This window comes from Botryllus schlosseri, chromosome 4 (genome assembly GCF_051294905.1).
Source record: "Botryllus schlosseri isolate E-star chromosome 4, Bs_hap1, whole genome shotgun sequence".
Classification (NCBI taxonomy): domain Eukaryota; kingdom Metazoa; phylum Chordata; class Ascidiacea; order Stolidobranchia; family Styelidae; genus Botryllus; species Botryllus schlosseri.
This window is the reverse complement of record NC_137239.1, coordinates 25,440,443-25,584,621: the sequence shown is the minus strand read 5'-3', so window position 1 is coordinate 25,584,621 and position 144,179 is coordinate 25,440,443. Positions and strand designations below refer to the sequence as shown.

At 39.8% G+C, this 144,179-nt stretch overlaps 5 protein-coding genes and 1 long non-coding RNA gene across 6 annotated transcripts; 5 read left to right on the top strand and 1 right to left on the bottom strand.

Moving 5' to 3' along the window:
* Positions 1 to 4,503: 4,503 nt before the first annotated feature.
* LOC145437572 (transmembrane protein 26-like) lies at positions 4,504 to 14,510 on the top strand. The gene is made up of 4 exons (XM_080314839.1): positions 4,504 to 5,271; positions 12,120 to 12,261; positions 12,681 to 12,863; positions 13,583 to 14,510. Exons 1-4 carry the CDS (start codon positions 4,934 to 4,936, stop codon positions 14,117 to 14,119), a joined length of 1,200 nt encoding a protein of 399 aa, XP_080170965.1. The 5' UTR covers positions 4,504 to 4,933; the 3' UTR covers positions 14,120 to 14,510.
* Positions 14,511 to 27,258: 12,748 nt separating this feature from the next.
* On the top strand, positions 27,259 to 36,911 carry LOC145437573 (transmembrane protein 26-like). Its single transcript, XM_080314840.1, has 4 exons — positions 27,259 to 27,530; positions 32,191 to 32,353; positions 35,493 to 35,660; positions 36,050 to 36,911. The coding sequence occupies exons 1-4, from the start codon at positions 27,304 to 27,306 to the stop codon at positions 36,605 to 36,607; spliced, it is 1,116 nt and encodes a 371-aa protein (XP_080170966.1). The 5' UTR covers positions 27,259 to 27,303; the 3' UTR covers positions 36,608 to 36,911.
* A 5,312-nt stretch (positions 36,912 to 42,223) lies between these two features.
* LOC145437577 (uncharacterized) lies at positions 42,224 to 43,769 on the bottom strand. The gene is made up of 2 exons (XR_013914687.1): positions 42,868 to 43,769; positions 42,224 to 42,760 (listed from the first exon to the last, which is right to left on the bottom strand). It is a non-coding gene; the product is annotated as an uncharacterized LOC145437577 (long non-coding RNA).
* On the top strand, positions 42,555 to 45,343 carry LOC145437576 (uncharacterized). The gene is made up of 3 exons (XM_080314842.1): positions 42,555 to 42,787; positions 43,764 to 43,863; positions 44,709 to 45,343. The coding sequence occupies exons 1-3, from the start codon at positions 42,555 to 42,557 to the stop codon at positions 45,057 to 45,059; spliced, it is 684 nt and encodes a 227-aa protein (XP_080170968.1). The 3' UTR covers positions 45,060 to 45,343.
* A 34,002-nt stretch (positions 45,344 to 79,345) lies between these two features.
* Positions 79,346 to 92,644, top strand: LOC145437574 (uncharacterized). The gene is made up of 4 exons (XM_080314841.1): positions 79,346 to 79,513; positions 82,290 to 82,425; positions 82,712 to 82,879; positions 91,717 to 92,644. Exons 1-4 carry the CDS (start codon positions 79,392 to 79,394, stop codon positions 92,278 to 92,280), a joined length of 990 nt encoding a protein of 329 aa, XP_080170967.1. The 5' UTR covers positions 79,346 to 79,391; the 3' UTR covers positions 92,281 to 92,644.
* Positions 92,645 to 114,881: 22,237 nt separating this feature from the next.
* On the top strand, positions 114,882 to 122,736 carry LOC145437569 (transmembrane protein 26-like). The gene is made up of 4 exons (XM_080314837.1): positions 114,882 to 119,631; positions 120,649 to 120,748; positions 121,006 to 121,173; positions 122,045 to 122,736. Exons 1-4 carry the CDS (start codon positions 119,399 to 119,401, stop codon positions 122,600 to 122,602), a joined length of 1,059 nt encoding a protein of 352 aa, XP_080170963.1. The 5' UTR covers positions 114,882 to 119,398; the 3' UTR covers positions 122,603 to 122,736.
* The last annotated feature ends 21,443 nt before the right edge of the window (positions 122,737 to 144,179 follow it).

Here is a 144,179-nt window from a genome sequence, read left to right as displayed (position 1 = left end):
CTTCGCCAATGCAGCGCTCCCGGTATGCAAATACATCGCGCTATAGTAAGCATTATTGCATCTGTCAAGTTTAATATTGTATAGTAGATAGTAACTACTCGGTTAAAGGTGATAATACATTGTAACAACGGGAGCAGAAGTCGTGGAATTCATGGAAATTGTAAACTAGGTCCCCAAGTAGAGTTATATGTGAATCTTTTGTAACAATGAAATCATATCGATACAAACACGTATTCATATTGCCAAATTTATTCCACTCGAAAGGTATATTTGATCGATGGGTCGCATACTTGTAGCAATTAATCCCAGCTTGAAATCTCACCTTGAAATTTATAGATTGTTTTAATCAAAACTCGGGTGTCAATGAGCCGCCGGGCCGCCAATTCACTTGCGCACTACACAATTTCCCTGATAAATCTCGCCATCGCGAAAGTCCAATTATTTGATGCTAAAAAGTATCCAAGGAAATCCTTCAACGAAATTGAAATTGAGCGATTAATCGTATTGAACGAACACGCGCCCGCTTAAACTGGTGAAGGCGAAAGTTGTGTGATATGGGTCTTTATGATGATTGCTTGTATCGGTCCATCATCATAATGATGTTCACTATGGGAGAAACGCATAGGAGAGTCTAGCTTACTATTTAGCTAAACATCATAAACCGTAATTTTGAAACGAACAGATACGCGATAAACCGAAGATAGCGTAATGATGAAGCGTTCGGCTGCTTAATCGGTAGACCGGCCGGGCCAGACCAAATTACCTGAATAGTAACGCTGGTATCCATGACTTCCCCGCTTGGCGCTCTTGCATTGTTGGGATAGCGTGGAGGGGTGCAAGGCTATATGTGTACCTTCCTTGTCCAGTGGCAAATGCACATCATGCACTCATCGTATGCATAATGCACAGATCGCTAGTATGTACAATGTACATCAGGAGTCGGTGTATATGCAGCAAAAACATACAGTACAAAAATACAAAAAAGTACAAAATCAAACTCCGTCTTTCCTTCCTTTCCGCGGGCAGCGTTCGGCACGCCCGACGATTTCATCCGGCCCGCGAAGCAATTCTGAGTAGATTGGAAAATACTTGGATTATCCAGCAGGGTAATAACAAATGTTTAGGTTTTTTAGGCATCAAATGTTGAATTATGTTCATATAGGCTGCATTATAACCATCCGACAGGGGTAATATGGTTTCACTCCAGTTACCATTAGGAGACACGTCGGTGACATTGACACTCAATTCTGAAAAGTAGTTCTTCTTACAAGCGAAAAAGGCAATGCGAAACCGTTATATGCAGGCTACATTGGGAACAAAATAGTCACATAATTATGATTCAAATATATGCTGTCGCACGTCTGTATCAGTTTTGACCCGAAAGGTCCCCAGCCTCTACATACACCCGAATCACGAAATAAATCCGATGAACCAAATCGTCCGATGAACCAACGTGCGCGTATATTAGAGTTTAATCTCTAGCGTATTACAGCGCATATTTACCCAACCTGGACTAAAGCCAGATTACAACTAAAACAAGGAGAGCATAGAAACATGACAGAGTATGTCTTCGCTAGAGCCATTGTTTTAACGGTTTGTACCTGTATTCAGACGGCCAATCATCGTTCTTTTGCTAAATCGATTGTTTGCAAATAAAAGTGTTACAAGAATCGAACCGCTATTATCCGTAATATAATGCAATCTACTATCACGTAGACAGGTTTGCTAAAAAAGTATTCATATGAAAACACAGGCACCGATTTGACGTAACAATTTGAAATAATTTGAATCCGGCCCGCGACGCAAGTTGAGTTTGACACCCCTGCATTAAACTATGCATACATACGATAAGGATATTCGATTAGCATATACAAATACTATACTGGTGAGTGATTTATGACGCCTGGTAATTATGCATACGAGCATCGGAGTTAAGTAGGTTCCTGGAAGTGGTCACTATACAGTGTCGAGTGCGCTTATTTCAAAGTGACCTGAAACCACTGGGGTGTGACATATCGACAAAGACATTGAACCATTGAGCTAAAATACACTACATAACATGTCCCCAACAAATATGTAGATAATTCAAGCATGAAATAGCATTAATTTCTATATATAATTACTATTCTCTATTTCAAAAAGTATTGGACGGACCGGTGAACTATTAAAAATTGAAATTAACCCAAAATGTAAAGTAATCCATCGCGTTCTCTTACAAGTATATGGTGCTAGTGAGTGACGTTTTGATCGTAATTAATTATGTGCAAGATGGCATCCATGTGATTTTACGGTAGTTAGTCTGCTTAGTAGAGGTAAAATTGCCTTATGCCCAGAGCAACGTGCTTTCGTCGAGAGTTGTCCACAGTCTTTCTTGCCGAAGGCCGCGGATTTAACCGACCACGATAACTCGAATAATATTCTTTTCTTCGACAATATCGAAATAAGAAACTATTCGGAGTCTAACCAATCGAGCTGGGCATGGACCAGAGCCAGATTGGATATCCGGCTAAATTTGCTCATTTTGGCCGGAGCCGTATCAGCACTTTTCACTAAGAAGAGGACAGCGTTACCCTCTTCCACGCTTGAATCAATAAGTAAAGTGAGACGTTCATGGAAGTAAACCACATGCTCAGTCCAGGTTAGCATAATTACTTCAGATTAGAGTTGGACTTCATCTTAAAGTTTTTGATTTCCTGTTTGCATTGTTCCAAACAATATACAATACTATTTTGGGAAGGTAAAAATTATTATCCGAGCTTGTCGAACCGGATCACGGTTATTTCTAGAATCCGACCTAGGAGTCGAGCCGGAGTCAGACCTAAGCTTTAAAAATGGGATCGGAGTAGAAACGGAGAATTTGTCGATCCGCCCAGCACTACTAAGCATGCACTTTGTCGTTCTACCATGGCCATTGCCTGCTACCACCACCAGACGTAGGCCACTCTGCATGGCTACTACGAATGCAATGCGCCGCACGGAAAAAACTGACAACAGCTATACCTGGCCATCCAGAAAATCAGGGCCGAAAAAGCACCTCGCAAGCCCTCCCCCAACACATGTTGGTCTTGGGACCCCACAGGATGATAAACCAAACTTGATAAAAGTTGAATAAAGATTCAAAAATGGCCAATGGGTTGTGAGTTCGAGTTCGACCGAGGCCGACTCCAGAATTCCTACCTAAGTGTTTATGTAAGCTCCTCCTAGCCACGTGATCCGCGCCAGCAATGTCTCATAAAAGCCTAAAAGTGGGCCAAGTGGGCCGAGCTACAATTCGGTAAATGCGGAATAAAAATAAAGAATACCGGCCTGGTGTAAAATGCCCAATGTACTCGAAACACCATGAATATCAAACAAACAAAGATTTAAAAAATTCTATATTTTATGTTCATTCACAAAATAATTTTTTGGCCCTTCAAGCTCGGTCCCAATCCAATTGGGGGTTAAGGGTGCGGTGGCTACGGTCCAACACAAGATGAATGAAACGCAAATGAATGGCCGCGCAAACTACGCGCGGTTTGGTGAGTCAGCTTTTACTTGTTGCTCGCATGTCGACAAATGACACGCCTTGAACTTCAACTCAAATTGAATATATTACCTCACGAATGTTATGAACCAGTTTAAAATTTGATGTTTTCTTTATTTTATCAATGAGCAGGCCTTCAAGATATTGCATCTTCAAATTAAGGTACAAAATTATAATATACCCAGCGGACCGGCACCGGTCCGCGAACCGGCGGTTGAGAACCACTGTATTCCATTGCACGCCGTACGTAGGTTTTGTGTTCACAGCAGAATACGAAGCAGGCATCGGAATTTCTGCTTAACATCAATCAGTTTACGCTTAGTAATTTATCGGAGGGGCCATTTCCGAAATTGCAGGGTGCATCTTCGCCATAAATGCAAAATGAACAAACCAACAAAACCAACAATTCAAAAAGTTTACCTTTGGAAATATCTATTCCTTAATCCTGATACGAGACATCTTACACCTAGTCGTCATGACAATGTTTAGCTCATGAAAGTAATCCATGCATGTCCAAATTGTCCATGTTCCATAACTACTTTTTGCTAACAAAATGCAATGTGTTAAACAGTAAGTAGATTTGTAATAGTATGTAGCGGCACAAGCAGTCAAAACCTGCTACCATGTTCGCGACGTCAGGACGCTGAGAAGGTAAACTGACATTAGCACTATTATAACACTGCGATTCAAATCCGATATCCTGTCTCAAGCATAAAAGCGAGCTGCGTTAAAGAATTCGAACATTGCGTGGTTGCATAAATTGAAAGTGAAAGCGAAACTGTAGCTGAAGCTTGCCGAATACCCTGCACATTTTGTGATTAACGACCCGGTGTACGAAGAAGCGAAATTCTAATAGACGCCTGGATCGTGAGCTCATGTATAAAAGCACTGCAGCCTGTTCGCATCGTCAAATTGAAGTCCGGAATTCTAGCATGGGTCTTGGGATTCCGTTCAAAGTGCATTCAATGAAAATAATTTAGCAAAACGAATCTAACTCTACAGTGGCTTCTCAAATGAGCTGGTTGTTGGGCAGGTACAGTGAATCACCCAGATTACATATATATATATATATATATGCTGATTTACCCTTCAAATTGTTGTATTTATAATGAAACGTTTTCTTGCATTACAAATAGCATTAACAGGCAGTATCGTTTGCACGGATTCAAATCGCATCTATGACAAAAACAGCATCGATTGACGAAATCTCGATTTGATTCCTATGGTGACAGGTCTTGAGAGTATCGAGTATGAGTAAGTCATCTGTGTGGGCACATGGTAACTATAGTTGTATGTGGGGAATCGTCTCGAAAAAAACTATTTCAAGTTGCAAAGCGAACATTAATTTCCTGAGCCTTTTACAGGTTGAATTAAATCTTAGATTTGCCTATACATAGCTCACGGAAGATAATGTGTTGCCCGCCACGAAACGAGGAATGTTGCTCTGGAGATTGCGACGCATGTTACCCGTCTGAATGTTGCAACCCGGTTTGCCCATCAGACACCAAGTATTGCTGCACTAAGATCAGGGCATTTGGCAAAGTAGTCCGGCATGTATCAGCAGCCATATTTGTCCGACTTTTATATATCATCTTTGCAAGCATTATCTTCATTTGGAAACTTGTCTTGAATAATGGTAATGGAGCTGAAAATAAACCATTTAAATGGGTGATGCTAGGCTTCACCCTTTTCATCTTACTGGAGATGCTCTACACCGCCATTCGGAGACTTGGAAAAGAATGGAAGTGGTATGTTCAGCGTGAAATGTATAGCCTCGAATATTCAGTAAAATAGAGTAAAGTGTACAAATTCTCACAGAAATTATTCTGCTCGAGGTAATTTCGATACTATTCAGGACATTCGCCCATCCCGACACAAAGCGCAGACTTATCAACATCAAATATTGCAAAGTGGTGTCATAATACCGTATCGTAGCTGCTGAAATTCGATGTCTTCTGTGCCTTCATCCCGTCTACGCATTTGCTACGTATGCTCAGATGATATGGGGGCTGTGATGTTTTCAGCTAAGAAATGGATTGTCCTTAATGCAGTGGTTGTCAAACGTTTAAGAGCGCGGCCCAAATCATGTTAGTATGCCACACGTTTCTACAGAAAAACTTGAAATGGAAAAGGTGAAAACAACCTGCGGCACTGAAAGCCGTCCTATATGAAATATGATTCATTACAAAAAAGTCCTTGATTGAGCGAGATTGATAGCCTATCACAGAAATTTCCCCTTCGTGACCATCGAATCCGATTGATACAGAGCTATGGGCACTATGTATTGTACTTGACCAGACCTAGCGCCTACATACGGACGCCAATCGGTTCTTTGGACAGGAACCGGCGGGATGTCCCGATGCACTAGCTATCTCTGATCATCTTCTATCTCATCATCGCTCAGTAAATCGGTTGTCTCGCTCGAGTTAAAGCAAATTTACAGTTCTGCGCCAAAACCTGGTTTCACTTGCAGGGGCCGTAACGCCGATCAATTCAACATATATAAAGCGGTCTGTCCGAAATGACTTCTGCGAATATGCAATTATGATGCCGGAACTGTCCCAAATATGTCCTAAACGGCAAATATCGAATTTGCTGGTTACCTACCAATGTATAGTAGGGTTGTTAAAAAAAAACTTTTTTTTCCTAATCTCACACGCTTAATGACTAAATCGTCAGGTTGTCCAAGAAAACGATGCACACCAAATTTGACTCGATTCCAACCAGTAAAGGCCGTGCAATCTTGAATTGAAATTTTTAATTTAATAATCAAAATTTTAAAAAATCTCAAATTTCTCTGTCAACCCCATGAAATTGTTGAGCCGTCTTTAAAGACGATGCAAAACAAATTTGAGTCAATTCCGACTAGTAGAAGCGGAGTTATTCGAGCTTTTCGTTGATAATTCTCGGATTCTCCTTGATCCGGGGATTATCAATGAAAACTCGAATGATTCCTCTTTGAAGACAGCTCAATAATTTCATGGGGTTGACAGAAAAATTTGAGAAATTTTATTTTTAATTTTTATTAATAAATTAAAAATTTCAATTCAAGATTTTACGGCCTTTACTGGTTGGAATTGAGTCAAATTTCGTGTGCATCGTTTTCTTGGACAACCTAACGATTTAGTCATCAAGCGAGTGCGATTTGAAAAAAAATCATTAAGCGAGTGAGATTTGAAAAAAAAATTTTTTTTTCTAACAACCCTACTGTATCGGCCTACGCAGTGCCTTTCTGATGCAAGAAATAAGCATCCCTAGTGGGTTATACTTATTGATGATTGGTGAAACTATTTTATTCCAAGCTGTACGCTTTGCATGCGAGCAATGACGATGAATAATCTCCACTTGACTGAATAAGGATCAGACATGGGGTGATTCCTTCGTGAATGTAATCGATTGTGATTACGATTAGTTCTGAATGACGCGATTACGATTACGATTACGATTACAGCAAAATCAGGAAGTAGTCGATTACGATTACGATTACATTGGAAAAGTAATCACGATTACTCACGATTACATTTATTTTGCCTCTTAGAAGTTATATTAGAAGACAATATATGGATTGCACTGAAAATGCCTAGTAAGAAAACAACTTTCTCTAAAAAAGATGCGACATTTGCTTGTTACCTCACAAAGTACCCATTGCCTATTTTATAGAGGACGATTTATCGCACCCAATGACTTGCATTCTTGCCAGGTCCACATCTGCCGCACCCCAAATTTCCTAATAGGGTGGGAGCGAGGTCGAAGGGGACTCAAAAGTATTTCGTAAACCAACACAAATTATAGACTATTTTCAAGAGATTTCATGAACTTGAAAATTGTCTACGAGCATCACGATTTATATGCCTCTAGATAGCTTGATTTCGAAAGACATATGTCTCCTCCTCAAGAAAAAAGCATGCATAATTTATAGTAACCGGCATTTAGGTGCCAGTCAATACCGCGCCACGACACACCAAAAGCCATATGCAGTTTCGGCCAACATGCGAATCCACGAAGTGTGCTGCTAATGAAAGACATTGGCCGAAACTTGGGGTATGTGTCCATTGTCAATAGCCGCGCTGGGTTGGCGTGACTAATAGTCCGGTCCTTCCAATCTGAGCCACAATGCAAATGATACCCGGGCACCCACAGAGCATTAAAGACATGGCAATTTGTGTCTGTGTGCGTCTCACGCAAGCATTTTTTAGTCTGCTACGTTTGGGCAATAACAATATCTTTTCATAATATAACAGACCGGAGGTCACGAATTAACATCATACCCTAAAGTAATTATTACAAGATACCAGTTGCTATAATTATGAAATACGTGCCCCCAGCTCTTCAGGTAAATCTGACCACCGGGGGGCTGAGAGAGGATTAAAAATGAAAAGTAATATAATACAATTACCAATATTATTGACGAAATGAAATCTTCTATATGAAAATTTCCTACCCTATGGGGGCCCAAAACCAACGTTTAGAGTGAGGGACAATTTGCTGTTTTTGTCATGATTCTAGCTACGAGCCACGTAAACATTGTATATGAGCCAATGGCGGCAGGTCCAGATGTTAGTAAAGAATTGTGAAATAACGAGTGGCGCCCGTTTTAAGTAGAATCATATGAACAGACTTGGACAACTAGATAACTTTCAGCTTTTTCAAATTAGATTAGAATTGGAATTAGAGCTACACAGTTTTTTTCAAATTAGATTAGAATTAGAATTAGAGCTACACAGTTTTTCCAAATTAGATTAGAATTAGAATTAGAGAAACAAAATTTTTCCAAATTAGATTAGAATTAGAATTAGAGCTACACAGTTTTTTCCAAATTAGATTAGAATTAGAATCAGAGCTACACAGCTTTTTTCAAATTAGATTAGAATTAGAATTACGGAATTCGTAAAAACTTGTAAACTGGATGAAATTGTGAACGACAAATAAATGCAACAAAAATTAAGTTCAATTCATATCATGAGAATGGTCTGTACACCAAGCTTGGCGCGTTTGGCCCTCTCCAGGGTTCACCAAGAAGTGGGCCACACGCGGCCGGTGATCTGATTTGCGATTTTGAAAGAACGAGAAGTAAAGCAATTTGAAATGCTGAAATTGATTTCAGTTTCAAATTATTGTTGTTTTTTCAAAATAAGCGATTCACCTGTGCCCAAAAACACTATTTCGCACTAGCAGAAACGGCTTCGACGTTGTACTAACGCATGGTTATTATTCGTCACAATTAGTACTATGATCATACGTACGGTGTACTGTTATGAGCAGGGCATGGTATGGTAGGGTATGGAACGAGAATTTTCCATACTCCATACTTGCCTTACTCTCTCCATACCATACTTGCAATTTTCCATACCATACGAACATTGTTCCATACCATACTTAATACATATTCCATACTTTCAAATACTTCAATATCATAAGTATAGTATTATTAAATAGTATATTCATATTAAAATGAGCCCGAATATTTTCGGCTGACACTCGTCAGGGGTAATCGTCAGCAACTAGTAGAGAATTGGAAAGAACATCGTATATCAACAATCGTATCACAAAATATGACGTCACCAGCATGAAATTTCGAACGAGAGAGCGTTCAATGTACTATTTTTAGGTGGTACACGAACTCCTTTTGTTGACAGAGTTTTGGTTGGTGTATTTTGATAAAAGTTGATTCCAAGGCACACAAATGGAATTGTGAACGGCCTCGCCCTACGCCCTCCATTCGAAATTTCATGCTGGTGACGTCATATTTTGTGATACGATTGTTGATATACGATGTTCTTTCCAATTCTCTACTAGTTGCTGACGATTACCCCTGACGAGTGTCAGCCGAAAATATTCGGGCTCATTTTAATATGAATATACTATTTAATTGTATATTGAAGTTCTGTACCTCCAAGAAGCTCTATAAGTATAGTACATTTTCTAGCACCTATATTATTGATATTTGGGATGTCGTTATTGCTGAAACTAGCTATGATGCGAATCTAACTCCTGAAAATAGTTTTACAGCCTGTTTTGGTGAGGTTTAGTTCACAGTTGTGAGGTGCCGTGTACCTCTACTCGACAGCTTCAGCGAGCAAAATGAGATAGTCAGCAGATTGTTATCTAGGAATGTCCACAAAAGGGACTGGTAACATACGACCCACAACGAGATTTTGTTCGGCCCGCGGACAGTTTCCCATCTTACATGATCATTTGGCCCGCGGCCCCAATCTGCCGAGATTCCCCACTACTTGCCTCAACATCAAATTTTAGTGACTGTATCTTATTATATAGGTCTGCGCACTGCGCGACATTGGAGCTTAGGGGTAAGTTCTTCGAAGCGAGAAGACTTTCATTATCGGCATTTACGATGTACTCAACCCTAATGAATTGATATCTTGGTACATTTTGGGTAAAGGGGCTTATCAAACGCTTTGAAATCTTAATTGAGGATTGCACTGTGAGTTAGTAATCAGAGAGAAGCAGACATGGCGGCGCCTGTATGACAATGCTGTTCTCAAATCCACATTGTATTTTCATTATTGGCGAGAAATGGCGTTGAAGTGATAAAAAGTCGATAAAATACAATCAATAAATACGATTTATTCCTTGTATGGGCGAATAATTTATCCATTCAGCAATCCGGCCCGCCAAGTATTTAATTTTCCTATATCCGGCTAGCCGACTAGAAAAGTTGCACGCCCCTGCTCCATAAGATATCAGTGCATTTCCGGTAAATTGGCATGAGGCACATGCAAGTTTGAAGTAAACGCTCGCAAAATAATTTATAATATAAGCGCACCCATAAAATATCCCAGCTGCAGGCGATCAATACTGCAGCGATCTCCGTGAATATTAGTACAGTATTTGGTTGGGGTTAGTTTGGGCGAGAATTTCAAACTAGATCTACCTCACTCCCTGATCTATAATCCTAATGCGAGCGCGTTTGAGATATGACCAATAAGATAGCTCGGTATGTAAATAGTATATATGTGCGGATAATGTTCAGAAGAAATGTAATTAAAATTATATATCAATCACATTGAGCATTAACTACGTTGCATCATGATTGCTTGTAACTGTAAGCTCTTGTCACTCAAGGAATGAGGTAGTTGGAGGTTGGAGTAGCCAACATTACCAATTATTGCGTCACATGATAGACTATGCTCGGAGACGTCGTGTCTAGACTCAATAGAATATCGGATCAACATTAGTGTTGTCATTATTACATCACAAAATCATATCATTCCAAGTGCTCGTAAAACCGTTGCACAAGCGTGTAATTTATCCTACACAGCGTTCAATATAGTTCACGTTCACACATAACAAAAGCGATCATATTCCGTGAACAGCGAACAACGTACGCTTCTTGAAGCTTGCACAGATCACGATACTACCAAAGTATGGAAGTATGGAAATATCGTTCCATACCATAGATCAAAATCTTCCATTCCATACCATACTTGCATTGTTCCATATTCCATACCAAAATATCGATCCATACCATACCATACCATACTTCCATACCATACCATACCATACCATGCTCTGGTTATAAGTAATGCGATTGCGGCTTGGCACTGGATTTCCCTCCGCAAGAGGGATATTCTTGTCAACTCGCTGCAAAATGCTGCGGACTACGGGGCATTTTCAGGAAAGCAACAAATTAGATTAGAATTAGAATTAGGGCATAGGACCATTTCACAAATTAGATTAGAATTAGAATTAGAGCATTGAAACATTTCACAAATTAGATTAGAATTAGATTACCTGCATTTCGCTCTAATTCAGTGAAATTAGACAACTAGAATTATCTAGTTGTCCAAGTCTGCATATGAGAATAAGAGAAAGTGAACATAAAATTCTGCCTTCAACTTAATACAGATAATGTAATGCAAGCGGCCATTACGAGAAACGGCTCGATTACGATATCTAATAGCAGCTGATGATTTTTAATGTTTCGTCGTGGAAACCGTAATGTTTAATTTGACGAGTAGGCTACAAAATTTCAAACCTTTGCCCGGTGTACGTTCGTACTACATATGCCTACTGCTGGCCAAGTAGCATAGATCAAACTGCGTTTAACTAAGCATAACCAAACATCAATGCAAAAGTTACTATTTTAGACTAGGCAGAATGGTGATTAATTATCCTGCTGCGAGGTAGTGGCTCTGGAATGTATTGATAACCTTGCACGGTGAGTGTTCTTACAATCACACTCATGTACATCGAATATCTATTCACTATATGTGGATAGCTGGATGCTTCTTATGCAATGACGAGCAAAGCTAATAGGCCACTTCTGACGCAATAACGAGCAGCGGCATTTGAAAATCAGACGTTTGTGCTATCACTAACAGGTATAATACCTCTTCCTTGTTCACGAATGTTCAGTTTATGTCATAGTCCTGTACAAATAAAAAGTAATCGTTCTTTCATAAAGAAATCGATTAAATATGGGAAGTAGTCGATTACGATTACGATTACTTCGGAATTTTCTCGAATGAAATCGATTGCGATTACGATTACTTGAAAATGCTGTAATCGTCGTAATCGATTACGATTACTAATCGCGATTACCCCATGTCTGATAAGGATTGTATAACATTTTCAGGTTCAGTCCAAGCACATTCGTTTTTCTCCTGGCAATATTACCCACTACATGGGAACTCCAATTGTCTGTAGCATGCGACATTCCAAGCAACACTTGTCCAGTAGACTTTTATAGACCACCAAATATAACTGGTTCGATCGCGGTAAGTAATTATCATTTCTATATTGAAACGTAGTTATAATATACACAGTCTTGATATTGGGAGCAGACAAGTAGCCTATATCGATAGATCTGCAAATTTTGTAAACTATACTAAGTATCTTGATATAATGAATATCTCTAAATACTAGGGCTGCGCACAACGATTCGAGAATTGGAATATGTTATAGTGCCACACTGCCACACCACACCAACAAACCATTGGGTTGATGAATATAATTTGGACTTTTAAATCAGTGGTCATTTCATTCAACATCTACTGAAGAAGGCAGATGGCATGATTTGTTTGATGTATACATTATGTTTACATATATTCCAAAGATTCGCGGCCGGCCTGAGAAACAGTGGCGGTGCACAGTTCGGGAACGCTGCTCTTACCATATATATAAACATACCATTCAGGAGATGTATAACCAGAACGCGATAAAATACATAGTACTGGCCACGGTGTTCTTGATAATGTTGGGGAAGTGGATGGCTCCCAAGGGACAATTGACAGCTGCGGAGCATTCCGCACTCTTGATCACAATACTCGCATCCGGTGCAGACAAAGTGGAGCTTCTGGAGTTAGTGAATGGTGAAGGGGTAAGCAAAGACTATGTGTGATACGGGAAATATTCTGTTTTGCTACTGATTTTTGATATAGACCTACCATCTCCTCAAAACCTTGCATTCTCTTGATCAGATGAAAGACGACTAAAATGATGAAGATACAACGGAATAGTATATTCATATTGAAAAGAACCCGAATAGTTTTGGTGATTACCACTGACGAGTGTCACCCGAAAATATGGGATTCATTTCAATATGAATTTGAATATATTATTCAATCGTGTATTGGTGTTCTGTACGTCCAAGAAGCTCTTAAAATAGTAAACCCGTTCATTGGGATTTCACGAATCTGCTCTATGCAACTTCGTCATAACTCTTGTGCGCAAGTACATAATAACATAACATTATCCATTTTCGCAATTCGCGCCCCACACTCGGGTACAACCACTATATATAGGAAATAATTATATCTTGTAACTCAAGAATCGCTATGGTATTGTAACTCAACTTATTGGTATGGAAGACGGCTAAATAGGAAAAAAAAAGATTAACGATATTTCATTCACAACCTTGATATAGTTTGAAACTCATTGTTTAAAAAATGGGATGCTCCATCACTTTCCTGTGGCTATTACAGGCATATTTAAGTGGCCGGTGTATATTGCTAATATGGCAATATCAATTCATCAATATCTTCATTAAATCTGACAAACTCGACGTTTGCTTACTTACCAGATGTATAATAATTTCAGGATTTCGAATTTGTAGTCGTGGTGTTATTTGCATTTACGTGGAGTTTGATGCAATTGTGTATCTCTACTACTACTGTAAAAACTTTGCCTGCGATCGACTTCAAGGACGACAAGCGGGATAGTGACGAACGTGCCAGCAAGCAATACAGCATACCTGAAAAGAACATGAACACAATGAATGGTGTTAAAGATATGTACCAAACCGCTAAGAGCAACAAATCATATTCCAGTATACGCTGCAATCTATTTTGCTTTTACAATGAAATATGGGCGATTTGTGTCTGTCTGATCTGTCAGGATATACCATTTCTCGTCATCCGGCTATTTGCCATGATCAATGAGAAGAATACAGATGGGTTCTCAATCACATTTTTCACAATTAAAAACATCCTCACGATAATATTGGGGTTGAATAGAATGCGAATCATCTTCAAAAAAGAATACCGACCGTGGAAGGAACAATGCAAGGAGCTGCGAAACCGCGAGCTCACGGCTCGAAGATATATGGCGTCTGAAAACAGTGGATTCGAAACTTGAAATACTTTTCCGACGTCACACTTATCTCACTCGCCGAATTGCGAATGATGTGGTAAATTGTGCGCTGATATCTCTTTTGCTTATATGCTTGAGAATTGACGTTTTGAATCAGGAGATAATGATATCGTTTTATCAGCGGCTCTATCGTTTTCTAATGTGAAGATTTCTGTCACGTTATATACTGAAAGCGTTACTAAAACCAACTAAATCATACGCTCAATCAATTAATAGGTAATAAGATTGTCTTGAGAATTCAATGTCGCAATGAAAATGAACTTTTGCAATACATTGCCGCACGCTCTCTTGCAAATTTCGTTCAAGAATATTTGCCTTCTTAATGAAATATATCCAAGTTTCTGTTAAAAATACATTGCAAAATTCCACATATTCCTTGTGTTGCCTAACATGATAAGCTAGTATGTATGCATCACGCAATCGTCGCAAAACAGTTGGAACACAGGAGCATTTGTTCAAAACAGGCGTCCGATATCAAGACCCGTGTACTTGAGATTACGTCAAGGCCATACCGCATGTAGCTTTACGAGCGTCGGCTTCGTGGGATCAGGGTATTGTTGCGTAACAGTGACCTTGGTACGTTCATATGCCAGAGAAGCATGCAAGGATTTGATTGATGTCACCGGGAGTCTCTAACAAAATAGCCTGACTATCACATAGATTTGACAGTACCGTATAGCGGTAGTAATCATAGAATACAGAAACTCGGAGACATAGTGCTAAAATTGATTTTTGTAGGGTCGTTCCTATTAATCTGTATCAAAATATATAGAATATTGCTGAACGGCACAAAAATATGTTATGCATAGGGTTGCAACCATTTTTTTTAAACCAGGGGTCGCCAACTCAAAACGGATCGCGGGCCACGTTTCAAGTTTCGTTGCGGCTGCGGGCCGCATGAATTCAAAATCGATATAAATAGGCAACCACGTTTTAGAACTCTACGTCAGTACAACGCTGAGCTACCTAACATAAGAGATTGGCATAGCGATCACAAAAGAAGTAGTGTTTTATTAGAGGCATAAAAATGCAATAAAAAAATCATTATCATCTATTTCATTTTATTTTGAACTTTGATCTGTGCACGATACCTGGAAACGTTTTTCAGCGACTAAGGAATCGATATTAGGGCTAGCGAGTTGCGTTTATCGCTGAAAGACCATCTTCACCTAAGGCTTTGATTTTGTGTTGAATCCCTAAGCCAGTGGTTCTCAAACCTTTTTAGACAATACCCCTTTATCATGCTGAAAAATTCCGCGAGCCCGTATAGACATATCGCGAACTGCAACTAGAATGCAAGTAATCCCAACGGATAGTTTGATTGCATGGAAGGTTATGACTAGGGCATGTTTTTGTTGCAGTTAAATTCCTGAAAAATTGCATTTATTTTTGACAAAAGTTGCACTAGAAGACCACATCTAGCTCGGCTGACTAAAAAAAGGTCAACTTCCCAGTTCCACTCCTTAAATACAGTTTTCTATTCCAATTCTCTGTTGATTGGCTAAAAAAGGGTCAACTTTCCTGCTCAGCTCCCGAAATACCCGTAAGACCTTTACTTTAGTGCTGATTTATGGTATTTCAGTCGAAGTTGGCCGTGTATTTCACCAAAATCGAAAATACTTCATGAAAAATGGAAAAAAGTGGCAAAATGTTGCGAACAGTTGCATGAAAAAAAATAAACGAAAGTTGCAAAAAGTTGCACTATAAGATTCCTTCAAACAGTTTAAAATAGCATTCTACATATCTTCCGGGTATTTGCGAAGCTCCCGCAAGCGGTATAAAAAAAGTTGCGGAAGTTTCAAAAACTTGGCCTAGTTGTTACTTTTGATGAGAGAATTCTAGAATATGATTTCCGAACAATAGACAGAGCGTTAACAATATTAATTCGTGGTAAATCGCGTGAAGTGCGATAAATATCTCAGTTGACCGTAGCTCAGCTCCGTGCCCCCAGATGACGGGCACCCCAAGTTTGAAAACCACTGTCCTAATCCGTTTTCTAAGCGTCTTGATCTTGGCAGTGTTTGGGCCATTGCCTGCCAAGGCAATATGCCTTGGCAGGCAATATGCCCATTGATATCGGCTGATTCTCCCTCGATTATCGCCAAAACCGTTTTAGCTAGTGGAGAATAGTGATGTTGGGCATAAGAGAATAGCTTATTTTGCAACATCAACAACCATATGTGGAAGCTGTATTCAATTTCAGCATTTAAAAATGGTTTTCTTAGCTTTCTTCCGAAATCTGAAATTAAGTCACAGGCGGCAAAATACGACCTCGCGGGCCGCGTGTTGCTGACCCCTGTTTTAAACAAATGCGTTTTAAAAAATGTGTTTTTTCAGGCTGTAAAATTATGCCATAATTGTGTAAATACTTTCCAAAAAACATGCTGTATGAGCCTACGGACAATTACCACCCAATATAGCTGACGTAGGCCTATAGGCCTACAATATCGGATGGTTGAAACCCTCAAAATATCCTATTCAACAGCTATAGTGCGTAGATATATTTTGTGGAGCTATGTTAGCCCTAAATTTTCAATTGTCAATATCAATTTACGATCACGTCACAATTCAATATTCAAATCAAATTTCAAACAAGAGCCTTGTTTTAAACATGCTAGTTTTAAAATGATTTTTGTTTTAAATGCAACCCTAAATATGCATAAAAAGATTGAAATTCTGCTTATGCTACTCGGCTATCTGCTAACAGATAGCATTATTGTTTGTTTCTTTGGCATTGTCCTGACATCTAACCACCCTAACGGAAACCAACCCATTATAAGAAGACCGAGGAGGGTATATGCATTATACACATTTGATACTCTTTGCATAATACAAGTGTATGATCCCACACGTTGCTGTTATCATCAAATACCGAGGTGAGCAATTGACATATTACAAGCGATATCATCTTGATTTTACTTTATATAGATAAGCCGTATATCGAGATAACGTCTTCGAGAAAGTAAAGCGACGATAAAATTGGCAGCAAAGTCGTTGTACAATGTACATATAACTTGTGCACACTGCACAGGCACTTACAAGACACCATGATTATCCAACCATAACGTTACAGATAGGAATTAAGGTCTACTGCAAATGTCTAGATCACAGTTTCCCGATAGGCCATAGACCCTTTACGGCCATAGACTTTCAAGTTAAGCGTCTGTCTCTTTTTATTTTTGTTGGAAACTTTGTTATAGCGCTCGCGGTATGTACCAAATATATGCGCTATAATAATCATTGGCGTCTCTGTCAAGTTTATTAATAGTAAAAACTCTATTGAAAGTAGTAGTGATTTCAGGGAATTCATTAGTAACAATGAAATCATAACGCAATATACCCAACAGCCATTCTGCATTATACCTACAATAAAGCGATGTTTGTTCTCAAACTGGACAGGTGATGAAAAATCATCCGACATTGCAGCAGTTTATCCAGAAGACGAAGAACAGCCCCTTGATTTTCGAAATGGCACATTTTTAATACGCTATTTCCTCAAATATATTGGATGAATTTGGGCTGTCTGCTTTAAATCCTACACGATGAATGCTGAAAAGCATTCGAAATTCCAATGTCATTTACATATTCGTGGATAGATGGACATGGACATGACAAGCTGTAAACTAGACGAGGGCACGCTTTTCAAAAATGCAACCTCGTTTCAGTCGTCTATATTCGACTGCTCAAAGCACATCCATCGCATTAGCAAGTGGAAATATTTTTTGTCAATCCAAGTTTTCTTCTATTGTAAGTATGCCGCTTTTATCCAGCATTTATGCAGTGACGCAAGGGGCAAGTGTTCCGGATATATCTCCGATTCGTAGAAATGAGTTAGAGACGAGCCCCCCACAGCAAACTCTTGTGCCATATAGGCGGAGAATTAACCAACGGAGCCAATTCATCATAGTCGTTTTTGCCTACCCTGTTGGCACATCGCGGATCCACTGTTCTACAACCAGCCATACTCAACTATGACAGAGCATGGTACGACATGAAGACTTTGTGGCGGAACATTACGCCAAAATTTGGTTCACATATAAAACGCATATATCTTTGCAGTCATGAGTGCGAATGGCATAGGACTTATTGTGGCGAGATGAAAGCTATACTTGGTGCATCACCGAAATGTCGACTAAAATGCTTGTTAGAAACATGGTCCGAAATTAGTAACACAGCCACCTGTATCAAAAATGCACGTTTGGGTCATTCAGGAGTCAAGTAGGAAAGATGACCTTTTTTGTCAAGATTTCCTGTACAAATTGTTGAATCAACAGTGTTCTTGCCCGGTAATCTGACTTTTATGATTTGTAGAAAGAACCCTCATTTCCAGATTCCAAAATATGGTGACCCTACATTAGTTAATTATTGTGATCATTCACACACTGTATAATTTAGGATCAAATCGACACAAACCAGGCCATTACAATGAGTTACCTCGGATTGTATTGCAGACACGCGAAAAGCTCAAGTCGGCCTATTGCGCGAGACCGAAAATGATATTTGAAATTGAATTCATGTCTGAATGCGCGCAATGCACATTCAGTGTATGGACTGCCCGGTTACTGCGTCACCCCATATCACCCGAATTATAAATGACCACTTCTATTGCAAGCTATACCACCGATACGTATGTTTTTCAGAAGGATGAGAAGGCAAAACGACATCAGCAATATTTTATCACTATACGATTCCATTCCAACCAGTGGTAAATTTTAAACTGCTCCAGCTCCAGCTCCGAAGCTCATTGATACAGCTGCTCCGACTCCAGCTCCGGAGCTCACTGATACAGCTGTTCCATCTCCGGCTCCGAAAACTATGGAATGGTTCAGTCAGTAGTCGCTAACAACGGTTGCAGCCGTCGCATGAAGCCGTCTTTGTGTGGTTATTGGAAGTTCCGTGACGTCATTATTGCTCCCTCGTTTGCCGATCGATGAATTATAACCGCACGAAAACACACTTAACTCCATGTCATTGCTATGCACAGCATTAACACACTGATGCGACGCTTTAATACCGACACTGCACTCGTTTATATCAAGCCATACGATCGAAATGAATCTTGAAACGGTGCGATTTTATACAAGCGTAACTGCAGCAAGAGCAATATGAGCGGATGCGAAGACCTTATCAGCAGGGCATGGGTATGGTATGGTATGGAATGGAATGGAATGGGAATCTTCCATACTCCATACCCACCCAATTGTTCCATACCATACTTGACAATTTTCCATACCATAGCAACAACATTCTTCCATACCATATTTGACACTTTTTCCATAATTTCGCAACTCGACCAACTTCTCAAGTGATATTATATTTTTGATGTGTGGAAATGTTCCGGCGTTTATATTCTAATTATTTTGGATGAGATTATCCATTTAAACAGCTACGATGCACCAATGAAATTTACAGGTCGTTTATATTGTATGTCGTCAGCGATGTAGGAACGTATAATATAGGCCTATACACACGGGACGTGATTATTTGAAAATCACAACAGAATCTCACATGTAAATCTAGTGTGATAACGCACTGCTAGCAGTAACCACATCTACAGAATTACATAAAAATGTATTATCAAATTATAAGATAGGTTCCCAACCTTTATACACTTCAAAATTGCTCCTCCAATAAAATTTGGTAAGACTTTCTTTTGTAAAGACTTGCTATTGGTGAATGTAAAGACCCCCAGAATAGAAAAGCACGCAATAAAATTAATGAACAGTGAACTGGAAAGGTAACCGCACACGCAATGTTGCGTCTCCTTAAAATGGATATGTGAGGTAAGCCGACAGAAAAATAGGAAGGGGTTGAAATTTTTCCAAATGTAGCAAGGCAGCATCAATTTACATGTGGAAATGCCGAATATATTGCATGGGTCAGATAAACTTCCTGGTGTTTACGAACTTATGCTTAAGGTAGATATAAGCCACCATAACCTACACTGTCGTACGCTACTATGACTTGAGCAGTAAGAAATATGTCATTTCATCAGTAATGAGTCCGGCTATGCTATCAATTAGCGATTCCACGGCCTCCCGTGAATACATATTCATATAGGCCTACATATGAACTTTTAGGTGATTTCAATCACACCATACGAATGAGTAACAACCTATATGAGAGAGATCGCGTGCCGCTGTCCAATCGATTCTCGCTTATTGGAAGCACTGTGATAATACGAATTGCTGAATTTCAAAGGAGCGAAGAAATATTAGAGATATATGCGGTCGGCATTTCATACAGACGTTTAATAAACGAAGTTAATAATGTAAAAAATATGTTTTCCAAGTGAGTCTATTCCCAACCAGAAGGGCCTAAATTCCCCACAATCGGGGTATTCCCCACCGGTTGGAAACACCTGCATTAGAATATATCTTTAAATATAATTTTACATCACTACAATCATTTTGCGACAGCTAATCAAATGTCTATTTTCTCCACCAATCTGTGGTCCACACTCGTTAGCTTTATTAGCCATATCAAGGTGTCCGCTGTCCATTATATTAGAAATAACAAGATTTCATGAAGATACAACGCGTGTTGTAGGCCGGCATATCGTAACGTCGCTCCACGACAAGCTACATATTTTTGAATTACAGTGATGGTTATATCAAATAGATTGCATGATGATCATCCTCCCCAAGCGCAGAAAATTATTTCCAAGTTCAAGATATTGATAAAACTATTCATATAACTTCTACATTCTCAGAGTCTACGATTTTAAAACTACATTGGTTATTTACGTAGTGGAAGTTACGATAAGCGAAATACAATTGCAACGCGATAGCGGTCGAATATCATTCATTTTTATGATATTTAAATTGGACTCATTATTATCAATAATATTATTTTCATTTATATGCGCGTCGCGAAACTTTGTTGTCTTCATATAGATGTCGACTGGGATAAATGAGTCATGAATCACAATTTGAGATATGAACGTAGACCAGTGGTTCCCAACCTTTTTCGGTGGCAGGGCCAAATTTAGAATTTCAGAGTACGGTCGGGGCCGCACGAATACCAGGACAATGAAAGGAACCCAAAATAGTCACCAAAATATGAAAATTGGCAGTATTCCGATCATTCGCTTGACGCCATTGGCCATTGTGTTGCCGCCCTCCCATTGTTCAGAACAATTAACCTTTGGTTGCTATTTCGGAGTAGTTTTATTGCCCTGGCGAGATTTCAATTCGTATTTTTGGAATCAGTGCGACACTTGCTTTCGATAAACACCGACAAATCAAATTATTCGAACGCTTGCGTCGCGAGCTAGGACTACCAATTATGCTGCTTTTGACCGGCTAAGCAGTACGCATCTCGGCGTATTCAATCGTGAGTCACTTGTTGCACATCTATCCGTAAATTAGTTATCAATACCCAGGGCAGTAACAGCACTTCGTCAGCCCCTCCCCCCAAATAAAAGTTGCTCTTGGCCCCCCATAGGGTGATAAACCGAACTTCGAAGCCCTCAGACCCCCCTCAGGCTAGGCGGCTGTTTACCGCTATTTATCATATAAATCGGGTGTCTGTTTTAGGCAGCTTTTCTCGACTAATCGCACGAAGGGCGAAAAATTTCTATAATTCATGATCGAATCGGTCAATATAATTGGGAATTGCATATATCTAGCTATCAATTTTTATCCTCTCTCTGCTCACGTAATCAGATTGACCGGTTGAGCCGAGTGAGTTGTGTTTGAAAAGGTAGGACCACTCAATAATAATTAAACATCTTCGGGCGTATGCCCGTCAGTGTTGGGATGACTCGAGTCATGACTTGACTCGAGTCAGACTCGAGTCACCTTTTTCGTATGACTTGACTTGACTCGAGTCACTTTGCTAAAATGACTTGACTTGACTTGACTTGACTCGGCGTATCAGAAATGTGGATTGACTCGTGACTCGGAGCAAAATTCACGAGTCAATTTCAAGTCATCAAGTAATCGGTGTGGATAAAAATAACTGAATGTTGCATATGTTCGGATTGTTCGCGAAACGTTGGTGTAACCCGTGAGAGCGACCAAGGATTGAATGATCGTGCGTTTTACTGAGCCTCCATTGTTCTCTCACAAATAAATCGTAAACTAGTATAGTAAAGCAATTTCATAGAAAAATGTCTATTTCTGTTCTCTGTTGTTACCTTAACCAAGCCTCTTGCTTTATTGAAATTGAATTCGAATATAGTTTTTATAGTCCTCAACCATTGGTACAGGCTCGAATTGCATCATATCAGTTTGTAAATGGGTAATGTATTGCAACTTTTCAATTCGTTTCCCTAGTCTCTATTTTGGCTGGTAACTATAAACTGATGAGGCTATGCAATTACTTACGTAGCTTCGCAGTTCTAGGTATATGTGAGCGATACAGCGCCTTCTTGCGTGTATATTCAACTCTATATTCGTTCATCGGTTCAAAATCAATGACCACTCAATCTGTATTTCGGACAGCTAGCAAAATGCAATGACGTAATCATGCCTCAGACTTCGAAAAGGCAACTTGACTTGAATTGTGACTTGACTCGTGACTTGACTTGACTTGACTCGACTTGACTCGAGTCACCTCCAAAAATCGAGTGACTTGACTTGACTCGAGTCACCTTCGAAAATCGATTGACTTGACTTGACTCGAGTCAAATTTTGCAATGACTCGAAATGACTCGTGACTGGAAGGTAGTGACTTGATCCCAACACTGATGCCCGTTGGCAGGAACGAAACAGCACTTCGTCAGGTCCCCCAAAACACTTATGTCTTGAGCTCCCATAGGGTGATAAACTGACCCCCCGTCCCGTTGTTCGCTTCTGCCACGAAATCAGGATCACCGTTTAATGAGCCAGGCGCGAAAATTTTCGATAATTCAAAATAAAATAGGTCAATAAGATCGGGAATTGCATATATATTGCTATCAATTTCTTGTCCTCTCTGCTCACGTAATCAGATTTACCGGCAGAGCTGAGTGAGGTGTCATGGAAACTGTAGGGCCAGTAAATAATAATTTAACATATTCGGACGGGCGGACCCGTTGGTACAACTTCGTTACATGATGTTATTTCGTGACCTCCAGTCTGCTATATCAAAAAATATAGAATCGCCCAAACATACTTAACTAAAAGATGCACACGATTTCAAATTGGTAGTTCTTCACTGGCATATAATTCTTCCCTGCGGGATGGTAGCCTATTTGTCTCGTGAGGTTCAGATTGCCGAGACAGGAACATTCGGCGCCAGTCATTTGGGCGCCTATAGGCCTATGGTCAATTATACCTATATGTATTTTGTATACATAACGGAGTTTTCGGTCAGCGTAAGGGCAGTCCTTTTCGGCCAAGGTTTTTTCGCTGCCGATCGTTCTGGCACACTTCTTGGAGTCGCATGTTGCATGGCCTAAAACTTTATATGTCTTCGTGCGTCGTGGCGCGGTAATGGTCAACGCCGATATGCCCACTTCTATAAATCTTGCGTATTTTATCTTGGTGGAAGAGTACCCAATAATTAAGATACTTGTCAACTTGAAATCGCGCCCAGCGCGAAAAATTTGCATAAAATTTCATAAAATACTCGATAATTTTTGCGAATTCACTTAATTATTTTGGGCCCCTTCGAGCTCGCTCCCCCCAATTGGGGGGGTTTGGGGTGCGGGCAGTTACGGTCCTGTCGACACCTATATCCAAACCTATATCTATAGGTACTGCTCGTTCAACTGGAAAGGTAGGGCACATTGCATTGAAACAGCAGTGACGTAATCTTAGCAGTGTACTCAGAACTTTCCTGCAATCCTTATTGACAACTCCAGACTCCAAGCCAAGCAAGAGTATTTTATAAATATATTTTCTTTTTCATGAAGCGATTTCTCAATATTTTTGTGGGGGCCGCAAGAAGGCTAGCTCGGGGCCGCATGCGGCCCTCGGGGCCGCGGTTGGGAATCGCTGATATAAAGGGTTACCATATTTTGGAATCGGGAAAGGAGGACAGTTTTCCAAAATTTTCAAACTCAGAACTCCGGAGAAAAATCTTGAAAAAATGGTCAATGGCTGATTCAGTGGTTCCACTCCTAGTGTTTTAAACTAGATTTAGTGTATTTCGACTTGACCTAGTGTTCTAGTGTATATGTTATCGAAATTCTGCAAATCTAGTGTTTTTTCATGAAAAACACATTTAAATGACGATGTCATTTTGATGTGATTTACATAATATATACTTCAAGGAATATTAATTATTATCCGTCCACACTTGCTCATTCAGTGCACCAACAAACCCCATACGTAAATTGCCTTGCTGTCGCTCATTTCTATCACTGGCAGAGTGAAAAGATCCTAGCCTGAGATCGGTTTTCAAGTCCCAAAAGGGAACGGATGACAGAAGCGAATGTCATAACTTGACCAAATTGCCTGGGTTGGCTGGGTCAATTCATGAATGATTCCATATTCTGTGTAGCCCTGTGTAAGAGAAACAAGCTGTGTCAAAAGATGCAATCCGTAACGGGCATCCAGATATTGAAAATATGCTAGTGCCTCACGGCAATCTGCTACCGAATAGTAATGTTGTTTACTCCTTTGGCTTTGTTCTGGACGTCGAGCTGCCATAACGGAACCCTCCGCCATTTCAAGAAGACCGTGGATGGCATTCATCATGTCGCCTGTATAGGCAGTGCGCCGTATCGTCTTCGATATCTTGTGATTCTATTTCATGTTGGTATATTATAGGGTTACCATACGTCCTCTTTTAAGAGGATTTGTCCTCTTTTTTGACTTTTTTGAAAGTGTCCTCGGAGGACGCCCTTTTGTCCTATTTTTTGAGATTTTGTCCTCTTTTTTGAAAATTTAGAGCGAATTGCGAGTGCTATGTCGTAAATTAGCACAGAAGTGACGCTCCGGCGGGTATTTCGAAGTGAAAAACGGTGATTTTAGCTCTGAGCGAAAAGATGACCTTTTTTTATTTTTAGTCATCCACCTAGCAATGTGGAGAGAAAAACGGTATTTTGAGCTCTGAACGGAAATATGACCTTTTTTTTCTCAAAGTGGGAAAAATTCACCGGTTTTTGAGAATTCTTCTCCGGTTTTGCAAGTCTCAAATTTCTGAAAAAGTGTCCTCTTTTTAGATTTCCAAAATATGGTAAGCCTAGTATATTACTAATTGTAATTGAGGATATTTAATATCATCATTTTAAGTTTTATATGTATGTGTTGTCATTTGTAAGTTACATGTTGAGGTGATTTAAATAAAAGAATAGCTACATCAATTAATTCATTTATTTAAAATATCACTGGTAGTAATCTGACGAATATTGGAAAATGCTGCTATTCGATCTATTTTTAGAACAGGCTCGCGGGCTTCTCATCTGGTCCTCGCGGGCTACCTGGGACCCGTGGGCACCGCGCTGGTGATCCCTGTTTTAGAAGTTACCAACGATTGATCTAATATCAGAGCATTTGAGCAATGTAGCCTAATCCGGATTTCTGGTATAGCCCTGATAAATAGGCTATTGTTCATGTTAATACCAAAGTCAAATTAAATCAGCGTTAGATTTGCCTTCGATTGGAACAGATATACAACAATTTATACATAACATTTATTGTGTCATAGTAATAGCAGTGTTTCTTAACCTTTTTAGCGATCGTACCCCTTGTGCTTTCAATAAGATTTCTCGTATCCCTGTCCATTATCAATACCATTTATGATGGTACCAATATTAAAACCAAAAGGCCTATACGCTTAAAACCGAGCGTAGCGCAAAAGAATATTTTTCAGATGAATAAATTACCCCTGAAAATATTCTACTTTTTGTTGGTTTGTAAAATGATTTTAAGCTCTAGATAGCTTATAGGCATAATTCCATAATGCATCTCGTACCCCTGATGTGGTGCTCCGTACCCCGAAGGCATTCATGGATCCTTGGTTAAGAACCCCTGGAACCAAAATGTCCAATCGCCGAAGAATCCATTGATGTTACAGCTGTGGAGCGTTCCTCTAACTTACTCGCCACCGGCGATAATAACATGGATAAAGAGACCAAAGATCACCGAGGATGTAACTAACTATACAACATGGGGGCAGCAGAATGCCAATGGTTCCCATACTGGCATGAGTAGATAGCTATATACGCTACGCAACGCAAGATACGACCTTCTGATATCTTACTATTCCTTATCAAGATTGATAGTTTGTTGCGTCCGTGGTCGCACAAGGTCATGGCGTTCCGAGTCACAAGACCTACTCTGATTTTAACGTTTGACTCGACTCAACTCGAGTCATTTTCATCTTAGCCCTAGGCAGTTGGTCAGAATTCGAGGTAATTTTACGAACGGTCGCGTCCAAGTACAAATCACAATTTTCAGTCACAAATAATCAACGGTCATGTTTTATCATTATGAACCAGAAATGTGACATGATAACTGATCTTCCGCCGCACGGTAGCTTTTGAAAGTGTTGTAATAGTGAAGTTTGATGATATTTCAGGTTTTGGAGTAGTTTTAGAGTGAAAGTTCTTAAATCTACAGAAGATAGCCTATATGTAGCAGTTCAATATAATGCCGAATAATTAAAAATCCCAAATGCCAACGCGGGTTGCGTGTTCGAGACCCCTAATTTACTGGCATATATAACATAGACAAGTTGCAGGTAACCAGTTACACGCTACACAAAGTTCAACGGTATTGCGAATTTCCCAGATTTTATCCTTTTTAAGCTTTCGCGGGTCGAGATGAGTCAAGCAAAGCATTGAACCGCTTTTCTAACAGTATCCATCGATTATGATTATTGAACTTAGCAAGAAACCAAACCGGAGTTGAAATATAAATAACCGAACTTTTATGCATTGTTGCCCCCATATCGACCCTTCGTTTTCGTTCCCAATCTCCGCCTTTCTATTACTCGCTCCTTGTCTCTCAAAAGCGCCCCAGGAGGCGATATTGCCTACTTTGGGCAATACTGGTATGGAAATATTCTTTTCGTGCATTGAGAAAATGGTATGGACGGGATCGATTGACCCAAATACCAATTTAATTCCTGTGGTGACAGGTCTTGCTAGTATCGAGCAGGAGTATAGTGTTGTAACAATTAAAAGAACCATCCTGAAAACCAACCTATCTTGAGTCACAGACGAAAATATTTCATGAAATTTCTACAGGTTGAATTACATCGTTGATTATCCTATATACAGCTGACGGAAAAGAATGCGTTGCCCATCAAATATCAGGGCATGTTGCACTGTATTCCGACATGTATCAACGGCCTTAGTTGTACGACTTTTATATATAGCCTTTGCCACCATCGTCTGCTTTTTCACTATTGGTTCGGGGGATGTAATATGGATTGATTTGATTACGATAGGTTTCTGCATTTCCATCATAGTGGAAATGTTTTACACCACTATACGGAGAAAGGGAAAAGAATGGAAGTGGTAAGTTTAGAGTTACATTTAAACTAGAGATGGTGTGAACGTGAGGTTCACTTTGTAATGTGATTACACTTTTGCATGGGTATCGTGTAGTTTGGGATCGCAATAATACGGATCCCTGACAGTAACCGAGCGTTAAACAAATAATAAACCTACCCAAACCCTAGTCCCAACGACAGTTGATCCTAACACAAGTGAACGGAAACTCTCTCAAGCTGATCATACCAGCCCTGACGCGATTGGACGCTAACTGTAACTAGTGCAAACCCATGCACGCTAACACTAAATCGAAGCCTGGCGTGCGCTAACTCTTACCCGCGTTAACAACAAAACAAGCTAAACCTTAACTAGGCTCATTCTACACCTTTGCCCTATCCATAACCCTAACCTGTTCCACGACCACCGTGGACCGTTTCCGTATGCGCTAGCTACCTCTGAGCTGTTGGAGCAGTCGATTTTGTTCGGTTCGGTGCCCTGCTCGAGCTCGAGAGATTTTCAGGGTCAATCGAACCTGGATTCGCAGAGCGTACGTATAGTACGTAACGACAATCACGTTGCCAAGGCTATGTTGGAAGCGTATGTCCGCAACGACCTGTCTGAAATGGTCAATGTCCTGATTGATTAGTTACCTATACCAATATATATATACTACAATTTCTGTCGACCGACAGTGGTCGGAAACCTGCTGCTCGCGAGCCATATATGGCTCTTTTGGGGATAAGATTTAGCTCTTTGACGAATTTTTCATTTTGTACCTAATTTATCAATATTGCAGCAACTTGTCAGTACATTTTCATATCACCCAGAATAAATATTTTCGTGACAGCATAAACATGTCTTTGAGTGGTCAAGATAGTGGCATAGCCTATCCAGGGTTAGGTGCTCGGACCCTCTTTTCGAAATTCTAAAATTTAAGTTGCTGCCGTGCCAGCAACCAATACCACTCACGAATTCGATGCACCCGACATCGCGCGCCTCGAAATCATGGATTGCACGATATGTTGATTGATCAGAGAACAGACATGGCGACGCCTGTTTGACAATGCAGATGTCAAATGAACATTGTTTTCTTCCTGATATACGGTTAGAAATAGATTTGTCTTGAAACTGACATTCACCATTATAAATCGAAATTACAAACAACGCCATAGCTATCCATGTTCTTGATTGGTATGTAGCGTTTTAATAACGCCATTAAAATGTCGAAGTCGAATACTTCGAATGTTAAAGGCGAATACTTTGAAAATTGAGATGTCGATCAATATTTAGATTTCCGGAATCAGTGCGACGATTACATGCAATAAATACATTATCAATTATAAGCTATGTACGATAAATTGCGTTGCCACAAGTCAAACCTGGCCAGTCTGTGCCTCACCTGTGCCTTACCCCTCCAATCGCGCCAATTGCGTGATTTTAGGAGCAAAATGTTGAAATTTGACTAATTCATGAACATCGATAGAAAATAGCAATCAACGAGACTACAAAGCCATCCGTAATATCACGCGGCACCGAAAAACGCATCAACTGTAAAAAGATTGGGGATAGTAGATTAACACTTCTACTGTTGTCTACATCTGTTGGTAATCTGAATATTAATTGCCTTAAGCTTCGAAAAAGAACATATGGCTCTCACTGAAATACAGGATACCAGTGGCGGCTCGTGACAATATCGGGTGGTGGGGCAAGGGCTGCGAGCGACTTTTATCAACATGACGTCACAATGGCGTTTTCCAACGTAAAAAAGTAACTTTATGATGCTCACATGAATTTCCCGACAACAGTGATTTTAACGTAGGTGCCGCGAGAGGTTTGCCGGTGAGCCGTGACTTGAAGTGTGGTAACAAATGTTTTATTCATTTATTTTTTAACAAAGGATTATTTTACAAAATGTACGTGAACTAAGAATCGTCCCTATGCCACGAATCAAGTATCAGGTCATCCTTAGTAGCATGCGTTATGATTTCATGGTATAGTTATAGATTACGCAAATCGATAGACCCTAATTTTTCTAAGCCCGTCCGAAAGTGTTTCGTACACGATCCTGGTGTGTTACGACCACTGAGCTGGTGGTTACGACCAGAGATGGGCGGATTCCAAAATTTCGGGATCCGAATCTATCCGGATCCGGCTGGCAATTGGAAATTCATAGTCCAAAGAAATCCGGCTGGTGAATGTCCAGTTCGGAATCCGAAAAAATCCTGCCAGAACAATGCTAATTAATCATATCACAGCAAAAAAATCCGGCTAAAATCCGACCGTCACCCCAAATTCAAAATCCGGATCTAGTCCGGCCAGGTAAAAAAAACATTGAAATCCTTCTCCGGCTCCTGAACCGGACTGTGGCCATCTCTGGTTACGACCAGGTGATAATAGGCAACCAAAGCGGAGGCACCCGGCGTACGATTGGATCAATAGACTGGACAACTTCTAGACCTCTCATTTTCGCTCTAAAGACAACTGCGTAAACTACGTACGGAGCAAAGATTCAATACGATTCATGTTCGCACTTGACTTGACCTGACTCATTCCAATGACTAGAACTCGAGAGATTGCGTAAGCCTAACTGGAAAGGTCAACGAGTTCGGACACATACGCAATTGTTATCTCATAGATTGGGCCTGTCGTATTGAATCCAGAACATCAATTTGAATGGTCTTTGAAGAACTAAGGACAGCAGCCTCGGAACTTCGGTCTCGGAACATCATAGGACATTTTGGCCTTGAAACTGGAGACTGTGACACAACACATACGGCTTACAGTCTATAAGTCTGCTGCGAAATCGCCGTTGGAAAATATACTAATCAATAAATACATGAATAAAAGCCGTAACTTAGTATACTGTTACAAGAAATCATCGAGAAGTAGCATACGCAATCTCATAACCCATTCCGGTATGGTACACTGTCAAAATCAATACAAACAGACGAACACCGAACTTTGAGTAAAATAGATCGAGGAATAGGCTGATCGAATGATCAGCTGTTAGCCGACATCGAAAATGAAATAGCTATCGCATTTGACAGGGGATTGTAAGCAAATGGTTTGAAGGCCACAATTTCACAGTGAAATGGACATTGGCGAACATAAAATTATGTGAATATTTGAATGCAAACCGAGAATCTTGGTCAGCTGTTTCATGCGATCATCGAGATATACCATTGGAAATATCATCACCGATCTCGTTATGGAACGCAGACTACAGATTAGCACAGACCGACACCGGCTATTGCGTGAGATCCGCAATGACGTAGGTAGGCTAAGTATCAGATCAGCGCGCATCTCTACCATACTCGACCTCGAAAACGAAATAACTGCCTCAATCATTGAGTGTCAACTTTAAGACTTGGCACCGTGTTCGATACTAAAATCCAGACATACCGTGCGAAAGCTCATGACAGATCTAGGTATGGAACATCGTTGAAATCAATAGAGACCAATAACGGCTTTTGCGTAAATTTGTTGGCGATAAATGAAGAGTCAGCTCTTACTCGACTTTGGAAACGAAATTACCACCCACATAGTTCAGTGACAAACTTAAAACTTGTTACAGCGGTCGATACTAACACTTATCGTGCCAAATGTCATGACCGATCTCGGTATAGAACATCGTCAAAATCAATGGAGACCAATACCGGCTTTTGAGTAAAATCTGTTTGCTTTACTATGTACATGATAGATCAGCACACACTGAACTTCGGAAACGGAATTACTACCATTATCTTTAAGTAGCAAGCCTGAAACTTGGAGCAGTGTTAAATACTACCTTCACGACATATCATACCAAGTTTCAAGAAATATCATGGTGCGAAACACCGTCAAAATCGACCTATTCCAGCTAAGGTCGACTCAACGCATATTACGGTAACCGAGTTCAGATATAGATACGATTGTTACATCACACCTTCGGGGCGAGCAAGCATATTTGCCCCGGTTGCTCGGCCATTTTACGAATAGGAGAGAGTAAATCACCGTTTCTTTATTGTGCGCGGCTTTGAGAGAATAGATAGTGAAAGCTTGTTATGAGCGCTACCGGGGCAAGCCCCGGCTAGGCATTCACAAAGCGAAAACACAGAAGAGAATTCGATTTTCGCAGAGACTTCGCTATGTATGGGCGTTTGCAAGCGAAAGCACAAGAACGCGGGTTTCGCTGTGATCTCGGTATATATTGATTGCTGTGCGTCTATAAATGGTTAAATTGTTATTGAACAGAATTTTAGGTGGGGCAATGCCCCAGTTGCCCTATAGGACGAGCCGCCACTGCAGGATACAAAGACGTAACTTGCAAAAAAACCGTGTAACTCAAGTCTCGCATGCTCAATTAAGGCAACCAGCATGATTAGTACAAGATTCTACATGTAAAAGAAGGTGCACACGACGAATCCTGTGTATTGAAAAATTGTAAAGTGACTTCGAATTGGTGCTACAATGACGTCACGGATTCTCAATTGTGACGTAATAGTTGATTAACGTGTATGGCTCTTTGAGAGTTACAATGGCAATATAGGGCCAATATGGCTCTTTGCACGAAAAAGGTTCCCGACTCCTGCTATAGGGTATACCCTATATTCATCCGTGAAACATGGCTGTGTTTAGCGTGAAAAGAAGTGAAGAGATATATCTAATATTACTTTACTGAATAGTGCTTGTATTCCTCTTTCAGGATCAGTATAAGCACATTGGCCTTGCTTCTGGCCACAGTACCCACTGTCTGGGAACTTCAGCTAGGTTATGGAGTAAACAGCACAACAGCAGCTGTAAGCACAGCAACAATTGCCAGCACACCGTCATCTACAAGACCACACCTCACTGATGAGGAGAGAAAGGTAAAGGTTTCTGAGTATAAATAAATAATCGGCATGTCAGTTTATTTATTTCAGAGCGACCACCGCATGGAATTAACCCAGGGTTGTCAAACTCAAATTACTTCGCGGTCCGGATTCAAATCTTCAGATAGCTCGCGGGTCGCAAAAGTCAAATGATTCCAAAATTTTACCTCAAAATCAATGTCCTTGTTTTGCATTTGGATACTTTATTATCCAACCTATATACACAAAGAGTATATTAGATTATATTACGGATCATATGCGTTTAATTCTAGCAATACCTTTATTCGCAAACAATGTAATTGGCAATGATGCGATGATTGGGCGGTTAAATACAATTATAAACTGATAGATCAGTGACTTTGACGATGATATAAGTTGGCATTTTTCTATACTGCCTTTGTTTCAGTCGTATAAAGGCGTCGACCCTGCGTATGGGTTGTGAGGAATAGCCTACGAAGGGTTTAGCCAGGGCCGTAACTGCCGCACCACAAACCCCCCAATTGGGGGGGCCCGAGCTCGAAGGGGACCCAAAATTATTTCATGAATTAGCATAAATTATAGAGTATTTTTTGAAAATTTGTACAACTTTTTCAAAAATTTTTCGCGCTGCGCGCGATTTCAAGTTGCCAAATTTCTTTATTTGGATACTTTTCCCCCAAGAAAAAATACGCAACATTTATAGAAATGGGCATATCAGCGTTGGCCATTACCGCGCCACGACGAACCAAGACGTATAAAGTCTTAGACCATGCAATATGCGACTCCAAGAAGTGTGCCAGAACGATCGGCAACGAGAAAACTTCGGCCGAAAGGTACTGCCCTTATACTGACCGAAAACTTCGTTATATATACAAATTACACATAGGTTTAATTGTCCATAGGTGCCTGAATGACTGGCGCCGAATGTCATGGCAACCTGAACCTTAGAAGACAAATACCATCCCGCAGAGAAAAATTATATGGCAATGAAGAAATACCAATTTAAAATCGTGTGTACTTTTAGTTTAGTACGTTTGGGCGATTCTATATTTTTTGATATAGCAGACAGGAGGTCACAAAATAACATCATGTAACGATGTCATACCAACGGGTGCGCCCGCCCGAATATGTTTGATTATTATTTACGGGCTCTAAAGTTTCGAAGACACCTCACTAAGCTATACCGGTAAATATGAGTAGAGAGGACAAGAAATTTGTAGCAATATATATGCAATTCCCGACCTTATTGACCGATTTATCATGAACTATCGAAAATTTTCGCGCATAGCGCTGGCTCACGAAACGGTACCACTATAACTTCGTGGTAAAAGTGAACAACGTGATGGGGGACGGTTTATCACCTATTGGAAACCCATGACTCAAGTTTTTTTGGGGGGCTTGACGAAGTGCTGTTTCGTTCCTGTGAACGGGTATACACCCGGAGATGTTTAACTATTTTTGAGGGTTCCTGCCTTTTCAAACACGCCTCCCTCAGCTTAACCGGTAAATCAGATTACGTGAGCAGAGAGAGGGTAAAAATTAATAGCAATATATATGCACTTCCCGATCATATTGACCGATTCATTCATGAACTATAGAAATTTCTTCGCGCTTCGCGCGGTCAGCTCAGAAAAGCTAACAGACTAAATGGACACCCAATGTATATGACATGTAGCGGTAAACAGCGTAGAGCCTGAGGGGGGTCTGGGAGGCGAAGCCCCCCAGAAGTTAGGTTTACCACCATATGGGGGGCCCAAGACCAACGTTTTGGGGGGGGGCTGACGAAGTGCTGTTACGGCCCTGGGTTTAGCTGTAAACGAGAACGTTGGAATTAGCTTCATTAATATATGTCGCGATTTGGGTCAAAAGTGAAGCAGTAGTTCGACCACAGATATTTCAATTAATATTACGGTGAAACCATAGTGTCCTATATGGTGTCGACACAAGCAAATCTCACGGCTCAGTGAAATTGTATCACGTCACAATTTCCATTTGACTACAGGCAATTTGACGGTCATTTTTGACCGGATTGCCGAGCATTAAATTTGGTAAAACGTGTATCAATCGAAAGCTGACTCTGCACTGATGACGAAAATATAAATTTTATTCCGCTTGCGGCCCTGGAACCCCCACAATCAGCCTCGAATTTTTTATTGTTATGGAGGTAGCCATTGGGACGCAACAATGCTTTTTGGACCTTTTTCTCTTGAGCTACACTCTCGTTTCGCCAGACAGCATTGTTGCGTCATCAGGATCTCTCTCGTTTCGCCAGACAGCATTGTTGCGTCCCAATGCCAATCTTCATAACAATGAAAAATTCGAGGCTGATTGTGGGAGTTCCAGGGCCACGAGCGGAATAAAATTTATATTTTCGTAATCAGTGCAGAGTCAGCTTTCGATTGATACCCGTTTTACCAAATTTAATGCTCGGCAAGCCGGTCAAAAATGACCGTCAAATTTCCTTTAGCCAAATGGAAATTGTGACGTGATACAATTTCACTGAGGCGTGAGATTTGGCTGTGTCGACACCATATAGGACACTATGGTGAAACTATTATTGTATCAATGTAACCTGCATATAAGCAATTAAGGGTGTCGCATTGGCGTTTTCGCTTCTGTGTGTAACTCGTTTTTGATCAATTTTTAAATAAAACTTTGATCTCAATATGCAATTTAATGCGTTCTCGTAATTGGCTGTCAATGTCACCGACTTGTTGTTAATGGTGACTAGAAGGCGCAACTCCTCCACCTGGTGGTTATAATGTGACCTATGAACATACTCGACATTTGCTGTCTTGAGGGATCATTTAATTGAAGTATTACTTAGTAAAAATCTCAACGTATGTTAGAAATGTGATGAATAATACACGCTTTTTTCAATCTAGTCAAAATTGCTTCGTGAGCCGGATGCGGCCCGCGGGCCGTATGTTATACACCCCTGGATTAAACCGATACTGTTTATTATTTCCTAATTATAATAGACCTATACACAATACATATATACTTTATATTGCTATCATAAAAGTCAGGCGAAGCGTTGTAGCTAACCAATGTTGAAATTTCGCCGTAACTTTATACGCAATAGGCATGACATTTTGATAGAGATCTAAATTCTGCTTCCTACACGAAATAACATATTCACAATCTCTGTCACCAGTACCTCATAAAAGGCATTGTACTAGCCATGGTGTTCCTGATTATACTCGGAAAGTGGATGGCTCCCAAAGGAAAATTGACAGCTCGGGAGCATTCTCTACTTTTGATTTGTATACTCGCAGCCGGGGCAGACATAACCGAGATAATGGATTTAGTGGAAGGAAAAAAGGTGAGCATAAGTTTATCCGTTGAGGTGTGGCAGGAGATATGGCACTTTCTAACTTCAGATTTAACAGAATCTCGTATAGGCCCCGCCTATGGGGCACAATGGGACTAAAAAGGTACGTTTTCCAAACGGCTGTCACTTATTTATTTAGTTGTATTTTCGAATGATTTATATTTTGTAAATGTGCGTTTTATATTCACCCATCGTTTTGCTAAAGATCATTGGTATACATTCTCCTTCCTAACCGCTTTTCCGGGGCTATTGAAGGGTTATTTAGCACAATATGTGTTGTGGAGACCACTGAACAGTCCCCATTGACATCCTTAAACTATGATGCATGTGGAAAACTTGACTTCTCGTGTTTACTTACCAGATGTTATACTGAATTTCAGCAATGTATATTTGTCATCTTGGTGTTAACTGCCTTTTCGTGGAGTTTGCTGCAATTGTGTATATCTACTACTGCTGTCAAGACGTTGCCTACAACTGGCTACAAGGACTATCGGAATTTTGCTGAACGCCCTGAGAAGCAGCGTATTAGCACACCTGAAGAAAACATGAATACAATAAACGATGTGGAAGATATGACGTCAAGCGCTGAAATGTCGCACGGGAGCAGCAAACCATATTCTAGTATCCGTTGCAATCTATTTTGCTTTTACAATGAAATATGGGCGCTGGTAGTCTCTCTGCTATGTCAGGATATACCATTTGCAGCCATCCGTATATTTTCCATATACAACAGCATTGCCGTCCCGGAGGAACTTGAAATCACAACCATTTATTTCGCGATTAAAAATGTCATCACCATACTAGTGTCGTTGAATAGAATGCGAATCATCTTCAAAGAAGAATATAGACCGTGGAAGGACCAATGCAAGAAACTACGAAACCAAGAGCGTACGGGGCAAAGATATGTAACATCCGACAACATCGCATATGACTCATAAAACATTTTGCCAATAATCACTCGCTGAATTGCGAATGGTGTGGGGAATTTTCGAATATCTGTACTGTACATAGTGCTTATATATTGTTGAGAATTGACCTTTTGAATCAAAGAATTGGCGTATTTTTATCAGTCCCAGGTGGTAATAATGTCGTCTCATTAGGGCCCTCTCGTTTGTATAATCAGAATCTTCGCCATTAAATCCTATGATCAATTCATTCCGTTGTGTGATAACGTTTGATATCGTCATGAGAATGTAATGCCACAATGAGACTGTAATTTTGCAATAACTTATCGCACGCTCTCATGCAGTTCTCGTGAAAGTATGTTCGCCTTTTTAGCGAAGATACATCCAATTTTCCGTTAAAAGTACGTTACAAAATCATATATATAGTCATTTGCGATGTCATTGGTTTCTGTGTATCGCACAATTATCGCAGAACAGTAAGAACAGTGAGTATGTTATATATCGACGTCCAATCTGAAGGCCCGTTGACCTGATGTGAAGTCGTTTCAGACTCAAGTCCTGTGGGAGGGAGAAGGCCTGGAACCTTCTATCGGGTAAAGAGGCCTCGCCGTCAGTTTCAGATATACCATGGTTTGCGGTGACCCTGGTAATACACTATACGCCATTTCACCTGAACTATATAGTGCAATTCATTGGAAGACCTAGCTTAAGCTTCGCGTTCTAGTTACGAGACTGATCTAAGCTGGTTAAATCATATCTCAACACCTCATAATTCGATCACATGAACCCACATATATAGTATGTACCCCGATTAAAAGGACTATTTTGTATAGCTCGAACTTCACGGCACGGATTTTGGCGAATTCTGAGGTTTGGATGCCACGTATAAACAGAATCAAACCTGTACCGGTATGTAAATACAATTTTAGATGAACCACTCAACGGCAGACGACGTCGGGCAAAACTTGTTTCTTGCAGTGGCATGAATTCCATGGAAGTTGCAAGGAATATCAGCACTTGTTTGTACCACACAGGCAATGATAATTCTACTCTCGAAGAGATGGTTGCTGTATAGCGAAGAGAGCAACAGTAACTATAGTGCAGTGTCGTCCATCCTGTTGGTCAAAAGGCCACTGGTCATTTGGGCTTTTACCTCTGGCCATTTGAACGCATTTACTATTTCGTAATCCTAAATTTACTACTGTCTTGCAGTTAGCTTTAAAAGCAATGGTTGCCCGAAACTTGAGCATGTGACAAAATGAAAAACGATAGTTGAGCTACAATGTTCCCTCTGATTTTTCACGAGTCTGAGCATAACACACCAATTCACTGCGCGGTTCCTTGGACAGCGGTGCGTGACACCGGACGTGCGCTTCGCGTATCCATTGAAGCCACATTATTCAATATATTCAAGGCATTTCAGTGGCGTTTACAGCCTTTTTAAAGCGTTGTGCGCCACGACATGGATATTGGTACAGTCCAATGCCATTGTCAGTATTTTCGACGTTTTCCATCGCTTCGTAATCGTTCACTTCCATTTCACTCTTCATTTCTCTCTCCCATGCATTCAACTTCGGGTCTCGGATGCCGACTTTTTGCAGTGTGGCTTAGAGTGTTTCTGGTTTTTTTCAAGACACTGTTAGTACACCGGGATCAGCGATGAGGAGCCCAGATAAACCTCCGACACTTAGAAACTAACCAGAACAAGGGTTCGAACCACCATTGGTGTCGCAGCGCAGGCGATTTACACACTGCGCCACTTGCATCACCAGCATGTCTCCATTCAAGCCACATGATTTATCACATTATGAGTGAAGAAGGGGAACTGCGCTGTAAACATGATGTGGTCTCAACTTGAAGTTAAGCCATTGAAACCATTTTCATCAAAAAGCCACTGCATCTAAAATATTTTTAAAATGTACACCATAACAAACGTGCGGATAGGTGGTGTCGCAAAGGGCTAAGAAGCAATGACGCGCGATTATGATAAACCGCGACATCACGGATATTGCACGTGTTCTATGGTGCATATTTTGGAAATCCTTTCAGGTGCAGTTCGAATACGGTGGCATTCTGAGGATAATGATGGCTGTCAAAAAATGTGTCACTTTGTTGCATGCTGTTATTTCTTTACCTCCCATCAGGATTACCAGTATAGTGGGAAAATATTGGAATCGCCAAACGTAGCAGAAACGAATTACTGTCGTAAGGAGCACACGATTAGAAATTGATATTTCTATATATGGCGCATGATTTTAATCAGCTGCTCGCATCTGTTGCTGTTGTTGTATTTGATTTTCCAACCATGGTGTGACAGATAGGAATTAAGCTTCACTACAAACGTCTCCATCACGGTTTCCCGATCGTGAGTAACCCATTACGGCCATATAGAACTTCATGCTCTGCTGCCGCCTCTTTCTAATGTTGTGGGTAAACTCCTCGTTAATATAGCACTCACGGTATGCAAATATTCGCTCTATATTGAGGCATCTGCCCAGTTTAATAATGCGTAGTAGCTAGTAAATACTCGATTGAAGGTGATACACATGTAACAACGTGCAGAGGTCGTGAAAATATTCATTGGAAATTGTAATTCACGCCCGAAGTATAGTACTATAGTATTTATATGTGGATGTTTTGTAACAATGAAATCATATCGCAACAAACACGTATCCAGGAAGGCGGATTTTTCGGAAATACATTCGGTTACCGTGATACAGCGACACTTTTCCCGGTTATTATGATAATGTCTCTCTCACGATATTGATACCAACATATCCCAGAACTATTTCATGCCTTACAAAATCCGTACATTAAAAATTAAATAGTTTTGCATCAAGACATTGTTACGTAATGTGTATTATGCTATTCTGTAATTTGATTTGTGTTATTGTGTCACCGCAATTTATGACCCAAGTGTTTCTATTCTTCATTCTGATATTTTGTCATTCTTTCATACTTGTACAATGACATTCAACGTGATGCGCCAAATATTTCTGTTTAATAAACAACAACGACAACAACTAAAGTAGAAATACTTTACTGACCACGTCTCTGGTATGTTGTCACTGGCGGACCGTATGCAACTACAAATTATCAAAGGAATTCTTTCAGCGAAAGTGAAAGAGATTTTGAGCTGCTCTCCAATATAGCGCATTGACAAACCCCGCGCCATGCAGCTATTTGTGAAAGCGAAACTTACGTGGTTGATGTGGTGCGTTTGTTCCAATGAATGCTTTAATGCGCCTATCATCATGCTAGTAGAAATGCGTACAAACATATCCACAATTGACACATATTTCAAAACGGTGCATTTACGATAGGTTTGTTTGTTTTAATAACACAACTGGCGCTTATCAACACTTGGGTCATTTGCGACCGCACAGTAATTTCATAAGTTCGTGCTTTACGATTTACGTGAAGGAATTGATTTGGTAAAGATTAGAGATGAAACTTTGAATATGACATCTCCTCTTCGAATCATGTGTGTCAGTGCCTACTGCCTACCTTTTGGTGACGGTATAGTGTATAAAGCCTGTAATTCTGGGACCGTACTCGAACATCGTGCCGAAGACTGTCTTGCAGTTGCCGAAGGATTGTCGTCAACGTTTACATTTCATATAATGATATTTCTATGAATCGTACCATAGAATAATTCTACTAGGCAGCTCATGTTGTTTTGCGCACATCTTGAGCAATCAACTGAAACGTCGATGTAATACTAGTTCACGGGAGACCGAAAGTGATATTGAAAGTTTAGCATGTTTGCATATGCGCATGTAGTGCAAGCATTTCCCGCTCCATGTCCATCCTAATTTCGGAATGATTAGTTATATTAGGTAAATATACCACCAATGCGTATTTTTGTCAGAAGTGTGACACTGCAAAACGACATCAGCAATATTATCTCAATACGATTCCAATACGACAACCTGTTACAAAGATAAAGAGGATATCTTAAAAAGTTATAACATTGCGCGGTGGCAGAAATTGAAAATGTAAACGAAACTACATTAAGCTGTTAAACCTTGACTTCATGGATGGACGAAAACATGCACTGAAATATAGAATTTCCACAAAAATCGTAGAGCTCGTGTATAAAAGTGTTCTCATCCACTACTGGCTTGGTTAGATTGATGCTCGAATTTTAAGAACGCTCTTAGAAGTTTGATCAAACTGTATTTAGCTTACTGCGGCAGATTTGGACCTACGGGTCCAACTATAACATGTGCTAGTCGAAGGACAGATAAGGCGAATGATCCAAATAAAAATAAATATGACAATTTTCAGAACATTTCATTTATGATGGAAGATTTTCCTGAGAATTATATTATTATTGTTATGCATAAAATTATTTGGTTATGCTTTTCGCATCATCGATGCTCAGGGCACCATAACGGTCTTAAAACGTGTCCTGAAATAAAAGCCAGAATAAGATATAGGTCGATACTCATCTCCAATTCGGTCGTATTGACTTGACTTGGATTGAAAAGGACACGCATGCTAACGATGTCACGTTTAGCTATATTCGAAGAGCTTCTTGGAGGTACAGAGCTTCAATATGCATGTGAATAGTATATTCTAGGGATGGTGTGAACGTGAGGTTCACGTTCGCGTTCTGTGTGTGAACCTCAGAAATTTAGAAGTTCGAGTTCACAAACGAACCTTGGTAGGTTCTGCACTGTGAACCTTTATCGTATATTACAATTTTCCACGTCATTATAACATTTTTGGTTAAAATTCATTGCATTTCAACTGCGTTCCACTCTATGCATGGCGCTGGCAGCAGAAAAAATCAATACTAAACGAGCATGCGCACCTTTACACTCTTAACAAGTTAACTTGCTTCGTTCAAGAAGTTTGTTAATAATATCGGGTTTCCGTAAGTGAATGTTTAGGGACGCTGCTGTGAGCTTGACCCGCAGGCGTACGGGGCAGGTGTACGAGGACCATCTTGATTTGATATGTTTATTGTATCATATACAAACCCGAATCGATGTGATGTGGGGTGTTGGCTACTCCCGTATAACATGTTAATATGATAATATCGGTAGAAAGTATGGAAACCCTTTTTACACTCTGCTAAATATCAATGTAGCAACTAGCAATACTCAGGCGCCGAATACATATTTCGGTCTAGCCTAGACCGTTTAAGGTGTAAGCTTATAGTACCTTGCAAGTCTTCGTCGAAATTGTTGGCAAAGCGACGAAAGATGTTGATTTTATGGGATTATTATATCATTTCATTGCTCCAGTTGATATATTTGGCGAAGTTTAAAATGTCAGTATGTACTTCAGCGTTGTGGCATAATATGGCGCGAGTCGTCGCTATAGATATCGTGTGGTACATTTATATATCACTTCACTGAAATGTAGGGTTGGAATTAGCAATATCACGTTACGTAACGTGACGTCATGAGGTTCACGTTCGTGTTCACACAGAACCTTTCAAAAAGGTTCGCGTTCACACGAACCTGAACCTTTCAGAGGTTCACACCATCCCTAGTATATTCCTATAGAAATGAACCCGAATATTTTCGTCTGACATTCGTCAGGGTAATCGTTAGCAACTCGAAGAAAATTGGAAAAAATTTTGCATATCAACTATTGTATCACAAAATATGACGTCACCGACATAGAATTCTCTAATAATCGGGGCGAAGCGAAAGAATAAGCTTAATGAATTATTTTACACCATTTTACGTTTCTGTGTTTACCGGATTTGGGTGAGGGTATAGAAGCTTCATTTTCATGCAGTCAGATTGTGTTTTAGGTATGAACAGGATTAGTTGACCCAAATCATAATTTGATTCCTTTGGTGACAGGTCTTGAACGTATGAAGCAGGAGTGGAGCATTATAACTATCAGTTGAGAAGAATGGTTTCAAACTATTTCAAGTCGCAATTGAAAATACATTTCATGAATTTTCAACAGGTTTATTTATATCGTAAATCGGCCGGTACAAACCTCATTTAAAACAATGGGGAATTGCTCTCCTGAATGCCGTCCATCAGTTACTGGTGTGTCACGCATGTCAAGAGGCATAATTGTACGATTTTTATACGTCGCATGTGCAATCAGCGTCTTCATATTCAAGAGTATTGTCCGGGTGAGGCTAGAATGGTTTGACGGGTTGATGTTAGGCTTCGCCATTATGATCGTGGTAGAGATGCTCTACACCGCCATCTGGAGAAAGGGAAAAGAATGGAAGTGGTATGTTTAGCGTGAAATTTGTATCCGCGTGAATTTAGAAGCATACTTAAATTTGGCTTCTAGGAATGCATAATGCATACCTTCAATATCGCAACAAGCCATAGGTTCTTATCGTAAAATTTATTCTACTCGAAGCTTTTCGACTGACCCGCATCAGGAGCGCACATCAGTTAATGCGGCTATACCCAAATTCGAAATACGGTCGACTCCGGATAACTCGCACAGCCGCTTTACGCGGACGTAATGCTAAAGAACAAACGAAAAGTCAAATTGAACGTAAAAAGTCCGGATTGATTAGAATACAAGCTCGCAATTCCAATCGATATGTTATGGCACCAGAAATACTATACTTCGTTCGTTTTAACACAACGTGATTTATTATAGTGAAATAATGAGATCCATGCAGTAGAAATCGGCAATAAACTCATACAAGGCCGTGCCAGCTTCATTGACGCTTTTAATTGGGTAAAATTGCGTGCATCTTGTAGAACAGATAAGTACAGAAAAGTTTAGCATAAAAGTGAAATTACCCACTAAAGTTAACGACAAAAAAGTAAAAACTCTTCCTCAACAGTTCGGCAGTTACTTGCGGGATTGTTTATTACTTGCGTTGGTTTGGGATATCAAAAAAGTACTATTTGAAACCTATATGCTTATATTGAAATGAACCCGAACATTTTCGGCTGACTCTGACGCTCGTTGTTTTATACGATCTGTGCGAATAGCTACAGTACAACGCTGTTGCAATTATTTTAAGACGCAACAGCATCAGATTTAGAATGCGTTGTGTGCCTTTACGCTCGACCATAAATCGAAGGATTGATTTTCCGCTAATTTGGACCAGGTCGTTCCGCCGCTTTATCGGTCAAAAGTGATCGGAACCAATTTGTCCACGCTTGACTAGAAGCGGTTGGCAACGAATACTTGAAGAATCTAACACTTCTGTATCGAACATTGATTTATATATCGCTTTCAGGTTCAGTCCAAGCACATTTGCTTTACTCCTGGCAATATTACCCTCTATATGGGAACTGCAGCTATGTGAAACTCAATGCCTGGAGGGCGAGGCGAAGGAGGTACCGGTTTCCAAGTATAAATCTTAACACAATTGATGCATAGGATTAAGACAATCTCGGTAATATTAGTTAGGTGATATAATATACAGACAAGCCTTATATTCAATGTTGACATCAGTCCTGGTTTCTTAGATTTGTCCTTAGTTCCAAGGGCAATGTCTGGTAAAACTAAATTCTCGCTATTTCTCAACTTTGTCATGATTTTGACTTATGTACTAATTTTTGTCCTTATATTCGACAAGTTAGTCGTTGGACGAGGTCCGTGATTGATAACCTCTGCATAGAAGTTTTCCGAATACTCTTGCGATTCTGTATTATTACAAAACTTTCAGCGTCCGGGTTTCATCAAATATGATTTCAAATACAATATTTGATATGTTGCTGCTATAAGCTCACCGTTCCTTTCATGAAGAAACCCCAAATTTTATAAATTTGTGAAATTGAGCAAAATGCACACTGCACAGCGAAAAATCCTGATATTATAGGGTAATTGTGAGCTCAGCATTGGATTCAGCAACCCAACCTTAGTCTATATGAATCATCATAATTGATGCAGCAATTCCATTCTCTTTTTGTAGATAAGTAGTTTCTAATTTAGTATGACATGACTCATAGAAATAGAAATATCTCCAAAAAAAGTCATTTTGATGGAAATCAAATTTATTGTTTGTTCTGGTTTTTGGGTCCATGTCGTTGGCAACCCTGCTTATATTGCTCACAGAAAAGTCAAGGGTTACAGCTGCAAATTCGCAATACATTTGCAAACAACATGCATGTCCTTGCAGATCTAGATACTGCTTTGTCACTATTACTCGATTTAAAACATTCACAATTTCTATCACCAGAATGCAGTCAAAGGCATTGCACTAGCCACGGTCTTCCTGGTTATGTTCGGAAAGTGGATAACTCCCAGGCGGAAATTGCCAGCTAGCGAGCACTCTTTACTTCTGATTGCTATGGTCGCATCCGGGGCAGACATAACGGACATTCTGGAGTTAGCGAAGGAAAAACAAACATGCGCGTCAAACATAGCATCAGTGACGACACACCAAGCACCTGTTGCAAGCACAACGGACATTGTGGAGGGAAGAAAAGTGAGCATAACTTTAGCAAATGTACAGTACAGTATTAACCAGTGTTGGGATCAAGTCACACCCTTCGAGTCACGAGTCAATTCGAGTCATTGCACGTTTTGACTCGAGTCAAGTCAAGTCAATCGATTTTCGAAGGTGACTCGAGTCAAGTCAAGTCATTCGATTTTTGAAGGTGACTCGAGTCAAGTCGAGTCAAGTCAATTCAAGTCACGAGTCAAGTCACAATTCAAGTCAAGTTGCCTTTTCGAAGTATGAGGCGTGATTACATCATTGAATTTTGCTAGATGTCTGAAATACATATTGAGTGGTCATTGATTCTGAACCGATAGAACTAATATAGAGTAAAATATACACGCAAGAAGGCGCTGTATATCACTCACATATTCGTAAAACTACGTGAGTGCATAGCCTCAGTTTATAGTTACCAGCCAAAATAGAGAATAGAAAAACGAATTGATAAGATACAAAACGTGCCCCTTTACAAATTAATATGATATGATTCGAACCTACACCAATGGTTGAGGTCGTTGAGGACTATATAAGCTATATTCGGATTGCATTATATTAAAACAAGAGGTTTGGTTAAGGTAAGAACAGAGAACAGAAATAGGCATTTTGCTATTTAATTAATTTACTACTAGTTTATGACAACGTAAGCTGTAGGCTTCGATCACTTCGTTTGCGGTCAATTTATTAGTGAGAGAACAATGGAGGCCTAGAAAAACGCACGGTCGTTGAATGATTGGTCGCTCTCACGCGTTACACCAGCGTTTCGCGAACATCCGAACAAATGGAAGATACAGTGATATTTATCGATACCGATTACTTGATGACTTGAAATTGACTCAGGAATTTTGCTCCGAGTCACGAGTCAATCCACATTTCTGATACGCCGAGTCAAGTCAAGTCAAGTCATTTTAGCAAAGTGACTCGAGTCGAGTCAAGTCATACGAAAAAGGTGACTCGAGTCTGACTCGAGTCAAGTCATGACTCGAGTCATCCCAACACTGGTATTAACAACTTCACACATAGACCTAAAGAAGTTCCATTCACATGACTAGCATGAAAGACTATTAAATGATAATCCAGTGTATTCATATTCCATCCATCTGCTAAATACAGCGTCCTGACTCTAGTCTCCACCTTCATTCAAAGTAATCAAATTTTGCAAGTGGTTCCCCACACTCGGTTACATCCGTAGTGCATCAGTAGAACATCATTGTTTCTCGACTTAAGATACCTGGGTACCTGTAACTCAATCGTTTTCCAGGGGCTGCTGAAGGCATATTCTACTCATTCTAGGTAGGCTTATATTGCGGTAACATTATTTTTCCTCATCGATATCCTTGAATTACAATTCATCAGGAAAACTTGACTACTCCCGTGTAAGACCTATATTGTAAATGATAAGAAATTCAACTGTTGTATTCAGTGAGCTTTATTCCACGCACAGGCGTTCTGTTTGCGAAACAAGTGACATGCTTTGTCACGTTTCCACCAAGTGTCCATTCGAGGTAGTCAGTACTATAGACACGTGGTGGACATAGCAGCAATGACAATCTATAGATAACTAATATACGGTAGGTTAGTTATCTATCAGAGATGAGCATGGATTAGGATTAGGTTTTGAAAAAACAGGATTTGCGAAATTTTGTCGGATTTGGATTGGATTTGGATTAGACATTTTTTTCAGAACGGATTAGGATTTGGATTGGATTGACCTATTTTCTGGGAGATTGAAATGTCGTGTGGCGAATGGCGACAAACTTTATTCAGATCAGTTATTAATGTACTTATGGTTACTAAGTTATCTTGAATCAAGTGAATCGTTGGCTGTGAAAGAAAATTTTCGAATCCCTCCATTGCATAAATTAGTATTTTTTCTGAATTTCCAATTGGAATCGGATTAGGATTGGACATGGACTTAAATATGAAAAAGTTATGGATTAGGTTTTGGATTTGGATTTGAAGATTCGGATTTGGATTGGATTAGGACAGAGAAATTTCAAATCCGCTCATCTCTGTTATCTATAGACAATCAGGGATGAGCGGATTTGGAATTTCTATGTCCTAATCCAATCCAAATCCGAAGCTTCTAATCCAAATCCCATTCCGGAACTTTTGTATATCCATATCCAATCCCAATCCGATTCTAACTCGAAATTCAGAAAAAATGCTAATCTATGCAAGGAATTGGAATTTTTTTACCACCGACAATTCTCCTGATTTAGAATAACTTTGCATCGGGCTGCACCTTTCATGTTCATTGGCACCGAGTGTACCATCGTATAGGGTAGGCCTATCATAAGTACATTAATAACTGATCTGACTAAAGTTTGTCGCCATTCGCCACACGACATATCATTCTCCCAGAAAATTGACATATTTGATCCAAATCCTAATCCGTCAGGAAAAAAAATCTCTAATCCCAATCCAATCCAAATCCGACAAAATTTCACAAATCCATTTTTCAAGTCCTAATCCTAATCCATGATCATCTCTGATGACAATACTATCATACTAACAAATACTATATACAAATGTACACCAAATGGGTGGGCTGTCACCCTCCTGTTTATTTACTAGATGGATATTTAATTTCAGCATAGTCTATTTGTCATCGTGGTGTTGACAGCCTATTCATTGAGTTTGCTGCAATTGTGTCTTTCCACTACTCTTGTCAAAACGTTGCCTGCAACCGACTTCAACGACGACAATCGGAACAATCGGGCTAAGAAGAAACGCAGCATACCAAAAGAAAACAAAGGGAGCAACAAATCATATTCTAGTATCCGCTGTAATCGATTTTGCTTCTACAACGAAATATGGGCGCTTGTAGTCTGTCTGCTATGCCAGGATATAGTATTTTTAGTCCTTCGGTTATATGCCATTGGAAGCGATTTAAATCGGGAGACCTCAACCTTTTATTTCGCGATTAAAAACTTAGTCATCATACTAGTGGCCTTGAATAGAATGCGAATCATTTTTAAAGAAGAATACAGGCCTTGGAAGGAACAATGCAACGCACTACGAAACCACGAGCGTGCGGGTCAAAGATACTTGGCATCCGATAACATTGGGTTTAACCCGTGAATTAAAATTACCGTGACAATCTCTACTTACTGAATCGATAATGATGTGATAACTTTGCGGTGTATGACTCTACATAGGTGCTTATATGCTAACGAATTGATCCTTTGCATAAAAGAATGAGCGGTGTAATGTGTTTCCCGAGATATAATGATGCCGTTTTATGAGCGTTCCCACTATTTTAAACATGTGAAAATCGCGTCAAGTTATAATCGGCGGGCATTACTAAAACCAACGCAGTTTTTCATATATAGGTAATAGTGATAGAAGTTTGAGACTGTGATATTGCAATCAATCGTCGCATGCTCGCTTGCATATATTCTGCAAGTATTTTGCATTTTTTTAAACTTTCTGCTCAAATTACACAGCCAAATCCATAGTAATTTGTGATTTTATCGTACCGTTTTATATCTTAAATAGGACAAGCTGGCTTGTAAGTATCACACAATTAGCTCGGAACAGTGAGAGCAATGTAACGCAACGCAATGTAATGCAATGCAATGCAATGTAACGCGATATGTTCAAGAAAGAAGTCCAGTCTGAAGTCACGTTTACCTCGCTTAGGTGAAGTCGTCTCAGAGTCCAGTCATGTGCGAGTGACGTCATGAGGCGATTTAGGTGTCTGGAAGTAGGAAGGCGGTATTATTTTCTTTTGTACCATTGATGTGCTTGGACGATGACAATATAAAGTAAAGAAATCGCAAGGTTATCGTGTAGGCCAAATTCAGCCCAAAGGTCAAACCACTGATTTGAATGCACTTCAGACCAGTAGTACCTCGGTAATAGATTTTCTCAATTAAAATAATGCCCAATAACTGTGTGGAAACCGCGCAAAGTAACTTACTGAAGATGCGTACACGAACCTTTCTAGCGCTCGTAACCTTTGAGCTTTCAATGATATTTCTCTTACCCCCTGTCCGTTTTCAACACAACTTCAGATGTTACCCAGAGGTGGTCAGTAACGAAGTACTTCTACTTTTACTTCTACTAGCTTCTTCTGTACGTCTTCAAATGCATGGAGGGAAGTGCACCAGCGTATCTTCGTGAGCTAGTGACAATGTATAATCCAGGAAGAGCGCTACGTTCTCAGTCGCAAAAGCTCTTGTCAGTTCCAAGAGTCAGAACATCGACCTACGGCGAGAGAACCTTTTCTTCCTCGGCCGCCATTCTGTGGAACAATCTTCCATTTCCTATCAGACTATGTGACTCGCTATATGTTTTCAAACGCAAAATCAAGACCGTTTTATTCACACGAGCGTTCGAACGAGAGTAGTGTTCATTCCGCCCTACAACTATGCACTTCGTCTTTTATACATATCGTTTACTTTTATATTTTATTGCCTTTTATGTACAGCGCCCTAGTGTAGTAATGATATATTGTTATAGGCTTTCCGGCGCTCTATAAATTATTACATTAATATTATTATTATTACTTGGGTACTTGCTCAAGTAGATCTAATTTCCCGCTACTTCTACTTTTACTTCGTAATATTTTTTGATCTATACCTACTTACTTTTCGCTATTTCAATTTGTGAAGTAGAAGTAATTTATTCCTCCAATCATGAAGATAGTTTGAGGAATCTTGGGGCTGTTTTCACGGAGTATCAACATTTAATTTTCATAAAAATTGAGTAAAGCCTAAATTTTCGTCGCGCTTCGCGCACAGTGGATATGGAGTGATCAACATGATTTCGCGAAAGATGGCTGAATATAATTTAGCTAGCGGGTTGCGTGGTTCCATTCACACCACATTGTCTCCCGTAGGAAATATTTGATCACAGTATATACGGCCAACCATAACGTTTGAAACTTATCGGTATTGCTCTTCGATTAAACTACGGCCCTTATAAAATGGGGCAGGGCGTCATACCATGATATTTTCTAGAGCGGGCTGTTTGAGCAAACAGAGGATTAGTATCGCATTTCCACATCAATACTATCCTTTTCATCCCATGATGCAGACGAATGCTTATGCTGTCGAATATTGGATACCTCCTAGTACGCATCAAAATGAATCAGGCTCTGCACCTTTCGCATATAGCTTAATTGCTTTTGACAATCCATGCTAACGAATTACGATCGTTACTACTACTACTCACTTACTTGAGTATAATTAATATTACGTATAAAAACATTTAGTGGATCTTTTCACATCGGAGGCTTTTTGCACCACTTACTTGAGTAGATTTAAAGTCAGTCAATTCTACTTCTACTTCAAGTAGTTTTAGGCTGCTTCTGGAAGAAGTTCTTCTACTCGTATTTGAGTAGATTTTTTCGTCGCTAATTCTACTCCTTCTTGAGTAGCTTTCTTGGCTACTTTGACCACCTCTGTGTTACCTATATTAAAATCAGAAATAGTATTGACATGAAATTGCGCGTAAAAGATTTTGAAGTCAATTACACCTGGCCAGGAAATATTCCACTTTTGTTGCTTAGCAAAACAATTTTGGTCTCTAGAAAGGCCTGTTTCCACAATTCAACTATAGTTTTCCCTAAATTGGTGTTTCGTACCGCCAAGGGGTCAACGGATCCATGGGTAAGAATCCATGCCGTATATAGTAACAAGGAGTACCATGGACACGTTTCGCACTAAAAGTTTTTATCAGTACATTATGATGTCATCTCCTTTTTTTTTTATCAAAGTGAATATATCACGTCACGGCGTTTTTTCAAATATTTTACCAGTCCAAAGTATTTATTTCGGGTATAGGCCGATCAACTTGTATAATATAGACAAAATTTATATTTGACTTTATTGCTACGTAGGCTACTTCCACGTGCTGCTTTATAGAATATTGCGTATTATACATGCATCTCGAAAAGATTGGCAACCAAGCTACCAAGCTACCAAGGTCTTACGGTTATATATATCGTCTGCTATCGGCGCAATAAATCACACAATTAAGTAGTAATACGATTCCATTGCGCTATCCGAAACGCAATGATCCCACAATCCCAAAAGAGAGCTTGTAAAATAATGGGGATGTTCTATTCAAAAAGCGTATGTGATGTCATTATAATAATAACACCATCACTATCTAGGCATGTAGTATTCACAAATCCACTGATCTCGTTAGCGGCTAATGTTTTGGCAACTGAGTTACATCGCGAATTCGAAAGTAGTGATTTCGTAAATTTGAAGATACTGATTATCACTAAATAGATTCGGAGTCTCATAGAGGCTAGTCTTGGCCGAATTATACAGGTATGTGACCGATATTCAAAAGGCGGAATGTAAATCACCACATCTGCCCCCTGGCTAACGGATCGTTTATCGAGATTGGAGACCTCACTTCTAATGAAATAATAAAAATATTGGATTTCACGAGATCGCCCTAGGAGACTTCCCAATTCACAGACGTTATGTCGGTCGATACGTGTCTCAGAGAAGCTAGTCTTGGCCGAATTATACAGTTATGTGACCGATATTCAAAAGGCGGAATGTAAATCACCACATCTGCCCCCTGGCTAACGGATCGTTTATCGAGATTGGAGACCTCACTTCTAATGAAATAATAAAAATATTGGATTTCACGAGATCGCCCTATAGGAGACTTCCCAATTCACAGACGTTATGTCGGTCGATACGTATGGTCCACGTTCCCAAACCTCATGCAGACTTTCTGATCAGCTATAACTACTGTTATGAGGCATAAATGTTCTAATAAAGATTGTTCAGTAGTCCAACGCCAGCCATTCACCACACCACCTTAGCATGACGCGACTCTCGAGCTCACACTAGTGGTAAAGATAAAGTCACGCAATAGTGAAGCGTCCGGCTTTTTGATTGGTAGGTCGTAGGTTCGATCCGCGGCTGGGTCAGACCAAAGACCTGATTAGTAACACTGGTATCCATGACTTCCCTGCTTGGCGCTCGTGAATTGGGATAGCATGGAGGGCTGGTGCAAGACTGAGAAAGCCGTATAGGGCTATATCTGCACCTTCCTTGTCCAGCGGTATATGCACATCATGCATTCATGGTATGTATATGCACAGATCGTGTGTATGTATATCATGAGTCGGTGTATATGCCGCAAAAACATCAAGTGCAAAAATAAAAACTACGTCTTTTCCTCGTCTACGTGAGACTGGTGAGAGAACATGTACCAGGACCGTATCTGCCACACCTTAAACCTCCCAATTAGGGGGGGGGGGCGAGCGCGAAGGGGGCTCAAAATTATCTCATGAATGAACATAAATTATAAAGAATTTTATTTTGAAAAGTTATGAAACTTTATTCAAATTTTTTACTCATTGTTACCAAATATCTTGATTATTGGGTATATCCTTCCCCGTACAAACGATTCCTATGATTTCTAGAAATGGGCATTTCGTGGTAGGCAATTACCGCGCCACGACGCACCAAGACATATGAGCTTTAGGCCATGTAAGATGTGACTCTGAGAACTTTGTCAGGATGATCGACAGCGGGTAAACCTTGGCCGAAATGGACTGCCTGTATGCTGACCGAAAACTTCGATAAATAAACATATATGTTCAGTTGTCCAGAACCGCTTAAATTAATATTATCATACACAGCAGTGGCGCTCATTAGCCTGTTAAAGGCTTTGTGCTCAACGACATTACAATTTTTGTACAGTGCAATGAATCCATTTCTTCGTGTCTTTCATTTTCGGGCACTCTCTCCTGCAGTCACTGTCATGCGTGCTCCATCGTTTCTTTTGCTGCCGACTACTATCTCGACTCACTGTTATTAAACTTTATATTACACTACGACTGAAGTGAGGTCGACGATGGGGAGCCCATATAACCTCCGACACGTAGAAGTTAGTCCAACCCGGGATTCGATCCCCTGCCTTTTGTCATGACGCTGGCGATTAACCAACTGCACCACTCGCTTCCCCGGCCGCTTAAATGGTTGGCGCCGAATTTTCCCATCCTAGCAATCTGAACCCCGCAATACGAATGCCATCCCGCAGAGAAAAATTATTTGCCAGTGAAGAAACACAATTTTGAACTCGTTTGCGTCTTTCAGTTCAGTACGTTTGGGTGATTTCGATATCTGTTGACATAGCAGACAGGAGGTCACCAAATAACATTAGGTAACGAAGTGATTATACTGGCGGGCGGATTTACCAAGTATTTAATTTTCGAACTGTCAAGTATAGTCAACTAGTTATTTTCGAGGGTATGCTCCATTTGACTGTTTGTATAATGGGATTTTGCTCAAATGCTATTTGAAATCTCTCTTGACAAAACATCGATTCAAGTCAAAGAGATCGCAAGTGAACTTACTTTATTATTGTTCAACACTATCCGAGCGATAAAAACATCCTAAACCAAGATCAATTTTGCCAAGACGGAAAGTGACGAGCTATAATTTCATGTGGCATATTCATCAGCCAGAGGGTTGAAGAAACCATGCGTCCAGTTCTTTAGTAATTTTATTTGATGGACAATAAATAGACTATTTTACAGAAAATTCACTAACTCAAGATATTTCTTTGCACGCTTGGCGCGATTTAGTGTCACTAGAACACTAAAAATGAAAAAAGAATGCAATAAATACGCTTGATTGACAGCATTGAGAGTAGTAAGGGTTGATCAAATTGTGCCCCGCCAATCCCAGAAGGCCACGTCGCCTTAATTGCCACGCCCATTTTCATGCCCTAAGGGAACATTCATCTGGTACTTCATCATCTGTGCCACATCATCAAGCGTCACGCCTATAGTGCCACATCATCCATCCATTGCTATATCATCGCTGCATTGATTGCCGCATCTTGATACTTTTCTCAGATATTGTATTATGTGTATTTAGGACTAATATCATCCGTCCATATTTTTTAAACTTGATTTTATGTGTACAAGTTACGGTTTCTGCAGTTTCCACATTTTACGACTTATGATTGCTGCGTCAAAACTTACCTTGGCTAGAATCGACAGATTTTCTATTATGTGTATTTAGGACTATGTATTTAAATTCCTATTCAGATTATACATAAATGCGAAAACTATGATGTCTATGTAAGTTTATATTCTCCGGATAATATTATTAATATCAAAATTCTACGCATCATCACTAATTACTTAATATAAAATGCGATTTTGAGCGCTGCGACTTGATAATATGAACCCCTACGCTTCTGATGCATGATTTTTTGTGATAAGGACCTAGGTAACATTCAGAGTCTGCAACGATTGTTTGGATATACATTATAGCAATACCCCACTAAACTATAGGCGGTTATATTACTCTATTGCTCAGAGATAACTCATCCGTCCATATTTTAAACTTGATTTTATGTATACAAGTTACTGTCTCTGCAGCCTCCACATTTTACGACTTATTTTCATTAGACGCAGGCAAGCGATTCTCCAGTTCGGAGCTACGGAAACAAATCACTCGCATGTGCGCGTTCCGAATAGTCTTGTAGAATTTTCTAAAGTCGTAACAGCTTAGTAGCATATACGCGAATCCCAAGGTGAAAATAATCGAACGAACTACAGCCGTAGGCGTGCGATTCGCAGGGCTTTATTTATACAAACTCTATCGATGCCTGTACGCGAACCCCAGCGTTAAAACGATTAGGTCTAATTAACACGTTCTGAAGCCGAAAATTTAGTCAACATCATTGAGATAGCCATGATTTGAAGATGGTGATCGAGTGTGACAATAGCACTCGCCAAGGTTAGACAAACATAACCTTAAACTACTCTCTACTTCACAAAATATAAAGTTATAAAAGTAAGCAGATTTTGTCGATATTGCTTTGTGATGATTTTGATGTTGTTCCATACCGATTGGGAAGATAGCACACCTAATTTCGTAACTAACTACATAATCCCTAGTAACGTAGTAAGACGCATAACGGAATTTACGCAAAATCGGTATTGCTCTGCGATAATTCCGATCACTATGTTTTGATAATGACGTGCTTCCGAGAAATAAATAACATTCATTATACGTTAGATGATACTTTTCCTTGATATTCTATCATGTGTGTTTAGGACTAATGCAACATCACTATGTTTACGACATGTCTGATTTGAACACACTAATTTTGCGTATCACACCACAAACTGCGCAAGCCTTCAAAGTTGATAAGTAAACAAGTATTTGCACTCCATCAGAATACTAAAGTAGCTTTTCGCGTATATGTACCTGTAGCTAATACTAAAGTGCTTATGATTTCAGATTGCTTCAACTTCATGACATTTTCAGTATTAAACAGAAATATAGAACTAGAATACTAACTTTTATTCGTAAATAGCTACTTCTACCTTAATTTAATGGATTTATCTGAGATCATTGCTTTACTTAATCTCTCCAAAATGTGCATTGTACAAGTACCTCAGCATCGAAACCCTCTGGCTATAACTATCTGGCGGTATAATTGCAGCAATACTCGAGTACTAATTTAAAAGTAGCTTAGGTATCTAAATGAGCTCTGAGTCGCTGTTATCTCGCATCTGACCATGGAGTTAACGCCGGTATTACCTTCGCTCACTGATGAAAAAGATGAAAGTTATTAAAGAAAGCAGATTTGTATGAAAACTCGTTAAATAGAAGTAAAAGTAGCCTTGAAACATAACTACTTACTGAAAATCGTTACGTAGAAGTAGGGTTAGTCTACGAACATAAACACCTACTTACTTTTAAATCTCAACTTGTACTTGTATTCGTACTTCACCTTTACACGGCGTTTTTGTATAATGTATACTAATTTTATTAAAAATAAACCAAAAGGACAAATATAATTGATCAAATTCATTCATTTATGCAACAAATTGAGAGTCTTGTCGTGATGGTCCGTTTCGAAATGCAAGCGGATGAACTAGACCAAAAGTTTCGAAGATGCGTTTTATAATTGCTCTAGGTGTGAAATAGACATCGCACTCTTGCGGGGAAACAACATGAATTCAGTCTTCACACCACAGAAACACAGCCGCTTGGTTAACATCACAAAACCGCAATTGAACTCAAGATTGCCATACACGGAATCGCTGTTAACGATGTCTGACTGCGGCGTTTCGACGAGTAACGAATTCTCGTATTTAGTATTGATTGTGACACATAGTCAAAACAGCGACAGTTTTCACAACCCGGTACATACATTGAACCAACTGATGTAAGGTGAAACACTACGTTCGCAGCAAAAAAAAGTTTGCAGGGTATGACCACCACCAACATATAGAGTAGTGAGTGAGTAATTAAACTACATACCCCGATTTTACTATATTCCGAGATCCGGATCACGATTCAAGTCTACCTGAGAATCCGAACTACCCTGTGAAGTTGATATATCAAGTTGTGAACCGTGAAAGGGTTGTAATCTCGGTGAAATAGTGTGCGACACATTTTTCCACAAGTCGAATGCATGTCGGTTCATACTAAGACCATTAGGAATTTGCACAATGACAGGTTATTGAAACCGATGCCAAAACTCAGTATAATAGATTGATATTGACCGCGTGTATGTTTGACATATATGCAGCATCTTGGATCGGCGGTGGAGCACTGAATGGCACTGCAGAAGTCATCTACTCTCCTAAGCTTGGACTGATCTGGGCTATTGCGCCACTGTGTTACGGGTTTAGTGTTCAAGTACTTTATCTTTACACGACGTTTTTTGTAAAATGAATACTAATTTTATTGAAAAAATAAAAAAGAGCGAAAAATTACATTATATCCCGGAACGCAACAAGAAAAGTCGTATGAATTTGTAAACTACTTGTTCATGACATAATAATAATTCTACTTGTACACTTTTTCACATTTTATAACACTTTAAGTAATACTTAACAGTTTCAGTTTTAAATAAAATACGGAATATAAACTAATCGAAAAATTCGGTAACCAATTTCGCGTAGGCTATGCATGCATACAAATGAGGAAAGTTACATCAACACGTGTTAAAGTAGCTGTATCGAGTTATCGAATGATTTTCTCCTTACATCAAAACAACTAGAATGTATAACTAAATTAAAAAACGGATCTAAATGAGCTCCAGGGCATTGTGATTATGCTACATACCAAATTTCATCACACATTTCATGATGGAACAACTTTAAAACTAACGCAGTTCTATAGCAACTTTTGCCTAAATCTGTTTTCGGTAGCGTGTACATATACATAGTCAGATTTAATAACAGAATTATCATGCTAATATGTGGCTCCTCACCTTGAAACTTGGTACGTAGTTGTAGGACATTGTGATTATGCAGCATACCAAATTTCCTCACGCATTTCATAATGGAACAACTTTAAAACTAACGCGGTTCTACATCGACTTTTTGCGTACATCTGTTTTGCGTGGGGGGGCGTATAGCACGTACCTATACATAGTCAACTTTAACAACGGAATTACCATGCTTAACAATGAATCCCAACTCGAAACTTGATACGTAGTTGTAGGACATTATGGTAATGCACCATGCTAAATTTCATCACACATCTAATGATGGAGCACCTTTAAAACTAACGCAGTCGAATACCGACTTTTACGCATATCTGTTTTGCGCGAACATAGCATATACCTATACATAGTTAATTTTAATAGCAGAATTACCGTGTTAAACATTTAATTCCCACCTTGAAAGTTGGTACGCGGTTATAGGAGATTATAACAATGCACCATACCAAATCCCATCACACATTTCATGATGGAACAACTTTAAAACTAACGCGGCTCTACATCGACTTTTTGCGTACATCTGTTTTGTGGGAGCGTATAGCACGTAGCCTACCCATACATAGCCAACTTTAATAACGGAATTACCATGCTTAACATTGAATCCCAACTCGAAACTTGATACGTAGTTAGAGAACATTATGGCAATTCACCATGCTAAATTTCATCACACATCTAATGATGGAACACCTTTGAAACTATCGCAGTCGAATACCAACTTTTACGCATATCTGTTTTTCGTGAACATAGCATATACCCATACATAGTCAATTTTAATAACAGAATTAGCATGCTAAACATTAAATTCTCACCTTGAACGTTGATATGTGGTTGTAGGACATAATAACAATGCACCATACCAAATTTCGTCAGACATTTCATGATGTAACAGCTTTAAAACCAACGCAGTTCTATACAGACTTTTGGCTAAATCTGTTTTTCCGTAGCGTAGCACGTACCTATACATAGTCAACTTTAATAACGGATTTAGCATGTTAATAATCGACTTAGTTTTAAATAAAATACGGAATATAAACTAATCGAAAAATTCGGTAACCAATTTCGCGTAGGCTATGCATGCATACAAATGAGGAAAGTTACATCAACGCGTGTTAAAGTAGCTGTATCGAGTTATCGAATGATTTTCTCCTTACATCAAAACAACTAGAATGTATAACTAAATTAAAAAACGGATCTAAATGAGCTCCAGGGCATTGTGATTATGCTGCATACCAAATTTCATCACACATTTCATGATGGAACAACTTTAAAACTAACGCAGTTCTATAGTGTGTACATATACATAGTCAGATTTAATAACAGAATTATCATGCTAATATGTGACTCCTCACCTTGAAACTTGGTACGTAGTTGTAGGACATTGTGATTATGCAGCATACCAAATTTCTTCACGCATTTCATAATGGAACAACTTTAAAACTAACGCGGTTCTACATCGACTTTTTGCGTACATCTGTTTTGCGTGGGGGCGTATAGCACGTACCTATACATAGTCAACTTTAACAACGGAATTACCATGCTTAACATTGAATCCCAACTCGAAACTTGATACGTAGTTGTAGGACATTATGGCAATGCACCATGCTAAATTTCATCACACATCTAATGATGGAACACCTTTAAAACTAACGCAGTCGAATATCGACTTTTACGTATATCTGTTTTGCGTGAACATGGCATATACCTATACATAGTCAATTTTAATAGCAGAATTAACGTGTTAAACATTGAATTCCCACCTTGAAAGTTGGTACGCGGTTATAGGAGATTATAACAATGCACCATACCAAATCCCATCACACATTTCATGATGGAACAACTTTATAACTAACGCCGCTCTACATCGACTTTTTGCGTAAATCTGTTTTGTGGGAGCGTATAGCACGTAGCCTACCCATACATAACCAACTTTAATAACGGAATTACCATGCTTAACATTGAATCCCAACTCGAAACTTGATACGTAGTTATAGGACATTATGGCAATTCACCATGCTAAATTTCATCACACATCTAATGATGGAACACCTTTGAAACTATCGCAGTCGAATACCAACTTTTACGCATATCTGTTTTTCGTGAACATAGCATATACCCATACATAGTCAATTTTAATAACAGAATTAGCATGCTAAACATTAAATTCTCACCTTGAACGTTGATACGCGGTTGTAGGACATAATAACAATGCACCATACCAAATTTCGTCAGACATTTTATGATGTAACACCTTTAAAACCAACGCAGTTCTATACAGACTTTTGGCTAAATCTGTTTTTCCGTAGCGTAGCACGTACCTATACATAGTCAACTTTAATAACGGATTTAGCATGTTAATAATCGACTCCCCACCTTGAAACTCGGTACGCAGTTGTAAGACAGTATGACAATGCACCATGTCAAATTTTGTTACGCATTTCATGATTGAACAACTTTAAAACTAACGCAGTTCCATACCGACTTTTGCGAGTGCGTAGCACGTACCTATATGCATACTCAACTTTCATAACGGAATTACCGAGCTAAACATTGAATGCGCAACTTGAAGATTGGTTCACAGGTGTAGGGCAGTATGACAATGGAACACATCAAATTTCATCACACATTTCATGATGGAACACCTTTAAAACTAACGCAGTTCTATACCAACTTCGCGTGAATCTGTTTGCGGGAGCGTAGCACGTACCTATGCGTGATCAACTTTAGTGATGGAATTACATATGTAATTAAGTTTCAACACTTTTACAATGATTCGTCTTGCTTCCTATAACACCCCACTCGAGAAAATGCGTCGTAGGATATAGATGAAACTAGCACCACTCATCAAGACCGCTGAAAACAGTACATTTCAACATTTAATAGCAGTAAATTTCTAGTAAAGTACAAGACGTGATGATTTCCGAGTGAGTTAAAAAGTAAGTATTGCAGGTATAGTTTACCTGAAAACCGAATACTCTGAAATAGAAGTAGATGCAGTGTAAATAGGTAATCACTTAATTAAGTTTAGTGCAAGCAGATAAAACCTATACTTGAGTAGTACAAAATGCACGAGTACTTCGCTATCGCCTCCCTCCACGTAATAAGTGTCTACGGTTTAAGACTGCTTTTACCGATACTCGTCGGTTTCAGTTTTAGATAGAATTCGGAAACCAAATAATTTCATAAACATAAGCTAATTTAATGAATTTACTCGAATGTACTATGCCGCGCTGATAAGATTAGTTATAATATACTTATCATGTTACAGCGATTTTTCTAGCGTAGAAATCTTTAAAATGTAGTAAGCAGGCCAAATGAAGATATTCGTTGAGCTGAATAAACATAAAAAATACTCTAGACTACTTTATCGGTACTTTACAGTTACAGTTTTAGATAAAATTTGTCCCTTTCACCTATAATTACAACTCCTCGCTATCTAAACATGTTTAGAATATATTATTTGCGATGATACGAACCCGTGAAGTACTCAAGTTGCTTTTCGTAGGATATAGATGAAACTGACAACACTCACCAAGACCAGTGATCCACTGAAAAAAGTACATTGTAGCAGTAAAGTCCTACTAAAGTACAAGAAGTAATGATTTCCCAGTTAGTTAAAAAGTAAGTATTGAGGTATAGTTTGCTCGAAATAGCGAAAAACTCTGAAATAGAAGTAGATGCAGTGTAAATAGGTAATCACTTCATTAAGTATAGCGCAAGCAGGCCAAACCTATACTTAAGTACTGCAAATGTACAGGTCCTTCGCTATGTTCTCCCTCCACGTAAAAAGTGACTAGGTTTTAGAGTACTTTATCGGTACTCGACAGTTTCAGTGTTAGATAAAATTTGGTAAGACTTTAAATTTTAAAGTAGTTTGAGCTTACGTTTGTATCACCTTGACAAGTAACATTATCAGACATGAAAATGATACTATCACCGAATATAGAAGTTAACACGCGTCAATGTGCTTCGGAATTCACGAGAAATTGCTTACTAAGAGAAGTATATTGTTGTATACACAATAGTGGAGAGAATATTAAAAATGTAGTAAGCAGGCCGATGGGTATTCGTTTAGTTGTATAGACATAAAAAACATTCCCGCGCGCGTCTTAGTATTAGGTGGTAGGGTTAGGAAGTGTTTTGTTTAAGAGCGCGCGGGAATGTTTTTTATGTCTATACAACTAAACGAATACCCATCGGCCTGCTTACTACATTTTAAATATTCTCTCCACTATTGTGTATACAACAATATACTTCTCTTAGTAAGCAATTTCTCGTGAATTCCGAAGCACATTGACGCGTGTTAACTTCTATATTCGGTGATAGTATCATTTTCATGTCTGATAATGTTACTTGTCAAGGTGATACAAACGTAAGCTCAAACTACTTTAAAATTTAAAGTCTTACCAAATTTTATCTAACACTGAAACTGTCGAGTACCGATAAAGTACTCTAAAACCTAGTCACTTTTTACGTGGAGGGAGAACATAGCGAAGGACCTGTACATTTGCAGTACTTAAGTATAGGTTTGGCCTGCTTGCGCTATACTTAATGAAGTGATTACCTATTTACACTGCATCTACTTCTATTTCAGAGTTTTTCGCTATTTCGAGCAAACTATACCTCAATACTTACTTTTTAACTAACTGGGAAATCATTACTTCTTGTACTTTAGTAGGACTTTACTGCTACAATGTACTTTTTTCAGTGGATCACTGGTCTTGGTGAGTGTTGTCAGTTTCATCTATATCCTACGAAAAGCAACTTGAGTACTTCACGGGTTCGTATCATCGCAAATAATATATTCTAAACATGTTTAGATAGCGAGGAGTTGTAATTATAGGTGAAAGGGACAAATTTTATCTAAAACTGTAACTGTAAAGTACCGATAAAGTAGTCTAGAGTATTTTTTATGTTTATTCAGCTCAACGAATATCTTCATTTGGCCTGCTTACTACATTTTAAAGATTTCTACGCTAGAAAAATCGCTGTAACATGATAAGTATATTATAATTAATCTTATCAGCGCGGCATAGTACATTCGAGTAAATTCATTAAATTAGCTTATGTTTATGAAATTATTTGGTTTCCGAATTCTATCTAAAACTGAAACCGACGAGTATCGGTAAAAGCAGTCTTAAACCGTAGACACTTATTACGTGGAGGGAGGCGATAGCGAAGTACTCGTGCATTTTGTACTACTCAAGTATAGGTTTTATCTGCTTGCACTAAACTTAATTAAGTGATTAACTATTTACACTGCATCTACTTCTATTTCAGAGTATTCGGTTTTCAGGTAAACTATACCTGCAATACTTACTTTTTAACTCACTCGGAAATCATCACGTCTTGTACTTTACTAGAAATTTACTGCTATTAAATGTTGAAATGTACTGTTTTCAGCGGTCTTGATGAGTGGTGCTAGTTTCATCTATATCCTACGACGCATTTTCTCGAGTGGGGTGTTATAGGAAGCAAGACGAATCATTTTAAAAGTGTTGAAACTTAATTACATATGTAATTCCATCACTAAAGTTGATCACGCATAGGTACGTGCTACGCTCCCGCAAACAGATTCACGCGAAGTTGGTATAGAACTGCGTTAGTTTTAAAGGTGTTCCATCATGAAATGTGTGATGAAATTTGATGTGTTCCATTTTCATACTGCCCTACACCTGTGAACCAATCTTCAAGTTGCGCATTCAATGTTTAGCTCGGTAACTCCGTTATGAAAGTTGAGTATGCATATAGGTACGTGCTACGCACTCGCAAAAGTCGGTATGGAACTGCGTTAGTTTTAAAGTTGTTCAATCATGAAATGCGTAACAAAATTTGACATGGTGCATTGTCATACTGTCTTACAACTGCGTACCGAGTTTCAAGGTGGGGAGTCGATTATTAACATGCTAAATCCGTTATTAAAGTTGACTATGTATAGGTACGTGCTACGCTACGGAAAAACAGATTTAGCCAAAAGTCTGTATAGAACTGCGTTGGTTTTAAAGGTGTTACATCATGAAATGTCTGACGAAATTTGGTATGGTGCATTGTTATTATGTCCTACAACCGCGTATCAACGTTCAAGGTGAGAATTTAATGTTTAGCATGCTAATTCTGTTATTAAAATTGACTATGTATGGGTATATGCTATGTTCACGAAAAACAGATATGCGTAAAAGTTGGTATTCGACTGCGATAGTTTCAAAGGTGTTCCATCATTAGATGTGTGATGAAATTTAGCATGGTGAATTGCCATAATGTCCTATAACTACGTATCAAGTTTCGAGTTGGGATTCAATGTTAAGCATGGTAATTCCGTTATTAAAGTTGGTTATGTATGGGTAGGCTACGTGCTATACGCTCCCACAAAACAGATGTACGCAAAAAGTCGATGTAGAGCGGCGTTAGTTATAAAGTTGTTCCATCATGAAATGTGTGATGGGATTTGGTATGGTGCATTGTTATAATCTCCTATAACCGCGTACCAACTTTCAAGGTGGGAATTCAATGTTTAACACGGTAATTCTGCTATTAAAATTGACTATGTATAGGTATATGCCATGTTCACGCAAAACAGATATACGTAAAAGTCGGTATTCGACTGCGTTAGTTTTAAAGGTGTTCCATCATTAGATGTGTGATGAAATTTAGCATGGTGCATTGCCATAATGTCCTACAACTACGTATCAAGTTTCGAGTTGGGATTCAATGTTAAGCATGGTAATTCCGTTGTTAAAGTTGACTATGTATAGGTACGTGCTATACGCCCCCACGCAAAACAGATGTACGCAAAAAGTCGATGTAGAACCGCGTTAGTTTTAAAGTTGTTCCATTATGAAATGCGTGAAGAAATTTGGTATGCTGCATAATCACAATGTCCTACAACTACGTACCAAGTTTCAAGGTGAGGAGCCACATATTAGCATGATAATTCTGTTATTAAATCTGACTATGTATATGTACACGCTACCGAAAACAGATTTAGGCAAAAGTTGCTATAGAACTGCGTTAGTTTTAAAGTTGTTCCATCATGAAATGTGTGATGAAATTTGGTATGCAGCATAATCACAATGCCCTGGAGCTCATTTAGATCCGTTTTTTAATTTAGTTATACATTCTAGTTGTTTTGATGTAAGGAGAAAATCATTCGATAACTCGATACAGCTACTTTAACACGCGTTGATGTAACTTTCCTCATTTGTATGCATGCATAGCCTACGCGAAATTGGTTACCGAATTTTTCGATTAGTTTATATTCCGTATTTTATTTAAAACTAAGTCGATTATTAACATGCTAAATCCGTTATTAAAGTTGACTATGTATAGGTACGTGCTACGCTACGGAAAAACAGATTTAGCCAAAAGTCTGTATAGAACTGCGTTGGTTTTAAAGCTGTTACATCATGAAATGTCTGACGAAATTTGGTATGGTGCATTGTTATTATGTCCTACAACCACATATCAACGTTCAAGGTGAGAATTTAATGTTTAGCATGCTAATTCTGTTATTAAAATTGACTATGTATGGGTATATGCTATGTTCACGAAAAACAGATATGCGTAAAAGTTGGTATTCGACTGCGATAGTTTCAAAGGTGTTCCATCATTAGATGTGTGATGAAATTTAGCATGGTGAATTGCCATAATGTTCTCTAACTACGTATCAAGTTTCGAGTTGGGATTCAATGTTAAGCATGGTAATTCCGTTATTAAAGTTGGCTATGTATGGGTAGGCTACGTGCTATACGCTCCCACAAAACAGATGTACGCAAAAAGTCGATGTAGAGCCGCGTTAGTTTTAAAGTTGTTCCATCATGAAATGTGTGATGGGATTTGGTATGGTGCATTGTTATAATCTCCTATAACCGCGTACCAACTTTCAAGGTGGGAATTAAATGTTTAACACGGTAATTCTGCTATTAAAATTAACTATGTATAGGTATATGCTATGTTCGCGCAAAACAGATATGCGTAAAAGTCGGTATTCGACTGCGTTAGTTTTAAAGGTGCTCCATCATTAGATGTGTGATGAAATTTAGCATGGTGCATTACCATAATGTCCTACAACTACGTATCAAGTTTCGAGTTGGGATTCATTGTTAAGCATGGTAATTCCGTTGTTAAAGTTGACTATGTATAGGTACGTGCTATACGCCCCCCCACGCAAAACAGATGTACGCAAAAAGTCGATGTAGAACCGCGTTAGTTTTAAAGTTGTTCCATTATGAAATGCGTGAGGAAATTTGGTATGCTGCATAATCACAATGTCCTACAACTACGTACCAAGTTTCAAGGTGAGGAGCCACATATTAGCATGATAATTCTGTTATTAAATCTGACTATGTATATGTACACGCTACCGAAAACAGATTTAGGCAAAAGTTGCTATAGAACTGCGTTAGTTTTAAAGTTGTTCCATCATGAAATGTGTGATGAAATTTGGTATGTAGCATAATCACAATGCCCTGGAGCTCATTTAGATCCGTTTTTTAATTTAGTTATACATTCTAGTTGTTTTGATGTAAGGAGAAAATCATTCGATAACTCGATACAGCTACTTTAACACGTGTTGATGTAACTTTCCTCATTTGTATGCATGCATAGCCTACGCGAAATTGGTTACCGAATTTTTCGATTAGTTTATATTCCGTATTTTATTTAAAACTGAAACTGTTAAGTATTACTTAAAGTGTTATAAAATGTGAAAAAGTGTACAAGTAGAATTATTATTATGTCATGAACAAGTAGTTTACAAATTCATACGACTTTTCTTGTTGCGTTCCGGGATATAATGTAATTTTTCGCTCTTTTTTATTTTTTCAATAAAATTAGTATTCATTTTACAAAAAACGTCGTGTAAAGATAAAGTACTTGAACACTAAACCCGTAACACAGTGGCGCAATAGCCCAGATCAGTCCAAGCTTAGGAGAGTAGATGACTTCTGCAGTGCCATTCAGTGCTCCACCGCCGATCCAAGATGCTGCATATATGTCAAACATACACGCGGTCAATATCAATCTATTATACTGAGTTTTGGCATCGGTTTCAATAACCTGTCATTGTGCAAATTCCTAATGGTCTTAGTATGAACCGACATGCATTCGACTTGTGGAAAAATGTGTCGCACACTATTTCACCGAGATTACAACCCTTTCACGGTTCACAACTTGATATATCAACTTCACAGGGTAGTTCGGATTCTCAGGTAGACTTGAATCGTGATCCGGATCTCGGAATATAGTAAAATCGGGGTATGTAGTTTAATTACTCACTCACTACTCTATATGTTGGTGGTGGTCATACCCTGCAAACTTTTTTTTGCTGCGAACGTAGTGTTTCACCTTACATCAGTTGGTTCAATGTATGTACCGGGTTGTGAAAACTGTCGCTGTTTTGACTATGTGTCACAATCAATACTAAATACGAGAATTCGTTACTCGTCGAAACGCCGCAGTCAGACATCGTTAACAGCGATTCCGTGTATGGCAATCTTGAGTTCAATTGCGGTTTTGTGATGTTAACCAAGCGGCTGTGTTTCTGTGGTGTGAAGACTGAATTCATGTTGTTTCCCCGCAAGAGTGCGATGTCTATTTCACACCTAGAGCAATTATAAAACGCATCTTCGAAACTTTTGGTCTAGTTCATCCGCTTGCATTTCGAAACGGACCATCACGACAAGACTCTCAATTTGTTGCATAAATGAATGAATTTGATCAATTATATTTGTCCTTTTGGTTTATTTTTAATAAAATTAGTATACATTATACAAAAACGCCGTGTAAAGGTGAAGTACGAATACAAGTACAAGTTGAGATTTAAAAGTAAGTAGGTGTTTATGTTCGTAGACTAACCCTACTTCTACGTAACGATTTTCAGTAAGTAGTTATGTTTCAAGGCTACTTTTACTTCTATTTAACGAGTTTTCATACAAATCTGCTTTCTTTAATAACTTTCATCTTTTTCATCAGTGAGCGAAGGTAATACCGGCGTTAACTCCATGGTCAGATGCGAGATAACAGCGACTCAGAGCTCATTTAGATACCTAAGCTACTTTTAAATTAGTACTCGAGTATTGCTGCAATTATACCGCCAGATAGTTATAGCCAGAGGGTTTCGATGCTGAGGTACTTGTACAATGCACATTTTGGAGAGATTAAGTAAAGCAATGATCTCAGATAAATCCATTAAATTAAGGTAGAAGTAGCTATTTACGAATAAAAGTTAGTATTCTAGTTCTATATTTCTGTTTAATACTGAAAATGTCATGAAGTTGAAGCAATCTGAAATCATAAGCACTTTAGTATTAGCTACAGGTACATATACGCGAAAAGCTACTTTAGTATTCTGATGGAGTGCAAATACTTGTTTACTTATCAACTTTGAAGGCTTGCGCAGTTTGTGGTGTGATACGCAAAATTAGTGTGTTCAAATCAGACATGTCGTAAACATAGTGATGTTGCATTAGTCCTAAACACACATGATAGAATATCAAGGAAAAGTATCATCTAACGTATAATGAATGTTATTTATTTCTCGGAAGCACGTCATTATCAAAACATAGTGATCGGAATTATCGCAGAGCAATACCGATTTTGCGTAAATTCCGTTATGCGTCTTACTACGTTACTATATAGGGATTATGTAGTTAGTTACGAAATTAGGTGTGCTATCTTCCCAATCGGTATGGAACAACATCAAAATCATCACAAAGCAATATCGACAAAATCTGCTTACTTTTATAACTTTATATTTTGTGAAGTAGAGAGTAGTTTAAGGTTATGTTTGTCTAACCTTGGCGAGTGCTATTGTCACACTCGATCACCATCTTCAAATCATGGCTATCTCAATGATGTTGACTAAATTTTCGGCTTCAGAACGTGTTAATTAGACCTAATCGTTTTAACGCTGGGGTTCGCGTACAGGCATCGATAGAGTTTGTATAAATAAAGCCCTGCGAATCGCACGCCTACGGCTGTAGTTCGTTCGATTATTTTCACCTTGGGATTCGCGTATATGCTACTAAGCTGTTACGACTTTAGAAAATTCTACAAGACTATTCGGAACGCGCACATGCGAGTGATTTGTTTCCGTAGCTCCGAACTGGAGAATCGCTTGCCTGCGTCTAATGAAAATAAGTCGTAAAATGTGGAGGCTGCAGAGACAGTAACTTGTATACATAAAATCAAGTTTAAAATATGGACGGATGAGTTATCTCTGAGCAATAGAGTAATATAACCGCCTATAGTTTAGTGGGGTATTGCTATAATGTATATCCAAACAATCGTTGCAGACTCTGAATGTTACCTAGGTCCTTATCACAAAAAATCATGCATCAGAAGCGTAGGGGTTCAAATTATCAAGTCGCAGCGCTCAAAATCGCATTTTATATTAAGTAATTAGTGATGATGCGTAGAATTTTGATATTAATAATATTATCCGGAGAATATAAACTTACATAGACATCATAGTTTTCGCATTTATGTATAATCTGAATAGGAATTTAAATACATAGTCCTAAATACACATAATAGAAAATCTGTCGATTCTAGCCAAGGTAAGTTTTGACGCAGCAATCATAAGTCGTAAAATGTGGAAACTGCAGAAACCGTAACTTGTACACATAAAATCAAGTTTAAAAAATATGGACGGATGATATTAGTCCTAAATACACATAATACAATATCTGAGAAAAGTATCAAGATGCGGCAATCAATGCAGCGATGATATAGCAATGGATGGATGATGTGGCACTATAGGCGTGACGCTTGATGATGTGGCACAGATGATGAAGTACCAGATGAATGTTCCCTTAGGGCATGAAAATGGGCGTGGCAATTAAGGCGACGTGGCCTTCTGGGATTGGCGGGGCACAATTTGATCAACCCTTACTACTATTGAGTCAAACTGTATTCGCAATTTTGAAAGGACGGCATTTTCTTAGTGTCGCTTGAGGCCTTAGGGATGCACGAGTCTATATTTGCGCAGTGGGGTGGTGCGGTACCATTGGGCACATGCATATCCGCGCTAGCATACATCACGTCATGGAAACATTTCCTGAAATCTGCGAATCCGCGAAGTGTGCTCCCAGAAAGATCGATGGTGATAACTAGGGCAAATTTTTTTTTGACGTGTCAAAAAAAGTCAAAATTAGGTCAAAATTGTAGCGTTAGGTCAAAAAATGTCAAAATTTTTTACAAAGTAAAATTTGTTTTGCCACCTGCATTTCGTTTGTATCGTAGATTTTTCACTGTCGGTGAACTTACCGTTTGACATTTGCAGCTTATAGCCTACTTTAGGCCTACCGTTGTAGACGGTTCATTGTCTGCTCATTGTGACTCATAAACATTGAAATGAAACAAATAGGTTGACATGGTGTTATGCTCAACGTACCGATATCTTTTAACTGAAGCAAGCCTGCTTGGGCATTGCATGGTTCTTATATCAAGGAGCGCATTAAGAAAAATCGTGATGTAGTCACCAATGTCAGAATGAAGCAACACGGTGTGTCACCGGCAGTGTATGGACGCACAAATTCAGTGTTGTCGGTCAACAACTGCTACTGTTGAACGTTCTTTCTTCATTCTTGGCAAGCTACTTAGTAAGAACAGACACTTTCTACTCAAGAATGTAGGAAAGTATCTTTCGTTGTACTATACCAAATTTAAATTATTTCTACCATAATACGTGATGTAGGCCTAACTACTAGAATTCTTCATGTGGCGAGATCTAGGAATCGCGTGAGACCGGACTTGGTTCGTTGCGGAAAGGGTGTGTGAGCGCGATTGTTCGTGTTGGTGTGAATTTGTAGCTAAGCCTTCCAGAAGTTGCGGTAATTGGGACAAATACTATTGCTACTTTGAGTTCAACAGAGTGTTGTTGGGGCCATCCTTCAGTTCCTTGACACAAACACTCTGTAGCGCCCGCTATTGCCAAGCTTTATAGGAGACGATTTATCACGTCCAACGATTTGTATTCTTGCCAGGTCGGTAACTGCCGCACTCTAAAACTCTCAAATATGGTAGGGAGAGAGCTCGAAGGGAAATCAATTTTTTATCGTACCAATATAGATAATAGAGATTTTTCGAAAGATTTGATCAACTTGAAAATTTTCTTCGAGCTTCACGATGCAAATGTCTCTATGTAGCTAGATTTTGAAATGTATACCTATCCACCTCAAGAAAAAAGCATCCATAATTTATAGTAATAGGCATTTCGGTGCCGGTAATTACCGCGCCACGACACACCAGCAGATATATGCAGTTTAGGCCAACATGCGACTCTACGAAGTGTGCTACTGACGAAAGATCTTGGCCGATATCTGGGGTATGTGTCCATTACCAATAGTCGTGCCGGTGTGACCAATCTGAGCCCACAATGCAAATGCCGCCCGGGGCACCGACAGAGGAATAAAGACATGACATTTTATGTGCTTCTCACAATTATTTTTCTTCTTTTAGTCAGCAACGTTTGGACTAGGGTTGGATTATCCGGATAACGGTTAACCGGTTAACCGGTTAACCGCAGGTATTTTCACTATCTGATATCCGGATATTTTTCTGCCGGTTAACCGGATAAAAAAGAATCGTTGCTAATGCATTTTACACGTTTTAGTAAGCTTCAATAAGTCGTATTCAGTGTTGGCGCGGCCGATTAACGAGAAGCGTGTTGCCAATTAGCGAGATGCGTCTGTACACATTGCACAATGTAATGTGACGCGATCTCCTGCTTAGAAGATCGTTAAATAAGATCATTGATTGCCGCGCGCTCGGCTATCGTATCTGGCCTGATTTATCGCGTTTTCAACAAGCCGATAGTTCCACTGGATTGAAGAATCGCATCTGCAATAGGCCATGTGCATTGTGCAGTGTACACACTATTCCATAGCTGGCCTGCACAATCACATCTTCATTGGCTTGGTGCTCACGATATTATCGTTGACCTACACAATCGCATCTGCAATAGGCCTACGAACGATATAATCGCTGGCCTAACCATCTCGGACCCAGCATGCATTGGCTCCTATCTCTCGATGGCTTGTTGACGATATGCCGTTAAGTGTATTCTAATTAGTGATTCTGAGAGTGACACCGCGAAACTGAATGACATCGAATGTTTGCAAAAATGTGCGTGCGTGCAAGCGTAATTGATTTCCGCTGATGATTAATTCGAAAAAAAATCGAAACCCCCTGATTTTATTTCAATCCCCCTACATTTTCGGCTGGCTGCGTGCCTGATCACGTGAATTAGAGCGAGGTATCATGTCGGCATCAATTCCAGTATCAGCTAGTCGTCCTTATAGTACTCCAAACCTAAACATAAGGATGGTCAAAAGGATGTAAAGCCGTTGAAGTTTCCGGCGTACGACCTGCCAACCTTTTGACTCTCCACGAAGCGCTGCTTTCTATTCAGCCCACTTCTGTGGAAGCTGAAAAAGCATTCAATGAACGTGGACTCTTTGTTACAAAATTCCGGTCCCGGCTACAGGATCCCACAATTGATGCATCTGTGCTTTAAAAAGAGGGCATTGCAGAAGCAGTGAACATTAAATTTGCGTGGTTTTTCTCGTATTCGCTCATACTGCGCGCGTAGGTAGGTAGGCTACTGTACAATAACACTGTGTAATGATTTTGCGATCCGTTTTACATGCAGATCTAATGAAATCGATTGTCTCACTTAGCAGTTATTATCCGGTTAACCGGTTAGATAAATTCCAAAATATCCGGATATATCCGTTATCCGGATAGTGAAAATTATTGATATCCGAACTAACCCTAGTTTGGACGACTACAATATCTCTTGATTATATAACAGATTGGAGGTCCCGAATTAACAACACACAATAAAGTATGCTAATTATAACAACATACAAGATGTTATAATTATGGAACACATGCCGCAGCTCTACAGGTAAGACTATCGGGGGCTGAGACAAGATTAAAAGTGAATAGTAATATAATGAAATTACCAATATTATTGACTAAATGCAGTATTCAACTTGAAAATTGACCACGCTATGGGTACCCAAGACCAACGTTTGGAGTGGGGATAAATAGCTTTTTTGGTCCTGATTCTTGCTGCAACCCAAGCTAACATGGTATATAAGCAGATGGCTATGGCGGCAAGTCCAAATGTTGATAATAGAATTGTGAAATAACGATTGGCACTCGATTCAAGTAGAGTCATATGAGAATTACATGAATTAAACATAAAATTCTGCCTTCAACAACAGATAATGCAAGCTGCCTTTCCGAGAAACGGCGAAGCACGGCTCGTTTATGATAGATATCAGCAGCTGTTGATTTTCAATGCTTCGTTGTAGCAACCGTAATGTTTTATTTGACGAGTACAAAATTTCAAATCTTTGTCTGGTGTACGTAGGCTACCATATACGTACGTACTACATAGGCCTACTACTCTCCAAGCAACAACGGTCGAACTGCATTTAGCTAAGCGTACCGAAACATCAATACATAAGTTACTACTTGAAACTAGGCAGAGTAGTGATTATTATGCTGCTGCGAGGTAGTAGCGCATAAAGCAGTGATTCTCAACCGCAGGTCTCAGAGCCGCATGCGGACCCAAGGTAGCCCCTTCTTGCGGCTCTGATCGATCTTTAAATAGGCCACAATATAGAATATACGACAGTTGTTGTTTGTTTCTATGAATACTTATAGTCAATCTCTGTATATGAATGTTAAAATGAGGGATATTATTTATGTCCAAAGCAGTCCAAGACCGCTGCTAAATACCGGGAAAGAGAATTCTTGCAGACTAGCGCCAAAGCAATGATGAATGCCCGTCAGGCAGGGATATGTATTGAGTTCTACTCGTCAAAGACCTTTATATATCGTCTTTGTGAAGAGTGAATTCCGACAGTATTCTACTAACTCATAGTTAAGTAGAAATTGCAATAAGACCAATATTATTTAGCGTATAATTAGGGCTGGGCACAATGATTCGAGTACTCGAATCTGATTCGAGTAATTATTCCGATGATTCGAGTCGAGTAGCAAAAGAGGATTTTTCGAATACCGAAATTACACGCTCCTCGCTACTGAAAGTTATTTTATCAACGGGAATTATGGTTTCGATACTATTTTCCACTGTGGAAGCCTTGAAACCTTTATTGGCCGTGTCGCCGCATGCGAAACATATACTACAAAGCTACGACCGTTACTGGAAAGGATTTCCGAAGTCATTATCTTCCCAAAACATTGCCACAAAGTGCAATGAAATCGTTAGGGTAAAAGAAATACCGAAATATCTTGAATGTGATGAAAAACAGGCATTATATTCTTTGTGGTGGCAAAAAAGGTACATATTTGAACTTTGACATATTACATTTTGCTGTGACGTCATAAAGAATGGTACTCGGATACTCAACTCGACTCTAAGCATAATACATGACTCAGAATCGAATCACTCTGGTACTAGATTTTGCCCAGCCCTAAGTATAATCCACGCAAACTTGTGCATTCAGTGCTGGAATGTATGAAGAGCTATCACATGACGACATAACAGTATGTTGCTGTAATTATATGCATTTACTGTTTATTTCGATGTTTAGCACTCGTCAATCTGCGTCTATCAATGCTGAAATAACCGACATCAAATCTATAGAAGTCTGTGCATTTTGCATGCTTTTGATTTAGCTGGAAAGTGAGGTCGAGAGGTAGGCTAGCTACCTTTAAATTTTCGGTATAAGTAGTCTTACTCGAGTGCTTCCATGCAGCTGCATGCGTGCTCTGAAGTTTGAAATGCGGTTCCGACATCTGGACCTCTGGTACAGAATGTTTTTATAACCTGACATACAGCACGACAGGTGTTCTAACAATCACACTATAATGTACATTGAATATGTATTTACTTTACCATGCGTGCAGACTTAAACAACTGGAAAATTTTCAGTTTTTTTTCGAATTAGATTATAATTAGAATTGGAGCTACACAGCTTTTTCCAAATTAGATTATAATTATAATTACCCCATTCGCAAAAACTTGGAAATTGAATTGAATTTTGAATGGGAAATAAATACCTCAGAAATCAGATCATATCAAACCACAGTGCTTTCCCATACCCATAAGAATGATTAACGTCTGTATAAACCAAGCTTGGCTCGTTTTGTATCATATACCAGAAGACACCGCTATCGCGGCAGGTGATCTGATTCAGGATTTTGGAAGAGCGCGAAATAAAGCAATTTGAAATGCTAGAATTGATTTCAGTTCCAAATTATTGCTGTTTTTTCCTAAAGAGCTATTCGTTTGTGCCCAACAACACTATTCCACACTAGCTGAAACGGCCTCGGGGATGGCAACCGCATTCTATCGATGGAGAGTCAGCTGACATCAATAAGCATATTGCCTTGAGGTGCAATCACCCAGACTCTGCCGCGACCTAGACGCTTAGAAAACGGCATAATAGGACGTTCCCACAAGATCAATCTTTAGGATGAGACAGTTTTTCAGCTATAGTAACATGTATTGACTAGCCCCAATATCGATTAATTAGTCGCTGGAAATCGTTGTCGGTATCGTGCGCAGCTCATAGCTCAAAATAAAATGACTTTATGATCATGATATTTATTGTTGTATTTTTACTACATTAATAAAATATTACTTCTTTTGTGGTAAACTTGAACATCGCCCATGTTAGTCAGCACGGCGTTGTACAAACGTGAAGTTTTAAATGCTAGAACATTGTTCGCAGACACCAAGCTACTATATGCTAGCAGGCTATGATTCGCCACAATAACTACGATGGCGGCTCGGTACTGGATTACCCCGCGTGTGAGATATATTATTGTTAACTCGCTGCAAAATGCATTTTCAGGAAAACAATAAATTAGATTAGAATTGAAATTAGAGCATAAGAATATTTCACAAATTAGATTGGAATTAGAATTAGACCGCAGAAACATTTCGCAAATTTGATTAAAATCAGATTATTGACATTTCTCTTTCATTTAGTGAAATCAGACAACTAAAATTATCTTGGAGTCCAAGTCTTTATGTATGGATACTTCCTACCCAATGAAAAGCAAAGCTAATACTTTTGACGTAATAATGAGCAGTGGCGTTTGAAAATCAAACGTTTGTACTATCATCAACATGGTTTATTATATCTTCCTTGTTCACGAATGTTGAGGTTATGTCATAGTCCCTGTACAAATGAAAAGTAACCGTTCTTTCACGCAGAAATCCATTAGATATGGGAAGTAGTCGATAACGGTTAAGATTACTTCGGAATTATTTTGAATGTAATCGATTGCGGTTACGATTACTTGAAACGCTGTAATCGTCATAAACGACCCATCACGTCAGATTTTTTCCGTATCAATTTTTCTCATTGTCATGAATTAATCAAATTTCAGCTTTCGTTAGTGACATCACGGTTAGCATACAATAGCAACAATTTGAATATTGTTATTGAAATCATCTATAATGAAACCTGGGTTGTTGTAGCCTAATACATAATGAGTGAGTTTTTCGGTGAACTTGAATAAAGTGATTCTCTATCATCGTTCAATAAGAAGTTCTTTTCTACCCATAAAATTACACTGGTAAACAAATTCAAAGACCCACACCAAATACCATATTAGAACAGAGGCAGAGATGTTTTTAAATGGTATCGAGGCTTTTTGTTCGTGTTTTGCAATATTAAACGCCAATTCTATATACAAAAAGCTTTTCATTTTTGACGGTTTCTGATTTTCCGTAATATTTTACTATGAACTTGAGCAGCGGTTCTCAACCTTTTTGTATTCGCGCACCCCTTTTGGACCCCCCCCTCAAGTTTTAGTTCAAATTGCGCTCAATTATCGTACAATCGTCATCTGGCTTGTACAAATGATATCTGTAGGCTAGTTATAAACGGCAACAAAATTACTTTTCTTGAAAATAACAGCATTCTATTTATGTAGAAATTGGGTTGACTTTTATTATTTCAAAGCTAATTAATCAACTGCATTTTTTCAAATACGTGGTCGTGTCCTTAAATTCTGCACCTTCGATTTCATATCAGCGAGTGCTAAAAATCCATGTAGACAAATAATGGTGGTGGCGAATGTAATAATAAGGCATAACGCTTCTGACGACACATTTGGGTATGATCGGAACAATGATGACACCTAATTTGACAAACTATTTAATATTGAACATATAACGTCAAGCCTGTTAATTTATAACTAGCAGCTCATCTTGAAGTTATTATGGAAATGGTTATGTAGGCCTATATCGCGGGAGAAAACGGATTTTTGCGAACATTTCAAAGTCTCCGTGATTGACTTTACTTATCCAACCATTAATTTTTACACAATACCCAGCAAACCTCTACACAGCCAAATATTTGTATCAGTGGGCTATTGGCAATTTAGCAAGTAAAATGAGTCCACACAGCACGATATTCCATCTCAGACGGCCATCCAGTTGAAATGAGTTCTACTGTAATGAGGCAAAACTGCCTCGGGATTTTCCTAATTTGAAAAATATATATGAGGTTATGAACTATTTTGTAAATCCACTTCGCTTCGTGGACCCCCTGAAAATGCCTCACGGACCTGCGGTTGAGAACCACTGAACTAGAGTTTGTAGAAGTGATTGGCGTTGCTACTCAAGTAGCACAAGTAAGTCCTTATATTTTCTACTCAATTAGCAGTATAAGTAGTAATTTTTAGGACACGTGAAAACTACTTCAAGGGGCAGAAATATCTGAGTATATTTGGTCGGGGGGAGGGTGGTCGCATACTTTCGACAGTTAGTCGGAGGTGGCTACATACGAAATCGCAACATGTATCTTCTCGGCTAACGCAAAATGTTTATAATGACACAATACCCATTGGTAGAATATTCGAAAATATATTCAGTTACCGCGCTTTAAGGGCTGTTAAAGGCTACTACATTTATGAAATCATAGGCAGCCAACATCGTCGCGGAGCGGAGCTTTGTTTGGAATACATTCGTGTTAAAATTATTAACTGGGAGCAGTAGCAAATTCAATGTGGGCAGATATCTCCATGACATTCCCAGTTGATTTACTAGTCACACAAAGCACTAAAACAAAACCCAATACAATTATTTTCCGGTATTGCCAGTCACAGATGGGAATTCGGATTGCGTACATCTGGTTCGAAGCAAATGGTATGAACCCTCCCCCGATGGCTGTTATAACAGCCTTGATTTGACCACGAATATACCACATGCAATTAATATATATATATATATACGATTGAAGCGCAAAATATTTCCAATAGTAAAATCTCAACCAGAAAACAGCGATCGGACTTTGACCTCTTACCAGGACCGTAACTGCCGCACCCCAAATCGTCCAATTGGGGGTCGCGATCTCGAAGGGGACCCGACAGAATGTCGGTCAATGTACATAAATTATTTATACATCACTTATTGAAAATTTATGCAACTCTTTTCAATTTTTTTCGCGCTGGGCGCGATTTCATGTTGCTGAATTTTTGATTATTGAGTACCCTTCCCCGAGAAAAAAGCATGATATATAGAAAAGAAAATAAGCATTTCGGCGTCGACCATGACCACGCCGCGATGCACGAAAACATACGAAGTATATTTGCCAATATGGTACTCTGAAAAGTGTGCCAATATATCGCCTGCAAGAAAACCTTAGCCGAAAAGGATTGCCCTTATGTTGACCGTGAACTTCGAAATAAATATAAGCCTATCTAATTATTCATAGCTGCCTAAGTGGCACGTGTCTAATTATTCTATCATGGCAATCTGAACCCCACAGGTCAAATACCATTTCTCAGAGAAAAATTATTGCCAGTTAAGAAATACCAATTTTCGATAAAGCCACCACAAACGTTTCTTGGATCTCGCATGGTTTCTCAATAAATTACGACATGATATGTGGATGTACGTAATATGGCCATTTCCTTAATTTTTCGGAAAAGTTGCGATCATCGTTTCACAATTCAGTTTCAAAGCATGACCAATTATAGTGTCCAAAGTAGGGTTACATTTAAAACAAACGGTGTTTTGAAACACAAAATTGTATTTTTTCAAGTTATGAAATTATGCCATAATTGTGTAAATACTCTCCAAAAACATGTTGTATGAGCACACGGACACTTACCACCCAATTAAGCCGACGTATATCGTTATGGGATGGTTCGAATCCTCAAAAATAGTCGGTTCAACAGTTGCAGTACAGATATTTTGTCAAAGGGGCTATATTTACCCTATATTTTCGATGGTCAATTTCAATCCATTATGACGTCACAATTGAATATTCGTGACGTCATGGCTTAAAAACAAAAAAAAACATGTTTTAAATTAGGGCCTTGTTTTAAAAATGTTTGTTTTTAATTGATTTTTGTTTTAAATGCAACCCTAGTTTAAAGGGTGTGTGGTACTATCACTCAGAAATAAGCTCCCGGATGACACAGTGAATCTCCAGTCAGATAGCCTTTTCTACACTTAACACAAATTGCTGTTTCTTTTTGACTAAGCACTATCTAAAAAAACAAGCAAGGTAAATGAAACAGACCATGGTAAGTAAACAATAACATAATGAAATTATAACAAACAACGATCTGTCTTGCTCACTCTTACTCCCTGAAACAGATATATAATTCTATTTTTATTTTCATATATTCCTTCTGCATCTATATCCTGCTTTTCTGTTGATAATTCATTAGTTTATAGCCTTTTGTTCATATTTTTATCTTAATATTTTCCCTAATTTGAATTTTTACCCTTTGACACGTTTTTGGCCATAAATTTTTTTCCCCAAGGTAAAAAAGTGACAAAACCTATCATTGAAAAGCTGGTAAAATTATCTTTCCAACAGTATATAATAAGTCTTTATAAGAATTTTTTCTAGGTTGACCCATTTTTAGACCAAATTCTACAGGACTAATGATCGATTGACCCTTATACCAAATTAATTCCTGTAGTGACAGGTCTATAATATCGGGCGGAAGTATAGTGTTGTAACAATTAAAAGAACCATCCCGCAAACCAAACTATCTTACGTGGTAAACGAATTTGTTTTTTCATAAACTTTCTACAGGTTGAATTATATCGTTAATTGTCCTACATACAGCTGACGGGCAATAATGTGTTGCCCATCAAATATCAGGAAATGTTGCACTGTATCAGCGGCCTTAGTTGTCCGACTTTTATACATAGCCTTTGCCGCCACCGTCTTCCTCATGTTCCAGATTGGTTCATGGAATCTAATATGGATTGACTGGATGGCATTGGGTTTCGGCATTCTCATGGTAGTGGAAATGATTTACACCCTTAAACGGAGAAAGGGGAACGAATGGAAGTGGTATGTTCAGAATAACAATAATACACAGCATTGGTGTGTTTAGGAATATAGTTAAATAAGGCTATACGTTTACAACGAATTAATAGGCATTTTTTCCAAATTTTTTTCCAAGTCCTTCATCATACTACTGAAGGACAAAAAGCACACACTAAACGGCATCAAATATTGCGAAGTGTCGTCACTAGGGTTGCATTTAAAACAGCAATCAATTTAAAACAATCAAGTTTAAACAAAAATTAAAGCCATGACGTATCGAAAAAAAGTTGGCCCAATCCTGCCCTAACCTGTTCCACGACCGTCGTGATCCGTTTCCGAATACGCCAGTTACCTCTGAGCTTTCGTAGCGGTCAGCATTGTTCTGTCCGATAGCCCGCTCGAATTCGAGATATTTTTGGATTCAATTGAGCCTGGTTTTGCATATCGCGCGAGCTCCTTTACGCGAATCGCGTTACTAAGGCGATACCGGAAGCGTCTGGCCGCAATGACTTTTCGGAAATGGTCAATGTTTGGATTGATGTGTTACCCATACCAATATATACTACAATCGCTGTCGACCGATACATAACGATCCTCGAATTGAAGAACCCTATAGGGCAGGGGTCGGGAAACAATGGCTCGGAATCCATATATAGCTAATTTGATGATATTATATGGCTATTTGATAAATTCCTATTTTGCCACGTAATTCGCATCTTATATATCAATCAGCCAATCGATATCAGTATGCTTGAGGTAGCCAAGTCAAGTCTTTTTAGGGTCAAAAAGAGACATATCAGGGGAGATTTAGGTGCTTGGAACGCTTTGTAAATATCCTCAAATGAATGTCAAATATTGCCGACTGGTAGTTTAGTTGATCATTTACCAGTCCAACATAATCTATTTTTGTTTTATAATGGTGAAAATACCTTCAATGATTTCGAGGTATTCATAGGACAAATGTAATCCGTCTAGCTAAATACAAAATTTGTATCGTTGGTTTTGTTCTAAAATGCACATTTAGGCTGCCTTAAGATTCACAAAATATCACATGGCTCTAACAAAAAAAAATGAAAGCTTGCAAATTATTCCCGAACCCTGCATCGAAAATAAAGTATCACACGCTCATTTGCCGTCCTCCAAGGTATCGGGTGCTCGAATGTAACGCAACCGGCTTGATTGGTGCAGGCATCGTAACCAGGGCTTTGGAGCCGGAGCCGGAGTAAGGAGCCGGAGCCCTGGAGCTGGGACCGGATCCGGAGCTCTACATGAAATTCAGCCGGAGCCGGAGCTGGAGCCCGTTATTTGAGGAGTAGCTCCGGCTCCGACGTATTTCATAAGATGCTATTATATATGCAACGATCATATCTGCTGATTTCTAATAATTTAACAGCAGGCCTGAATTTTACTGCTGTTTAACAGCAATGGCATGGAGTAAAGTGCGTTCTAGTGCAACTATGATGTTATCGACAATTGATAAGTATTCATTATGACGTCACAAGCCGGCACAGCGGCACCTATTCGTTGCTACACCCGATGTTACTGACGGCAGACAGACTCTAGATTACTATTGGTAACTAACCTAGATTAGTAATCTATTTCTATATAGACCAGGGATGGCCAACCTTTTCGGCTAAAGGGGCACATGCAATTGACCAACAAGTGCGCGGTCCACTAGCAGTGCCAAGCACGTAAAATTTTCAAAGTTTATCAATGAACTAGGTCAATAATAATATCACTTGAGTATATTGCGGGTCTACTGTATACCGCCCGCTGGGCTCAGTTAGCAAGGACACGACTATTCAGCATCTGGACATATCGATATCGAAGGTTTCCGCTAATATGCGACAATCATTTTGTACCTTCGTTTTCATCGTCGACGATGTTTCTGCGAGCGCAAACGCAAAAGACTTTCTCCAATAATTGCGAATACAGTTCGACTCAATCGGGTAAATTATGCGTCTTTTTCATTTTCAGGAGGGGGTAGGCTACCAAGCAAGAAATCGTGTGACAATTAAACACGCGAAGCGTGAAGAAAAATTTCACTACTATTTTAGTTTATTGTGATGTACGACGATTTACTAAACATGTGACTGGACTCTGGATCTGCCAATGCGTCAGAACTGATGATTTAGTCATCAACATCCCAAGTGTCGCAGCCAGACTTGTAATTTTTGGTTGGCCTTGTAAGTTCACAATCTGAGCAATTCATTTTCGATAATAGAACAGGATTTCGATAATATAACAAGAAATTACCTCGCGGGCCCCTCAAAACCCTCTCGTGGGCCACATTTGGCCCGCGGGCCACTGGTTGGCCACCCCTGATATAGACAGACCCATTCGATAGTTTTCAGAGCCGGAACTGGAGCCGGAGCAGTGGTAACAATGCGGCTCCGGAGCTGGAGCCGTAGCTAATGTATGATAGAAGAAAGTGCCGGAGCTGGAGCAGTTTAAATTTACGGCTGCTCCAAAGCCCTGGTTGTAACACCAGTGTTTACGCATGACGCACACGTCGAATCCGATGTAGGTAACTTTGATATTGTGCCCCAGTGACGTCACTGATATTCTATTATGACGTAGCAGTTAACATCGATGTATGGCTCTTCAGTAATTGCATTCGACAATTTAGGGTAGATGTCGATCTTTTGGCGAAAAAGGTTCCCGCTCACTGCTACATTGGGTTATTCGATATTGATTCGTGACACATAGAAATTGATTTGAACCGGTAAACGTTTGGAAGGAAAAAAAGTGAGGAGATATATCTAATGTTACTTTACCGAATGTTGGTTGTATCTTTCAGGGTCAGTATGAGCACATTGGCTTTGCTCCTGGCAATAGTACCGACTGTCTGGGACCTTCAACTAGGTTACGGAATGCCCAGCACAGCAACAACTTCAAGCACTGTACGCGCAGACCTCTCTGAGAAGGAGAGAGAGGTAAAGGTTTAGATAATAATAGGCATGTTAGTTTTATATTTCCAAAAAGTCATAGCATGGGATTAAGCCGATCTTGTACTTCCGAATTATAATAAACTTATACAAAATACAAATATATACTTAATGTTGCTATCAGGAAAGTCAAGCGAAGCGTTGTAGCTACCAATATTGAAATTTCGCCGTATAACCTTATACACAATGGTCACGGCATTTTGCTCCAGATCTAAATAGGCCTAGGCCTACTGCTTATTACCCAAAATAACTCATTCACAATTTCTATCGCCAGAAATTCATAAAAGGCATTGTACTAGCCATGGTGTTCGTGATTATATTCGGAAAGTGGATGGCTCCCAAGGGAAAATTGACAGCTCAGGAGCACTCTCTACTTTTAATTTCTGTACTCGGAGCTGGGGCAGACATAACGGATATCATGGATTTAGTGGAGGGAGAAAAGGTGAGCATAAGTTTATCCATTGAAGTGGGGCTTTCTTACCTCAATTTTAACAGAATCTCGTATAAGTCTGATGACTTGCGTGTAAGGCGAAAATCCAGTTCATTGAGATTTATGCACGTATGCAACTCCATGCCTCCTCTCTGCCTACATCTAACATTACACTGATCAACATGTATGTCAAGAAATAAAGTTCTGTACCTCCAAGAAGCTATTCAAATAAATTTTTAGGCAGAAAAGGAAGAGAGTTTCTGGGGATTTCGGAGGGCACTGATTTCGAAAATGAGTTTGTCAATTTGGCTTTAGTTTAGGAGATAACGCACGAGGTTACTGTGACTAAAATCTCGCATTTTCGCTGAATGAGTTTAAAAAAATACTATAAAGTTCAGAAATTCAAGCTAATTGTTATTTCAATTTTCTGCACACTGAAGACTGCTTTAACTCAAAATAATGCAGCAGCATTAGATTTCAGGATATTCGATGGATCATAGTTGGAGACTTTCACGGATATCGTGGGGATAAATAAACTGCAATCATAAATATAAGTATCTACCTAGATACTCAAATAACGTTGCATCAATTCAATCAGTTTTCTGTAAATCACATACTGTAAATTGAAAATAATCAGTTGAAATATACCAAAAATTTTTTGTAAAACAACTTGTTTATTGTGTAATATTCGCTTACAAGCAGGTGTGAGCCACTGAAAGGTTCAGGTTAGTGTAAACGTGAACCTTTTTGAAAGGTTCTGCGTGAACACGAATGTAAACCTATGACGTCACGTGATATCATTTTGTTTATTCCAACCCTACATTTCAGTGAAGTGATGTATTTATGTTCACGATACCTAGCGACGACTCACGCCACATTATGCCTCAATTCCGAAGTACATACTGACTATTTAAACGTCACCAAATGTATCAACCGGGGCAATCAAATGTTTAAAAAATTCCATAAAATCAATATCTTCCGCCACTTTGCCAAAAATATCGACGAGTACTTACAAAGGAATATAAGCTTACGCGTAAACGGTCTTGGGGCAGGGGTAGGCAACCTGTGGCCGTGGCATGAAATCTGTGCGGCCGTCGGGAATTAGTTTAAGTAGTATGTGTTGACGGCCGTCGACATGCAAATTGAAAGTACGAATTCACTCCCGAATTTTTGACAGATTCCAATTATTCTTGAAACTTTCTTCGCGCTCCGCGCGATTCAATGCGGCTTCATTTTCCGATTTTAATATAATAGCGCCCTTTGCAATCTGAGCCTGGATCGGAATCGTGTGATCCTCACGAAAGAAATTTGTTTCTGGTACATTCGAGCGATTCCAATGTATTCCCAATATATCGATCCTGATGGGGGGTCAAGAAATAACAGCAAGCAACCATGTGACCATAAACAATTGGTCCACCCGAAGATTATGCATTATAATTTATAACTTGAATGAAATTTTCCAAAGCACTCCCTCCATCAACTCTACCGGTGAATCTGTCGGTCTTTAAATTTGAGTCTTACGATATCTTTGCCGATGGAAAAGTCATAATTTCATTCGCGACTAAACGCGGTATTTGATGTCATTTCGATACCCATACGTGGATAACTAAATAATTCCAGTTGCATAATTAGACTACTTGAAATCCCAGTAATCTAATTTGTCAATCGTTTTCATGCACTAATTTCAATTCTAATGTAATTTCTGGTTTCCTGAGAATCCTGTAGGAGAACTGCTTAATGCAAAACGAGCCAAGCTTGCTGTACAGACATTTGCCATTCTCATGCTTATAAGGATCAACTCAGGTTTGATACGACCTAAACTTAATTTTTGTTGCATTTCTTTAGCGAATTCGGAACTCAAATCTAATTTGTAAAATTTGTATAGGTATAAATCCGATTTAAATCTAATTTAGAAAAAAAAATCTAGATATTATTCTAATTCTGATAAAATTTTGAAAAGCTGAAAATTATGTCGTTGTCAACTTTGCCCATACCTGCACCGATGAGGGATAAGCGGGAGGCATATCCTTGATGTTTCTCAAAAATCGGGCAGTATCTTTCACTATAACTGATTCGTGTAATGAATTCGTTGACTCCTGAAAGAGAGAAGAAATTTTTATTGTATTATAGTCAACCAGTACAATAACATCAAACAAATTGAATACATGACAAAATATCACTGGTCTACAAATTTCAAAAAAATTTTTGCGACAAAAATTTTAATGATTGATTCAGGCTAATTTAAGGTTGCTGAATCCGATTCTGTGCTCAGAATTTCTCTATCGTAACGTCAAATTTTTTCAGTATGATCTAGATGTAGATTTCCGAGGCTCACACACAGAACGCGAACGTGACTCTCACGTTAACACCATCTTTACATTTTAGTGTAGGCTTTCGAAAAGCTCCAGTAATAGCCTGCCATAAGTAAGTTCATCTCCTCGTCTCTGCTATCTTTCTTTTGTTGTTGCGATGTCTTCTAGGAATCTTTCCCCTCACTCTTCACTTTAATCATCAAGCAAGATGATCCGGCAATATATCAAGATGACTGAACAGGAGGTGAACTTGAATGTTCATGTTTCCTCCAAGTCAGTGGTTCCCAACCTGGGGGGACGTGAAAGCATATGAACGGGGGCGCGAAGAAGCGGTTTACCTACAATTCACGCGTCTTTCTCTATATATAGACCGAATTTCATATTTTTCAATTTTCTCATCAACAGTCACAACCTTCCATGCCATCAAACAATCTGTCGAGGCTGCTGGCATCCGGGTTGGATTTTGTGATATGACGATTAGAGAGGCGCGAAATTTTTCACTATCATAAAGGGGTGCGTGTCTAAAAAAAGGTTGGGAACCACTGCTCTAAGTCTTCCATATGCAGATGCCTATTTTTAGACCAACTGTTTATAGTTCGGTGCCTTGTGACCTTTCACAATGTTTTTTTTACCCACACCCTTGATTGAATTCCGTGCACTTAGCTCTTTTCTTCGCATGAAATCACAATCTTTCGTTCGTATTCGAATATATCCATCAAAGATATCAGTGGTGGCTCGTCCTATAGGACAACCGGAGCATTGCCCCACCTAAAATTCTGATCAATAATAATTATTTACCATTTATAGACGCACAGCAATCAATATATACCGAAATCACAGCGAAAGCTGCATTGTTCTTGTGCTTTCGCTTGTAAATACCCAATGCCCATATATAGCGAAGTCTCTGCGAAAATCGAATTTCTTCTGTATTTTCGCGTTGCGAATGCTTAGTCGGGGCTTGCCCCGGTAGCGCTCATAACAAGCTTTCACTGTTTGTTCTCTGAAAGCCGCGCACAATAAAGAAACGGTGATTTAGTCTCTCCTATTCATAAAATTACCGAGCAAATGGGGCAACCTTGCCTTGTTGCCCCTGATGTGTGATGTAACAATCGTATATATATCTGAACTCGGTTACCGTCATATACGTTGAGTGGACCTTTGCTGGTATAAGTTTATTTGACGGTGTTTCGTAACATGATAAGTCTTGAAACTTGGCATGTTATGTCGTGATGGTAGTATTTAATAGGGATGGTGTGTACGTGAGGTTCACGTTCGCGTTCTGTGTGTGAACCTCGGAAATTGAAAGGTTCACGTTCACAAACGAACCTTGATAGGTTCTGCACTGTGAACCTTTTTCATATATTACAATTTTCACTTCGATATAACATCTTTGGTTGAAATTTATTTCACATAAACTTCGGGTCATTCTATCAATGGCGCTGGCAGCATAAAAAATCAACACTAAACGAGCATATGCAGCACGACAATCTCAAAAATTTTACTTCCTTTGTTACAAAAGTTTGCTGGAAATATCCAGCTTTGCGTTTGTGAATATTTAGCGACTCTCTGCTGTGAGCTTGACCCTCAATCACACAACATCAAGAGTGAAATAAACTACATGTAAGTAGTCGGAAAATGATGCTTATCCAACCGATCAATGAAATTGATATCGTTGTCTGATGTAAAAAATTTAGCAGGAGTACCGGTTCAATCTTGATTTCATATGTTTATTGCAGTGGTTCCCAACCTTTTTGTCTTCATTCCCCACTTCAGATTTATTCCGGGCCTTCATTCCCCACCAGGACTGTAACAGCACTTCGTCAGCCCCTAAAAAAATGCTGGTCTTGGGAACTCCACAGGGCGATGAACCCAGAACCTCTCAGCCCCCCCTGAACCTGTATGGTTTTACCCCGCTTCTTATCAGCTACATTGGTTCTACTGTTTAGTGCGTCGCCTCATATCGACTAAACGCGCGAAGCGCGAAAAAATTATATAATTCATGTTTATTTAAATCGGTCAATAATATCGGGAATAGCATATATTTTGCTATCAATTTTTTACCCCCTCTCTGCTCACATAATCAGATTTACCGGTAGAGCTGAGTGAGGTGTGTTGAAAAAGGTAGGACCCCTAAATAAGAATTGAACGTCTTCGGCGGACCCGTTGGTATATTGACTTCGTTACAATATGCTATTTCGGGACCTCCTATATCTGCTATGTCAAAAGATATGGAAATCGCCCAAACTAAAAGACACACACGATTTCAAATTGGTATTGCTTTACTGGCAAGTAATTTTTCCCTGCGGGATGGCATTTGTCCTGTGGGGTTCAGCCGACAGGATAGGAACATTCAGCGCCAGCCATTCAGCTGCCTATGGACAATTGAACATATATGTATATTGTATGTATATCGAAGTTTCCTGTCACCACAAGGGCATTCCTTCTCGGCCGAGGTCTTCTCGCTGCTGATCGTTCTGGCACACTTCTCGGAGTCGTATGTTACATAGCTTATAACTCCATATGTCTTGGTGCGTCGTGGCGAAGTAATGACCGACGCCGAAGTCTCCATTTCGATAAATTCTACGTATTTTCGTGGGGGAAGGGTACTTACTAATCAAGATATTCGGCAATAAAAATCGCGTCAATAGCGCGAAAAAATTTGAAAAAGTGGCATAAATTTCCAAAAAAATACTCTATAATTTATGGTAATTCACGAAATAATTTTGGCCCCCTTCGAGCTCGCCCCCCCCCAGTTAGGGTGTTTGGGGTGCGTCAGTTACGGTCCTGTTCTTCACTACCCAACACTTTTGTCATCACAGAGCAGCTATTTGCTGGTTTGACTACACAAGACACACAACCACACCAGTACGCAAGACAATCGCCTATAACTGCAACATAAAACATATCGTGAACCGATACCAGTAAAGCTCAAAATTTCGCGAAAGCGTTATTCCACGTCATACTAGGCGTGCTGGATGCCTTTGTCAAGCCATGATTGGTCATCCAGAGTAAAAATGAGATTTTGTGAACAACACGCAATATAATTTTCGATACATACATTCCAGAGCAAGTGGCGAGATAGCGCAGTGGTATAATCCGCGGCTGCAACACCAATGGGTGCGGGTTCGCGTCCGACCGAGGTCGACTTCCGAATTCCGATACCTAAGAGTTGGAGGTTTACCTAGGCTCCTCCTCGCCACATCATCCGCGTCAGCGGTGTCTTACAAAAGCCTAGAGGTGGGCCGTGCTATAAGTCGGCAGTTACGGAAAATAAAAAGAATATCGGCCTGGTGTAAATGACCATAGTAGTCGACAAACACCATGAATACCACAAACCAAGCAACCAACATTCCAGAGCAGTTAGCCGGTAACGGTAATTGCGCGTGTGTCTCCGTGAATATGTAGACTGTCCTGTACATAATTTTGAACAAATGCGTCTATTCCCCACCAGAAACCATTGAATTCCCCACCAGTGGGGAATTCCCCACCGTTTGGGAACCACTGGTTTATTGTATCATAAATACCAAATCCGTGCGAGTGGGGTGTTGGCTGCTACTGTATAACTTGTTAATGGGGTAATATCGGTAGCAAGTATAGAAACCAGTTTTACACTCCGCTCAATATCAACGTGGCAATACTCAGACGCCGAATACATTGTCCGATCTGGCCTAGACCGTTAAGGCGTAAGCTTACTGTCCCTTGCAAGTCCTTGTCGAAATTGTTGGCAAAACGACGGAAGATATTGATTTTAGGGGATATATCATTTGATTGCCCCAGTTGATACATTGCGCGACGTTTAAAACGTCAATAAATACTTCAGCATTGTTGCATTATTGCCCGAGTCGTCGCTAGGTATCGTGTACATTAATATAGGCTATCACTTCAGTGAAATGTAGGGTTGGAATTACCAATATGACGTCATGAGGTTCACGTTCGCGTTCACACAGAACCTTTCAAAAAGGTTCACGTTCACACGAACCTGAACCTTGCAGATGTTCACACCATCCCTAGTAGGCTATTTAACACTGCTCCAAGTTTCAGGGTTGCTATACTTAAAGTTTAGGGTAGTAATTTCGTTTCCAAAGTTGAATGTGTGCTGATCCGTCATGTATCGCAAACAGATTTTACTTAAAAGCGGGTATTAGTCTCCATTGATTTTGACGATGTTCCATACCGAGATCGGTCATGACATTTAGCATAGTAAGTCTTAATGCTAGTATCTAACGCTGTACCAAGTTTTAAGTTTATCACTGAGCTATGTGGGTGGTAATTTCGTTTCTTAAGTCGAGTGAGAGCTTACTCGCCATTTATCGCTAACAGATTTTACGCAAAACCGGTAATGGTCTCTATCTCTATTGATTTTAACGATGCTCCATACCTAGATTGATCATGAGCTTTTGGACGGTATGTCTTGATTTTGGAATCGAACGCTGTGCCAAGTCCCGAGATTTAACTCAACGATTAGGACAGTAATTTCGTTATCGAGGTCGAGTATGGTAGAGATGTACGCTAAACTGACACATATGCCTAACTACCGCGTTGCGGATTTCACGCAAAAGCCGGTGTTGGTCTTCTAGCAGCTAATTTTAACTGTGTTTCGTACTGAGATAGGTGATGAGATGATGATCTCCTGAAACAGTTTACTAAGATTCTCGGTTTGCATTCAAATACTTTCTTTATTTTAAATTCTCCAATGTCAATTTCACCGTGAAAATGTGACCTGCAAGCCATTTGCTTACAACTCCATGTCAAGCGCGATAGCTAGTTCGTTTTCGACGACGGCTGACAGCTGATGACTTGATCAGCGTATTCCTCAATACATTTTACGCAAAATTCGGTGTTTTTACGTTTTTACGGCCTTATCAGCCTGGAAATTGTCCATTGATCTAATCGTACGCGGGAAGAAAGCGCACTCTTACCTTTTTTCCCAACGTATTCGATAAAAATGAAAGGCTGACCGCTGACGTATAAGCGAGGATAAGGACGCCTTGTTATACACTTTTACACGGCTAGTGCCAGGGGCAGTGTCTCTATAGTTTGACCGAAATTGGGTATCGTGCTCTGAAGCATGTGGTCTACTGCCAACGGTGTCTCGATATTACCCGATGGTCGACCTTGCTCAGCTCGAGTTGACTTGTTTATACTCAAACACATCTTTTTCCGAAGTAGTAACCACTACTGAACTTTTAAAATTCCTATAGTTGAAAAATCGCTTTCTATCATCTTTGCTGCAGTAATTATAGGCTCGATGCGTTAGATCTGCTCACGATTCTCAACGCTCTCATTCTGGGTATTCCAGATTTCAATGAACTCGTCATTGAACATTTTGCAACTATGAAATCACACCACGCGCAATAGGCCTACTGATACAAACGTTAAAATATGCAGGTATGAACTACTATACTTCATATTTTCTTTCGAATAATTTGAAATACGTAAGCCTTGTTAACCATGCCTAATGTCTATACCCCATACAAACTACGTGTGACCTCAACGAAGTCATATTTTCACGTCGGAATACAGTATTGTGACGTCAATTAGACAATTAAAATCGCTCTCACCCCTTGCCCCACCACTCGATATTGTCACGAGCCGCCACTGAAAGATATAAGCTTCGCGATTGCCGTGTGATAGAGATACTAGGAATGCCCACTTTGTTGGATCAGCAGGAAATTGTCCATTTACAAGTCAAAAGAGATGGGGCGCGTATGAGTATTGTGGTTAAGGTCTTCAAGGACAAATTCGATAGCGTGATACTCCTCTTTTATCTTGGTAGAATGAACAAATGGTACAGGAAAAATACATTTCCGTTGGGTGAAAGTACGATTTTTAGGCTTGAAAAACTGCTTTTTGACAAGCAATGATCTCAAATCGGGTCATAGTCATATTGATTGAATAACGGAGGACGACATGAGGGTTTTTTATACAGTCAATTATCTATTTATGTGGAGTATAAACGTAATAAAGTTATTATTTATTTCATACCCAGTAAAACATTTAGGGGGTAAATACAGTAATTTGGGCTTTTTTGGGTTATAAGTATATCTCTAAGTAGAGGCAATCTGGCAAAACTAATGTGATATTCATATTCAGCAACCTTGAAAACCACCGAAAATATTCCTAGATGTTTTGCCAATTTTTTTTTTCATTCTGTTGTCCAGTGTTATCGAATTTTGCAAAGTGTAGATTTTTCGCAACTTGAAATACTTCTACTCCTTCAACTTGTTTTGTCAGCTGGTTTGATCACAAAAGTCATATGTTTTAATCAGGTTCTGTTTCAAGTCATACACAGTCACTGGTAATGCTAATGCGGCTGTCTAATGAAATTTCTCGATAATGTTCCATGTAATCCTCATTTAAAACCAACCACTGGTTGGAAGTCAACCGCTTTTCTATGGATATTGAGGGAATATTTAGCACAATCTGCGTTTATTGTGGTAAACACTGACCATTCCTCGTTGACATCTTTAAATTACGATGCATGTGGAGAGCTTGACTCCTTTGTGTTTACTAACCAGGTGTTTTACTGAATTTCAGAAAAGTTTATTTGTCGTCTGGGTGTTAAGTGCCTTTTCGTGGAGTTTGCTGCAATTGTGTATATCTACTACTACTGTCAAAACGTTGCCTATAACCGGCTTCAATGACCACCGAAATGTTGTCGGACGTTCCGAGAGGCAACGTAGCAGACCTGAAGAAAACATGAATACAATAGATGTTGAAAACATGACTCCGAGCGCTGAAATGTCGTACGGGAGCAGCAAACCATATTCTAGTATCCAGTGCAATCTATTTTGCTTTTACAATGAAATATGGGCGCTGGTAGTCGCGCTGCTATTTCTGGATATACCATTTGGAGCCTTACGTATATTTGCCATCTACAAAAGCATTAACGACCCTAACGAAAAGACTCATATCAAACATATGACAACCATGTATTTCGCAATTAAAAACGTCATCACCATTCTACTGTCATTGAATATAATGCGAATCATCTTCAAAGAAGAATACAGACCGTGGAGGAACCAATGCAAGGAACTACGAAACCAAGAGCGTACGGGTCAAAGATATGCAACATCCGTCAACATGGCATACGACTCATAAAGCATTTTGTCAATTCTCACTATACCTGAATTGTGATGGTGTGGGGTGTGGGGAATTTGCGAATATCTGTACTTGGTGCCAGGGATACCTTGAATTAGAACTAGGTAACTATAGTTCTAGATATCCCTGATAGTGGTTATATCGTTGAGAATTGAGCTTTTGAATCAAAGAATGTGCGAATTTTTATCGATCCAAAGAGGTAATGGTGTCGTCTTATAAGGGCATCATAATTTTTTTTAATCCGATTATTCGCCAATAAATCCTATGATCAAATCATTCAATTGTGTGATAACGTTTGAGATCGTCATGATAATGTAATGCCGCAATGAGAATGTAACTTTGCAATAAATTTCCGGACGCTCTCCTGCAGTTCTCATTAAATTTGTTTTCTGAGCGGGGATACATCTAATTTTCTGTTGAAATTACGTTGCAAAATTATATAGTCATTTGTAATTTCAATGGTTTCTGTGTATCGCGCAATTATCGCCGAACAGTAAAAACAGTGACCAGGATCAATGCCGATGTCCAATCTGAAGTCCCGTTGACATGATGTGTATGCGAGGGAAAAGGCCTGGAAAATTCTATCGGGTAAAGAGGCCTCGGCCCCCGTTTCAGATATACCATTGTTGGCGGTGAGCTTGGTAACACGCTATACGCCATTTCACCTGAACCAGTTTAGCGTCATCCATTAGAATAGGGTTGCATTGCATTGCAACCACTGAAAGGCAGACGACGTCGGACCAAACTTGTTTCTTGCAGTGGCATGAATTCCCAGGAAGTTGCGATGGAATATCAGCACTTGCTTGCACCACACGCGCAATGATCATTCCACTCTAAAACAGAGGACTGTCGATGCTTGCTGTATAGTGAAGAGAATAACAGTTCGAGACTATTCCAGTGCCATCCATCCTGATGGCCTCTTGTCATTTGGGGTATTGCATCGTGCCATTTGAACGCATTAACTATTTCATAATCCTAAATGTGCTTTTGTCTTACAATTAGCCTTGAAAGCAATGGTTGCCCGACACTTGAACATGTGACACAATGAAAACACGATAGTTGTGCTACAATGTTTTCTCTGATGTTTCATGAGTCCAAGCATACACACCAATTCACTGCGCGGTTCCTTGGACAGCGGTGCGTGACACCGGGCGTGCGTGTAGTGTATCCATTCAAGCTACATGATTTATCACTAGGTTGATTTCTTTTTTCCAAAGAAACGGAAGATATTGACCAAACAAATCAAAATTTTAACATTTTTTGACCTGAAAAAAACTTAATTTTGACCAAATTTTGACCTCGCCAATGCAAATTAGTTGTTTTCGCACATAATGTTAAAATTGTATTACTAATCTTCATTTCTGGTTGAAACTGTCTGTTCTTACAGAGCCTGAAAAACGTTTTTGACTGAAAAACTGACAAATCTTGACATGAAAAAACTTTAATTTAATGAAATATTGGCCTATGAAGAATTCCAATATAGTATTTACATCAAGTGTTATGGTTGAAATAATTGAAATTTGTTGTAGCGCAATGAAATATGCGTTCCCACATTCTCGGGTAGTAAGGGTCTAGTAGCTCGCCAAGAATGGAGAAAGAACATTCAACAGCATTAGTTATTGACTGACAACACTAAAGTTGTGCGTACACTGCTGGTGACACACCATGTTGCTTCAGTCGGACAATTTTGTTTACCTCACAATTTTTCATCATGTGCTCCTCGATATAAGAACCATGTAATGCCTAAGTAGTCTTGCTTCAGTTAGGATATTGCGGTACGTTGACCATAACACCATTTCAACCTATTTGTTTCATTTGACCGTTTTAGATTATAATGAGCAGACTATGGGCTGTCTACAATGGTAGGCCTATAAAGTAGGCTACCAGCTGTAAAATATCAAATTATAAGTTCACCTACAGTGCTATTCTACTATACTAACAAACGAAATGCAGGGGTCAAAAAGTTTTTGACTTTTTAAACAATTTGGACAATTTCTTGATCTCACGCTATAATTTTGAAAAAATTCGGACTTATTTCGAGATATCAAATAATCCGCCCTATTTATCACATTATGAGTGAAGGGGGGGGGCAGCGCTCTAAACATGATGTGGTCTGAACCTGAAGTTACGCCATTCTTGAGAAAGCCGCCGTATTCGAACTGCAGCTAAAAGATTTTCAAAATATGCACCATAAGAAAGGTGCAACTATATGGTACCACAAAGGGCTAAGAGACAATGACGCTCGATGATGACAAACTCGATATCACATGGGGCATATTTTGAAAATCATTTGAGGTTCGAACACTGTGGCATTCTGGGGAAAATGGAGGGAAGTTATTGCATGCTGCTATTTCTTTACCTGCCATCAGGATTGTCGGTATAGAGGAAAGATATTGGCATCGCCAAACGTACCAGAAACCAATTACTTTTGTGATGATCACACGATTACAAGTTGACATTTCTATATGGGGCGCATCATATTAGTCTGCTGTTCGAATCTGTCGTTGTCGTGTTTGATTTTTCAACCATGACGTTACAGATAGGAAAAAGGCTCTACTACAACGTCTCGATCACAGTTTCCCGACCGCGAGAAACCCATTACGGTCGTGGAATTTCATGCTCTACTGCCACCTCTTTCTAGTGCTGTGGGTAAACTCTGCGTTAACATAGCACTCACGGTATGCAAATATTCGCTCTAAGCATTGATGCATCTGTGAAGGTTTAGTAACAATGAAATCATACCGCAACTAGGGCTGTATTTAAAACAGAAATCAGTTTAAAACAAACATGTGTGACACAAGGCCCTTGTTTAAAACATGTTTTTCATTGTGTTTGTTTTTTTGTTTTTTGTTTTTTTCAACGTCACGAATATTCACTTGTGACGTCATAGTGGATTGACATTGACAATTGAAAATATAGAGTAATATTGCTTCTTTGACGAAATATCTGCATTATTGTTGTTGAACCGACTATTTTTAGGGTTCCAACGATTCCATATATCGATATACGTCTGTTATATCGGGTGGTAATTGTCCGTAGGCTCATACAACACAATTATGGCATAGTTTTGCTACGTGAAAAAACACATTTCTTTTAACAAAGTGTTTCAAACACCGTTTGTTTTAAATCACACCCTAATCGCAACAAACACTTATTCATATTGTCAAATTTATTCCAGTCGAAACCAGGGATATCTATCAGATATCCCTGGTCGAAACGAATATTTAGTCGGTGCGCCGCATACTTTTAGCCATTCATTACAGAGTGTGAGAGAGAGATATATATTTTTTTGCTTCATCGACCGTTACATTAATAACTAACAGATTCAGTATGCAAAAAAAGACCACAATACACATAAACAATAGCATTAGTATGTTACTGCGTGTTCAGAAAAAGTAGGAATATTTCTCAACTGATTACGTATCTGGCATGTTGTCACTGGCGAACCGTATGCAACTACAAAGTATCCAAGGAACTCCTTAAGCGAAATCGAAAGAGATTTTGAGCTGCTCTCCAATATAGCGCATTGACGAACCCCGCGCCATGTAGCTTCGACTTGTGAAAGTGAAACTTATTTGGTTGATGTGGCCATTCGTTCCTGAGTGCTTTTATCGGCCTATCATCTTGTTAACTAGTAGAAATGCGTAGAAACAGATCCACAATCGACACATATTTCAAAACGATGCGTATATATACGACAGCAAGTCGGCAACCTGCAGTCCGCGAGGAGTTCGTTACTTGTTTACGAAAAGCGCGTATGATTTACAAGTTATGTGAAGGCTCGGAATTGGAGTGGTCAAGATTACAGATGAAACTTTAAAAAGGAATCCTCGTTTTTTCGATTCATATATATCACTGCCTTACTGGGCACTTTTAGTTATCATATAGTGTATAAAGCCTGTAATTCTGGGATATTTTTATCATTAGGCAAACTGTACCCTCGTTCATTCATTCTGTTCCTTGTATGCGTTCTTCATATGATGTTTCTCTGAACTTTTGGTAAAGAACAGTGAAGCATGTGTGGAGAAAGACAAATATAAATGTGCTAGAGTCGAGAATCGACCGTAGACTCTGTTGCCATTGGCGAAGGAATGTCGTCCACGTTTATATTTCCTATATTATAATTTTTGTGTATTGTACTGTAGAATAAATCTATTAGGCAGTTCATGTCGTTTTGTTGAGCAATCAACCGAAACGTCGATGTAATAATAGTTCACGCGAGACCGAAAGTGATATTGAAAGTTGAGCATGTTTGCATTTGCGCATGCAGTGAAGGCGTCGCCCGCATACATGTTCAATTGTTGATCCTAACTTCGAAATTATTAGTTATATTAGTTAATTATACCACCCATGCGTATTTTTGTCAGAAGCGTGACACTGCAAAACGACATCAGCAATATTACCTCAATACGTTTCCAATCCTATAACCTGTTACAAGAATAAGGGGTAAAGAAATCTCTTGCGCGGCTGCAGAAATTGAGAATTGAACAAGAACAAAAAATCTTAGAGCTCGTTTATAAAATTGTTCTCACCTAAACTACTGTCTTTGTTGGATTGAGGTTCGAAGTTCTAGATTGCTCTTGGAAGTTTGATCAAACTGTATTTAGCTTACTGCTGCACATTTCGAAGTACGGATCCAACTATAACATGTGATAATCGGAGGAAAGATAAGGCGAATGACCCAAATAAAAATAAGTATGATATAATTTACTCTTCAGAATATTTCATTTATGATGAAAGATTTTCCTGAGAATAATATTATTATTGTTATGCATAAAATCATTTGGTTGTGCTTTTCGCATCAAAGGTGCTGAGGGCATCATAACGGCATTAGAACGTGTCCTGAAATAATAGCCACATCAATATAGGTCAGGGGTTCTCAGCCCTTTCTTGGCCGTGGCCCATTTTCTGGTTTGAAAATGTGCTGTGGCCCACCTCTAATCTTAAATTTATAATCCTGTTCAATGCATGGTAATCGACGGCGCCGATATGCCTATTTCTCTAAAATATGCGCATTTTCTCCTAATTTACTGATGAAATTAGGATATAAACATCTCGGGGCATGAAAATTTTCAATTTGAATGAATATCTTCCAACAAACGACCAACGAAATCATCTTGGGCCCCTTCTAGCTCCCCCATTTGGGGGTTTGGGTGCGGCAGTTACGGCTCTGGTAAATCATAGGACTTCTGAGTACTTTATGATCGTCCGCTGCTCCATTCGCTTTGCGAAACACAATGATGGAATTCCCGCATACACTGTGTGATTGGGATTTTAGTTCCACTATTGAGGGGAATAGTATAATCAATCTGGGATAACTTCAAACAATTCATTGGTGAATGGGGTACCACAGGGGAGTGGAGAAAGATTTTCTTATTATGCATTCTGTACAATGTACTACATTGTATGTCTCGTACTGAACCAACTGAAGTTGCGATGTCGTAAGATTCAATTCAGTGATACTATCAATTCATGTGACTCTTACATTATATACATTGATTTCCAGGCATGACGTTTTAAACAAACTCCAAATATTAATGCGCTCCGCTGAATCCTCAATCCATTACTATTCTTTTCGGTGGTGCAGTATACCTCCACCAGAAGTTGCTAATAATTTGCAATTATGGTTATTTTCAACTTACAATAATACGACCTGCCGAAGTACAGTAAATCTATACATCAATTACACTTCATTCCTAGTTTATTGCACACCCTTTTCAACGGCATACGACATTATGACCCTGCAGGAATACTTGGTTACTTCAGCATTACCTTCCAGGTATTATATACGCGAAATTGTTTTAGTAGCTGTTAGCCGTGGGTAGTCATAGCCAGTGGAAAGAGCCGCCGTTTTTACCTCCCATTTTCGACTTGAAATGCTGAATCCATACGTACCACTATACGTCTCATCAGAGTCGGATGAAAAGCTTCATGTAGCATACGTATAATCAAAATCCACTAATATGAATTTAAATATTTTTTATCGATTAAAACAACAAATATTACTTAACATACATTATTTCTAAAATTTTCCAAATAGCTCTGTGGCCCACCTTAAATGCTCTTGTGGCCCACCAGTGGGCCATGGTCCACCCTTTGAGAACCCCTGATATAGGTTAATATTTATCTCTAATTCGGCCGTATTGACTTGACTTGGATGGAAAAAGACACGCATGCTAACGATGTCACGTTTAGCTATATTTGAAGAGCTTCTTGGAGGTACAGAACTTTAATATACAATTTAATAGTATATTCAAATAGAAATGAACCCGAATATTTTCGGCTGACAGTCACCAGCGTAATAGTTAGCAAGTCATAGAAAAATTGGAAAGAACATTGTCTATAAACTATCGTATCACAAAATGTGCCGTCACCGACATGGAATTTCTAATAATCGGGACGAAGAGAGAGCTTAAGCTTAATGTACTATTTTATACCATTTTATGTTTCTGTGTTTATCGGATTTGGGTTAGGGTATAGAAGCTTTATTTTCATACAGTCAGATTGTTTTCTGGGTATGAACAGGATCGGTTGACCCAAATCATAATTTGATTCCTTTGGTGACTGGTCTTGAAGGTATGAAGCGGGAGTAGAGCATTAGAACTATGAGAAGAAAGGTTTCAAACTATTTCAAGTCGCAAGCGAAAATATATTTCATGAATTTTCAACAGGTTGTATTATATCATATATTGGTCAGTACAAAGCTGATTTAAAACAATATGGAATTGCTGTCCTGAATGTTCCCCATCAGATACCAGGGTGTCAAGTATGTAAAGTAGGGCTGTTCAAAAATAACTTTTTTTTTCTGGATTCCAGCCATTCAGTCATTAAATTGTTAGGTTACCCTAAAAAACGCTGCACACCAAATTCGGCTCAATTCTAACAAGTATAGGGCTCCGCAGATCCAATTAAAAATTTTAATTTATACAGGAATATTGAAAAAAAAAATTTCAATTTCAAATTTTTCCGTCAACATCAAGAAATTGTTGAGCTGTCTTCAGAGACGATGCAAGAAAAAATTTGACTCAATTCGGACTAGTAGAAGCGGAGTTATTCCAATTTTTCCTTGATAATTCTCGGATGATCCTTGATTGGTAGGTAATCCGAGGATTATCAACGAAAAACTCCAACAGATCCATGCAGTAGAAATCGGCAATAAACTCATACAAGGCCGTGCCAGCTTCATTGACGCTTTTAATTGGGTAAAATTGCGTGCATCTTGTAGAACAGATAAGTACAGAAAGTTTACTTACTCACTAAAGTTAACGACGAAAAAGTAAAGACTCTTCCTTAACAGTTCGGCAGTTAGTTGTGGGATTGTTTGGTAATTGCGTTGGTTTGGGATATCAAGAAAGTACTATATGAAACCTATATGCTTATTTTGAAATGAACCCGAATATTTTTAGCTGACCCTGATACACGTCGTTTTATACGATATCTGCCAATAACTACAGTACAACGCAGCTGCAAATAATTTAATACGCATCAGCATCCTTTTTAGAATGCGTTGTTTGCCTTTACGCTCGACCATGCGAAGGATTGATTTTCCGCTTAATTCGGACGAGGTCATTTTTCCGCTTCATCAGTCGAAAATGATCGGAACCAATTTGTCCGCATTAAAGCACGCTTGGCTAGAAACGGTCGGCAACGAATATGTGAAGATATCTAACACTGCTGTATTGAACATTGATTTATATATCGCTTTCAGGTTCAGTCCAAGCACATTTGCTTTACTCCTGGCAATATACCCTCTATGTGGGAACTGCAGCTATGTGAAACTCAATGCCTGGAGGGCGAAGCGAAGGAGGTACCGGATTCCAAGTATAAATCTGAACGCAATTGTTTCCAAGGATTAAGCCAATCTCGGTTATATTAGTTAGGTGTTATAATATAGAGGCAAGCCTTATATTCAATGTTGACATCAGTCCTGGTTTCTTAGATTTGTCCTTAGTTCGAAGGGCGATGTCTGATAAAACTAAATTCTCGCTGTTTCTCAACTTTGTCATGATTTTGACTTGTGTACTTATTTTTAGGGCTTGGCAAAATCGAGTACCTGAGTGATTCGATTCTGAATCACGTAATATGCTTCGAGTCGAGTCGAGTAATCGAGTATCACTCGTTATAACGTCATAAAAGAATGCAATACGTCAAAGTTCAAATATGTACCGTTTATGCCCCCACAAAGAATATAATGCATTTTATCCATCTCATAAATCAGGGGCGGGCAACATACGGCCCGCGGGCCGGATCCGGCCCGCGGACAGTTTTCTATCTTACATGATAGTGTGGCCCGCGGCGCCAGTCTTCCGAGATTCCCTACTACTTGCTTACGTACGTCAAATTTTTGTGACTGTATGTCATTATACACATGTATTCGCAGCGAGCGAGGGTGGAGCTTACGCGTAAATTCGTCGAGGCGAGAAGACGTATCGCATTATCCGCATTTACGACAGTGGTTCCCAACCGGGGAGGGATTCCCCTTTGGGGGGAATTTTGCAATTTTTAGGGAGGAATTCCACTTTAGAATTGGATTTCCGAAATTGTTCATGTCCGAACTGTCATGTAGTCAACCAGTTATATCCGAACGTATGCTCCTTATGGTTTGTTTTGTTTGCTGAAAGTATGTTCAAATGCTATTTCAAATCTCTTTTTTACATACAAATCCCCCCCCCCCATTTTTTAAAATTAGTTCAGATGTGCTGCAGTTCGCAAGACAATTTTGTAGGCCAGCGACGGCCTCTCAAACAAATATATCCTAAGCGAACAAATGTCGTGCCGTATCTATCACAAGGCCTCTAGTGAAAGTATTTATCTTATATTTTCAAGTCAACATTTTCAGACAGTGACAAAATATTCCAACGTCATCGATTCAAGTCAAAGAGATCGCTAGCCTTGCTTTATTCTCAGTGAACAGCTACCCGATCGAAAAACGACATGGTAAACTTGGTGCAATGTTGCCGAAACGTAATGGGTGTCTTAAATTTCAATGAGCTCCAGCAGGGAATCTGATCACTTGTATGTTAAATATCAAGGCTGTAACCAAATCACGAGGCTTTCATAGTTTTGACTCGAATCAAGTCGAGTCATTTTCAATTCACCATTGAGTCAAGTCCGAGTCCAAGTCACCGAGCAGAGGGTCGAGTCCGAGTCCAAGTCACACTCCAGTCAACACTGTTTGGTGATATTGAATGATTTGGATTTATGATATACTAATTTTCCTCACTTTGAGCAGTTTCTTGTCGCATTGTCAAATACCAGGATCAATAGACAAAATTCCAATAGGTTGGCCACTTTACTGTTCTTCGAAATTACAATGAAATGTCGGTCTTGACCGTCTTATAGTCTCGAATCATATGGCTTTGTTCGAGTCATGCACAATGACTCGAGTCCAAGTCGAGTCTATACTCAGATTGTCTCGAGTCCAGTCGCTTCCGTATTTTGAGAAAATGACTTGAGTCAAGTCGAGTCATCAGAAAATGGTGACTCGAGTCAGACTCTAGTCTGGTCAACCCTCCTATATATGAAAGTATCAATATTATTGGCCAAATGCATACGCAAACTTCAGTAAAAAATCGCGAGACCATGTAAATTTATGCACAGTGATTTTTCACAACAGTTATATTAGCGATTGGTGGATGGTAAGCCGAAAACACAAATGGAAGTGTGGGGGTCTGTTGAGTCAAGCCTTCCAGAATTTGATTGGGACCAAGACCATTGTTTTTGGAGGTCTACAAAGTGTTATTACAGCACTGCTAGAAACAAACACTCGTACCGCGCGTCTTATTCTCTCAGTCAACAGGTGTTTGCGCGGTAAAAATGACCTTTTTTAATCATCGGGCAGATTTATCCTAAGGGGGGAATTTTGGCTTAAATTTCGGCCAAGGGAGGCACGAGATGAAAAAGGTTGGGAACCACTGATTTACGATGTACTCAACCCTAATTTCATTTGTGGTAATCATGGCGTTTATCGACTACAATGGTCATTTACACCAGGCCGATATTTCTTATTTTTGATTCCGTAACCGTCGATTTCATCATCATCATCATCATTGGTTTATTAGCAATTTTATCAGTTCAATACATCACAAAATGAGATACAATGAAAATATAGGAAGGTGTCGAAGCGACTTGGAGTAGTCAATGGAATCAGACAACCACCTCGGCAAAGGCGATGTAGAGAGGAGGCATGCACACTGAATGAAAAGTAAAGAAGATAGTATAGAAAAAAGCAAGCGACAAAAATGGGGTGACATGTCATGGAAGGCGAGATCGATAGGTCAGTTGTAGTCCGGTGATCTTGAGGATGGACTAGTAGAATTGTAGCACGGCACACTTCTAGGCTTCTGTAAGACACACCTCCTCCACCCTGCTCAGAGTGAATTTCGAAAAGGACGCTGTACCCGAGACTGCATCTTATCGCTACACGACGAAGTCTATAAAGCCATCGCAAACAAGAGATACACTATATCGGTATTCCTCGATTTGGGGAAGGCCTATGACAGGGCGTGGCAAGGAGCTATAGTATTTAAATTACATCAAATGGGTATCTCAGGAAATGCCGTAAGATGGATACACACATTCCTGAAACAGAGGACATTTCAAGTGCGCGTGAGCATAACTCTATCCCAAATCTTCCATAATGACAATGGAATTGCCCAGGGTAGTATTCTCTCGCCTTTACTATTCGCTGTGATGATGAACGACCTTCCTGATAAAATCGCTTCAAGCCTTAACATATTACGCAGATGACATTTGTTTTTACGAGTCTGGGCTAAACATCGACACGGTCCGCAATGAACTCAGAAGACTCTCACGACGATCACAAATTGGTGCTTGAAATGGGGCTTGAAGATAAATAGCGCCAAATCTACCGCCATTTTGTTTACGAGACGTCGCAAGTTATCTAACCTTGAGATTTTGTCTGGAAACGATCCCATACCCTTCCAAAAGGAATATACGTATCTTGGCATAACATTCGACTCGAGACTATCATATAAACCACACCTACAATCTGTGGTCAAAAAATGCACATCCAGGATGAATATTCTACGTTGTCTGAGTGGAACTACATGGGGGGCCTCCAAAGAATGCATGTTAATTCTATACAGGTCACTGACACGCTCGATCATCGAATATGGCATCGAGGCATATTTCGCTTCGCCGAAATATGTCTCAAAGGGACTTCAGACGCTGCAAAATAACGCATTGAGACTCTGCACCGGAGCAATGAGGAGCACTCCGATCCATGCGCTACAATTTCTCTGCAACGAGCCGCCGGTAGAAATGCGTTACAAACAGACTTGTGCAAATTTCCGGTGTATCATAAGATCACAAAAAGATCACCCCTGTACTTCGGCCGTGCAGGACTCTTGGCACGAAATATTTCCAGACTCTATCCGATTTCAAACCTTTAATATGGTTTCAAAGGTTGGATGCTTGGAGGACATAGCAATAGAATGTATACGATATTCACAGCAGATTCCTCCTTGGACGTCAGTAAACAGCACGTGTGACCTCGATCTAGAAATGAAAAACCGCGAACTCACTCATCTCCAAGCTATGAATGTCGAATGCAGGGAAATAATGATGGAGCGATACAAAAACTATCTTGCTATTTATACGGACGGTTCGAAAAATGGCGCCGGATGTGGATCAGCTTTCTATGTACCAAGTTTTGAATTTTCGTATAAAAAAATCATTGAGCAGACATGTGAGTATATTTACGGCGGAGCTGACGGCTATCAGAGACAGTCTAGCCTGGGCTTGTAACAATTGCGAACCTAACGTACAATTAGCAATTTTCTCGGACAGTAGTAGCTCAATAAAAGCAATCGACAATCGATCCAAAGATAATGAATTAATTCGGGATATCCACTTAGAAACCATCAATTTATCGGAAATGGGGTCAACAGTCACGTTTGTCTGGATACCCGCACACAAAGGACTTGCATATAATGAAACTGCCGACAAACTGGCAAAGAAGGCATCCATGGAATCCGTAGATTATCCAAACATGGTTCCCCTCACGGTTAAAGAATGCCAGGCCATCGTAGCAGAATATTACAGGGACTTGCGGCGTAATGCCACCAAGCAAATGAGCGAACTCGGCAATCACGAGATGGAGTCACTCCAAGCGACTTTTCATAAGCAAACTCGTTGGAGCCGAAGAGAGAACTCGATCTTGACCCGATTGTACACCGGTCATTGCAGGCTAAACAAACACTTGCACAAACTCAGCTTACACGAAAGTGGACTTTGTGCGGAATGCAGTGTACCGGAAACGGTGGACCATTTTGTGCTGTTCCGAAATAAATACTCCGCAGAACGGACCCATCTGATCAAAGCCGCTCAAAAGTATCGAACTCCGTACACAGTATTTTCTCTCATAGTAAATCAGAGAACGATTCAACCGTTAGACTTTGTGATATTGACCGGAAGAGACATAAGACAAATATTGACCGGAAGAGACCTATGACATGGGATTTCAGGAATAAGCAGTAAATACGGTTCTGGTGCACAAAGCCTTAGCAGCTAAGCACCATTCAACTCAACCCACACACCGCTTACGCCAACGGTTGCCAGCTCAAAACGTGTCGAGGTGCACTTTCAAATTTCGTGGAGGCCGCGGGCCGCATGAATTCAATATCGAGATAAAATAGGCCACATATAGTTGAACAACCACGCTATCTCGTCACCTACTAAACCCTAATGAATTGATATCTTGGTAAATTTGGGGTACCAGGCTTATCGAACGCCTTGAAATCTTAATTAAGAATTGCACCGTGTGTTGATTGATCAGAGTGAAGCAGACATGGTGGTGCCTGTATGACAATGCTGTTCTCAAATCCACATTGTCCTCTTCATTATTGGCGAGAAATGGCTTTGAAATTACATTGCTGTCCTTAAAATACATTCATTAAATACGATTTATTCCTTGTATATGTGGATAAACGGGCGAATAATGTATCGATTCAGCAGATCCGGCCCGCCAAGTTCTTATTTTTTCTATATCCGGCCCGCCGACTGGAGAAGTTGCCCGCCCCTGTCATAAATGATACTTTGGTATTTTTTCGACCATACCGATTTCATTCCACTTGGTGACACTGTTGTGGAATAATCATGACTTCGGAAATGTGTTACGTCCAGCAGCCTTCGTAGCTTCGTACCATTGTTTCGTATGCTACGATACCGCCAATCAAGGCTTCAAGGCTTCAGCAGTGAAAATTAGTATCGAAACTATAATTCTCGTTGATAAATTAACTTTCAGTGGCGAGAAGCGTATAATTTCAGTACTCGAAAAATGGTATTTTATTACTCGACTCGAATCATTAAAATTAATGCTCGATTCAGATTCGAGTACTCGAATTATTGTGCCCAGCCCTACTTATTTTTGTCCTTATATTCGACAAGTTAGTCGTTAGACGAGGTCCGTGATTGATAGCCTCTGGATTGAAGTTTTCCGAATACTCCTGCGATTCTGTGTTATTAAAAAACTTTCAGCGTCCGCGTATCATCCAATGCGATTTCAAATACAATATTTGATCTGTTGCTGCTATAAGCTTACCGTCTCTTTCATGAAGAAACCCCAAATTTGATAAATTTATGAAATTGGGAAAAATGCACACTGCACAGTGCACAGCAAAAAATCCTGAAATTATAGGGTAATTGTGAGCCGAGCGTTGGATTCAGCAACCCAAACTTAGTCTATAAGAATCATCATAGTTAATGCAGCAATTCCATTCTCTTTTTGTAGATCAGTAGTTTCTAATTTAGTATGACATGACTCATAGATATAGTAATATGACCAAAAACAGTCATTTTGATGGTAATCCAATTTTTTGGTTGTTCTGGTTTTTGGGTCCGTGTCGTTGGCAACCCTACTTATATTGCCCACAGAAAAGTCAAGGTTTACAGCTGCAAATTCGCAATACATTTGAAAACAACAAGCACGTCCTTGCAGATCTAGATACTGCTTTGTCACTATTACTCGATTTAGAACATTCACAATTTCTATCACTAGAATGCAGTCAAAGGCATTGCATTAGTGTCCTGACTTAGACCCAATATCCAATGACCAGGAACGCAGAACGCTGAGTCCAATACTACTTTAATATTAGCGAGACGTACAACTTAACAGCAACTCGGCAAATAAGGAATGACCATACCCACGACAGCGGGTGCAATATAAGGCAGCGTAATAATTACATCAACAATGATTACTAACACCACATTCTCCCCCGCCAAAATAATATTCAATACGAAATACATATAGTTACGAGTGTATAATAGAAACGGATTGGCCATCGCGATCGGGAGCCTTTCGAATTCTTGACGATCTCCGTAGCGTCGGAGTTACAGAGCGAACGGTCTCGTTCCTTTCGGCGACTCCACCATTTGATGGCGAATTCGGTTCTTGATGTTCGCGACGCAGGCTTTCGGGTTCATCGCGAACAGGATCGTCATCTGCGTCAACCAATGCAGTACCGTCACGTTCCGTCATCTCCCTTCTTTCAGCATCGTCATCCTGCACTCTGGAACCATAGTCCAAGTCTGCACCTGTTGGACATGGGGCAAGATCAGAAGTAGATACAGTTCCTTCGTTACCGTTTGGCAGGCGTATTTTGGCATAGGTTTTGTTCGCTTCCAGTATGGTCACTTCGTCGACAAGAGGGTCTCCTTTCCTCCTCACGAATCGTCGCAGAAGCGCCGGTCGTCCAAACGATAACCACTCGGGCAATCTTTCCCCACACATAGAGCGTCTGCTGAAGGAGAAAAACCGCTCGTGCGGCGTCGCGTTAGTCAATGTACACAAAAGGGATCTAACGGAATGCAATGCTTGACTCAAAACATCAGTCCACTTGTTTTCAGGCAAGTTTCGAGAACGCAGGAGTAATTTGACAGTTCTCCATACAGTCTGATTGATGCGTTCGCATTGGCTGTTGCCTTGTGTTTGATACGGCGTCGAGTTACTGAATGCAATGCCTCTTTCAGCCAGGAATTCCTTCATTTCTTTACTGGTGAAACACGATCCACGATCGCTGTGAACAAATTCTGGAAACCCAACTAAACTGAAGAGATCCTCTAGGCATTCAATTACAGCCTCCGACGTTGTCGTTTTACACGGGAAGGCAAACGGGAATCTGCTATGTTCATCAACAACTATAAGAACATGAGGAAACTGACCTTTTACTGGGCCTTTAAAATCCATGGACAACCGTTCCCATGGTTTCGAAGCCTTTACCAATGGAATAGGATTTCGTTTGAAGAACCTTGGCTTCAGTTCTGCACAGACCCTGCGGTTCCTACATATAGCCTTGACTTCCTCAGTGGTGAAAGGAAGGTTTCTATTTCGAACAAAATGACCCAGTCGAGCCATGACAGGATGTCCTAGAGCAGAGGTCTCAAACAGGCGGCCCGCGGGCCGCATGCGGCCCACCAGAGCATTTTGTGCGGCCCCCGACGATATTTTAGATTTTTATCAATTTGACAATATATAAGTGTCACATATATATTTTCAGGTTAAAAATTGAAAATTCCCTTCTTAAATTGATCCGAAAGCCGGAACAAAATTATCAAACTTTACTATCACATCAATTGCAAACGCTACCATGCAGTAGAAGATTCACTATTTCACCACACTTCCAATTCATGATGACAAAACCTGGCCCTTAGACGATTCGTGACCGACATTTGTGAGTTGGACTTGGACGCGACCTTTCTTAGAATTACTCAGACTCGGGCTAACTCGATGGCAAAATGAAAATGACTCGAGTTGACTCGGAATGCCGTGAATTTGTTAGAACCATGGACGCAACAAACTAATCGCGTATCAGGAGAATAGTAACAGATCAGAAGGTCGCAGCTTGGTATTTCGCTAACTAAGCAAGTAGTTATCGCAAACATTGGCAATCTGGTAGTTACACCTTTGATCGCTAAACCATGTTATTAAGGCCACTTAAAGGTATCGAGTACTGTAGTGGTACGCTCCAACGATGTAACAACAATGGGCCGTTCGGCGTTCCGACATTTCAATCACTAGGACACATTCATTAAAATATTTGTATTACATTTATATTTTTTTCTGCTCCTATTATTGAAGATATTTGGCCATGAGATTATTATCCTACTTATCGGCAGTATACCCGGATCCTGGATTGGAATTACAACGCTCAACTTAAAAATGTTTTGATATCGGATCAGTCTCTATTATCAATCTGTTAAATTCAAAATATTCATAGTAGCTGAAAAATTATAACCCGATAGCTTTTATGATGGCATCATACATTTGTCCGCCCATATGGTTTCTATATCATATAATTAATATATATCAAGTACAACAACAATTCCATCCAAATAGTTATAAATGTGATGATTCTTTTCGTGCCAGGCCTAAATTGATACCAGAGTAAATCACATTTTGACGATGTGTGTGTGTTTACTGTCAGTCTGCTGGATCGGCTCACTTTCAATAGGACCATTCCCGCCAAATAAGGCCTACTTGGATAGACATAGAATACCCCTATAAATGGTGCGGCCCGCGGCGTCGTCAAAACTAGAAAACTGGCCCGCGAGCACATTTGAGTTTGAGACCTCTGACCTAGAACGTCATGAATTTCTTGGAGTTGCATAGTCGTTGGAATGCTCACTGCGACATGTCTAGACAATGCATCAGGAACAATGTTCAGCCTACCTGGTCTGTGACATATGTCGTAATACATCTGTCCAAGTTCCAACCGCCACGCTGTAAGTTTCGCGTTCTTGATCTTCCCTCGGTTTCTCTTGTCAAAAATGAATGATACGGACTTTTGATCAGTAGTTAATGTGAAGTGACGACCCTTCAAGAAGTGTTCCCATTTCCGGATCGCTTCGATAATAGCTAGAGCTTCTTTTTCGATTGCAGGGTAGTTCCGCTCGTGTTTGCTTAGTGTTCTCGCCATGAATGCAACAGGGCGGCCACCCTGAGCCAAAACGCCAGCTATGCCCACATCGGATGCATCGGTTTCAACCTGAAACGGCAAATCATCGCGGATTGCACAAAGACTAGCTTTAGCGAGATCATCCTTCAATCTTATGAATGCCTTGATAGCCTCTGAATCCAGAGGCAGCTCACTCACGTTTAAGGGCCGGATACGAGTGGAGAAATCAGGTATCCAGCGAGCATAGTAAGCAAACAAACCTTTGATTCTTGCGAACTCTTTTGGTGTTGTCGGTTCCTTCATCTCGATCAAAGGTTTCATTCGCTCTCGATCAGGACTTACTTTTCCATGAGAGATCTCGTAACCAAGGATATTCAAACTAGTTTGAGCAAACTTACTTTTCTCTTCGTTGATATGCAGTCCTACCTCGGCTGCGGCATCTAGCAATTTTCGTAAGTTCTCATCGTGTTCGTCTCTCGTCGCCCCAGTAACTGTCAAGTCATCCAGATATGCGTAGACTTTCTTCAAGTTACTATTCTCGATGAATTTATCCATCACCCGCTGAAACGCTGCCACGCCATTGGTTACTCCAAAAGGAACGCGCCGGAACTGGTAGAGTTTCCCGTTGGCTTCAAATGCAGTGTAAATCTTTTCGTCATCACGAATTTTCAGCTGGTGGTATGCCTCTTTCAGATCGATGCTGCTATACCACTTGTCTAGGGCAACTTCGTTAACGAGATCTTCGATACGAGGTAACGGATACGCATCAGGACACGTGAAACGATTTACCGTTGTAGAGTAGTCCACAGCCAACCTCTTTTTACGATTACTCTTTACTACAACAAGTTGGGCTCTCCAAGGTGAACGGCTATGTTCAATTGTACCCGATTCGAGCATCCTCTTGATCTCCGCGTCAATAAACGACTTGTCATCCTCGCTGTAGTTTCGCGAGCGCGTCGCAATAGGGTGACAATCCGCAGTCATGAATTCAAATAATCTCGGTTCTTCCAGACCGTTGGCAGCTGCAACAGAGACAGTAGGAGCGGTGGTGGGAACAGATTTCCCCCGATTATCATCACCAAGACAATCTTCGTCGGCGTCTGCCAATTCCTTGATATTCAGAGGTGGAAGATCCCCTCCCATCGGAAATATTATAGAGCGATGTTTCTCCATGAATGTATGTCCGATGATAACATCAGCATAAAGGTCATTCATAACAGCAAACTTGATGCTTCGGTAGCGCCGACCGCAACAAGTGAAATCTGTCCACACGAAACCCAAGATTTCTGCAGATGTGTTCTTTACCGCAAGATCAGCCGACGATGATCCGCCTCTCCACTTCAGCCCCAACTTCCGCGCTCGCCGCGCGTCAATGAAGTTAATAGCAGCTCCGGTGTCGAACAGGGATTTCAACTTTCTCCTCCTCAAATAGATGGGCACGACAGCCTTACCTAGGCATGTCGGGGCGCCCGCTAGAACAGCGCGACGCTGCAAATCGGCAAAGGCATGGACAGCTGCCGACATAGGCGACTCCGTCTGCGGCTTTGACTCGCACACTTTTGCGTAATGTCCTTTACGCCCGCAGTTATGACAACGAGCCTTGTACGACTGTCCTGACTTAGACCCAATATCCAATGACCAGGAACGCAGAACGCTGAGTCCAATACTACTTTAATATTAGCGAGACGTACAACTTAACAGCAACTCGGCAAATAAGGAATGACCATACCCACGACAGCGGGTGCAATATAAGGCAGCGTAATAATTACATCAACAATGATTACTAACACCACAATTAGCAACTGTCTTCCTGGTTATGTTCGAAAAGTGGATGACTCCCAAGCGGAAATTGCCAGCTAGCGAGCACTCTTTACTTCTGATTGCTATTGTCGCATCTGAGGCAGACATAACGGACATTCTGGAGTTAGCGAAGGAAAAACAAACATGCGCGTCAAACAAAGCATCAGTGACGACACAACAAGCACCTGTTGCAAGCACAACGGACATTGTGGAGGGAAGAAAAGTGAGCACAACTTTAGCAAATGTACAGTACAGTATTAACAACTTCAGACATAGACCTACAGAAGTTCCATTCACATGACTAGCATGAAAGACTGTTAAATGATAAACCAGTGTATTCATATTCCATTCATCTGCTAAATAAAGCGTCATGACTCTCCACCTTTATTCAAAGTAATCAAATTTTGCAAGTGGTGCCCCACACTCGGTTACATCCGCAGTGCATCTGCAGAACTTCATTGTTTCTCGACTTACGATACCTGGGTAACTGTAACTCAATCGTTTTCCAGGGGCTGCTGAAGGCATATTCTACTCATTCCAGGTAGGCTTATATTGTGGTAACATTATCTTTCCTCGTCGATATCCTTGAATTACAATTCATCAGGAAAACTTGACTACTCCCGTGTAAGACCTATATTGTAAATGATAAGAAATTCCACTGTCGTATTCTGTGAGCTTTATTCCACGCACAGGCGCTCCGTTCGCGAAACAAGTGATATGCTTTGTCCAGTGTCCACCAAGTGTCCATTCGACGTAGTCAGTACTAGACAAGACACTTGGTGAGCATAGCAGTAATGACAATAATATCATATTAACAAGTAATAAATACAAATGTACAGCTAATGGGTGGGCTGTCACACTCCTGTTTATTTACTAGATGTATATTGAATTTCAGCATAGTCCATTTGTCATCGTAATTTTGACTGCCTATTCATTGAGTTTGCTGCAATTGTGTCTTTCCACTACTCTTGTCAAAACGTTGCCTGCAACCGACTTCAACGACGACAATCGGAACAATCGGGCTAAAAAGAAACGCAGCATACCAAAAGAAAACAAAGGGAGCAACAAATCATATTCTAGTATCCGCTGTAATCGATTTTGCTTCTACAACGAAATATGGGCGCTTGTAGTCTGTCTGCTATGCCAGGATATAATATTTTAGTCCTTCATTTGTATGCCATTGAAAGCGATTTAAATCGGGAGACCTCAACCTTTTTATTTCGCGATTAAAAACTTAGTTATCATACCAGTGGCCTTGAATAGAATGCGAATCATTTTCAAAGAAGAATACAGGCCTTGGACGGAACAATGCAACGCACTACGAAACCATGAGCGTGCGGGTCAAAGATACTTGGCATCTGACAACATTGGGTTTAATCCATGAATTGGAATCACCTTGACAATCTCTAGTTGCTGAATCGCTAATGATGTGGTAAATCTGCGGTGTATATCTCTACATAGATCCTAATATGCTAACGAATTGATCCTTTGCATGAAAGAATTTGGAGCATAATCTGTCTCCCGAGATATAGTGATTGTTTTATGAACGTACCCATTATTTTTAACATGTGAAAATTGCCCAAGTTATAATCGGAGGGCGGTACTAAAACCTACTCAGTCCTATATTAAATTTTTCTTATAGGTAATACTGATAGAAGTTTGAGACTGTGATATTTCAATCAATCGCCGCGGGCTCGCTTGCATACATCCTGCAAGTATTTTACCTTTTCAACTTTCTGTTCAAATTACACAGCATAATCCGTAGTCATTTATGATTTTATTGTACTGTTTTTGTCTTAAATCGGACAAGTTGGAATGTGAGTATCACACAATTAGCGTGGAACAATGAGAGCACATGCAGGAATGCAGGAGTATGTTCAAGACAGAAGCCCAATCTGAAATCACGTTTAGCTGGCTTAGGTGAAGTCGTCCCAGAGTCCGGTCATGTGTGAATGACGTCATGAGGCGATTTAGGTGTCTGGAAGTTATTTTTATTTGTACCATTGATGTGTTTGGACGATGAAGATATATAAAGCAGACGAATCGCAAGGTTATCGTGTCAGCCAGATCCAGGCCGATATGTGCTGCCCATGCCTCAAGGTAATACCACAGATTTGAATGCATTTCAGACCCGCAGTACCACTGAAATAAATTTTCTCAATCAATGGGGCACTGCACTCAAAAAATGATTTGGTCTCAAATTGAAGGGCAAAACGAACAAAAATTTTGGACCGCAGCCGCTTTTTTTCAGAACGCCACCGTAATGGAGCTGCAATGCATTGAAATTTTCACAAACACATCATGCTCCAGCAGTCACGCAGAGATCGAACTTAATATAGTTGTCATTGTCAGCCGATGTTATGAAGGAAATATGTCGTACACGACTGAAATAGAATACACTATAGGCCGGATTTTGACAATAATCTCCTGACTGAATATCTTTCGTTGAACGGGGTATCTAAACCACTTTGACGTATGTACGACATATTTCCTTCATAACATCGGCTGACCACTATTTAAAGTTCGATCTCGGCGTGACTGCTGGACCATGATGTGTTTGTGGAAATTTCAATACATTGCAGCTTCATTACAGTGGCGTTCTGAAGATAACGGCTGCGGCCAAATTTTTTTTTTCCTTTTGCCCTTCGATTTGAGACCACAGCATTTTTATAGTGCAGTGCCCCTCTAAGATAATGCCCGATAACTGGGTGGATACCGCGCCAAGTAGCTTACTAAACATGTATGCTCCAACCTTTTTAGGGCTACCCTTGATCTTTCAATGAGATTTCTCGTACCCCCTGTCCGTTTTCAACACAACTTCTGATGTTACCTATATTTAAGTCCAAAAGACTATCGACATGAAATCGCGCTCGCGCATACCACGGAGACGATTTTGGGGTTAAATACATCTGGACAGATAATGGCCTATACCATTCTTGTTGCTTAGCAAAACAATTTTGTGCTCCATAAGGCCTAATTCCACAATGCAACTAGCATCCTCTAAATTGGTACTTCGTACCACCAAGGGGTCCGCGGATCCCTGGATAAGTACCCATGCCTTATATAGTAACAAGGACCATGAGCCCGTTTCCGACTAAAGGTTTGTTCTCATGCGTTATATCATCTGTGTACTTTATATCAAAGGTAATGCATTACGTCACGGCCATTTCAGCTATTTTCCCAATCCAAAATATTCAGGGCTATAGGCCGATCAACGTGTATATTCCACATAATTTATATTTGACTATATTGCCACGTAGGCTACTTCCACATCTTACCTTATAGAATATTGCTTATTGTACATGGAACTCGAAAAGATTGGCAACCTTTAATTGGTTTACTTACACTCACATGGATTTATGGGGGAACGTCGGGGGAGGGGACAAAGCAATTTTCACAATTAAGTAGTATTACGATTCCACTACGCTATCCGAAACGCCACGATCCAACAATCACAAAAGAGAGCTTATAAAACAATGGGAGTGTTCTATTCAAAAAACGTGTGGGATGCTATCATCATAGTGATAGGACACTATGCTATAATGATAATGACACCATCACTACTCAGGCATGTAGCATCGACTTTCGTAGTGTGGCTATGATTGTGGGCAATCGGCTAGGTTGGTGCTGGCGTCCACACCAGTGTTTATTCAGAATACATGGCGAACATGACGAGTCCCTTATGATAGTGAACTTTGATTTGTGCCTCAACAACGTAACGCATCTTCAATTGTGACATAATAGTTGACACCGATGTATGGCTCTTTGAGAATTACAATTAAAATCTTAGGGTCAGTATGACTCTTTTGTCGATAAAGGTCCCCGACCTCTGGTATATAATATTACGATTCCATTGTCAAATCAACCATATACATACACTGTAGCAATGTTACAATACAATAATGGGGACGGGCTTACTGACCGTCGTCGAGTACGGAGGTCGTTAGCGAGTAACTAGTAGCAGCAGTCTTGTCTTGGTTGCCGTGGTTGAACTGTTTCGTGTCGAAGTGTAGTGTTGAATCGGAACAGTCGTTTTCAACCGGTGGCCTGCATGATCTTTGTGAGGTTGGCCTATTCGGCTATTCGGGAAATTGGTCGGTTTTTGAAGTTTTAGTTATTTTACTCGTCGTATTCTCGCAAAACATGTATTGATAATATAGACTTTTTCATACTTCGAGCTTTTCAGCTGACTCTGGTATTATGAGACGTATGGACGCGAACTTTCCTAAAGTTACTCCGACTTGCACTGACTCGGTGGGAAAATGCAAATGACTGAAGCTGACTTGAGCCAGACGTTAAAATCAGAGATGGGCTTGTGACTTGGAACTCCGTGACTAGGTCGCAAGTCGCAACTTTGGTTGTAGCAAACTACTCACGTGTTATTGGAAATATAGTAATAAATCAGAGGGCCGTAGCTTGGTATTTCGCTATCTTAGCAAGTTGTTATGGCAACTATTGTCATTCTGCGGACTCGTAGATTAGAGGTATTTACATCTTGGGCCCCTTTATCCATGTTGGTGACGAGTAACGTATGCTCCACCGCTTTAATACCAAATGCAATGCTCGGCGATTGGACATTTACTATGACACAAGGATTTTTATATTCGTATTGTTATTTATCTGTTGCAATTTTCGAAGGTAAATGTAAGGCTGATTTAAATCGACTTGAGCAATGACACGACCAATAGCCTACTTATCAGGAGCATGCCCCAAACCAGGATTAGGCTACACTGCTCAAATGCTGTGATATCAGATCGATCTTATAGTTAGATTCTACAATATTCTAGCTTAGTTACGGCACGTCACATGTCCGCTGGCTGCAATATTATAGCGCGGTAAATTTAATTATGACATTGTTATTATTATTATTACACACAACAACAGTGGCGCTTATCGCCTGTGTATAGGCCTTGTGCGCCACGACAACGCATTTTAGTACAGTTCAGTATCTGCGCTTTCGGTCTTTGGACTTTTTCATGCTCGCGCACTCCCAAACTTTCATTCTTTCTTGAATCTTCGGGTCTCTGCTCCCGACTTTGGAGCTCGGCTCACTCTTATTCTGGTCTTTTTATCATTGCGCTGCATTTTCAGCGGGATCGGCAATGAGGAGCCCAGATAAACCTCCAACACATAGAAACAAAGTATAGAGCCGAGACTCGAACCAGGAACCATTGGTGTCGTGACGGTGTCGCTTAGAACACTGCACCACTCGCTTCCCCTTAATGATGACATGATTCATTGTCCTCACACGGTATCTATATCGCATAATTTTGACGAATTATGTTTATTCTTTACCAAGTACAACAATTTAATTCAAATATTTACAAGCTCACTTACTAAACGGACACCCAATGTAGATGATGAGTAGCGGTAGAAGGCGTACAGGCTGGGGGGACTGGGGTCGAAGTCCCCCAGAAGTTCGGTTTATCACCCTCGTGTGGAGCCCAAGACTAACGTTTTGGGGTACTGATGAAGTGCTGTTGTGGTCCTAGGTTCAGCAATATTATATCGCGATTCGGGTGGCCGAGAAGTTGTTAAGTCATATGTGATAAAGAAGCGCGACCACAGGTATCTGAATTTTATATTCGTGTAACAATAATATTGTCATATAACCTGCATATACCAGTTTCTAACTGGCGTTTGCACATCTCTGAATAACCTACTTGACGTCATCATCACGTCACCGGACACTGCAGTCTGCAGTTAGATGCCACGCAGAAGTGACGCAACACCTCGTCAGAAACGATCATAACATATCATTTCTACGTGTTGTCGTGACGGAACGACTCGCTCAACCTAATAAATACAAGATGGTATTTCAGGAAAGCAAATTGGATGGAATTTTCAAGTCATGTCGACGCAAGAAAATGCACCGGAATGTCAGATGACCTCGAAGAGCTGTTCGGCAAAAAAGCTGCATGTCTTAAGATTGAAAGACCGATCAGTATGGTCAACGTCTTGTATTTCAAAGAACTGCGCGTAGAATGCCGAAATTAGTGGTGTTGTCTGCGAAACGTAAACGAGGAAACTTTCTGCGAGTCAGTACATAAATTGACAGGATTTCTAAGATATTTCTAAGATATGGAAAGTGATTGCCTTGATGTCTGGGGCAGTGTCCAATCGATCAATACCATCCATCAAGTATACCACAACACCACGTTGGGCGATGATAATTCGAAAGTCCGAAGCATTCTTCACCATGTTCGCCAGAAGTAACTCGAATCATACCGCTAATTTCATACTGAGGAAGTCTGATTTTGAGAAAGAGAATAAATTAACTATCCACATGAAAGTGCGACGACGGGACAGCTACCACAGTGTCGGGAACACTATGTATTTGTTTAAATTCTCAAGCCTGGCAAACATAGCGTCCGGTGGAATCGTACCGACCAATATCACCTACCAGTCATCTTTGCAAGATTCTAGAGGTGATGGTAACAATAAGACTGCCTTATTTTCTAGAATCGAATAAGCTTTTGTACGTGTCACAGTCGCGGTTCTGAGAAGGCAGGAGTACTTGCGATTCAATACGATATATATAAGTCCATCAACAATCAGCGTTCAACGCTGGTCGCATTTCTAGATATTGAAGGAGCCTGTGATATGGCGTGACGCTCCCCGACTTGTCGGTCAAACTATCTAACTTGGGCATCAAAGGCCCCATGTTGGGGTGGCTTAAGAGTTTTCGAAGCGAGCGAACTTATCAAGTGGGCATTAGTAACACTCTCTCTAATGAGGGAACGCCTAGAAAATGGCATAACTCAGGGCAGAGTACTTGGTCCTTCACTGTTTTCCATAATGAAAAAGGATATTCCCTCCCCTCCATTATACACGGTAGCCTGTGCGTCTACACCGATGATTGTGCAATATGGGAGGGCTGTCCAGTGTCCATCCGTACCTCGAAATATAACATCCATTCAAATGTATTTAGATTCATTTCAGGAGTGATCTAACAAGTGAGGTTTCCATATTTCCAAAATGAAACCTGGAACTGACTTTCACTGCCATCATCATTATTATTTGTATTCGTATTGTAAAAAGTAGTAGAGTGCCTCTTTATCTCCCATACGGATTATCATGTCATCCGTTGCACGCCGGTAGTACATTGAATGCTCTCGTATTCGACATTTCACGCGGGTGACGTCATATTTTGTGATACGATTGTTGATATACGATGTTCTTTTGAATTCTCTACAATTTACCGACGATTAACCCTGACAAGTGTCAGTCGAAAATATTCGGGTTCATTTCAATATAAATATACAAAACATCAAGAACGAAATATACTACATGTAGGTAGTTAGCGAATGATGCTTATTAAACCTATCAATAATATTGACATCGTTGTCTGATGTAAAAAATCTATCAGTCGTACGGGGTCAATCTTGACATCATATGTTATTGTACCATGAAAACCAAATCCGTGCTATTAGGGTGTTGGCTACTGCGGTATAACTTGTTAATGGGATAATATCGGTAGCAAGTATAGAAACGCGTTTTTTCTCTGCTCAATATCAACGTAGTAATACTCAGACGCCGAATACATTGTCCGGCCTGACCTAGACCGTTAAGGCGTAAGCTTATATTCCCTTGGAAGTCCTCTCGAAATTGTTGGCAAATCGACGGAAGATATTGATTTTATGGGATTATCATATCATTTCATTGCCCCAATCGTTACACTTGGTGACGTTTAAAACGTTAGTATGTACTTCAGCATTGTGGCATTAAGCGGCCCGAATCGTCGCTAGGTGTCGTGCACATGTAGGTTATCACTTCACTGAAATGTAGGTTTGGAATTAGCAATATGACGTCACGCGACGTCACGAGGTTCACGTTCGCGTTCGCACAGGACCTTTTTAAAAGGTTCGCGTTCACACGAACCTGAACCGTTCAGAGGTTCACACCATCCCTAATACGATGTGTAGCTTATCTCTACTAAAGATTTAGCACTTGCCCAAAGTAGCCCATATCATGTGCTGATGGTACGAATGCATTGTATGAGCCTAATAAAATAATTTCTTGTATTAGATATTTTCAACTACAATGACTGATTTTCCTGGGATAAGAGCCACATCACAATAGGCGTATGCTTCCACATGATCTGGTCGTAGTCTACTAACTGGGCTTGGACTAAAAATGAGACTAATGTCATAGAGATGCCACGTACAGCTATATCACATATTTTTCATTTTGTGTTTCCGCGTTGACCGTTCTTGGGTACAGATATATGTATATGGTTACAGGTGTAGGAATTGCTATGCAGGAGCATAGCATTGCAGCTAAGACAAGAATAATCTAAAAAATCAGAAAAATTTCAAGTTGCAAGCGAAAAAATATTTTCATGACCTTTCTGCAGGGTGACTTATATCATCGATCGGCATATACATAGCTCACCTACAATAATGCATTGCCCATCACTTACGAGAGCATGCTGCACAGTATTCCGACATATATCAACCGCCATATTTGTACGGCTTTTATACATCGCCTATGCAATTTTCGTCTTCATCTTCAAGGCTATTGTCCGGAGCGGGGGAGCGAAATGGTTTGACTGGTTTATGTTATTCATCTCAACTTTCATCGTGATTGAGATGCTCTACACTGCTATCCGGAGAAAGGGAAAAGAATGGAAGTGGTATGTTAAGCGCGATGTTTCATCGGTTTGTATAGAAACATATTTATTACCGCTGGCGTTTAACCAACGAGAATGTACTTTTATTACAAGTTTGTCAAGGAAATACAGAATAATGTACAAATCCTCACATAAAGAGCCCGGTTCAGGTCGCTTTCAAAACTATTTACGGCATTAATAGCCCATCTGGGCAAAAGGCTCTTTTAACATCAAATATTGCGAAGTGTCGTCCCAAAGTGTGGTTGAAGTAGCGAAGAAAGCTACTCAAGTATATTTTATATATAGGGACGCACAAATGGACTCAACGACAATTAGTTCTAATACTTTTAAATGCAACTGAAAACTATTTCAAGTGGAAAAATAATTGGCTGAATTTCACTTAAATACTTGAGTATAAGTAAGTAGTTTTGAAAAGCAGTCATTAATATACGCTTTCGCGGATTGTCAAAGCTGAACACTGAGCTGCGCAGCCTGTGCCGAGAGCTTGGTTAGTGCTGCTACTTACCAGCAGGTATCAATTTCCCACAGATGAAGAATTCGAGCGCATCGTGAGATACAAATGGTAGTTTCGCTGTGAAACCGAGGTTCCCTGCTATTGTTTATCACAGCAACTCGTTACAGTAAAGACACCCGAGAGTCTATCAAAATAGGTGATTTGATTCAAGTCATACAGAACATCCCGAGACGTGAGCAATGAGTACCAAGCTGAGTCAATGCAGAAAGTGACTCAAGTCTAGTGGAGTCATTTTCCGTATTTCGAGTCAAATCGAGTCGCCCGAAATGACTTAACCGAAATCGAAAATGTCATATTTCACTGGTAACCTACCAACATGTATATATTATCTTTGCAATCGATAGGACTATCACGATCCGCGAATTGAGCACCCCTACTAGGAATATACTTAATTATTATCCACGTCGCACGAAAGTAGGCTACAGTTGATTCGAAGAGGCAGGCGGGGAATATGCTGAAGGGGTATCTATAATATGATATGAATATTGATTGTATATTTCTTTCAGGATTAGTGCAAGTACATTCACCTTTCTCCTGGCAATATTACCTTGTGTATGGGAACTGATACTCTGTGACGGTCAATGCCCGCAGGGTAATTTGAAGGAAGTAAAGTAAAATCATAGACAATTTATTTTAGATAATTCGAGACAATTAACGCATGGGATTAAGCCAACATAGATTCTTACCTGGGTATTATAATATACAGAGAAACCTTATATTTCTAGTAGAAAAGTGAACCGGTAAAGCTGCATATACCGCAAATTGGAATAGTGATTTTGTCAACAATAAGCATAGTCTTACAGGTCTAAATACTGCTTGGTGGCTCTTACTCGATATTAAACATTCAAAATCTGTATCACCAGATCGGCATAGAAATTATTGCACTGGGTATGGTCTTCCTGATTATGTTCGGAAAGTGGATGGGTCCCAAGGGAAAATTGACAGCTCAGGAGCATTCTATACTTTTGATTGGAATACTTGCCACCGGGGCTGACATAACTTCCATTCTGGATTTAGCTGCGGGGGATATGGTAAGCATGAATTTAGCCATTGACGTGGGATGGTGAGATGATGCAATTCTCCACAACAATTTCAAAGATTCATGTATATTTTATACGATTCATTCCTATTAAGGATGGTAAAGAGCCATTACTAACTTGGACAACCAAAATGAATAACACCACACTTTTCTATCTTCTAAAATTGGGTATGCTTACATGCGTAGATGAGCTAATTCCGAACACAATGAACTTTATTCGAAGAATATTGAACTCTGGGGTCAAAAGTTACGTCATTTTGAAAATTGACACTTTTCTACTCATTTCCAGTTCTGCACAATTGAGGTTTATTCAAGGTAGTTTTCAAAAAGGAGTAAACACATGTTGGATTACAGTTGCGATTTGGCACTTCGGCTTCTGGGTAGCTCTGATGGGGTATATTCTCAAATGCGGTGTAGGGTTGAAGGTTAAATGGAGGGGAAATTTCATCAATGGTCTGAAATCAGTCAAGCGTAGCATAATCAGCCTTCGGATTGTTCAAAACCCTTTAAAAATATTATATCAAGTAGCAGTCAATGCAGTCTCAATAGTACACTGCATCTTAAAACGATAAACCAGTATACTGATATTTTATACATTTGCTCAATGCATCGCCATATCTGTCATCCACCTGTAATTTGCGCCGCACACCCAGTGACCCAGTTACAGCTGCAATGTACCTTGAAAATCATTGTGTCAAAAATTCTATTACTCGTAGCTCAATCGCTTTCCTGGAGCAATTGAAGGTATATTTTACACACTCTGAGTAGGCCTATCTTGCGGAGGGATTATCATTCCTAAAACTACGGTACATCTGAAAAATTGGTTTTTCGTGTTTCTTTACTAGACGTACACTAAATTTCAGGTCATCGTGGTGTTACTTGTCTATACGTTGGGTTTGCTGCAATTGTGTGTTTCAACTAGCGCAGTCAGAACCCTGCCTGTGACTAATCCCGAGGATAACAATCAAAATCAAGACAAACCATTAAGCATGCCTGGAGCGGATGGGAGCCCAACGCAGGATGTTGAGAATTCGACCACTAGCATTGAGATGCCACGAGGGGGATGCAAGTCAGACTCTAGCATCCGCTGTAACCTATTTTGCTTTTACAACTACATTTGGGCGCTAGTTCTCGGTCTGATGTGTCAAGATATACCATTTCTAGCCGTCCGGCTAACTTTCATCTTCGCCCGTGGAGATCAAAGTTTCTCAACCCTTTATTTCGCGATCAAGAACGTCGTCGTCATAATATTGGTGTTGAACAGAATCCGGACCATTTTCAAGGAAGAGCACAAACCATGGAAGCAGCAATGCGGAGAACTCAGCAACTACGAACGCGTCGGCCGAAGATTTTTAGACTCGCAGAAAATTGGAGTTGAGACTCCAAATATTATGGAAAGCGACGACAGCCCCACTTCCTAAGTTGAGCCAGTGTTGGGATCAAGTCACTATACCTTCGAGTCACGAGTCATTTCGAGCCATTGAATATTTTGACTCGCCTCAAGTCAAGTCACTCGATTTTTGGAGGTGACTCGAGTCAAGTCGAGTCAAGTCAAGTCAAGTCACGAGTCAAGTCACAATTCAAGTCAAGTTGCCTTTTCGAAGTATGAGGCATGACAACGTCATTGTATTTTGCTAGCTGTCTTCAATACAGATTGAGTGGTCATTGATTTTGAACCGATGAACGAATATAAAGTTGAATATACATGCAAGAAGGCGCTGTATCGCTCACATATGCGTAGAACTGCTAAACCTCAGTTTATAGTTACCAGCCAATATAGAGAATAGATACGAATTGATAAGATGCAATATATTACGCATTTACAAATCGATATGATACAATTCGAGCCTGCGCCAATGGTTGAGGACTATATAAACTATATTCGAATTCAGTTTCAATAAAACAAAAAGTTTGGTTAAGGTAAAACAGAGAACAAAAATTACTTTACTATACTAGTTTACGACAACGTAAGCTGTAAGCTTCGATCACTTTGTTTGCGGTAATGCATTTGTGAGAGAACAATGGAGGCTCAGTAAAACGCACGTTCATTAATTGATTGGTCGCTCTCACGGGTTACACCAGCGTTTCGCGAACAATCCGAACATATGCAAGATGCAATGATTCTGATCGACACCGATTACTTGATGACTTGAAATTGACTCGTGAACTTTGCTCCGAGTCACGAGTTAATCCGCATTTCTGATAGGCCGAGTCAAGTCAAGTCATTTTAGCAAAGTGACTCGAGTCAAGTCAAGTCATACGAAAAAGGTGACTCGAGTCTGACTCGAGTCATCCCAACACTGAGTTGAGCATCATCTCAATAATTTCTCATCGATATCCCTGTAATGTACTGTATCGATGATTATATATGCTGAAGAACTGGTTTTAAGAACTGTATTCACATAGTCATAAAATTGTATACTTGTAGCCAATACTTACCCATTCTGTTTACGCAGAGATAATGATGTCATCGTATTAGCAGGCCATGATGCTCATTCTGTAAACATTTGAAAGGTACGGAATGAAAACAGGAATAAAACTAAATAAATATCCTACAGTCGACGTGTTTGGCGAGGGATATTTGAGAATGCAATTTCTGCAGCGCACACCGCACACTCGCAAATTTCGTTGAATTATTTACGTCTAGTCAACGTAAATATACTCCAATTTCCGTTCAAATGACTTAATGAAATCTTACAGTCAGCAGAGGAAATTGCTGTTATCAATCAATTTTATATTTATAAATGAAATATGATTGATTATTACTTTTCTCAGACTGAGTTATAACTCGTATCATGATTAGTCAGCTATACGTACCACACAATTATCGCAGAACAGCTGATTATGTCAATGGTGCATTCCACTCCAAACATGATGTGGTCTAAAATCAAAAGATAAGTGTGAAATTTCTTTTGTCGGCAACCATTTCCTCAGAAAACCACCGCGTTAACACTGCAGGTGAAAGATTAACACAAGAGTTACTTACCGGTCTAGCTCATCTCAGTGGTATCAAACTCATGCGTGGTCATTTCATAACCCTATTGGAGAGTATAGGCAGGCGCGAATCCCTTTCTCGGCGCGATAAAGCAGGGAATTTACATACAATACACTTTTCATTTTATGCACCAATAATCTATATAGCAGGGCTTTCTTAAATATGGAACGAGACCCAAACATAGGTCGCGAAGGGTGTTATTTTGGATTTATTATATATGTAATATTTGACTAATTTCTTGCAACAGGAAAAATTCGCCACGGTTGCACGATATCTTGCGGATATTTTGTTCATATCCGAGGTCCGAGGTCACTATACTATAGCCACTATAGCCAAAAATACTTACTACAATATGGCTTGATCATGTGAATGTGCCGACCTTTGTATTACACAAATTTGTTTCGATTCGTGATAAGATTAGTTCGACATTGGTTTCTCTGGAAAACACCGTCGGAGACCGTTGGGATACTTGGGGTAGGGGTGAGGGATAACTTGAACGTGAAGTTCACGTTCGCGCTCTGAGTGTGAACCTCAGAAATTTAGAGGTTCACGTTAACAAACGAACCTTAGTAGGTTCGGCACTGTGAACATTTTTTCATATTGTACAATCACTCACGTCACTATAACATCTTTGGTTGAACTTCTTCGCATTTCAACTTCGGGCCACTCGATGCATGGCGCTGGCAGCATGAACAAAGCAACACTAAACGAGTATGCGCCTTGCCAATCTTAACCATTTTACTTGCTTTGTTACAAAAAGTTTGCCCAAAATATCCAGCCTCCCGTTAGTGAATATTTAGTGGCTCTCTGCTGTCAGCTTGACCCGCAATCACAAAACAACAAGAGCGAAAAGCACTGCATACATGTAGTCAGTGAATGATGCTTGTTCAACCAACCAACCAACCAACCAACCTGCCAATCAATGAAATTGATGAAATATAAAGAAGACATCTTTGACTAATGTAAAAGATCTTCATTTTATATGTTTATTGTATCATAAAACCAAATCCGTGTTTGCTACTGTATAACTTGTTAATGGGGTGATACATTATAGAAAGTATAGTAACCCGTTTTACACTCTGCTTAGTATCAATGTAGCAATAGTCAGACGCCGAATACATTGTCCGGTCTGGCCTAGACCGTTAAGACGTAAGCTTATAGTCCCTTGTAAGTCAACATGTACTTCAGCAGTGTGGCATAATGTAGTCTGATTCGTCTCTAGCGTGTACATTATTATATTACTTCACTCAAATGTAGGACAGGAATTAGAAACATGACGTCACGCGACGTCATAGGTTCACGATCGCGTTCACACAGAACGATTCGCACGAACCTGAACCTTCCAGAGGTTCACATCATCCCTAGAGGAGTTTGCAACGATCGGGGGCGGGAATATGATACACAGTCATTTCTAAGCAAACCCCTTTCTGCGCCGGGACACATTAAGACATGAAGTTTTGGTCGACATACGGCTGTGTCTTTGTACGGCAAAACGGCAGTGTGGTTCCAAGCATATCGGCGGCGATAAAACCTTGGCCAAAATATAATGTCGCTGGCTGGCCGAAACCTTTGATATTGATATGTCTGGTCGTCGAAATGGTCGACACCTAATAGTCCAATCCTTGCAATCTAAGTAGACAGTAGTACAAATTCAACTCCAGAGGAAAATAATGCACCCCAATTTGAAATCGCGTGCGTCAAACATGCTGCGTTGCGTAAAACTGTTGTCTTCGTGTAATCTACGTCATACATGCCAGTAAACACGTATCATATCAATATTCACATTGCGTTCTTTTTTATGTGTCAGGCTTGGATCACGAGATGCCATTTAATCGCAGATTTGAGTCGCGGTATAGAAAGTGTAAGAACCACTGCTATGTAGTTATGTATGAGACATGTAGTTGGATGAGTATTGTGACAATTTATTTTCTTTGGGGCTCCGCGGCAATTTGGGGTTCCACAAACGCTTGCAGAACAGCGTGAGTGTTCCGTAGGTCGCTGAAGGTTGAGAGCCACTGTTCTGAATGCAACACCATGACCCTTTCTCCAGCTACACTTAACGACCCACAGTCGGTTACATCCGCAATATAAATTGAACATCGTTGTTCCACAAATTCACACACTTGTCACTCAATCTATAGATTAGTAACCAACGTAAGTTATTTATCTAAACTCAATCGCTTTCCCGGTGCCGTTGAGGGCGTATTTTACAGTTCTCGATATGTAGTGACAGTATCTTTCGTCATCGATACTCTTAAATTGGAATACATCAGAAAAACTTGACTACTCCTGGGGAAGACCTCATAAGATTGTAGGTGATTGATAAGAGATAAAACTGACCTATTCAGAGAGCTTTATTCCACGCACCTTACGCCGTCCCGTTCAGAAAACAAGTGCTGTGTCACGTGTCCACCAAGTGTCCATTCGTCGTACTCAGTACTATACACTTGGTGGCCATAGCGATAATAGCAATGCTACTATAATAACAAATATTAAATACAAATACACCTAATGGCTGGGTTGTCACACTCCTGTCTAATTATTAGATACATGTTAAATTTCAGCAGAGTCAATTTGTCATCGTGGTGTTGACTGCCTATTTTTTGCGTTTATTCAAATTGTGTCTCTCCACTACCCTTGTCAAAACGCTGCCCGCAACTGACTTATGACAAACGGAACAATCGTGCTAAGAAGAATGCACCATGATTAAAGAGAACAAAGGCAACAGCAAATCAAATTCTATATGTCTAACATACAAGTCGATCGGCCTATAGTATGGATGAATACTTTGGAGTGGCAAAGTAGTTGAAAACAACGCCGTGACGTAATGCACATTCACTTTGATGTAAAGTACAACGATGGCATCATAACGTACGGATATAAACTTTTAGTGAAACGTGCTCATACCCCTTGTTACTTCAGTAAGCTACTTTTCGCGATTTCCAAACAGTTTGTTAAACATTATTTTTTTGTTTTTAATTGTGCATGTTTATTGTTTACTTTCGTCCAAACCGCTGGTTTAAAGCGCATTAAAAAGCAGTAAGATGACGTTGAGGCATGGATAATAAATAGTATGTGTCGGGATTTGGCTTTGAATGGTGCTGAGTCGATAACCTTGCGGCGACGTGGCGTCTGCATTGTTCAAGTGCATACATGGCTCATTACGAATCAGGTACGCATCAGCTAAAGAATACTTCAAAGCGGACTTATGTCCGCAACATAATTAAATTTCCACATTCCTCCGTATTGAAGATCATGTATCCTTTACGCAACTCGAACGGGTTCACAGGCCCTGCTTTACACCTATAAGAATTTATGAGAGAACATCGGGCTGGGGCAGCGGTTCTCAACCGCCGGTCCGCGGACCGGTGCCGGTCCGCGACGACATTCCTGCCGGTCCGCGAGGAATATTACAATTTTATACTTCAATTTCAAGATGCAATGTTGAAGGCTTGTCATTTGATAAAATAAATAAAACATCTAACTCTAAACTGATTCAAAACTTCGTGAGGTAACATTAGGGCTAGAAACATGTTCGATTTGACTTAAAGTTCAAGACGTTTCATTTGACGGCATGCGAGCGACAAATACAGAACAGATACGAGCTCACTCATCGCTAAGCAGCGCAGTTTGATCATTGGTTTTCGATTCATTTATTTTGTGCAGGACCGTAACTGGGGCACCCCAAACCGCCCAATTGGAGAGGGGCCGAGCTTGAAAAGGGCCCAAAATTATTTCGCAGATGAACATAAATCATAGCGTTTTATTTGAAACTTTTTCCAACATTTTTCAATTTATTTTCGGGCTTTGCACGATTTAGTGTCCCTAAATGTCTTTGCTTATTTAGGTGCCCTTATCCGAGAAATACGCATGATTTTTAGGCACTTCGGCGTCAGCCATTGCCTCACCACGACGTATCCACACATAATTAAGTTTAGGTTAACATATGGGACTCCGAAATTTGGGCCTAAAATTCGACCGCGAGAAAAGCGCTTCAGTCGTGAATGATCGAAAATTTTCGGCAGTGTTGCGATAAGCTATACGTAAACTCTATGCTTACGCTGAGTAGAATGGATGTGATCACAAGTACAGGTGAAAAAATCCACACAAGTGTAGGGTCTTGGGGCGAAGCCCCCGGAAGTTTGGCTTATCTCCCTGTGGGGGCCCAAGACCAACGTTTTGGGGGGTGGGCTCTGGGCTGACGAAGTGCTTTTTCGGTCCGGATTTGCGGATGGCCGGTATAGCTGCTGTAATGTGTTTTCTTGCGGAACGCACTGTATTCGTAGTTGCCGGAGTAGCCTGCGTCTGGTGGCAGTGGGCAATGAGCAAGGTAGCACGACAAGGTGCTTGGTTCGACTCCGATACGCTTCTTCTCTTGATATTGTCAAAGAGAAGAATATTACGGAGTTGGCGTGGCCGTTTAAACCCACGACCTTTGGCGCTAAAGACTGTAAACGACTCTCGGCGGTAGCACGTTAATCTGAAGAAGGCAATTTTACCTCGACTTGGCAGACTCACTACCATAGAATCACATCGATGCCATCATGAATATTATTAAATAAGATCAAAACCCTCCAAATGTCACTCTCTAGCATCATATATAATTGCAAAAACGGTTGCATATTTACATTGTGGCTTCATTTCAATTTTGACAGTTCACCGGTCCGCCAGACATTTTTTGAAATTTTACCGGTCCGCGAGGCGAAAAAGGTTGAGAACCACTGGGCTAGGGGACAAAGCAATTTCCACAATCAAATAGTACTACGCCGGCACTGTGCTATTCGAAACGCAACAATCCTACATTCATAAAAGAGAGCTTGGAAAATAATGGCGTTGAAAACGAAAATTGAAACAATATGACGTAACTTAGTTAATGTAACTGATATTTATTTCACACATCGGCGCGAGCAAACCTGTTACTATACAAGCATACATTCACAACTGACACAGCCTACCATACATGGACGTAAAGACACTATTGAGCATTCACGTCAAAGTTTACATTGGACATTCCGGGAAGCGAGGGGTGAAGTTTACAAAACACCAATAACGCCACGACAGCAATAGAACTAGTTTCGAACCCCTGTTCTACCTTAGTTCTAAGTGTTGGAGGTTTCTTTGGGCTCATCATCGCCGACCTCACTGCAGCAACTATCCGATTAAAGGTGCATGAAAGAGAGCGAGACTGATTCGTGGGAAATAGTGCAATAAATTTACGTCCTAAAAATGCATTGAACTGTTGAAAAATTGTCATTGTCGTGAAGCACAATGCTTCATAAGGATATAAGCATCACTAATGTGTCTTATAATCATCGTGATAACATTGGATACTCGGATAATGCAATGCTGTCTGTTTTTTTTTTTTCTGAGAAATTGGTATCCGCATACGGAACGAAGTTTCAAGCTATACGCATGTTCTTTCTGCGAATGTATTGTCCTTGGCTCGAAGATGCAGACGTCGCCCACTATTTCATGCATAGATCGCGTGCCGCAAATTATAGTAAAAGCCACTAGGTAAAAATATGTCACGCAACAATCTAACACTAGTAATGGGCCTTCCGCTACATCGCGCCACAAGATGATATACATGGCGTATGTTCGGTAGACTTGTTATATGATGATGACTATAGGGCAAGTTTTGCAACTTTTTTTACAGCTTCCTACAACGTCCTATATACTCAGAATCTATGTACTATGATGTTTTTACCTGTTAGGAGGGATTTTATGGTGCAACTTTTTGCAATTTCCTCTATTTTTCATACCAATTTTTCCTGCAACTTTTATCAAATATTAAATAAAAATGTATTGGAGTGACTTAAAAACATACTGTAAAGAAACTATTTCTGATATGGTTCTATTCTCTTTGATTTGATTTGCATGGCATAGAACTATGTGATGGGTTAGCTGCATCTCACTGTGTTATCTATGACACAATGGCTTGCAAGCTGGAAGTCCAACTACCCCGCCAAGCACAACCGTGTCCGAACAATATGTAAATAGATCGCTTTATCGATTCTGTCGTTTTTGAAGTAGTTTAGCATTTCACGAACGCCCAGGCGGGACCGCCGAAAATTACATTTTCGCTGATTCACGTTATTCAGCCTATAGATTTTGTTAAAGTCTCATAAGAGTGAGTTGTTCTGCAACGCCTTGAGTCAAGTTTGCAGACCTAGGGGATTTGGGGTGTGGTATTTGACTTGTTTTAGGGAGAGGGGTTATAGTCATGCTGTTTTGGCTCTATGGGGGAAATTATTCCCACAATGCGTAATTTTCTTGCTATGTGCCGGAAAAATGTAATTTTCTACCGTTTTTGTCAGACCGTGCGTTAAATGGCAATAAAGTAACAATTTTGATAGCTCTGCAGGAACTAGGCTATAAAACGAAACCTTTCGAGTGTCTCATACCGTAATTATCCTACAAAAATTATAAATGCAACTTTTTACTGCAACTTTAGTTGAAATTGATTGCAACTTTCTCGCGATTTTGGTGCAACAAAATCTTGCCTAAATGATGACCGAACGTTAACTGTGTATTCAATTTTGCAAATCTTCGTCAATACTCCTGAAAGCCTGTTGATAGCCTTTCCACGCCAATAATTATCTTTAAAGATATATAGCTTGCTGCTTTCCGTCATTAGCTATTCTACTGTTTCATAGTGATGCGCGGCGAATATGAGTGCCTAAAACAACAACCTTTACAATTTAATTCTCATACGTATCCTTTCGTGATTGAATTGACTCAGTAAAATCACCTACAGTTCATGGAGGCGATGCATGGCATGACGCCATGAAGGTGAACCCTATTACCCAATGAAAGGAGACGATCTGACAGCAGTGAGCATTTATTTGTATACACCGGGGATCAGAAGCCTTCTTCGTCAAAGAAGTAATATTGGCCTTATATTTTCAGTTGTAAATCCTGAGCAGTGTGACACAATGATTCAAGTATTCGAATCTGAATAGAGTATTAATTCTAATGCTTTCGAGTCGAGTGCTGGTTCTGATTCTTTCGAGTTGTGAATTTTTTCGCTTCTTACCACTAAGAGTTAACTGATCAACAAAAATTATAGAAACATAGATTGTAGGACACTACTCACTACTTGAATGACATATATGTTAAATAGTGATCAACTCACAGCATTGTCACAGAGTGTAATAAAACAAGCATGGTCGGAAAATTCGAAATATTCTTTAATCTGATATAGGATTGGATACGATACCGCAGAGCTGGATGAAGTGCAATGGTACCTTCAGTGGAGATGGTTTAGTGGCAGTTCCAATACAGCGAATTTACGTGGAAATGGTTTTCAATCTTCTGAAAATGAAATTGCTACCCTGGAAGATGTCGCAAGAATAGTATGTGCAGCCTATGGGAATCGGGGAATACTTTTTCACCACCACTCGAAATGAATTGAGTTAAATACTTTCTCCAGCACTGTTCAACACTCTGCTCGGATTAAGGTCTCGAAACAGAAAGCAATCTAGACTCCAAGAATTCCATGACGATTCCATTGTGAAATCAACAATATACACTGTAACAATGTTACAATCCTCAACAGGAGCGAGACGAAAATGAAACTGAAACACTGTAATGGACCTTTTATAATAGGAGTCAAAGTCCGGTCGCAATCCAAGACAGAACATTCTAAATAATATTACGAAGGGAACCTCGCACATATAAAAGACATGTCATCTGTTATTGATCAGATTCGAATCCGCATATCGCGCAAAGCGGTTGAAGGGGCACGGCGCTCTAGGTATAGGACGCGCTCTCAAATTAAAGTTGACGGTGTGAAAAACATTTTGACAGCAGCAGAAGTAGAGGGAACATTGAATGGAAGATGTTGCTATGGTGTGGAAAATTGCTAAATATGGTATGGAACACTGTTTCAAACAAAGGCCTTTTTGATAAAAACGAAATTGTGTTTTTTAAGTTCTAAAATAATGTGAATATTGTGTAATACGTTCCATAATACATGTACTATGAGCCTACGTACACTTACCACCTGAGTTGGCCGATTTAGATCGATCAGGGATTGTTGAAACCCTCACAATAGTAGGTTGAACAGTTATAGTACAGATATTTTGTCAAAGGAGCTATATTTGCCGTACATTTTCAATTGTAAATGTCGTTCCATTTTAACTTCACAATTGAATATGCATGACGTCATGACAATAAAAAACATCTTTAAAATGTGAGTCTTGTTTTAAAAACGTGTGTTTTTAATTGATTTCTGTTTTAAATGCAACCCTACATTGAAAGCTCTAGCTTCGCGTTCTAATTACGATACTGAGCTAACCCGTGTAAATCGTATCACGACATTTCACATAGCTCGAGTACTTGCACCCACATAAGTACCCCGTTTGAAAGAACTATATTGTATAGCTCAAATGTAATTTTAGATAAACCACTGAACGGCAGACAACGTCGGGCCAAACTTGTTTCTTCAAGTGGCTTGAATTCCCGCAGGAAGTTGAGTGGAATATCAGCACTTGCTTGTACCACACGCGCAATGATCGTTCCACTCTGAAACAGATGGCTGTTATTGCTTGCTGTATAGCGAATAGAATAACAGTTAGAGACTATTCCAGTTTCTTCCATCTTGTTAGCCTCTTTGCTTTCGGGGTCTTGCCTCTGGCCATTTGAACGCATTTGCTATTTCATAATCATGAATGTCCTGTTGTCTTACAATTAGCCTTGAAAGCAATGGTTTTCCGACACTTGAGCATGTGACACAATGAAAAAACGATAGTTGTGCTACAATGTTCCCTCTGTTTTTTCATTAGTCCGAGTCGGCATACACATACACACACACTGAAACACTGCGCGGTTCTTTGGACAACGGTGCGTAACGACTGACGTGCGTGTAGTGTATCCATTCAAGCCACATGATTTTTCACTAGGATGGTTTCTTTTTACCTAGATAAAACGGAAGATATTGGCCAAAAAAATCAACATTTTGACATTTGTTGACCTGAAAAAACTTTTGACCAAATTTTGACCTCGCCTATGCAAATTAGGTGTTTTCGCACATAATGTTGTATTACTAATCTTCAATTCTGGCTGAAACTGTCTGTCCTTACAAGAAAGTTCGGCTTGAAAAACGTTTTGGACTGAAAAACTGACAAATATTTACATGAAAAAACTGTAATTTAAATAAATCTGGCCCTATGAAGAATTCCAGTAGTTGCATCACGTATTATAGTGAAAATAATTAAAATTTGTTGTAGTGCAATGACAGATGCTTTCCCTAATTCTTGGATAGTAAATGTCTGTCCTTACTTAGTAGCTCGCCAAGCATGGATAAGGAACGTGCACTGCTGGTAACACACCGTGTTGCTTCAGGCGGACAATTTTGTCTACCTCACAATTTTTCATCATGTGCTCCTTGATATAAGTACCCTTTAACGCCCAGTTAGGGTATTGTGGTACGTTGACCATAACACCATTTCAACCTATTTGTTTCATTTGTTCACCGACAGTGCAATTCTACGATACAAAGAAACGAAATGCAGGGATCAAAAAATGAGATGTCAAAAAATCGCCCTATTTATCACACTATGAGTGAAGAAGGGGAGCAGCGCTCTAAACATGATGTGGTCTCAACTTGAAGTTACGTCATTGAAGCTATTTTCTTGAGAAAGCCGCCGTATTCGAACTGCAGCTAAAATATTTTCAAAATATGCACCATAATAAACGTGCAACCAGATGGTGCCACAAAGGGCTATGAGACAATGACGCTCGATGATGACAAACTCGACATCACATGGGGCATATTTTGAAAATCAAATGAGGTGCAGTTAGAATACGGTGGCATTCTGAGTAAAAAGATTGATGTCAAAAATGTGTCACTTTGTTGCATGCTGTTATTTCGTTACCTGCCATCAGGATTGTCGGTTTAGTGGAAAGATATTGGCATCGCCAAACGTACCAGAAACCAATTTCTTTTGCGAGGATCACATGATTACAAGTTGACATTTCTATAAGGGGCGCATCATATTAGTCTGCAGTTCGAATCTGTTGTTGTTGTGTTTGATTTTTCAACTGTGACGATACAGATAGGGAATAAGCTCTACTACTATACTACTACCATGAGTAACCCCTTACGGTCGTAGAATTTCATGCTCTACTGCCGCCTCTTTCTAGTGTTGTGAGTAAACTCTGCATTAACATAGCACTCACAGTATGCAAATATTCGCTCTAAGCATTGATGCATCTGTGAATGTTTTGTAACAATGAAATCATACCGCAACTAGGGTTGTATTTAAAACAGAAATCAGTTCAAAACAAACATGTTTAAAACTAGGCACTGGTTTAAAACATGTTTTTTATTGTTTTGTTTTTTGTACTTTTCAACGTCAGGAATATTCACTTGTGACGTCATAGTGGATTGACATTGACAATTGAAAATATAGGATAAACATAGCTTCTATGACGAAATATCTGCCCTATTGCTGTTGAGCCGACTATTTTTAGGGTTCCAACGATTCCATATCGATATACGTCTGCTATATCGGTTGTTGTTGTTGTTGTTGTTGTTTTAATAAAAATTTGGCGCTTATCGTCTGACGGCCTTTTGCACCACGGTCATTGAGCATTAAAGGTATTCAAAAATCACTTTTTTTCTCAAATCATACTGGCTACTTTATATAAATTTTAGGTTACCTAATTTAAGCCTACACACCAAATTTGGTTCAATTCCAGCCAGTAGCCACATTCAGGGGCGTATTCAGTGGAGTAATCGTGGTCCAATATCCCCCGTTCCCAAGCTCAACTCTCCCTCCTCTTGAATCGATTAACTAGCTCTATACGATACTGTGAAAGAGTAAATAAATTGGTTGGTTCAGTAAGTGAAAACATCCCTTTTAAAATTAATGCAAATACAAACAAATGCAAATATAACCACTTGACAAAAAGCAAAATATTTATAGAAAGTAGACGGTACTTCAGCCGCTTGGGTCGTACAAATCTTCAATAAAGAGTGCAAAGTACAAGAATACTTGACTAAGGGCATGTAGACAAACTATTTCCCTACTCCCTGAATTTCATGTCAGTCCAACGTTTATTAGTAGTGCAGCAGACTGACGGATTAGGTATACCTAAAGTACAATGGTAGCTAACCAAATATTATGGGCTGTGCTGTACCAGTAACTTGACCTGCGTCTGTTGTTGTCCTGTCCTGGTAGTGAATTGTCAGCCCACAGACACACTCAATACAGTTTATTCAGATAAGTCATTGTCGTAGAATGCGTGAAAGAGTTTATATACTCAGGATTCATCATGCAATAATGAGAGAATATCGAAGTACGACGTAAGTTACCGTGGTAGCGTGAATAGTAGGCCGAACACGTGGTACATTGTTACTAAGAAAGTGTTATATTTCTTTCGTATCAGATAGGTGGCATTGCGTTAAGGGGATCAGCGGTCCGCCACATGGGCAAATGTTTGACAAGGAGCGAAAATAGGTGAAGCGGAGGAGCCGTATTATAATTGGTATTATAATTGGTATCTGCCAAGAATATAGACAAAAAGCGATGCCAAAACATGCACTTATACCTAATTAAAGGTTGCAAAGAGTGAGTGGTTATATTATAATGTACAGTCTTAGCCTATAAAAAATTAAAATACAAAGACACAAGAAAAATTTAAATAATCCTAACATGAAAATCACCACGCGGGGTGACGCTAGAGGTCCATTGATCGTGCGCGTGGGGCAGGAGCCTTCTTAGATCAGCTAATCGTTGACTACAAATGTTTAAAAGAACATCAGTTTGGTACGTGCCGTGGGATGCCGGAAATGTCTCGCTTATGTTTTTTTCAATTAGTCGTCGCGGAATGAGCGCGGTGGCGTAATTGCGGCGTACGTGGGGATGCACCGAGTAAATTCTGTGTCAATCTCGGACCGCGTTTGCCAGTGGTGCCAAAAAAAATCGCGGCGATTTTCGCGTAAGAAACGCAGTTGCGATGGATGTGTTGCTCAGTCGGTGTGCTCCAGTTGGTATCAGATGCGATGCGTTGCTTGTTTGTGACATGTCAGATGAGTTCGACGTCGAAGTTGATTGCTGAACTTGGTTGTTGAATAGTTGCATAGTGCACCTTATGACTGAGCAGTGAACTGCAGTTGTTGGGCAGTCGTTGTGTCAGCGCGGGATTCGTGAGCAGGGTAGCTCCAGTAGTTCCACGAATATAATGATCCTAATTCAATGTTCTGGTGACCTGAGCGTCCGGTGTCATTCACGATTATGCGGCGTACCGATCGTCTGGGTGGGTATCTTTCGCGGCTGAAATATAAGCGTGCGACAACATTACTAAAAACAAACAATTAAAATGATTATTACGCGTAGAAGCGATATATGTACGAAATAAAAGCGGAAGTAAAATACAAATTTCATGCAATCGATTGTTATTTGCTATCGCCGTATTGTTATTGCTAGATCCACCAAGTGTCAAGTACAGACTACGTGGAATAGACATTTATTTGGTGGACTCGTGGCGAAGAATGGTTACTTCTCGTCTGAACTGAGTGCGGCCGAGGACGTGAAATAGAGCTGTCTGAGAACGATTGTTGCATCCCTCAACATCAATATTATTGAGAGGTCTTCCGCACACAAACATAACCACTTGAGTTAGCAGCGGATGCGAACAGAGCCTTTTGAATACTCCGGAAAATTAGAAGTACTTCATTCGTTACTGACCTCGAGTAGACGACTACCTCTGCCCAGGGCTGTTATATAGCGGGTTTGATTACGTGTACTAACTTCTTGTGCCTTTTCGGGGTTTACACGAAAACAGATCATAATCCCCCCAAATAGAAAAGAAGTTGTTTTCGCCTGAATGAATCCCAATATCATAACGGATCTAATAGTCTTGGACGTATTCTCAACTCTCTGAAAATGCATCAAGAGAACGGATAAAATTATTGTAGCTTTAGTTCCACTGGAAACAGTGCTCAGTTTACTTTTTCGATTATCTCTTCTTTTTTGATATATTCCTTCTTAAATTATCGCAGTTAGGGTGGCGCTTACCTTCGCTTTCTTCTCCAAACGTCCAATATGGCGACGACGAGAGCGATCGCACCAATAGCCATTACTACGGCTAACCATACCATTGTACCCGCAACTTGTACTGCAAAAAGAAAATTCGTGCAAATTTTGTTGTCGACGATTATCGCGGCGGCTTGACACACGCGATCATGGGTCACGACTTCGGAATATGAAATCGAGATGCCCTTTTTTCTAGGTTAGAGTAGCATATGTAACACCTCCTAAAATTTCAAATTTTTCAAATTTTTCTGCCAACCCCATGAAATTGTTGCGCTGTCTTCAAAAACGGTGCAAAACAAATTTGACTCAATTCCAGCCCGTAGAAGCGCAGTTATCTGATTTTTTCGATGATAGTTCTTGGACTATCCACCGATCAAGGATAATCTCCGAATTATCAATGAAAAACTCATATGCAAGCACCAGTAGACGCTGTGTGGCGAGATGGCGCAGTGGTATAATCCGCGGCTGCAACACCAATGGGTGAGCGTTCGAGTCCGACCGAGGTCGACTTCCGATTTCCGATACGTAAGTGTTGGAGGTTTGTTTACCTAGGCTCCTCCTCGCCACCTCATCCGCGTCATCGGTGTCTTACAAAAGCCTAGAGGTGGGCCGTTCTTGAACAAAATCTAACTAATTTGACTGAGAAGGGTTTTAGTGCACTACAGTTGAATATTCTGTATTCCTAACAATGCATACCCAGGGATAACGACATATTACTACTAAAAAAGGGGAGCATGGAAATATACCAACTTATATCGTCGTTAAAGTCATTGTTTTAACGATTTACAACAGTATTCAACCGACCAATTATTATCGCACTTTTTGTCAATTCGATTGTTACGAAAAAATGTCTTACTGGAAAATAAATCTGATGATCCGTAATATGCGCAGGGTGGTCAAAGTAGCTAAGAAAGCTACTCAAGTAGAAGTAGAAGTAGCGACGAAAAAATCTACTTAAGTACGAGTAGAAGTACTTCTTCAATAGGCAACCCAAAACTACTTGAAGTAGAAGTAGAATTGACTGATTTTAAATCTACTCAAGTAAGTAAGTAGTTGTGAAAATGATCATAATTCGTTCACACGGAATGTCAAAAGGTGCAAATTTAGCTATGCGAAAGGTGCCTAGCTTGATTCATATTGATGCATACCAGGAGGTATCCAATTTTCGACAGCATAAGATTTCGTCTGCATCATGGGATGAAAATGATAGTATTGAAATGGAAATGCGATACTAATCCTCTGTTTACTCCAGGGGTGGGCAACATACGGCCCGCGGGCCGGATCCGGCCCGCGAAGGGATTTTGTCCGACCCGCGGACAGTTTTCTGTCTTACATGATAATGTGGCCCGCGGCCCCAGTATTCAGAGATTCCCTGCTACTTGCGTAAACGTCAAATTTTAGTGACTGTATATGTTATTATACACACGTATGTGCACTGCGCAGTGAGCGAGGGTGGTGATTACTCGTAAGTTAGTCGAAGCGAGAAGACTTGCATTATCGGCATTTACGATGTACTCGACCCTAATGTCATTTGTGGTAATGATGGTATTTGTCGACTACAATGGTCATTTACACTAGGCCGATATTTCATATTTTTGATTCCGTAACCGTCGACTTGTAGCACGACACACTTCTAGGCTTTTGTAAGACATCGCTTATGCCAGGGATCGCCAACTCGAAACGGGTCGCGGGCCACTTTCAAAATTTGTAGAGGCCGCGGGCAGCATGAATCCAATATCGAGATAAAATAGGCCACACAGTTGAACAACCGCGCTATATCTCGTCACCTACTAAACCAGGGTGGCCAACCTGCGGCCGTAGAAGGGAAATTTGTGGACAAGTAATGCAATTAGTACCGTATGTGCGGGCGGCCGTCGACATGCAATTTGAGTCTCGAATTTTTCGAGAGATCCTAATCATTCTTGAAATTTTCTTCGCGATTCAACGTGACTTCGTTTATCGATTTTAATATAGTGGCGCCCTTTGCAATCATAGCCCCACAGTACAGACGTGAACAGCAGAGGAAAATGATGCGCCTCATATAGAAATACCAACTCGGAGTCTTGTACTCCTCACTATACGGACAATCTTGATGGTGGTCAAGAAATAATAGCATGCAACCAAGTGACTAATTATAATTGCCCCACCCGAAGATGCATCATCATTGATATCTTGTCCTAAATTTTCGAAAAACACACCCTCCATCAAATCTACAGTTGAATCTGATGACATCGGATGAGAAATAATATGAAAAATACTATTATTTATGACGAAAGTCATAGGTGAATCGGAAAATATTTTCGCGCCTCGCGCGATTATGTACGGCCCATAACATAACCATGACCAGTCACCAGCAGTCACCACTCGCGAAGTCGGTGCGTATTGTAAGCCTATGTGATTAAATGGATAGGTCCGGAGTTCACCGGAAAAGGACATGGACACTATAACATGCGTATTTAGCGTCCAGATAGTTCATTACGACTATGCCCTGGAATGCGGCCGTAGGCTACATGAGTAGTCGAAATGCGGCCGTGAATGGCAAAAAGGTTGGTCATACCTGTACTAAACCCTAATGAAGAGATATATTGGTGAATTTGTAGTACCGGGCTTATCGAACGCCTTGAAATCTTAATTAGGGATTGCACCGTGGTGATCGATCAGAGAGAAGCAAACATAGTCGTGCCTGTATGACAATGCTGTTCTCAAATCCTCATTGTCTTCGTCATTATTGGCGAGAAATGGCTTTGAAGTTACATTGCTGTCGTTAAAATACATTCATTAAATACTATTTATTCCTTGTATATGTGGATAATTGGGCGAATAATGTATCGATTCAGGAATCCGGCCCGTCAAGTATTTAATTTTCCTATATCCGGCCCGCCGACTGGAGAAGTTGCCCGCCCCTGGTTTACTCCAACAGCACGTTTTAGACAATATCATGGCATGGCGCCCTCCCCCATATTATAAAGCCCGTAGTTTAGTCGAAGAGCAATGAGGAGTTTTATAGGATACGGTGTAAACACATTGCGCGATTAGTACATATTAATCAAAAGTATGGTGGATCGTAGAAATGCCATATTGTGTAACTTTATTTCCGGAAATTAAAGGCATTACTTCACTTGCTTTTACGATTCAACATGTATGTTATCCAGACAAAAGAACTGATATTAATTAGAACTCAAAGTATATGATACTGGGAATTGAAAGTGAAATATAATTACCACTTCTAAAAGCGGAACATGCATTTCATGTCTTTAGTCCAGAAAGGTTGGAAAGTTGATATGCTAAAACAGCTCTGAAACTAAAAAAAAGTCAGAGTCCACTTTTACAGATTAGGACACGCCATGGACATGCTAGATTACGATATGATTAGTAAATGCTAGATTGCGAAACATCAGTTTCAAACGTTATGATGAGTCATAAATACTGTGATGAAATATTTCATATGGGCGAAGGGCGACAATGCGGTTTGAACGGAACCACGAAAACCCACTACCTAAATTATATTCACCGATACTTTCATGAAATCATACAGATCATTCTGTAATCCCTGCGTGCGAAGTGCGACGAAAATTCCAAGCTTTAATCAACTTTTATGAAAATTAAATGTTGATAAATCCGTCAAAACAGCCCCGAAATTCCTCAGGCTATCTTCCTCATTTAAGGTTTAAACTACTTCTACTTGACAAACTGAAAATAGCGAAAAGTGAGTAGATCACAAAATATGGCGAAGTAGAAGTATGTAAAATCATATCTACTTGAGTAAGTACCAGAAGTAGAGGAAAACTACTTGAGTACTTCGAAAAAGTAGAAGTACTTCGTTACTGACCACCTCTGAATATGCGATATACTATCATGTATATACGGGCTTGATAATAAAGTGGTCTGAATATGCGATATACTATCATGTATATACGGGCTTGATAATAAAGTGGTCAAGTGAAAAACAAGGCCATAGATTTTGACGTAAAACTATGGAATAATTCAACTGGTCCGGCCCGCGACGCAAATTGAGTTTGAAACCACTGGATTAGAAGAAGCTGCGGCGACCTGAGTACTTTTCGATGCCATCCATTTTGTACTTGTACTTCAGTACTATGCATAGAACTGGTCAGTAATGAAGTAATTCTACTTTTTTTAGTACAAAAGTAGGCATTAGGCCTACTTTTACTAACTGCTCCGATAAACTCACAAAACTGTGCCAAACCCCAACCAAATGTAATTTTGAAACCAAATTATTGAGTAGTTTGTAAAACTTATGTTTTCCTCTTCCACTTGAAGAGGTCTGGGGATGTTTCGGAAATTGCTTTTTCGATTTGAACTCGAGTAGAAATTTACGGCAATACTCCTGCACTTACTCGAGTGGCAACACTAATCTGTTTCGCTAGTTCCGAAAATTACGCATCGTTATCGAAAATGAGGTCGAAATGACTAACAACTCGCTAGAACAGCAAAACTCCACAAATGAGATATATGCCTAATGTTGGTGATCGTACTGTACTGACCTTCCGATTCCGGGTTCCATTCGAATTTCGCTCGGCCTTCTCCAAACTCATTTCTGGCAACGCATATATACGTCCCGTTTAACATAACAAGAGTGGATTGATTGTGGGAGATTTCTTCACCTGTACAAATGGATTTGGTTTAGTAATCGGCTAACTAGGACAACAACATGCTAACCAATTTTTTGACACGATAAAACATTTTTCTTCTGTACCATGCTGGTCTACTAAATTTGGTCATGTTTGGACTCATGAGGATTCAAAATAATTCTATTGGTACCCTATGGGTTAAGATACACACGTTCTGGGGTATCGGGACATCGCTCCTCAGACCCCCCTACTTATTCGAGAAAGTCCATCGCTTCTCTTTAAACACACACATACACACACAAAGGAACTTACACACGCACGTACACTCTCACACACACACACAAATACGTTCTGTAGTAAACATATTCAGGCATATTCAGGTGGATGCAAGACTTATCTGTTTATGTATATCGACGTGTCGCCCTTTTGTCAACGGTTAGTCAGACATACAGCTCAACACGTAGAAATAAGTAGAAATTGTATTCACGTGTATACCAATAAGGATTCTGGTAGCGGGTAGATTAACGCAAGCTATCAACAGAAATAACCCGAAACTCCCGAATTCAACTTATTTGACTGACAGGACTATCATAAACGGATGCCGAATTGGTAATACAGCCACGGAACACCGGCCACGTCATTCATCAGGATTAGCGCAGGTATACTAACAGGCCAGAGCTTCAAGAAACAGATTCCATGACCACCTTCATGCATTGCCCCTGGAAGCTTATCATTAGTTATCAACTTTATCTTTATACCTCTGACCTGTAGACTCAATCGAACAATATTTTTTGCGACACCACATGCTCTTCAGCGGAACGTAAACATTGTCAACAATATACATAGTATAGGTCTTATAATGTGAAAGAAAATTGTGCGCTCTCGCAAGTAATCCAAGTGTGTTTTACTAATCCTGCTGTAGTCAGCGAATGATGCTTATTCAACAAATCAATGGAATTGATATGGATGTATGATGTAAAAAATCTAGTAGGTTTACGGGGTCAATCATGACTTCATATCATAAAAACAATATCCGTGCGATCGGGGTGCTTGCTGCTGCTGTATAACTTGTTAATGGGGTAATTTCGGTAGCAAGTACAGAAACCCGTTTTACACTCTGCTCAATATCAACGTAGCAATACACAGACGGTGAATACATTATCCGGTCTGGCCTATAGACCGTTAAGGGGTAAGCTTATATATATTCCCTTGAAATTATTCGTCATAATTGTTGGCTAAGCGACGGAAAATATTGATTTTATGGGATTAATATATCATTCGATTACCCCGCAAGTTGATACATTTGACGACCTTTAAAACGTCAATATATACTTCAGCATTGTGGCATTATGTAGCCCGAGTCGTTGCTAGGTATCATATACATTAATATAGGTTATCACCTCACTGAAATGTAGGGTTGGAATTAGCAATATGACATCACGTGATTTCATGACGTTTACGTTCCCAACAGAACCTTTCAAAAAGGTTCGCGTTCACACGAACCTGAACCTTTCAGAGGTTCACACCTTCCCTAATCACTACCATTTATACATCCGATTCACAAACGCTATTTTATGCGATTCACGAACGAGCTGAATCAGCTAATCATCATACGCAGGACTTAATAATTTGTTTCTATCGGCTTAGTAGGCATCAACTAGTGTTTCGAAAATCAGTGTGCAGTTATTTTCCAGTAGTGTCAGTCAAGCGCAAAGTTTTTTAGGGAATAAATTTGTCAATAATGACTTCAACTACTTTGTTGAAGTATGTTGTTATTTCGTGTGCCCGAGTAGTGATTGTCGCTAGTCAAAATATATTGGAGTCGCCCACACGTACCCGACTAAACTAAAGGAAAAATTATTTTTCAAACCACATTTGAACATAGGGAACATTATTTTCTTCCACGGGTCGCATTTGTACCGCTCGATTAGGAATATTTATTGCCCCCTTCATATCTTCCTGAACTTATCCATACCGAAGGTTCCGGCCAGTATGTGGTGTTATTTTTTGGCCACGGCTTTATCTCCAGTGATCTTATTGGCAGCGCACTTCTCGAGTCGCATGTTGGACAATCCTTTAAATGTCTTGACGTGTGCTGGCGCGGAGACGGTCGGCGGCGAAATGCCAATGATGCACTTGCTGTTTACGCCCCCTATATATGTATTGAAGTATTGGAACGCCCTCAAGCGATGTTCTCATTATTGCAAATGCAGGCAATTCTACAATTCAGTAAATTTATGCCTGATGTTTTGTTCCGTAGAGGGTATTTGCACAATAAAATCAAGTAACGCATAGTGACACTAAAACGCGCGAAGCGTGACTAAGATTCGAAATTGAATAGTTCTGTAGCAAAATATTTGACTTTCGG

Bases quoted from the DNA above. Each gene is read 5' to 3' on its own strand.
- LOC145437572 (XM_080314839.1), top strand. From the start codon at position 4,934: ATGTGTTGCCCGCCACGAAACGAGGAATGTTGCTCTGGAGATTGCGAC. The intron at 12,262-12,680 runs GTAAGTAATTAT...CATACCATTCAG, and splicing joins ATATAACTGGTTCGATCGCG to GAGATGTATAACCAGAACGC. The intron at 12,864-13,582 runs GTAAGCAAAGAC...TAATAATTTCAG, and splicing joins AGTTAGTGAATGGTGAAGGG to GATTTCGAATTTGTAGTCGT.
- LOC145437573 (XM_080314840.1), top strand. From the start codon at position 27,304: ATGCGTTGCCCATCAAATATCAGGGCATGTTGCACTGTATTCCGACAT. The intron at 27,531-32,190 runs GTAAGTTTAGAG...TTCCTCTTTCAG, and splicing joins AAGGGAAAAGAATGGAAGTG to GATCAGTATAAGCACATTGG. The intron at 32,354-35,492 runs GTAAAGGTTTCT...CTCTGTCACCAG, and splicing joins TCACTGATGAGGAGAGAAAG to TACCTCATAAAAGGCATTGT.
- LOC145437576 (XM_080314842.1), top strand. From the start codon at position 42,555: ATGGGGAATTGCTCTCCTGAATGCCGTCCATCAGTTACTGGTGTGTCA. The intron at 42,788-43,763 runs GTATGTTTAGCG...TATCGCTTTCAG, and splicing joins AAGGGAAAAGAATGGAAGTG to GTTCAGTCCAAGCACATTTG. The intron at 43,864-44,708 runs GTACCGGTTTCC...TTCTATCACCAG, and splicing joins TGGAGGGCGAGGCGAAGGAG to AATGCAGTCAAAGGCATTGC.
- LOC145437574 (XM_080314841.1), top strand. From the start codon at position 79,392: ATGTTCCAGATTGGTTCATGGAATCTAATATGGATTGACTGGATGGCA. The intron at 82,426-82,711 runs GTAAAGGTTTAG...TTCTATCGCCAG, and splicing joins TCTCTGAGAAGGAGAGAGAG to AAATTCATAAAAGGCATTGT. The intron at 82,880-91,716 runs GTGAGCATAAGT...ACTGAATTTCAG, and splicing joins ATTTAGTGGAGGGAGAAAAG to AAAAGTTTATTTGTCGTCTG.
- LOC145437569 (XM_080314837.1), top strand. From the start codon at position 119,399: ATGCATTGCCCATCACTTACGAGAGCATGCTGCACAGTATTCCGACAT. The intron at 119,632-120,648 runs GTATGTTAAGCG...TATTTCTTTCAG, and splicing joins AAGGGAAAAGAATGGAAGTG to GATTAGTGCAAGTACATTCA. The intron at 120,749-121,005 runs GTAAAGTAAAAT...CTGTATCACCAG, and splicing joins CGCAGGGTAATTTGAAGGAA to ATCGGCATAGAAATTATTGC.